Source organism: Anser cygnoides, chromosome 3 (genome assembly GCF_040182565.1).
Source record: "Anser cygnoides isolate HZ-2024a breed goose chromosome 3, Taihu_goose_T2T_genome, whole genome shotgun sequence".
Taxonomy (NCBI): Eukaryota; Metazoa; Chordata; class Aves; order Anseriformes; family Anatidae; genus Anser; species Anser cygnoides.
In genome coordinates, this window is record NC_089875.1 from 637,517 (window position 1) to 753,109 (window position 115,593).

The 115,593-nt window shown below is 48.0% G+C and overlaps 1 protein-coding gene and 1 long non-coding RNA gene across 3 annotated transcripts; one reads left to right on the plus strand and one right to left on the minus strand.

Annotated features, from left to right (window-relative positions):
- Window positions 1-13,811: 13,811 nt before the first annotated feature.
- Window positions 13,812-18,224, plus strand: LOC125182425 (uncharacterized). Its single transcript, XR_007162120.2, has 2 exons — window positions 13,812-14,436; window positions 17,815-18,224. It is a non-coding gene; the product is annotated as an uncharacterized lncRNA (long non-coding RNA).
- On the minus strand, window positions 16,203-97,340 carry SERTAD2 (SERTA domain containing 2). 2 transcript variants are annotated; one of them, XM_048060752.2, is made up of 2 exons: window positions 97,057-97,340; window positions 16,203-21,535 (listed from the first exon to the last, which is right to left on the minus strand). In XM_048060752.2, exon 2 carries the CDS (start codon window positions 21,529-21,531, stop codon window positions 20,581-20,583), a length of 951 nt encoding a protein of 316 aa, XP_047916709.2. In that variant the 5' UTR covers window positions 21,532-21,535; window positions 97,057-97,340; the 3' UTR covers window positions 16,203-20,580. The 2 variants fall into 2 exon arrangements, with proteins under 2 accessions (XP_047916709.2, XP_066849493.1); XM_066993392.1 differs by lacking the exon at window positions 97,057-97,340 and adding an exon at window positions 37,386-37,600.
- Window positions 97,341-115,593: the final 18,253 nt, after the last annotated feature.

Below are 115,593 nucleotides of genomic sequence, written 5' to 3' on the forward strand. Positions count from 1 at the left end.
GACAGACAGATGCTTCTGCCACTCTCCTGTCCTGTAAGGGCGGCTTTGTTCTTACGCAGAAAGTTTTGTCTAGCGGATCCAGCTACACAGGGGTGCCCTTCCGTGCTGTTCCCACTGACGCAGCGTGCTTTATCTGGTTGAATCTCGCTAGGCACGGCGGTAATTGGTCCTTTTTGCAGATACGTGGTGCTGTGCGTTGTCATCAGACGTGTCAGTGGGCATCTCATCCGCCTGAGAAACGGCGTCGTTTAAGAGCGAGGCGCTTCTGTGCTCGTCCAAAAGGAGCAGCAAAGGACACTTGGTTAGGATGCAACCGCCAGGGCTGGAACGTGGCCATAAAGCAAAGTCCAAAGCTCCCACTGTGAAGCGAGCCGCAGGAGCCTGAATGACTGCTAAGAAGAGCTGAGCTCCGCTTGTGTTAGCCAAAAGACTGCGCTCTGACACTCGCTGGTTCGGCGCTGACTTATTGGGAGCGCTACCACCTGCTGCAGGTGTTAGCGGTGCCGCGCTTCCCGCGGCACTTGAAATGTTAAGCCCTCCTCAGAATACCATTAGCCTGACAGACTCATTTTGAGAGCCCCAAAATAAAGCCGCCAAGTAACGCGCAGAGATGCCCTCAAATGCAATTAGTGTGCGCAGAAGTTAACCCTTCATCATGTTGGATCGTTGGGCGTAATTTTACATGGTATCCCTGTGTGACTGCTGTTTTTTCGTTGGACTGCAGGACTGCTGCACTTCAGCTGAACATCCAGTGATTTTTGCAGGATGCGAGGGAGACTTAGCTCTGTGTGCATAAAGGTTGAATCGGCCTAGGCCCGACTGCTTCCCTCCAGGTGCAACTCTTCTGCTCCAGTTCTGCCCTTCTGTATGTATTTCAGCAATCTTCAAACAGGATAGTTGCAAAATACTCTTGAGTATAATTTATGATAGTGTACGGCATCTAGTAATTGTGTAGCAGTTTCTAGGAGTGTCTGCTACAAAAGCAGAGGTGTTTTTCATAATCTGGCTTCTGTGCTGAAGAGCACAGTGTGCCTGTGTGAGCCTGGTGTGCTCCCTTAGGTGAAGCAGGAGCGTGAAAGGAAAGGGGGAGAAGCACCTCATTCAAATTCAGAGGGCTGGAGGGAGGTTAAGGATGAGCTGGAAGAAAACATAAGGCTTGAGAGAATCTCTGAGTAGGGGAAATCAGAAGGTGAAGCTCGGTGTAGGCAGCTGAGATAGCTATAGGAAGAGCAGGTGGTAGAGATAGCTGGATACAAGCATGAGGAGCAGGGGCATTTGGAGAGGAGAGAAAGCCTGGGATGGATTACAGGCACACACACTGTGCCCACTGGCTGCTTTTCTCCAAAATCTGGAATTGAGCCTCAGAGGCCCAAGTCTCTGTATTAGTGCTACACTGCAGAGCGAATGTGTCAAACCCACTGGGTGAGTGTAAGTTACATGCGTTGCAACAGCCTGCTGTTGCTATTAATTATTTTTTGTAGAGAGCTGGCCTGCAGACATGAGGGTTTAAATGCAGCTGCTTATGCGTGTTTTAACACTGATATAAGTCCAGATGTTAGAAGACCTTCTTTTAGAAATTCCTTTTAAATAAGGAAGTACGTTATAAATCTGCACTGTAGGTATAAAATCTCATCCTCCAAAAACTTGAGCTCAGCTGCTGTGATTTGGAGCTGCAGCTTCTGTCCTGTCACGTACCTGCAACGTGACCGTCGCTGCTGGCATATTGTACTGTCCTCACTGGGTTCTTGCCTCGTGCCCTGCGCAGATTTATTTTCTGAATCAGTGTAGTGAAACTCTCCTCTGCAGGGCCCCTGCTTCGTGTAGCTTAAGAGGAAGGATGGCGTTGTGTGGAAACTATGGAGCAGGCACGGTGGAGTGGCGATGCTCTCCTGCCTTGAAGAGGCTGCCCATGCCAGCTGGTTTTTGCTGGAGTTGTTTTTTGTTTTTTCTTTTTTTTCACTTAAACGTTTCTGTCATTCGGTGCCCAGCATGAGTTGCCTGATTGGGCTGTGCAGAAATGCTAATTGCTCCTGGATGTAGCTGAAGCAGTTAGCTTTGGTCGTTTTATATACATTAAGGGCTCTGCGACATCAGGAGTTAGGTGCATGTGCTAAGTACCTGAAACTGCTGGAGCTCTGATTTTAATCTTGTCATCCTGTTCCCAAACTTGTCAGATGTGTTATCCCTGCTTTACAGCAGGGCTATAGAGATCAGCTCTGTTTGATATGCCACGCTCATCTTTGTAGTTTGCCGGGGATGTCTGGGAAGCACTTGGCTGATGAAGGTGTCAGAAATATCTCAAAGGCTTGTTGTCTTGCAGCTGGATTTGCTGCATGGTCACCGATGAGAGGTTTTTTCCTAGATTAGGGGCTGTGAATCTTCTTCTGCAGATCCACTGATGTTGTGAGGACCCTGCTCACCTAATGTTAAGGCAAGTACTCCTAGAGGTTCCTAATACTGTACTTCATGTAGGAATTGGGTTGTGTGCGTTAAATAAGGCTTGGGACTACTTGTAGAATGTGAAGGGGATGAAAAAAATACTTCTCTTTCAAATGGCAGAGGCCATGGTCTTGTAGAAAACAAAATAATGAGACTGATTCAAAGTAGAGTCAAATTAAGGTACCATGGATATTTTTGAGTATTTGGTTAAACAGACTGAGTGATCCTTTTGGCATGTTTTCCCACGAGCTTAATGATCCTTTTGGCATAGTTCTGTATGTTCAGAGTACGTACACATGTGGAAAACCAAACTTGAGGCACGAAAAGGAAGCTGGCCCTTTCGGCCTGCGTGCCTTAAGGTGCTCTGCCGGGCTGCCACCTCTGTCCTTCCTATTTGTGACAAAGGGGGCAGTCTGCTGCTAACCTGCTCCACCCGTGCTGATGCTGGCAGTTCAGCTGTGGTGTCTGAGCCTTACTTACCCTCGAGGGCTGGACCAGCAGGGGTTTGTGAGTACACTTGTGCACAGTCCCATGCTGCAAGCGTTTGCTTGGTTTGCTCCAGGTCTAGCAAGCAAATCCCCTCAGAATACATGTAGGCTTCCTACTGGGATTGTTGTCGTCGCATGAGCCTTGCCTCCTGAACTGAAAGCACTGAAGTTATTAAATGGGGAAGGAGGAGCGCAGAGGGGTGGTTTCAGCCCTGCTCAGCAGCCCTGCCTTTGTCTCAGCTTTTCCAGTGAAATGTGTCTCCATTGTTTCTAAATCTTTAAGCGATAAAACACTCACTGTTTGTTTCCTTCAGAGAGTGGAGAACTGCAGCGAGCGCAGCTACTGAAGCCAGGTGTGGTTTTCAAGGCAGCCTTAATCTTATAAATGGCAGGAAGTGTTGTCTCATCTGAGCTGGTCTTCAGACCAGCCTTACACAAGGGGAGAAAAGCAAGTGCTTTGGATCAGACCTTAATCTTCTGACTGGCCTTCAGGAGGATGCCTTGTAGGAGAAGGACTTGTCCAGCATACCTCAGGTAACTGTGGCCTTGTAATGCAGAGAGCACCGCAAACCTTGCTGTGGTGCAAACCCCAAAGACCACTGTGGTGTTCAGCTCCATCCTAAAGAACCGCGCCATCAGAGCTGGCTTAGCTCCGCAGAAGGGTAAGCTTTGTGGACTCTGTCTTGGTGAGAGCAGGACCCTCCACACCTCAACCACTCTTGGTGGCATCGTTACAGTGCCTTCTTTGAGGGATTTGCCTGTAACAGAGGCCAGCTCTAGTTGTAAACAGGCAAATGGGCTTCTCCAGCACTAGTCCCAGTGATGTTTCTAATTAGTAACTGTGGTCTGTTTGTATAAATCTCCAAAAAAAAAAAAAAAAAAACATGTAAGGATCTGCCCTACTATTGCTTGGGATAGCAACATCTCTTGGCCATGGTGATCTGGGGACAGGGAAGGCAGTCCTGCTGCACCAGCCACCCAAATTCATTCTAGCTTGCCTTTCCAAAGCCAGTGGGCAGCTGTATGGCCAGAGGGGCAGGGTGATGGACAGTGGGGCCTATGGAAGACACGTGCCTGGGCACTGCAGAGTTGTTCTGTCTAGTGTCTATTCTAGTTTCTCCTCTGGCCATCGCTCAAGTCTGCAGAGCTTGGATACTGACTGAATTGTAAGTTTTGCTGTGGTTGGAGCTGGTTTTTCAGGTCCCTTTTAGCTGGAGAAAAGAAGGGTGTGAGGAGACTGCCCTGGAAAGAGCAAGTGAACGCTGACAGTGGTACGCAGACACTCCCCAGGTAGCTGGACTGACAATTTTCTTACTCCTGTATGTGCATCAGTCCAAGGAGTTCACAAAAAATGAGTCAACAAGTTTTGCTGGATCTCTTCCGAAGGCCTTTCAGCTCTTCACAGCAGTCTTGGAGACGAGTGCTGGGAGATTACACAGGAGTCGAGTGGAGTGGAAAGTATCTAACAGACTCCTTCAAAAAATGTAAAGGTTGGCTCAGAGTTCTGTAAGGCATTTTCTAATCACGTTTTGGTTCTTAAACCCAAGGAATCATACCACAAATATAAAAGCTTGTCTGTTTTGGAGGTGGGTTGAAAGACATGAAGCATCCCCAACGTGCACCTTCAAACTCTCCCTTTCGTCACCCTCCCCAGCCCCAAGTCTCATCAAACGTTTTGTCCAAATCTCAGCAACTTGGCCTTGAAACCTGTTTGCACAAGAATTCTAGCAAGAAGGGCTTTTTTTTATGGCTGTGTTGCTTTACTGAGTGCTGGGACTGCGTTTTCATTAGAAGCACTAAAGCCTTTTGTCACTTCGTTAATGCCGAAGCGAGTTAAAAATCAACATGCAGCTGGCAGCGGGTGTTTTGCAGCTGTTAGGACTATTGCAGGTTACTCCGCTTTCTCTTGGACAAAGCTGCCTTGCTCTGACAATGGCAAAGTGAGCAGTTGTATGGATGCTTTGTGCTTTTAAGGGTACAATTTTCCCTCCTTTTCTGCTGTGGGTTGTTTTGTGCGTGTGTTGTTTTTTGTTGTTTTTTTTTTTACCCTCTCTCTTGCCTTATCCACCTATATGAAGCCCGTTCTGGCAACTTTCCTCCTCTTTTGGCCAAGGAGAAGGAAGCAGGGTGGAAAGGGAGGAACAAACAGCTGTCCTTTAGGTTTCAAATCAATGCAGCTCCTTAGCAGGCTGGCAGTGTGAGCTCAGTCATTAGGAAAGCTGCTCTTTCATTCAGGAGGCAGCCTGAGCCAATTCTCCCCGGTCCAGGACCAAAGAGGTACGGAGTTCAGGCCTTTCCAGCTTGTAGGACCACTGCAGCTGGCACGGGCTCCTTCTCTTCCTAGTGTTTCATTCATGCTGCCCACGGGAGGACCCTGCTGGCTCAGGAGGTTATCCTCCCGCAGGAAACTAGCAACGTTTTGCAGTGGGTGTGCTTGAATTCCCTCCTCTTCAGGAAAGCCACCTCCACCTAAGATCGGAGTGGATGCGGGGAGGAGATCTGGATTTTCCATTTGAGCCTTTCTGGGGTTAAACCTCGGAGTTGAACAGGTTTTAAGAAGATGAGCAGGATGGGTGCTAAACATCTCCTCAGGTGCTGTTAGGACCACAGCTGCCTTGACCTGCATGGGCAGTGCTGCGTGGCTCTGGTCCTGCATGTAGGGACCAGAAGTTTTTCTGTAAACTTCGTTTGGCGGTGGCTCTGTTAAGCTACTGTGTTTACCCACAGGATAAAACAGATCAGAGCTGGGCTGAGGCATGCTTAAACTAGACTCTCCCTAGCACCAGCTACTACTGGGTGCCATTTAGCGTGGCTCACGCCAGCCTAATGGCACTTACAGCACAAGGGGAGGTGGTTTGGGAATTGCTGTCGACCTGTTTCGGAGTGGTCTGATCTCTGAAACGTGTTTTGATCTCAAAGACGTGAGTGGGGAGCATCACAGCTGAAATCTCATTAGCAAATAACAGGGCTTGTGTGCAGAAATCTGCCTCTCTGGCATCTTGATCTTATTCCGCTGCTTCTGATCAGAAGGGTTAAAAATGTATTCTTGTTTTGCAAGTGTGAACACAACGTCACTGCCCGGGTTTACAAGTGGCAGTGAAAGAGCAGTGGTATGCAGTGGCAAGGAGGATTTGAGCGTGTTTGCAGGAAGAATTTTGCACATTTCCCAATGCTGCTGCCAGAGAATATTTTTGAGGGATACAGCAAGTATTGTCTGCAGCCATGGGATGTGAAAGACAAATATGTTGCCGGTAAGGCAGCAGATCTCATTTAGCTGCAGAAAGGTTGGTTAGTAGAATGGTGCCTAATACTCATCTATAACCAGGCATACTGGTAAGTGGTCCCTAAATCAGCATCGGTGCTCAAATCTGAGAGCTTGCAGGGTGATGCCATCACCGGTGGCAATAGGTGAAGGATGAAGTAACGTCGTGCTCTCCTATGCTGCCCCAAATTAAATATTTCCATCTTCAAAAGAGTAGCCCCACTCTCTGAATTTCAAAGAAATCTCTCAAAGTGCTGCTGTGCTGCGGGCAGGGACGTATTTGCAGGGTGTTAGAACAGCATCAGGCACGTGAGGAACCCAAAACATTTCCTTAGCCCGTGTGCCCCCAGTGTAAGGCATTGGGGAAGCTGCACAGATGAGCCGTGCAGATGCTGAGATTAGCAGGGCAGTTCTGATTGCAAGGAACTCCTGTTTGCAGCTCTCCAGAAGGTTTTTTTCCTCTTTGAAATAAAAGAAAAAATAAAAAAAAAAGCCTGTTTTTCTCTGCTGATTTGGTTCTGCAATTGTCACTGCAGAACGCAGTGCAATAAGATGCACCAAGAGATTTTTCTCTCTCTGTTTCCTTACAGCAAGCCTAGCAGTGACTTTGGGAGCAGAAGCATTAGGGTAAAGCTGGAGTGTTGGGGGGCAGGGGGCGAAGAGGACTTTGATTTATGTACTAGTAGGGTCTGCTCAGTCTTTGGTCTGCCTCGTTCTCTAATTTTCTGTCTGCGTTGCTTATTTTTGTCTCCCCGGGTACTTCTCCCACCACTTCTTAGCTCGTTTGCGTTTAATCTTCCCGATTTGTCTACAGCCCCGGCTGCTCTAATCTCTGCAGGTCACCGTGCAGCTTGCATGTTTGTTACTCCTTGGCTCTTTGCTGTGATCAGCATTTTTGATCATGGTTGAATTTACATCAAAGAAGCACCTGACAAAGAAGCAGGCCTGATAATAGGCTCTGGTTTCTTCTCAGCAGCCCAAACAGGTAGAGGCGGACAAGGGAACTCTGGCAGGTTCACAAGGGAGTTCGTGCTCTACTTTCAATACAGCGTGCTGTGCTCTCCTGCCTGACAGAGCCCCGAAGACCCCGCTGCTGCTGTAGGCTCCCCAAAATACAGCTGCTGCTGGAAAAGAGGAAAACAAGGCAGAGGTAGGCCTTTTCTCCTGTGAAACAAACTCACACATGGGAAATCCTAATTAACTAGAGAGCGGGGAGGAAAAGACGCTCCTGCTGCCGCTATTGTAGCTGCAGAAGTGCAGCTCACAGACTACAGCTGCCCTTTCCCTGCGAGGAGAGGTGTCTCAAATGCCACGGTCAAGAAAGAAACACTGCAGCCACCGTGTGATTGTTTCCTGCTTCTTCAGGGCAGCGCAGAGAAGAGGCTGATAAATTCAAGACTGGCTTTTCTAGCTAAACACTTCAACTTAAGTGTCTAAATGGGGCTTTTGCATTTGCTTTTGTTTGTATAATTTATGCTTCCCAGACCATTCTCCCTGTCTAGAGTTTGCTGTGAGGAGCTGAGTGTTTTGTTTTTTTTTATAATGATCATATATAGTCATATACGATTATAGGCAGACACAAAATGATAGGCACAGAGAGCGATATCTGTGATTAGCACTGCTGGGGTTCTGCGAGGTACCAGGTGCTCTTAGGTTGGTGTTGGAGTCTAGTATGAAGGCATCTCGTATGTGCCCTGCCCAGGGTTTTGCAGCACGTGGGAGATGGGTCTCTCCTGTGCTGAGATGTGGTTTGGGGCACTCACAGATCCTTAGGCCTTTGTCCTCTACCGAGAGGAAAGCCAGTGACACCACATCACGTTTCCTGTAGGTTTCACCCCTCGGGGTTCAGCAGTTGTTACTCCCAAGGCCTGGAGTTCTCCAAGAAATAACTGAGCTTTTCTTAAAGTGCAAGCCTGTCTGGAGGGGCAGGAGCAAGCGTGCTGGGAGCCCCAGCAGCCTCTCCCTCCTCCTGGAACATGGCCCGAGGCCTGCAGGATCCTGGTGTGCAGGATCCCTCTGTGCAGAACCCAGCTTTCTTACTCTTTTGTTTAACTCGGGCTAGCAAGGCGCTGTGCAGACCCCAAATATCATGTGGGCACTGTAAACTAACAGGGGCAGGGATGAGATCCTGCCTCCTCCATCCGAGGGGCAGGCTGGTGGTAGCTGTGGTTACCCAGACCTGGAGCTTCCCCTCAGAGCTCCCTGGGTTTCCACCCTGAACGTTCAGGGTTAAAAGCGGCACCCCGCCACGGAGGGATTTCCAGCTCCTTTCATGCAGAGCAGCAGCAGCATTAGACTTAGAGGCGTGGCTGGAGACAGCTCATTTCTCCCCGTGCAAGAGAGCTGTTCTGCAGGAGGGCTGAGGGCTGACAAGCCAGGGCAGCCCCTCGAACCTCACCTGCTGGAAGCACCTCGTTTTCCCTACCAGGCCAGAGGTGCCCTGCAGCCCAGCTACCTGCCTCTAACCCTGCTGTGCCTCTGTAGGCTGGTAGCCAACTGCTTGGGGATTAAAGGTGCTATTTAAAAAATAATAATAAAAAAGAACTGCTAGCAGTGTTATTTAGGGACTCCGGTATTCAGACGAACCCATTCTCTCATGATGAATGAAGGTACTGGCTCATTAAATATTACTTCGGAGGGTATGGTTTCATAGCGTAGCTGTGATTTGAGATGTTCCAAGTTCCGCTGTGTGTTTTGTTTTTTGTTTTTTCTTCCAAGGATTTCTCTCCTTCTCTCCCATTTTATCTCCCTCAGGCTGAGGCCATGGCATCGTTTTTCCTTAGCAGTCTTCGCCGTTGTCCACCTGGGGTTTTCATCTACGGAGGTACTCAGCAAGACGCATGGGGACTGCCTGCCCCCGAGCCCCTCCGAGGGGACCCTGAGCTCTGGGGAGAGGCCACAGCCAGCAGGACAGCACCACACGTTCTCCTGTGCAGCTAAGTGCAAGGCACACCTCTGGGTTCAGAGCAGTAGCAAGCTGTTAAAACAGTTTCCAGCAAACTGCCGCTGCCCATCCTTGTGCGTTTATAAAACAGGAAAAAACACTTTTATTTTATTTTTAAACTGTTTTCAAACCTGGATTGGGTTTGACGTTTGAAATACCTGCTCTTTGCTTTCTGCCCTGTCTCCTGAGGAATTTGGTGGGATGCCTGGGAGCTGCGAATTAGGTAGGCTGTGCTAAAGCCTGGGTTCATTTAAAAATACAGCAGTTCGAAAAACGCGTGGCCTTACTCTCCCTTCTTCCCTGGCATGCAGAGCAATCATATTTTGAATGAAAACGCGGGGCGAGAACAAAGCCATGGCTAAATCCAATCTATTTCCCTGGGCCTAAACGAAGAGCACTGCTCCCAGTCCCAGCAGGCCAGCCCCTGTCCCCATTGAAGGGCTCTGAGTGAGCGTCTAGCAGCCTGTATTAAACTCCCAACAACAGCCCAGGCAAGGCTGGAGGGGGGTGAGGCTTTCTGGAAGTGCATATGGATGTCTTTTCTTTGCATCCTCAGACCCAGGGGCTTAACTCCTTGCTGCCCTGGCTCTTGCACACGCCTGCCGCAGAGGTGGATGCGACTGCAGAGCACCAAGTGACAAATGAGCAGGGGCTTAAAACGAAACAAATCGGGAAACAAAAAGAAAATCGCGCCGTGGTGTGGCATTTAACCTGTGAATTGCATTAGAAGGTCAGAAACCTACATCCAGAGATTAAAAATAACACCGCTTTTATGAGAGCAGCGAGAATGCCCGCTAATTGTTGGTTTACACGAGAAAAGCAGAAACATGCTGAAAAATTGGCTCACAATAGCAGTTGCTGTATCATAATCTCCTGGTTCCATTCTTGCCTTGCTAATAAGAAGTAAGACTAATTTAACTTTTACAACGTCCCAAATCTGTGGCTATACGATTCAGAGACTTAATAAGATTCTCCTGCCGAGCCAAGAAAAGCTTAGCGGTTTTTAGCTTACTTTCTTCTTCTGGGTTTCAGTTTCAGGACATTTGTGCAATGGCTGTGACATTTTATTTTATTTTTATTTTTTTAAGCCTGCATTTCATCAGAATTACTGATGTCTTTGTTTAAGTTATTATAGGTGTAAATTGGTTGTACTGGAGCTGGGTAAAATCTCCGGCTGGCGTTTTTCTAGTAAAAAAAAAAAAAAAAGGCAAATTTTGGCAAAACTAAAACATTTTATAAATTGTTTTGATTTGCCAAGCTTTTCTTCTGGAGAGAAAAGAAAAAAAATATTTTCTTTCAGCATTTTCAAAACGAAAGGCTTTGAGATTTTTCCCTTTGAAGCAATTCTTCATTTTGAATGATCTTCTGAGCAAACTTTGTAAAGGGCTGAAGTCAAAGCCGAACCATTTGTTTCAGTCAACCCTAAATGAATTTTTTTTTCTAACTTTTTTTCAGGATTGCCAGCGAACCGAAAAATCAGTTATTCGCCCAGCTTTATATACCATATACCAACAGCAACTTCAGAGCACCCCAGTGACTGTTTACGTAGTGCAGCTGCTGCTGAGGCCCCCATTTAGATGCTGGGAAATTATTATGCTTCTCAGGGTTGCGTGAGATAGTAAACCATCAGTAAGCGCCTGGGTTTTCTCCCGCGGGTTAACGAGGAGGCAACGCTTTACAAAATGTGTTTCTAACTTTTTCTTCTCGTTGCGTGGCAGGTATTAACTCTGCTGGCTGCCATGCAGGACCTGTGTTTGCAGAAGGCACACGCTAAGCTCTTTGGAGACAACGGTGCGCTAGGAAAAGGCGTCGTGTCAGGAGCTGCATTGAGGGAGCGGGTCACAGCTCAGCTTTATTTCGAAAGATTGGCATAGTAATCAAGAAAAGATAAAGTCCTCAATTTCAGGGTTAACCACAGTCAGAAACCACACTTGAAAATGTGCTTTTCCTATGGTTACTCCGGGTGATAAATTGTATATAACATGAAGCTATTTAAACAGATTGTTTTAACCCTTTTCAGCAGGGCATGTTTTCCTTGTATAGAAAACTGTCTGCAGGTGGCACAGGGCGTTCTGGAATGACCAGGCCATGTTGACTGCTTTTAGTGAAGCTGATAGGGTAAAAAAACACAACCTTAGATCAGTTCCTGCACAACAGAGACACCCAGTAACCAAAATTGTCAGTCTGACGTGCCTGGTACAGACTGCGAGTCCTGCCGGAGAGGAGGGAGTTGCACCATAAGGTTTGTTCCTGCTGTTCATTGACTTAAATCTTTCTGCACCTCAGGTGAAGGCCTTCAGCATTTAGAGCAGCACAGCAAGCTCCACAAAACGAGCTCAGGGTGCCAAATGCTCCTGAGGCTGCAGCTTTCCCTCCATACCGCTGTCCCACCCAGCGCGTACCGGGGTGCGTTTCCATGTCCAGCTGCCGCGACAAAGCCTTCGCTGCATGCGAGCAGCAACCAGGATGTCTCTGGGCTCACCCCGACTGCAGAGGGACATTTCTCCTTACTGTTAGTAATTTTTTATCCCTGCACTGACCCTGGCTTAGGTCGAGGTGTGCAGTGGAGTCAGTCAGAGCCATGCAGACTCGCTACCCCCATGGAGCAGCCCATGGGCTGTAGGCAGGTCAGTTTTTCCTCCCCAAGGACACATTAGTTCAGCAAGTCCTACTCCCCTTGAGCCCTTCTCCTCCCCTGCTCTCTCTCCCTTCACCCCCTGTGCCTCCACGCCCTGCAGGGACCTGTTTCTGAGGCTCCCTCAGGTCCGTGGGTGCCAGCTCCTGCCTGGAGGGAGCAGCTGCCAGGCGGCCGTGCCGGCAGGGAGGTCACAGTGGGAGCACGGGGCGTGGGAGGGGAGGCAGGAATAAGTTTCTGGCAGCGAGCTGGGACTTGCTGCCTCTCCGAGCTCATCCCAAGGGCCACGCCAGAGAGCCGTCCCTCCTGCCTGGCACGTTTCTCTCCCTTTCTCCCCCACCCCTTCGCCTGGGATTACACAGTCCTGGGGTGGCTCTGCTCTTGGGTGTGGGACTTGAAACTGGTTGAACCAACCCACAGCAGGTGATTCACTGGACGTATTCTGGCCCTGCTTTGTTCTTTGCAGTGTCTGTCAGCAGCTTGCAATTTTTTTTTTTTTTACAGATGTGCGAGTTGTCATTCTGCGTGGCCGCTGTTCCAGGAGCCCCTGCGAGGTAGCAGGCACTGCCCAGTCATGCAGCAGGGTTGGACAAGTTGTGATCATGCTCCTTTCTGCCAGTAATTCTGGGTGTCCCGGTGACCCCTGAGCCATCGAGTTGAGTCTTTTCAATAACCCAATTTGAGTGGCAGAGGTGAATTTCTTTTTTTTTTTTGGTTCTTTAGTTATTCTTAAAATTGGGCAAATGTAGCCAGCCAGAATTGGGTTTCTAGCAATAAGCAGAGGGACTGGTGAGGCCGGGCAGTGTCTGGGGAGTCACCTGCAGCGCTGGCTGAGTGGAGGTGGTGTGCTGAGCTCTGCTCACAGCCCCACAGGAGGTGGGGGCTCATCCAAACAGGGGTGGCCTCGCTGCTGGCATTGCTCCTGCCAGAGCTGTTTCTCGCATCTGAGATGTCTAAAAGAGCAGACTGCAAACTCTGCTCTTCCCCTGCCTCCCTGCCCGGGTGCTTCCCTTTTTCTCTGCAGGGTGTGGTGATGTTGTACCATGGGCTTCATCTTCGCATGGTTTGAAAGCCTCGGGGTGCAGGAGAGCAGCTCCTGGTTGTGAAGGCCACCAGGACCAACAGGTATCCCCAGAAGGGGTTTGAGGTCCTGGAGCTGTGGTGCTAACGCCCAAGTCTCCTTGGATGGAAGCTCCATGGTTGGTACCAAGTCTTGCTGCCAGAGCTGGGTTATCTCTGGGCTGCTGTGTGTTTGTTGGGAATTGCTGCTGCTTCCGTCTGCGTGCATCTTTGGGGACGTGGATCTGGGTCCAAACCCCACTCTTTTGCTTTCATCCTGTAAAAGCTGAGGCCTGGCAGCTTGGCTCACTTGACCTCCCTCAAGCCCTGGCACAGCCCAAAGCCGCGTCCTTGCAGCCTCCTTCGCATAAGTTTGTGGCCTGGTTTGCCTGGGGGAAAGGAAGATGTCCTGCTGCGCGCACACTGGGTGGCCTCCTGCTTCAGGGATGGAGCTACAGGGCACGCGTCCTGTTCCTGAGAAAAAGTGGTCCTCAGCCCTGAAATCAGAGCTTTAGCTTGTCTGTCTTTGATAGCTGGGGGCAGCCAGTGACTGAAGTGACCCGTAGTCCCATTGAGAGCAGCAGAAGCAGCTCCCTTGTGTGGGCCGATGCCACCACCCTCACCAGTGAGACCTCCTGGCAGCCTCCACTGGCCTTCTCCTGCCTCGCTCCCAGCCCCGCCGAGGGCTGTGCTTAAAAACGGCCGTCTGGAAATGGGTATTGTCCTCCAGCGAACTTCCAGGGTTTCGTGGCTTTTTTTTTTTTTCCTCCTCTAATAAATGCAGGGCTTGGCACAGGCACAAAATCCATGTCATCCCAGCTCGCGCTGGGAAGGGAGACGTGAAGGCAGCAAGTACCGGCGGCTGAAGGCCAAGCAGTGGAAGGGAGAGAAGCGAGGGGAGGAGCACAGGGAGGGGAGGAAGCCCGGTGAGTGTGGGGGGAGAGGAAACACCGGGGGGGGGGGGGGGGGGGGGGGGGGGGGGGGGGGGTGAATGGTCAGGGGAGAGCAGCGTGAGGTGGACAGAGCAGGACTGTGGTGGCAGGGAAGAATGGAAGGAAATCCTCGCAGAAATGGGCGATCTGAAAGCTGTTCTTCCTGCTGCAATTCGTGATGCGCCTTCCCCTGGCAGATGCTGCAGACTGGAGGTGTCTGGGGAGGAATCAGTGGGGTTTTGGGGATGTGTGTGTGTTGGGGTGAGCAGAAAAATTCCTCGCTGCCTGTAACCCTGAGCACCTGGCGTACCCCAGCATTAGTCCCCCAAGGACGGGGTTTGGAAGTGGGCCACTGTGCCCAGCCCGCTGAGGCCGCAGCCTGGAGGTCTCACAGCTCCTTCCCCCTCCCCGGCCACGCAGTTATTTGGAGCAGGGTGGGAGCAGGAGGGAAAACCCATGCTCCTGCTGGCCTGCTGCCAGTTGCTAAGGCAGTTTCTTCAAAAGGGAGAGGAGCTGGGAGGGAGGGGGCTGCCTGGAGAGGAGGCAGACGACGCGCACGAGGACGAGGTGGAGAGGAACCCGCAACCACCAGCGATGGAGGTAGAGGAGCTCTCCGAAGCATGCCCGTGGCTGAGGGTTTTTTTCCCCAGTGGCTTTTCCCCTCTGTGGTTTCTCTGGTGAGTACGAGCTGCGTGCGGTCCAGGCTGTGCTTCCCTCCAGGCCCGGGGTTAGAGGCAGGAGCGTTATCCCTCCTGGTGCAGGCCCCAGGATCCTGGTGGGACGTGGGGGCCTCTTGGTGCTGCGCTGCTGCAGGTGTTTCTGCCCCCTGTGGTACATACCTGGGCGAGGCTCGTGGGAGCCTGGCTACAGCTCTCCAGTCTTCCAGTTATTTGGTTCCCAGAGAGGGGCTCATCTGCTGCCGTCAGGTATCTGTGTGGGCTCGCGGTTACTGAGCACCACAGAGCGTGGGCCTGGGCAGCTGCAGCTCCTGGTCTGAGCAGCTCCAGGCCATCGCTCTTGGAGGTTCGTACACAGCACAGGCCTACGAGGAGGTGCCATTGTGGGTCCTCCGCCTGGAAACCCTGCCCCTGAGGCACAGGCACGTGGGTGAAAGGACCTGAACGCGGCCAGCAGACACCGCGTGTCGGCGTGCCAAACCCCGGTCCTGCTTTCTCCTGCCCTTGGGCTGCGGGGAGTTGTGTGGTGGCTGCACTGGGGTCCTCTCGGCCAGGGGCAGATACTAGAGGGAGGCGCAGGTCACCCGCTCCTCACCGTGTAACCCACCTGAAAAGCCCAGAGCTTCCCCTTGCTGAGCTGGAAGCTTTATGGTGTGGGGCAGGTGGGAAACCACGCGATAAGGAAGGGGCAAGGGGGGGCTGCACGCGGCCTTGGTGTTTTGTGCTGGAGGCATCTCCTCGCTCTGCTAAAGCAGCCACGCGGGAGCAAGGTAGGGCGGTAGCTCTGGGAAGGTAGGTGGCCACAAACCCGGAGCAGCTTTGGGAATGCAATGGAGGCATCCCCGCGTGTCCTGCGCCAGGCTGATAGCCGCACGTGTTGCGGTGGCAGACAGTAACCCGTCGGTGCAAGGGAAAGCACTGTGTAGCCCGGACAGGAGCGGGGATGCTGGGGAACACGTTTGCGCTCTAGCCTCGGGTGTGTTTCACCCCTTCGAGCACGGTGCTTGCTGAGCAGGCAGAAATTCAATCCCCGGGCTGGCTTTCGTTCATACACTTCTCCTTTCTGTGCGTTTCACGTGCCCCGTGTCCCCGCAGCCATTTGTCCCCGAGCAGCAGCTGGTGCGCAGCGCGGTGGCTGCGTGTGCCCTGTGCTGCCGCTGCTGGCAGCCGCCCCGGTAACGTGAGCCAGTTCGCTGCAGCTGAGCTGTTATGTGCGGCACGTCGGGCCGGGGGAAACTTGCTGCTTTTCTGTCTGGTTTTGGTTCTCTGTGCCATCCAAAATGGAGCAGTAACGTTTTCCGTGGGTGGTGGAGGCCACGCGGTGCGTGCAGCGGGGGCGGGAGGGGGTGACTCACTCGCTGCGCGCTGGGGCCAGCCCCAACCCTGCTCCTGGGCTGCGCTCGCTGCTTCGTCGCCTCAAAATGCCTGAGCCAAAGCCAGGGCCAGGCCTCCCCGCTGCTGCTGCTGCCGCCCCTGGAACCAAATACCAGCACCTGCGGGGCTCGGCAGGGGGAAGAGGGCACCACTGGCGAAGAAGCACTGGATGAAGGTATCGGACGCTTCCTGCTGGGGTTTAATGCTCTGAACGAAAGGGCATTATGTGTATTAAGTGGCCTGATCCTGCTCGCTCGCTGCACGTTGTCGCACACAGTGTCTTTTGTCCAGTCCTGGAAGGGGGCACAGGGCCGGTCCCTGCCATGTCCCCCGTCACCTCCCCTCTCCCGTACACCCTGCCCTGTTCGCGGAAGGAAAGAAAGAAGCCGGAATTTATTTTAATCGTTTATTGTATAATATAAAACTACAAAAGTAAGACTGCTCATTTCCATGTACATTTGTCCAATTGGTTTTGATTACAGCCCATACCTACATGTGAATACAGTAATCTGGTTTCAGATGTATATGTCTGTAATATTGCATAGAAAAGGCACAGCTCTAAGGTCTGTGGGAGGGGGAAGGGGAAATACAGCCTTTTTTCTTTTTTTCTTTTTTTTTTTCTTTTTTTTGACAATAACAAGCCCTGTTCAAACAACCATGCACTGAACATGTCACACTATTTACACCTTTTCCGGAATCTTGGCCTTTACAGGCGCTAGTACGGATTACGCTCAGAACTAGATCGGAGTTGAGGTTGGGATTTTTGTCTGCAATTTGTATTTTTAAAGAGGTTCCAGAACTTGCATTAGGCTTATTTTCAGGAAAAGAAAAAGTGCTTAAAAAGAACTAATTTCTTGAAAAATGTTCAGTCTCATTAATTAATAGAAGCACTGAAAGCAACTTGCACAGAAGCAGGATATTGAAACCTGAGGGGTGGGGAAAAACAAAACAACCAAATAAACCCTGTAACAACAACGCAAAGTTCACAATACGCCGGAGTTGATTAAACCGTTTGTCAGACAGGACCCATTACAATTTACTCAATTTAATTGTGATAAAAGTGTAAACTTTGGATTCATAACATTGGTTTGAAACAATCCAGGCTATTACCACACAGCAGTGAGGGGAGGGGGGGAAAAAAAAAAAAAAAACACACGTTACCTCTCGCGAAGTCCAAATTTATTCTTACAGTGATTGCTTCAGCCGGTCTTGCTTCTCTAGGTGGCTGCAGGGAAGGTGCCGGATTGATGCTTTTAGTTTAAGCGTTACGCTGCTCAACCACGTTTTCTTGCCTCTCGGGCTGACCCGTCCTACGGGGGCTGGCTGGGGACCAGTGCGCCAGGACCGGCTGGCTGGGGCGCAGCACTGTGGGCAGCTGGACTCAGCCGCGTGCCTTCGCTGTCCTTACCTTCGGGCAAGAGGCTCGGTCTGCTCGGCTGCATCTTCTGGGGCTGGAGGTAACGTCCCGCAGCCTCCATCACCCAGCTGAACGCTGCCTCTGCGGACATTTTCCGGACCAGCACGCTAGAGGTGATTGCGCTTGCTGCTGGCTCCCCTCACAGACCGAGAGGCCGACAGGGTAGGAGGCTGACTGGGACTCGTTTTGAACATAAAACTGTCCCCCACCCGTACCCCTTTTGCATATTTCAAACAACCAGACCCATATTAGAAAAAGAGTGGTGGTGGTGGGGAAAAAAATGTCATGTGAACCATGCATATCCTGACGGGAACTCAATTCATTTTCTCTGAATCTGGCTCCCATACCCTTTTTCATACAGATTTACATTCCTACAAGAGAATACATTCCTACCATACATTCTGTACATGTTACAATCCAGATGTTGTTAGCTTCACAATAAAATAAATATATTTACAGAAGGAAAAAAAAGAATAAATAATTTATGAAAAACAAAAAAAAAATCACTTCAAATCCAAAGCTCTTTTATTCTGCTCCCATCTTGTCACTTCATTGCACATTAATGTTGAAATCCATCCCTGGTGTAGGTCCCGGAGAAGCCCTGTGTGTGGCTGCGGTGAGGACCACGGGGTGAGCGGCACCGCTGAGACCTTTTTCCCTCTGTGGCCTGCCGTGGCTGCCAGCAGGACCAGAGCCTCTCCCTAGCCCCACGTGTCAGCTGTGTTGGTGTCCCACCGGATCGCCGCCAGGCCCCCGCGGCAGGGCCTGCGCTTCAGCACCAAGGATACACAGACGTTGTCTTCTGAGTGGTAAATGGACTTAGAGCTCATCTCGTCGCTCCTGCGGCTACACCAACTGCACCTAGCCACGCTTCAACAGCAGCGCGTGGCTCCAAAAATGGCATTTATGTGAACTTTTGCCTAACATGTGGTAGTTGTTTGACTGCATAAATAACCCTCCCCTCCAAAAAATACAAAAAATAAAAAGGGTAGCTCCAGCATACTGTAAATAAGTTTTTAACCATGGTAATGCGCAGTGCTTACCAAGTTACCGCGTGAAATCATCGGTGCTACTGCGTGCCTACAGGTTTGTGCAAACAGCCCCCGTGCCGCATGGCCAATGTTTTACCAGTTTCTCCAGTTATGAGCGGTGTAGAGCCCAGCGGGGCTGCTTCCCTACAGGCCCGCAGCCGAGCGAGGTCCAGCTGCTACCACGTGCGGTGCGGGGGCATCCCCACCCCTGGGCCCTGCACTGTGCTCGGTCAAGGGGTTTCTGTTGGAAGTGATAACTTATTTTTTAGCCCGTGTAAGGAAATGACTGCAGCTCCATCAGCATCACTGAGTTTGGCTTGGAAAAGAAAGAAAACCCACCCCCGCGCCCAGTTGTCCCCCAGCCCCACGCCTCACCCTGGCAGAGGAGTTGGGCTCCAGAAGCGTTTCATAATTGTACGCGACGCGTTTCGTTTCAATTAGGAGTTCCTTCATTGCAAAATGCATTTGCTTTTATACTCTGTCTGTGTGCATATCTATGTTATATCTATCTATCTATACACTAATAAATATATATGGCCTGTTTTAAAGTGCCAATTTATAAAAAGCTGCCTCCTTAAAAGGCAGACAAGACCCAATTTCATCCATGACAAGAAGGGAGCAGAATTGACTGAATATTGCCAAATGACGTAAAACATAATTTAAAATTTCTTAAATAAATATAAAAGTTATTCCTAAAGAAGCCATAGGCATGTCAACAATATAGGTTGTAACCGGCGCTCAACAGCTAAAGTACCATTGAAAAACTAAAATGCCATAGCAACTTCAGCAATAGGCATGATACATTGCAAACATTTTGTTTTTAAATTAAATGTACACCACAATGAACTTAAAAAATGCTATTGGTGCAGTAATGAGAAGACTTCTCAGGTGTTATGGGGAAACGGGACCATGCATAGAAAGCTGTGTCTGTATATTCGTTGTAAAACAGGTCTATAAAGTGTAAAGCAGGTAACACAGTTGATACAAGAAACCAACCCTATACGAGATGCCAAGTGATGTAACGCGACTGGCTCCAGTTTCAACAGCAATGGATATTAAAGCAAGTCCATCCAGTGCAGGTAAGAGATGAGCTTCACTGCAGTAATACTGAAGTTGCCTTTTTCAGCACTTAGCACAGTGAGGTGGGGCGCGGGGAGGAGAAATGCTCCAAGAAAGGGCGCGTGGACGCTTCGACGCCAGTCTTCTGCCCGCCGATCAGGACGATGGCCGCGGGAGGGATGCTCCTGGCGAGCAGCAGGCGTGGTCCCCCTCGAAATTGCTCCCGGGGCTGCAGGCGAGGAGGGGCTGCACCGCCACCGCGTTCAGCTCCTCCGGGCTGGAGTTCCACAACTGTTTCCTGCCGACTGCTTCGCGTACGTGTTGGAAAAGGACATGGCTCTGAGTTTCGGGAATCACAGTAGTGCGCAGTGGGTACAGCAGGGAGCAAACACTTGTGAAACTCCTACAGGAGCAGCTCCCAGCCCTTTCTTAAAGCACTTTTTTTTGTTTGTTTGTTTGTTTGCATTCAGGGAAACCAACTGCAGGCTTATTTGATCCAATTTTCTCTTTGCACCATACACATATAAAACATTACAACTCTGTATAAAAGTACAAGTGGTTCTTGTACATCTGAATTATGCAGGAACTATGTGAGCAAATCCTATCAAAATAGCTATTTTTTGTGTGTATAAACAGCATTTGTTTTTAGAAAAAACAATATCATAAACTGCAGAATCTGTACAAAAATATAAAATAAATTTGGGCAGCAGTTTCTAAACAGCCATGTAAATGCAACACTTAAAGAGGAGCAGGTTAATGCCTCCAAAAGGCTGAATTGCTAAGTCAACCTATACAGGGCTAAAATGGTATTGAGATTATCTAAATAATAAATTTTTTTACCTCTTGCAATAAAACTTATAGAAAAAATAGACAAATATGCACATGCAATTTACAGCTTTCCCAAACATAATCCTTGTGCTTAGCTTTTACAATTTTTTTTGTAATAACATAACATTGTCTACAATACATATTCTTTCCTATACCAGGATATTCGGTCTTCCTTGAGGAACCACTTTAAAAAAAATACATTAGAAGTGGTCATACATGGATGAAGGCACTCCAACTCTGCTTGAAGCAAAAACTAGTGTGATCCTTTTCTTTTCAAAAAAGGCAAGCAAGGACGCATGCACAGTGCTGTGAATCGGGGGCGGGAGGGACTATGGAAATACTACCAAGTGTATATACTGGTACTTAAAATTAAAATTTAAAAAAAAAAAAAAAAAAGAAGAAAAGAGAGAGAGAGAGTTGCTATATTTCTATATTTTAAGATCCAACAAGCACCTCCATGATGTGATCCAGTTCTGTGAGGTCCATTTTGAAAGGCTGATTTGGAGTTACTGGTTGACTGCTGTATGGCGCGAGCGTTTTTAGGAGCTCATCTGCTGAGACGGGAGCCATTTTGGAGGCAGCCCCCGTGGCAGACGTGCAGGGGTCAAAATCATACATGGACGTGTCAATGTCAGCGAACAGAATGTCGTCCAGGGTCAAGTCTGTGAGGAAACCTGTGGAAGTCGTGATCTCGAAGTTGCCGGGCAGCGAGTCCATGAGTTTGGATTCGGCTGTTCTGCTCTCCGCGATGCCCTCGGGCTTTTGAACGCTGGACTCGCTGGGGTGGTCTTTAGAGTCAGCGGCGGCTGTGTCGGCTGCTACTGCTACTGCCTCTGCGGAGGTAGGTGCGGGACAAAGCTCCTCGATTTCGTCCAAGGCTGAGGAGAAGCTGTCCTTGACTGGTTGGAGAGCAGGAGGTGGTAGTTTCGTCGGACCATCATGCTGGACAGTCGGGGAAGTGCAAAAAGTGTCGTCCTCGAGCAAAGAGGCCGGGGTGAGGCAAGACTCCAGGGGCGTAGTGCTTACGAAGTCAGTGGGGAGCATGGGCTGGGAGGCGAGATGGCTGAACGCCGGCTGGGCCTCGCGGAAGTTGTCGCTGAGAGGGTCGGTGGGCTGCGAAGCAGTCACAAACACAGGCCTCAAGCTGCCTTCTTGTTTGAGTTCTTCCTGGATTCGCCTCAACATGTTGTTAATTAAAACTGTCTTTTGCAAGCTCGGCTCGGTTAATGGCCTGTGGTTATAAAGTTTCATAAGGGAAATGTTGAAGATAGTCTGACGCTGTAAGGTGTAAGACACCTTAGAGGGACCATCAGTAGGAGACACCACTTTGCCTTCCAACCCATCTTCATGCTCGTCAAACTTCCGCTTTCCTCCTTTCCCCAACATATATCTGAAAGGAAGGAGAAGGCACTGATGAAGCCAGCAAAGCTCAAAGTCTGCTCTTCGCTCCCCCAGCCCCCTCCCTGGCCAGGCGCCGTGGGCAGACTGGCCATCCCATCCCCTCCTTGCTTACCCCAGCCGCCACACGCGCGCTCAACAGCACATTTCCCTCGAGCACGTGTTAAGCGTACGGTCCCACCTATCTGCACAGAGTGGACAAGCTCCAGATCCTGCATTAAATTCTTTCGAGCTTCCTGGCCGATGCAGTACCATGGCTGGGAATACAAACCTCGCACGCCGAGGTTCTTACAACGAATTTCCCTTTTTTATTTGAAAGTATGTTTGCGGGGGGAAGGGGAGCGAGGCTCAGCAATCCTATACCGAGAGAAACCTTCACGGCGAAGTCTGGAGTGTCAGCTCTTAGGCTACACACAGATCTGACCTCGTGGGTTTATTTAAATGATTGCATATGGACTAAACTACTGGAGCAGGAAATGCAGTTATTACACTCATCTCATCGCAGAATTAGATGAATTACAGACAAAGAAGACCCGCCAGGTCATTTAGCCTGATCGCCAAGATTATTCTCTGCACGACGTTCTGCTGCCGCAGCAGGGGGTGCCTCGACTCCCACTAGCGACGGGCCCTGGCTTTGGGGACGCTTTTGGGGACACGGCCACCAGAGAGCCTTAAAGGCTTCTGCGTGGCACCTCGTCACACACACCAGCCGGCCGTGGGCCCCCAGGTGGGCACCACCTGCCTGCTGCATGGGAGCTTTGTTCTTCTGGGGGCAGGAAACGCTGGCACACGGTGGGGGTGGCAGCTGAAATCCTTTCCTCAGCTTCTCCTTGGCTAAGGCAGTGCCAGCAGCCTCTGCCACCTCCGGCGAGGCTTTTGGCGCGCAAGGCAGCTCCCTAGCTGGGGACAGATGAGCTATTGCAACAGAGCAGGAATGCACTGCTCCAGACGAACCATTTGTCTCTGCTTCCCCCAAATCAGAGCGTGTTCCTCGCCCAGGACTACATCCATGTCAAGTTTCCTTTGAGGTTCACTGAGAACAAAAGAACGCCTTAGGGCTTTTTAAGAGAACAAAAATCAGCATAAGTGCATGTGCTTTTCTCCTGGTCAGATAGCAGATTTTGAAGAAGGTAACTAAGGCAATTTTACCAAATCTCCCCAGCATCGCAAATCATTGCTGAGCTAAGAGTAAGTAGGGCACTTCAGTCCTCGCTGCTGTCTCTTCCAGGATGTTTCAGAGCACCGAGAAAAGCCTGCAAACACTCCTCTACACAGCCTAGTCCCAGGCTCATTTTGTCCCCGTTATTTTTGTGACCTAAAGATCCCCCCCAGACGCAAAGGAACAAAGGCACCGCCGTGCTGAACGGGCACGACACCTTACGTTGTGCCTCCGAGCGGGGAGGGCTTGAGGGCCAGAAGACCTCTGCCACCACCTATCTTCGGGGAGCAGCCAGGGCTGGATTTGCCGAAATGTCAGTGGCTGCGGGATCAGACAGCGTGGTGCCCACGCCAGCACCTCCTTCGGGGCTCACACAACAGCAGGTTCCCTCCAGCTCTCTCCCTCACTACCTGCATGGAATGAAGTTGCAACAGATTTATGTATAAACGCATTTTTAACCCCAAACGTGACTTCTCCCATACGAGCTTCATTATGCAGCTGGCTCCTGGCTATCGTGCAGGAGACAAAACTTGCCTTCCTTATTTGAGTACAATCCCCAGCTCCCCGGATGGGATCCCCGCCTGCGAAATGACTGCGCCAGGCAGGTCCAAGACAATCTGATCGCTGTACGCCCGTTGCAGACAGACAACATAGTTAAGGGCGTGCAAACACCCCCAGGAACGTCTGCGAAACATTCAAAAGCAAAGAGCCCTTGCGACGTCGTCGGGGTTTCGATAAAAAAAAAAGGAACGAGGTTCAGAAGGCATTTGCTGGATGTTAAATCCCAAATCAGATTGGGTGAAGTGAGCCCTTTCTGGTTAAAAATAAGTCCCAAATCCAGATCATTTTCTAGCATATTATGCAATTAAAAAAAGAAAGGCGGGGGGGGAGGGAGCGAGGAACGGGCAGGCTGCGATCCAAGCTCCTTGGCCAGCTACCAGCGATCCCCGCGCCTGGAATCTCGGGTGAGCAAAACCTCTGAAATTTAGCACTGCCGCTGAAGTCTGGTTTTTCTCTGCTCCCTGGTGTCACTTCCATGGGCTACTCCAGAGCTGCGCACGTGGGCTCGGGGTGGTGGTGGGGCTTTTCTGTTTAAATATTGACGACCGACACGCTTCCTTCGACTTCAAGCACCTACAGCGAGAACGGGAGCTCGAGGCTAGCAGGAATCAAAAATCCTACCTGAGTTCAGCGCATGTTAAAGAAGCTGTGGGTTAGGAGGAGAGCGAGCAGCTTTCCGCCCCTTCTGACTCTCTCCACCCCCTGAAAAAAGACAGACTCTGTCCTAAAGACATACCAACACTCCTTCCGCAATGCTCTATTTAAAGGAGAAATTTTTAAATGGCTCGGGGACTAGGAGAGTTTTGAAGTTTGTCAGGCTCTGCGAGGAATGTATAAAAATATTCACAGCACAAAGCCAACCTTTTTCCCCGTGATAAAGAAAACACCACTGGGGTGGCTGTGCTCAGCTCCCCGCGCTTGATTATTAATTATTATTGTCAGGGGACGTCGGCACGCATTTCTAATGAACCCAATTGAGCTGGTTTCTCTCATTTACATCCGAGATCGAGGTGCTGGTGGCTGGACATTTTCTAAGCTGGCCAGTAAGAGCTATGGGATCATCATTAGTAAACACAATGATAAGCTCTCTGCGTCGTTTTCCAGGAAGCACAGAAATGATTCAAGGTTTCCTGTATGTATGACTGTCAAGCTTTCACATCTCACTCGATCTTCGTGTAGCTCGGTTCAGAGCCGGTCCTTTTAAAGGACAAAACAGATCAGGAAACTCACAATTTCTCCTCTTAGCTTTTCAGCGCAGCTTTCAGTTTTCTTTTCCCCAGAAATGCTCTCTGAAAGCATTTAACTATTAAAGCTACAAAGCAGGGCTGCAGCCTAAGCAGGGGGGTTATTCCCCCAGACAGGGAGCTGCAATGAACACCGCAAGACTCCTAGCTTTACAGAGTTTTATTTTATTCCCTTCTCCTCTGACATGCAAATGGGAATTGTAAAAACATTTTCCTCCAGTTTCTATAAATCACTTCACTCATTCTAAGCAAGGAGGCGGTATCTTTTAGGACCAGCTGATACTGTGGGTAAAAGCACACATGCCTGCAAGCCTTCCTCTGCATCTCCCTAAACTAATCGCGTAGTTTCTGACCGCCACAGCTGAAGACAACGTTGCCTGCTTATCCTTTGCCCTTCACACCTACATTAGGAGATCGGTTTTGTACATCTCAAGGTAGCGAAAAACACAAAACCAAATTGCAAGCTCAAACATCTCAAACAAAAGCCTCGCTGCTCTCCTTCGCAGCCAAAGCTCCTGCTGGGAGGACGAAGACGCCAAACTTACAGATCTGGTTGGGCAAAGATTAGCAGGGGATGAGATACACTCGCACCCTCCCGAGCGCAGGAAGTCAGAGCCGGCCTACTGAGTCATAGGGCTGCGATGGGGACGGACCGACAGCAACCCACCCAAACCAGCCGGGCAGCGACAAGGGGTCGTGCCCGCGGCGGGGTTTTCGTGCATCTGTTTTGGCTGAGCGGCGATCCCGGCCAGAAGTTGTTCTGCTGCGCTTCCAGCGGGCTGCCAGCAGCTGTCATTCTGTGTCCAAGCGCTCGAGTTGAGACGGGATGTCGCTTTGTTGTTGTTGTTTTAATAAGGGGTGTTGCAGGGTTTTGGTATGCAAGTTAGTTTTCAGCGTTACTTAGGTATGTGGAATTAGAGAGTCGAAGAAAGGCCGTGGAAAAACTGAACTTATCCGGGGCAAGGGGGGGTGGGGAATTACTCAGAGATTTTCCCCGCTATTCCCCACCAGTTGGCTCCAAAGCTGGAAGACCCAGACCCAAAAGTTGAACCATTGTTGTTGAGAAGGCTTCAGCTTGCTTTTTTTGCCCATTTAGGGTGATTGCACGCGCCTCAGAGCCAGAGAAATGCTAGCATTGTTTGGGAGTTGGCTTCTCTTAATTGAAAAACAAAAGTAATATATATTTTTTTCATTTGCATGTCATTTAGCCTCCTTTTATTGGTGCTGCATGCTCTTCAGCCGGAGCTGGAAAAAAAAAAATGCAGTTGGGGCTCAGCAGAAGAGATAATCAGCCTGGAGCGGGTGGTGCTCTGGAGTCAACCGTAATCGATTACACACAAAAAGCTTGTGCAATGCCTGGCTGTGTCTCCGAGCCTACTTAGCGACGAGTCCTTCGCTCTGCAGAGGAGAGAGAGAGGCATGTGCCCAGCGTGAGAGAAGTGCTGCACGCATCAATTGCGCGTACAGTGTTACACCTTGTCACTGCTGGGCTATTTCTGAAGTCTTTATTAATTGGGAACTTGGCATCAGGAAGCAGTGGATATGCAAAAAATGGAGGGGAAAAGTGATTTAGTTATCTCAGCAGTAATAAAAACACCCTTTAATGTTAACTCGCAAAAGCTTTTAACTGTTTAGCTTAAAATACCTCTCAAGGCTGAGGGCTTTTCTTGGAAGCCAGTTCCACAGCCCCCAAGTGCCCCCTGATCAGAGGCAGGCAGGAAGGGAGAGAAAGAAAGGGGAACTGAACGCCGAGAGGGACTGTGTAAGGGCATCTTTCACAAGTCACCTCTCCACTCTCAAATTTATGCCACCCTATCAGCCAGGCTAGAGGATGAACAGGTTAATGCAGTGAGGCTCGCTGTCACAATGTTGCTCAAAAAGATAAATGCAGAAAAAGAGAGGGAAAAAAAGAAAAAAAAAAGGCATTTCAGGGGATTTAAAGAAAAGCAACACTTCACGCCCATGGAGGAAAACACAGAAGTCCCTGAAACTGCACAGAAAGTTGAAAACATGCACACTGAACTCCCAAAACTAAGTTTCCCAAATCTCAGGTACAGATGAACCTCACCGGGGCTACTCGGAGACTCTATCCAGTAAATTACGCAAGCGCTTTCTGTGTCACTTCTGGAACATGAAACATTATTTTCCTCTCCTCCATCCCTCCTCACTCCTCATCCTTGAGGGTTGTGTTGGCTGTATCCTGGCCCAACGGTAGTCAATGAGTGTTTTGTTACTGACTTCAGCAGGATCGGGATTTGGCACTGATAGCTGCAGGACCAAAATAAAAAGGTCTTTTGTGCCAACTGGGTTCAACTGGCAAGGCGAGGGCCAGGTCCTCCGAGCTAACAGAGGCGTGCGCCGCTTAGAGGCGTCGGCGCGCTGCCGGATCCAGCCCGAGGGACCACCTGAGCTTACAACCAGAGTGGAGGCATCCTCCTCCCAGCGCCTTTTCAGAGCTGGAAAGGAAGGGAAAGAGCGGAGGGGAACGCCAGTAGAAATCTGGCACCCTCTCCCAGCCTCGCTAAAAACAACGGAGCAAGCCCAGGTGTCGAGGTTTAGCGGCAGGGCTGGAGCGAGAGAGCAGCGCGGACTCGGAGAGGTGAGGGCCACCGCGCGATGAAAATCGGCCCTCCTCGAAACTTTCATCTGTTGACACCGGGGTCTTTAAATCCTGGCACAGCAGCATCCCTGGGAGCTAGTACAGCATGTACCACGCAGTAATGCACGGCTACGTTCAATATGCTGCAGCTGGCTCGCAATTTGTACACTGACAGGGCTGGGTTTTTTCTTTTTCTTTCCTTTTTTTTTTTCGCAAGGCTGCTTCTCAGGATCTGATGCAGATTTTACTCGTTCAAGTTTAATGCGTCCATGCTGCCTGGCTAGAGGGAGGGCTCCTGACAAGCGCTGCTGGGTAAGAATTTGGTCTAATGGCAGAGGGCAGCAAAAAACAGAAAGCCCAATACCAGACGTGGAGCCGGGGAACAGAATCGTGCTGGGCTTTCTGTCCTCTCCAGAACCATGCCCTCCTATTTACAAGGTTTGTTTTCCCTGACACTCGCACTTTATCTTAATGCTGGCTGCTTTTTTGTTTTGCCTTTTTTTTTTTAAGAGGAAAAAAAAAAAAGCGAGGTTTAATAAGCACTTACAAAACTCTCCTTTAGAGCTCTATCAAAAAATTGGCCTCCTGGGTAGCTCTGTGCTTCCAGAGAGCGCAGGGAATTGTTTTTTCTGTTTGCAAGCCTTCACTGTGAGGCTGTCGTCGCCAGCAGCAACCGTAAGCGGCAGGTATTTCGCACGTACGTTTTGTAGGGGCAGACTCTTCCCATCTCCTGCGGCGGATGGGTGCACCTTGGCTCTCGTGAAAGCTGCGGAGAGGCAGGCAGAGCCGCTTGGTGCTCAGGCTGGAAGCACCCCGCAGCCAAATTCGGTGAGTGAGGCAGCTCCCCGCTGTCGGCACCCACCGCTGAAGGCTGTGGCAGGTAGCAGGGGGACTGAGAGTGGTCTTTTCCAGCTCGTGCTAGTGTCGAAATAAGAAGGGAAGCCACAGCGGGTGACTTTCAGAGGCTGATCTAAGAAGGATTTAGCTAGGGTTGGTGCGAGGAAATCTCTTGGCAAAGGGGAGACGAGAAGCTCGGCCACTCGCATTTTCGGAGCGCCCGGAGCGCCGCCGCTCCCGTGGGGTTTGATTTTGGTGCTCCCGGCTTCTGAAGCCCCCCGTCCCTGAAGGCACGTCTGTGCGAATCAGCAAGTAAGGTGAAGCCTTCCCTAGCAAATAAGCAATGCAATTATAAAGCCAGTCAATAGCGTAACGCCAGCCAACGTGTTCCAGCGATATTTTGAAACTGTAATCTGATCCTACTGTTTCCATCCTCGTGCCTTGCCTGCTCTCCCTTGTTGCATACTGTACTATTTGAGGCCCAGAGGGCAAAGCAAGCTCTTGCTGTTTGTTAATGATCAGAAACTGCGTTTCGAGCGAGAGCTCTCTGCGCGCCGCCCACACTACTTTCTTGATAGTTTCTTCAACTCGCAGCCCGCCGAAGCCCTATTAGAAGGCTCTGTGAAAAACAAAAGGCAGCAAAACAACCAGAAACACGACTTAGGAACTCCACTTCTGTCTTCAGTTTCCAGCTCCTTTCTACCAGGCTAAAAAAAGGCAAAGCCGCAGTCTAAGGCAATCTCCGACTCTGCAGTGTGTTAAGTCTTGCAGGAAACATATGCTTCTATTAAATTGGAAACAGTTTCTAATGCTGTCAGTTTGCTAAATGTAACACGTTCTCTTGGAAGAAGCGGAGCAGTTTTAATGTTTTTGACTAACTGCACACACCAAACAGAGTATGTCTGATAAAGCTGGAATGGGCTCCAATAAATATAGCTTAGGATAAATTACTGCCTCATTAAGTAATTGTTTGGGAAAAGGAGAGCAGGTTTTCTAGATTATAGCCATGTTATTAAGGGTGTTTATAATATTAGGAATTCTATCAGGGTAGCAGACCTTAATACAAGTTTAAATCAGACGAGCACTTGTTAGCTCGTTAAGCCATTAAAAACTACACTGGCGGAATGAGGAGGTGAACAAGACTACACAGGTTCGGCGCAGAGAAAGCTCGTGAGGCGCGCTGCGAAGGAAGGGGCGGCCGTCCAGGCAAACGCCCCGAGTACGAGCAACTTTTGTCAGTACAGAGGAGGAGAGGGCATAGCTGGAGAGCATGCCGAGGCCAGAAAACGTTTAGTCAAACCAGGCTTTATTCGTGTACAGGAAGGCAGTCGCGTTTACTGGAAAAAGAGCAGGTTTGGATTGCCCGGCAGAAGAAATTTCTCTCTCCAAAGGTCTCAAAATGGCAATTCTCACGTGTTCGGCCTCACACACAGCCTCCCATCAGCATCCTTACAGCGGCGCCCACCAGGTGCCACAAAGACCCGGGCCTGCCCTTCTTTGGTCTCGTCCCTAACTGGAAACTTCACGAAACACCCTTCCCACGGCTGCTAACGCCATCTCACCACGAACACCAGCTTCGACACAGACCTTGGCAGATGACTACCGCTAATAACTGCAGTACTCGGGGTGGTCACGGGGCAAAGCCGCCTCCTCCTCGTGCCGTATCTAGGCAGACCCCTCTTTATGTCCTCCCCCAGCGCGGCTGCACGCGCCACCTACTTAAAACCACATCCATGCCACCATGCCGGGGCACTGAGGAGCCTCCCCACTGGGAGCAGGCTTTGCCGAGGCTCCCCTGGTGCTTCGAAGAGCCCCCCCGATGAGCTGGGCCAAGGTTATTCTCAAATTCAGCCTCCACGTGGCAGCATTAAGGAAGCTGCCAGGCCTGCCAAGCGTGAATCAAATTATACCGCGCTGCGTGCACACGGGCTGGGACGGCTCTGCTGCCAATATCAAAAGCTCAAGGACCAGGATCTGCGTTACGCACCTGGGCATCAGCAGTAGGAAACCGGAGCTGCAGTAAATAACACCAGGCGCTGCGCTAGGCCAGCTCCTCAGACTTTACTACACGATTAGCTGATGATTCAGTAGGCTCTGCTTGTTGTCACCTGAAAAACATGCGAGGGCTTCTACGCACAAGTCTCCCCGGGACCAGCCAAGCAGCTCCGCCTGCTCCGTGCTGCCGTTTCTTTTCTGGCACCGGGGGCCTCCTCGCCCAGCAGCCGCCAGCCCTGCCAGCAGGACCGGGGCACGACGAGGGCTCCGCGCGGGGAGAAGCAGGGCCAGCATCTCTTCCAGCAGTGGAGCAGCAGCAATTAAGATGGCCGTGTACCGCTTCAGGGCCCAATTCAGCCAAGAGCCGACCGCCTTCCTTTTCTTCCCACTTCAGAGCCTGCAGGCACCGGCAGAGCGAAAGCACTGGCTGAGAGGAGGCTCCTTACTTGGAAATTATATTCGAGGCGATCTGAGAGGGCTGGTACAGCCACAAGAAAGTGACTGCTAAAATGACACGCCTGCAACACCAAGATGCTACTGGTCAGTCTCTAAGGGAGGGTGACGAAACAGCAAGGCTGGCTGTACATCCTTCCTCCCCTGCAACGCTGCTCCAAACAATAGATTACGGCAGCGTTGCGTTTCAGCGCACAAGACATCTCGACAGGCGCATGCATGTCACGATCTAGCTGATATTTTTAGTGCACGCAGGGACTGAGCGTCGTAGACCTAGCTTTACGGGATGTGCGCAATTCCTATAAAGGTTAATGAGGGTGGTGTGTGCATCCAAGAGGGACCAGACCCCTTTGTGGGTAATAAGAGAGAGTTTTTCTCACGTATTTATAATTACTTGGTTAGAGTCCTTGCTTGCAAGCGGATCGTAGTGCTTTTTCCCTAAAGATAGCTTGTTTTTCCCCCTCGTTGCGGACCCTTAATAAACACTTGGGGGAAAAAAATACCCACACTGCTGTGGAAAGAACTGAATGGTTTGCCAAAAAGTAGGTTATTGCTCTGAAAACAGTGCTGAATAAATTATCACAGTCAAACTGAAAAGCAGCAAACTGGGGGGGGGGAAGGGAGGGGAAGAGAAAAAACTCCAAAGAAACGTATACTGCAAAATGCAAAATACATCCCAGCAATGACAAGTCATTTTAGTTTCTGGCCTGCAGGTTTTATTTGTTAACCAGTTTCTTGCTATTGAAAGTTAAAAGAGGAGAAAAACAAAGATTATAACAGAAGGCATTTCCCTGGCACTTTTTAAAGGAGTTACGCTGCACACGGGTTGTTTTCAACATCTTTACTTAAATAAAATGAACACAGCCCTGCAAGCAAGAATACTCTGTGAAAAAAGCACCCACCCACCCTTGTGTTTCTTTTAAAGATGTGGAAAAGCTGTTGGGCATTTCTCCACCAGTGAGAACCCCCCAGAAAAATGGTAGTTAAAGTTTGACATGAAAGTTTGCTAAGACGGTGTTAAGTGATGTTAGACAACACGATAACTGTTGGCCTTTCAGCCCGCTGCTCTAAAGCTCTCACATTTGTAGAAATACAGCATGTGTTTCCACGTCCAGCGAAGGAGCCTTCGGAAAGCTGATAAATGGAACTTTGGCCAGCCTTGAACTACATTCAGCTATTACCAGCTACAAGTCAGAGAGGAAAGAGATTTAATTTTTCCTACCACCTGTTTGATTGCACAATAAAACTACTACACCGAAGCAGTCCCCTTTGAAATAGTCACCGTACGATCCACGTAAATTTTATGTGTAGTAGTTTAAACATTCTCAAATAAACCGCTTTGACTTATATGGGGACACCCTTTTAACAGCATATTTTAACAATCCACGTATTCAATACGTACTTGGAAGCACGCTTACTACCGGTCAATTAACATGGAACAAAAACTGGATCATAAAGTAAGTCTCTGGGAATTAGGAGTGGAAAATACAGACGGAGAAGAGACTGGGAAACTGAAACTAAACATCCTAAACCTCATTTTGTTTTCGGTCAGACACAAGCCATTCACCTCACCCAGGACGTTATTACACTAGTTTTCCCCACAATTAAACAAAAAGCAAAAACAAACAAAAAGAAAAGGAAAAAAAAAAGCTAGCAACCCTTCTGACAGCACATATGTACAATGTACGTTCCGCTGACAGCTACGAGAAGCACGGCAGCAACAGGAAGCTTTCTGCTGTATGCTACACGCATACAGAAAATATGATCTCACTTCTTCTCACTCGCAAGGCGTTTGTGTAATACTTTAGTTAGGGGAGGAAAGGGGAAGGGTTGCTTCGAAGGGCCGGTTTTGCCAAACAGATGGAGGAGGAGGGTAAGAGAGCCTAGGCCGTGTGCTCGATCACCGGAGGGTAACCTAAGCATGTTATTGCCCCCCTGGGACAGCTGGCACTGAAGTCACCCCGGTCAAAACCCCTCCAACGGCAGCAGAGCATAATAAAGTGTAAGTCATTCCTCCTGCACGAGGACGGGTGCACGAACCGGCTGGCAACAAATCATGCTCTGAGAAAAGGCACAAATGGAGAGGGCTCCCTCACAGGCACACACGTACGCTCACGCGCAGAGATAAGGAAGCAAAATGTTACCACTAGCTGTAAAAACGCCGTGGTTTGCGCACGAACACCGGTCTCCTATCTTGATGAAGTGTGTATTTTAAAAATATGCAAATCCTATGCATGCACGTGTACCTATTAACCACTTCTTCCAAGGGTGAAAGGCTGCCTGTAAAAACACATGAAAAGTGAAGGGTTTGTGGAGGCACCGGAAGATGACGATGTATTTCTGAATTAGGTTTTAAAACTTCATTTTGCAGCTACCTGAAGTTAAGACAAAGCTGCCTTTAGGCGTCTGAAACTAGTCAGACCTGCTGTAGCAGTTGCACAGTCTGCTTCAAATATGCCCTCCACGCTCCTTTCAACCTCCACCCCAACATATATCCGCATAGTTTGCCTCCAATCATGGGTGGTTCTTTCTATAGCACAGTTCGCTCAGCCTTATTGCCTGCCTGGCACGCCAGGAGCTTTTCAAAGACTGATGTTACAGGCCTCGGTACGAAAAAGCTTGGAAACTGCAAAGGGAGGAGTTGGTAATTGTCACGTTTCCACTGAAGGCGAGCGCGGCTCAAACAGCTCAGGGGGTTCTGGGGAGGTCGAAGATCTGGGATCGAGAGAAGAGTTTTTTTCATTACAGATCATCCAAGCAAGTTTTCGGGTGAGTTTAGATCTTTCCACCAACTCAGGGTTCCTTTGAAAAAGGAACTTCTTTCTTCTGTTACTTCCATGTACCGCCCAGTTTTAAAAATAACATTAAAGAAAACAACCCACTTTTGCACTTTTCTCTTTTGTGTTCATAACATAGTAGAATACAATTTTATTCAAACTTCCCTGGAAGCAGAAGCTGCCAGATGAAATCAAATATGTCTTACTGGTGTGAAAGCAATGGAAACAAGCTTTGGCTCCCAGTAATTACACGGACTGAGATTCATGTCATTCAACGCCACTTAAAACTCAATTCCAATGTGTTATTAACGAGACGTTCCTCGTTAAGCCCACTGCTCATCAAAACACCGACCAGGTCATACAGACTGGGAACTTGGGGCGTTGTAGGGCAACCCTACAGTTATGTACCATGCAGGGCAGAGGACCGAATCCGGCCCTGTGTTTGGACAAGTGATGGCTCGAACTTGCACCCAGGGGACACTGAGCACGGCTATGACACACAGCAGCAGCCTGGCCCCTCTGATGTGGCAGTGGCCGCTGTCTCACTTGCCCCAGATGAGGCCTGGTCCTCAACGGAGCGAAGGCATGAAAGGCTAAAACTTGCTCTCTGGTGGCTCCCTGGCTCCGTAAGTCTTTTCCAGCTACCTTGCTCCTCGCCACAACTTGACGCCTTTTCTGAAGCCCGTCGGCGCCATACCCTCACGCTGCTCTGTGTCCCCAGAGATGGTCCCGGCTCTCCCTCGAGAACGCCCCTCGAAGCAACTCTTCCCCAGCCAGGAATTCCCCTTCGAGCTGGAGGAATCTCCCGGCCGCTGGTCGAGCATGGGAGCCTTCACAGCTCCTCCCGGTCGCTGTGCGCTGACACAGAGCATCTGACACACTCGGCCAGGCGAACGGCGCCGCGCGGTTTCTATTCTGCACAGTGACACACCGTCTCGTCCCCGCATGGTTAGCAGGGAGGGCAGGGACCCCACTGCGCTCGGTGCGGCACCAATGCGGGACGTGCAGGCTTATTTCTTCCACAAAGCTGCTGCAATCTCCCAGCCACGTTTGCTTTGAACTTTGTTTTTGCTCGACTTCAGTGCACCCAACGGCAAAGTTAGCGCTGCATTTACAGGGCTGCCTTTCCCCGCTTGCGTTAAACAGTCAGCATTGTTATTTTATTTTTTTTGAGTGTTTGCACTGGTAATGCTGAACAAACCGAAAAACCTGAAGCCTCTGCTATAGCAAACACAAAAACTGACTTTGTTTATAAAAGAATTAAAGAACTAACACATGTTGGAGGGTCTCTCTCCACTTACAGAAAGCAGGCACTTCTTCATGACAGCACAGTGTTTCTGACTGGCAGAAGTTTGGACGTAAAACAAGCGGCAGAAAACACGCAATGCTGGGCCCCCAGAGAAAGTCGGCACTGTTCTGGGATTGGCAAATTCGACTTCCTTCAAACTATTAATTAGCAAGAGATTCATCCACACTCGAGGCCCGTGCGCACTGCCAACCTGCTTCCATTTAAACTGGACCTTGCTCCCTCCTCGGGTACACTCGTGATCTTTGGACTCGGTAGCTGAGAGCTGCTGTTTCTGGCACTGATTTGTGCGTGTGCGCCTGCTCCGGCGCTGCTGCAACTGGAGCTGCCTCCTCCTGCGCCGCTCGCACGTAGAGAGCTGGCTCGGAAGAAGGTGTATCCCTGCTATCCAGACCTTATAAAAAGTAGATTACCAGAAAACTACTTACACTTTCAGAGCGCTGCGTTCTCCCCGCTTGACAGATTACACTTTAAGATGTTACATAAAAGCAAAAATGGTCACAAGTATTTTGGATCACCTGTCTGGCGTTAGCGCTCTCGGAGATGAACTGTGCCAGGAGTGTTTTACATCAGTGTGAAAAAAGTCAGAGTTCCTGAAAGGATTTTTTTTTTCCCCTATGAATTATTTATTGGAAAAATAAAAGCAGCTTGTGTAAATGATGGCAAAATCCTCCAAACTAGATACCGCATAAGATCTGTTGTACTTCATGGAAGCTAAAAAAAAATTGGAATATGAAATTTGAGGGTTTCCTTGATAGTAGTACATTATCTCAAACTCCTTGATGCCTCTCAGGCAGCCAATTCGAATGCCTGGATTATTTATATCATTATTTCTACCAAAACACTGAGAGAAACAGTGGCATTACTTCATCTTTCCCATTAAAAAAAAATAGCAGGTGTACAAAGGAATACAATTACATTTCTTAATAAATCAGCACCTACAGACGTATTTAATGTTCTTAAAGACTGCTTCATCTACAGACAAAACCTGAAGTACCTACGGCTAGCAAGTTTCTTTTTGTTTGTTTTTAATCAGCTTCAGAGAGAAAGAAATCAGCTCGACACAAAAAATCAAAGTGCTGTTTTAATATGCACAAAGTCTAGCTTCATTCGTTAGCAGTCCAATCCAGTTCCTGCCGAAAAGGAGTGGGCGGTTTTTGCTACCAACTTAAATGGAAGTAGGATCAGTCACGAAAGGAGGAAAACCTACAGCTGTGCTGTTAGGTGCTGCGGTGTGTGCCTGGACAATGGAAGTGCCCCCTAGGACCAGCTCTCATATACCTGCCTGGCAGCACAAAGTGATAGCCTCCTGCTATCTCCACCACCACCACTGGCTTGCTATGTTAAATCACATTCAAAGGATACCACCTTAAAAAAAAAAAAAAGCGTGCGTTTTAACTTCAGGCAGGAAAGGCTACTTCAAACTTACCCTGCCTAATCAACTGCTTAATTTCTAAGGCAATATGTGTATAAGCTACAGCAACTTCACAATTCGTTTCTACAGTTTGCTTTACCATGTGACAGCTTCCCGTGCACTTCAGAAGAAACTGAGGAGCCTTCAAAAAAAAATGTAGTACCCTGTGAGAAGCCCACGAGACTTAGCACCAACACATCTGGATAGAGCATTTTACGCAGGTGAATCCCTACAAACCTGAAGAAAAAGACAGGAGCTGCCTCTTCAGCTCACACGGGCAGAAACCGTGTGCCGCGCTTGAGACACACAGGCATAAAACTGATGTTAGGGGGCAGCCAAGCCCTCTCCCACCATTGTTTGAGCAATAACACGTTCCACGGCGGCCAAATCCAGCACCCACTGACGGCAGTGAGAGCCACCCTGCTGACTTCACCGGGCACCAGCTGAAAAAGCCTGGACTTCCCTGATCCCGAGAGCTTTGGGCTTGCCTGAACGCAGGCTGCCGCACGAGACAGCTCTGACGTGCTGTGCTGCCGGCCGGCAAAGGGGTTAGCAGCCCCCCGAGACGGAGGTGAAATGGGCAGATTTGTTTAATTTTATGCACGCGGCTGACCGACAACTGTGAGTTCGCCACCGAAGGTCCCAGAGGGATGGCACACGAACCTCTCCGTAGATTTCCAACTAAAGTGTCCCAGGGTTTTCCAGCTGTGCTTGACTTAGTGCAAGACATGACAGCGGGTAACCGCACTCCAATTTTTGTGCTTAAAGAAAGCTTATCTCCCCAGATCCTGACACATCTTCCCGGCTCCTGACACACCGACACGAGCAAGGCAGCGAATGCCCTGAACGAGAGAGAGGGGCACTGCAAATGAAGATTTGCTTCCCAGGGCTGGAGTCCCACTCGAGGCGCAGCGTTTCCACCACCGTTTCGCAAAGACGAACAACCCCTGCCCGCTGAAGTCCCCCCCCCACCCCAGCCCCCAATTTCTCCTCCCTGGCTCAAGGAGAAGCCCCACTAATCCCCAGTCCTAACACCAGCCCCGGGAGGGGTCCAGCCAGCGGGCCGGCCGTGCCCAGCCATATGTCAGCCCTCGTCCTGCGCACCCAAAATACCCCCCAGGCCCTTCGGCTCGCCTTGCCACCACGCCACCAACTTCGGGGGAACCCCAAAACCCCTCTCTCTTCTCAGGAAATCGGAGGGCGGCTGGGTCGTGATGGCTCAAACGGCTCCCCCAGTGTTCACAGTGGGGTTTCCTCCACTGTGGGGACTTTTGGGGGGCCAGCCCCGACCCAAAGTAAGCCCTCCACCAGCACCTGCTTGGGCTGGGGGTGCCGCGCATCGCCCAGGGAAAAGGGGTGGGAAGCAGGTTTTAAGGACAACTCCAGCCCTTTTGGGCTCACCTGCCCCCCCCCCCCCCAGGCTGTGGGGCCCCCAGCAGGGGGAATAGGGCCATTGACCAGCCCAGCGCCCCGAGCCCCCCCCCCGGCCCCACTCACCACATGCAGCTCCCCCTGGGAACTAAAGCCTGGGGGGGTCGGCACCTCTCGCCCTCAGAGCAGCTCCATCTGTCGCTCCCGCGCCGGCTGGGAGGAGGAGGAGGAGGAGAAGAAGGAGGAGGAGGAGGAGGAGGAGGAGGAGGAGGCAGCGTGAGGATTTAAGCCTCCGCTCCGGCCCGGCGGCTGCGCTCACGCAGCATTATACAATGGAGGAGGAGGAGGAGGAGGAGGAGGAGGAGGAGGAGGAGGAGGAGGAGGAGGAGGCGGGAGCAGCCCCGGCTCCAGCACTTGCCGCCAGCACTGACGCCAGGGGCGGCTCTGGCGAGCTCCTCGCCCTCCGGCCCGCGGCAAAGCCCCGCCTCGGTCCGGCCTTCCTCCCCCTTCCTCCTCCTCCTCCTCCTCCCCCGGCCCGGCGGCCCCGGGCGGCAGCGGGCCCCGCTCCGGGACAAAGGCGGTCGCCAAGCGCCGACCGCAAGAATGCCAAATATCCCGGGTGGCCCCGGGGGGGCCGCTGCCTGGCCGCCCCCGTCCCCCCTGCCTCAGCCGGGGGCTTTACCTGAGGGGCACGGCGGTGTCCCCCCTCCCCGGGGCCGGAGTTGGGCTGTGAGGGGCTGGCGGGGCGCTCCCCTGAGGGAAAGGCGGGAGCTGGGCCCTCAGAGAGGGGTCGGTGGTTGTTTGGTTCCCTCAAAGCTGCGTTGGTTCCCTCAAATTTGGGTGTGTTCCCTCAAATTTGGGTGGGCTCCCCCAAGGGCTCGAGATCCCAGGAGCCGCAGCTCCAATGCCTCAGGGTCCCGGCGCCATCTCGGGTGGTTGCGTCCCACTGCGGCGCCTGTACCCGGGGCCAATAAAGCTTTAAGAGCAGCCATAAAGGTGATTATTAGTCATTAAGAGCACGACGTGTATAGGTATTGCGCTCCGAACGTCCTGTAATGATTTGTGATCAATCAGGCTGGCGGTCTGCTTGGAAATCAAGTTCCCTTTCCAACCTGAAAACCGAAAAGAAGAATGGTACCTGGAAATTGCACGTTGAAAACCCACAAAGGACAGGAAAAAAAAATAATGGAGTGAACCTGCCAAAAACAGAAGGGTGATTTTACGGATTCTTAAAATTAGACCTGAAAAGCCACCCATCTAATTGGGGCTTAAAACACCAAGACTGGTATTCCGCTCTGCTGAAGCCATTAGAAGGGGAGGAAAGCATCAGACTGAGAAGCACCGTCGCCAGGCCTGGTGACACCTTTCCTCCTCCGCCTGCGTTTTCAGCCCTCCGTTTGAGGAAATCCAAGCGCTGTCATCCTCTGACTGCCGTGCAGAGGTAGCCCTGAGGCAGGTTTGCGAAGCCATTCCCGAGCCGTTTACTGAATTTTGTCACTGATAAGTGACTTGTGAATGGATCACGAGGCGGCAGAAATTAAAACCTGAATCTCCCCTGGCTGGATGCTTTCTTGCAGACAGGGAAAATTTGGTGCTCGAGCTCAGGAAAACAAGGCTCTTCTTGAAATTACAGCCGTCATAATAAAAATCAGTAAATGAAAGGAAAAGCTTCATTTGCTTTAGGGCCTGACTGGTACCTGTCTGGTGAGCTTCAGTCTTTTCAAAAGCCAGCCAGAATATTTGGACATTTTCAACTTTGTTGGTTTTTTAAAAGCCAAATCCACCAAATTTCAGAGCCACATTCTTCCCTCCTTTACACTGGTGCAGAAGGGGGACAGCTCCAGTGATGTCTGAGTCTCCCCAAGCATATTCAAGAGCAGAATAAAGCCTCCTGTAGCTACAGCACTGTAAATCCCAACCCCTTTGCTTACTAATTGAAACACAGATTTTTCTTCTCCACCCTTACATTCAAGAAGGCCACGACGCGTGTCGCCAGCAGGTCACACAACAGCTGCTGTCACCCCTCCAGCACCCAGTGGGCAATTCCTTTCATGCAGGCACAGCAAGTTCTGAAACAGGCTGCATATATATAAGTATTTATATTATTTTGGAGCAGTTCTGGCAGCCCAATTTCTTAGCTCCACCAGTGGAAACCTTTGCTTCAGGGGGGTTGCTCTGGACTCATAGCATGGCAGGATCTGGCCCCGTGTAATCGCGCCGGGGATGCATCCAGCCAAGCAGTGCCTGCCTTCTGGAGCTCAAAGTCCACGGCAGGCTTACAGTCCCTGTTCCTGGGTGTGTGCACGCTATCGCTAGGAGTATAGGCATAACCACAAACATTTGCTAAATAAGAGCTGGGCTCCACTCTGATATCCATGGCCCCAGTCTTGCCTTTTTATATTCGGCAGCAAAAGGCCTGAGCCTCTGGTGTATGAGTTTTGACCACTCCTGACTTTGTTAGGTTGCTCCAATTTTACACTAGCATAAGAGAAAACTCACTGCCCCTCCTGTTTCCTACTGTAACTCCCCTGGGCCTTTCTTGGCAGGAGTTTATAGTCACGCTATAACTCAGATTGTTCCTCTGAACACAACGAGCACAGCCTGCATCCACACTCAGAAACACTCTCAGATGAGCATAGGTCATGACATGAATCGATACGAGTGGAGTTCCTGCCCACACTTTGCACTGCTCAGGCCCTGCCGTGCCAGGACGAGGTTAGGCGACACAGAGCGAATGATCCCGCTGCCGATCACGTCTCACGTTGCCTGGAGTGTGATTTAATGAGGCCTTGCTGGCCAGGAAGCTCAGCTCCGCAGCCCCGGAGCAATCTGACCAGAAGGTGTCTGCGAGGCCCCAGCGCAGTTTGCCCAAACATGTTGGTAAGTGCAGAAACAGCCCGCGACCGAGCCACGAACGCTGGGCAGGGAAGTGAGTTGGCAGAGGCTTCCAGAAACCACAGGAGCAGGGGGAAAAGTCTCTGTGCTTGTGAGGAGCAGCCCATCGAGCTGCTCGCGCAAGAGGATGACACGCTAGAAGAGAAGGAACTGTGTTTTTCGATAGAGTTACTGACCTGAAGTGGGCCACAGGCACAGTCTAAACGCAGCCGTCTTTGAGCAAGGATGGACAAAGTTTGCCTGAACGAGGCCAGGCCTCCTTTAGAACATTCAAAAACCCTCCTGTATTAAAAAGAAATCCATTAACAAACAGAAATCAAAGATTGGGAGGGGGAAACAGACACCAGGCTTCTTAGGGCAATTCATTAGAAATATTACAGACTGCCAGGTAATCTCTGGCTATCAACATCTGTGCCAATTGGGAAACAGTGGCAACCTTTGGTGTGCTGAAACATCGGCATCCCTCAAATTTTGCCAAAAAAACACACAGTGAATTGTTTCCTCTGTTTCTAAGCACATCCTTGGCCCTTTTAATTGCTATACATGTTAATGCTGAGACTTCACCAGGTAAATGTAAGAACAAAACACCTTCTTCATTCTCTCCCTGGATATCTTTGCATTAGCACACACAGGAGCTGACAGACAAACACGTAATATTGCCCTGAGAGCAGACAACTTTTTGCAGAGTCAGACCCTGCCAGCACCAATAACCTGGGAAAAGCTAACCCAAGGGCCTGCCTGTAGCCAAGGATGCTCATCCTACCAGAGCAGTGCTCCCCACCAAGCGACGCAGGTCTCACGGGTAAGAAGCAAGCATGCCACAAGCAAAGGCACGAATTAAATGTGATTAAACGCCGCCAAGCCTCAAGACACCTCCCTTCAGGCAGCTCAGGGGTCAACACTGGCCTTCTCGAAGGGGCTGTGGGCCGGCAACAGCAACAGCCCCGGAGCAGCAAGGAGCGACGCTCAGCAGCAGCCCCTCGACCGAAGCACCACCAGTTTCCTCAGGCAAGGTTCAGCTACAAATAAAAGCAAGCACCTCAAAAAAAAAACAAACCCACAAAATTTGGGGTGCTGCATTACTGCAGCCTGCATCTGTGCATTACCAGGGAGCTGCACCTGTGAAAAGCTGGGCTGCCCTGCTTTAGATTTCAATTGGCTTTTATTTTTTCCTGCTGGCGCAACTCATCCGCTGTGACGAGGCTGCCATGCACATCCCAAGGCACAGAGGAATCAGCTGAAACAGAAGGAAGGAACGCTCCCCCTTCTCACTCCCATTTTAGCTTTTCTTTTCTTTTTTTATTATTTTTCTGCTTTAGTTCATGTTTTTCATCTCTAATGTTTCTGTGGCAGTAGGAGAAACGTCGTTCCCTAGAATGCATAATATGCTTAATTATCATTCTCTGTTAGTTCTCTAGGAAAAAAAAACTACAGGGGAAATCAGTTTAATTAATGAGTATGACCAAATGCAGCCTTAGTTCTAATGCAGTATCATATATTATATGTCCAATTGGGCAGTTGGTCTTACTTAGGTAAAATGAGCAGAGATGCAAAAACCATGGAGCTCGTGAATCAATATTCTGAGTGCAACTAACCTCCTTCGTATACTTATTCTGAGCCTTTCTGCAGACTTCGATGCCAACGTCTGTTCCCAAATACGCTTTTTGGCTTCAAGTGCTGCAGGATCAGGCCCACGGAATCCAGTAACATACAGCTGTTGCTGGGCAGTGCCAAGGGTTGTGCCACATGCTAAATTCGTTAAGCAATAATTAAAAAAAAAAAAACAAACTTAACTGAGGTAGTTATACCTGGTAGAAATCCCCCGTGTGTGTCAAGGACAAGTGTGGCAAGGTTTCATCTGAAAGTGAGACTTGGTGATTTAGATGCTTTTCAGAAGGGCTACTCTTCACGTATTAAATTATTAAGGAAATATTATGGAACAGGATTATCAGGAAAGAAAAAAAACACAGCGTGCATTAGCTGGCTTAGTCAGAGGAGGTTTTGCTGCATTCCTCATGCACTGAGATGACTCCCTCCCTCTGTAATTCCCTGTGCACTCCCAGTGCTCTGGAGACTGCTGGTGTGCATCATCCTCGCTCCAGCTGAAACACGCTGTCCTCTGACGGAAGTTCGCGCTGCCTACCGTTGCTGGGTCCACGCACATCTTTCTGCTTTTCATAAACATCCTCGTTCCTTCCCAAATCCCATTCAGGCTGCATCACCTGCGAGATGTGCTTCGTTTTTGACCCAGGCCAGACTGTTCACACCAAAGCTGGCTGTGCTGCACAAAGGCTCCTAACGCAGGCTCGGCTTTTCACTCATTCTTCTCAAGACACAGTGGTCTGTGCTTCACATTGAGTTAAGTTTTAAACAATTCGCAGCTACAAAATGCTGCATTTACTTTTCTTTCCCTTTTAGTGCTCGCCCTGCAGCCTCTATCAAAAGCACAAGCCATTCTTTTCTGGAACACTTGGTTACTTTTTCTGAAGAGAGGCTACGCTGATATTCTGATGCTCCTCTAATACTGGAGCCAGTGTGTTAAGAGAAAAAAAATCTGCCGAGAGAACTGAAGGCTCTGTTTTACAACCGAGAAGGGAATACTTTAAATAAAGGAAAAAAAAATGAAGAAACAGTGGGGAAAAATACAGAGAGATGGCCAGTCCTCAGGCCTAATTAACCACTGGTGTAAACAGATGTCACTGCAATCAAGCCAGAAGTCTCAGGCCACCCACTAGTCTCCAGCACAATCCCGACCTGATCCTGAAAACCTTAACGAGATGCGGCTGTCGAAGATGAGAGCCACACGCGCGCTTCAGAACAAAGGTTGCCACCGTCTCACTTCCACCAACAGACAACCTGCTCCCCGCTCACTAAAGGAGTGCAACTCCACCGACCTGGCTCGGCGCACGTGCTGCACACCGCGGCCCTTTTCCGAAGCCGAGCTGCTCCAACAGAGCTCTGCATGGAGCTGTGCGTTTCTGGATCGCAGATGCATACCGCTCTCTTCTTAACTACATCTGAAACCTGGAAGAAGCCTGTCTGCATAGGCGCATTGGAATATGTTTAGCACTGCTCGAGCCTGCTGAAATGCCGAAGGCTTGATAGACCAAACGGGGCCGCCAGCAGGGTGATGAGCGGCTTGGAGACGTGGAGGTTCCTGCTCAGAAGTGTGGTGTTAAAGAATTGTACAGCAGTATTGGGGTGTTTGAGGCTGGGATGGCACACACAAAATGGTGTCGTGGCTACGGTGTTGATGTAGGATTGCAATGTTACATAGCACTTAAATCTATGTCACCGTAGTATGGTATGTTCATGCTCAGATGCATTACTGGGGGAAAATAAACTATTTCAGCCCTTATTTACATGAAAACATGAGTTAGTACTCTGACATCCAAATGAATGCACCCACCTCTAGCTGCTTCTGCTGGCGAGAATACAACCTGTGCAGCATATTAAACTCCTACACCATTCAGGGGGCTTGGGCGGTTCGTTTCAGACTAGTTTCTGCAGCTTCTTAGAGCCACTAGATTCAGGCAATACCTCTACCAAGTGAGACGAAGGGATTCTTGAGGTAATCCGAACTTGCAACAGTAAATCCTTCCTCCAGCCATCCCAGGTGCAAAACTCTTTACAGACGACGTTAATCTGAAGTCCTTTCAGGCAGACTGTTTGCTGGGGGTCTAATTTTAGGCAAGCAGTGAGTGACCTGCACAACTTCTTTAAGAAAAAACCCCAAGCCCCAATAAAACAGAAGTTGAATCTGCAGGGCCAAATTTAGAAGAGAAATAGAGGAGCTGACAAAAAAACCTAGCACAAGAACATCAAATGTAGCATAAACTCCCACTGCCATTCTGTTCCACTACAAATAAATGAAGATCATATAGAACTGAACTCATTGAGTCAGTGCAGTGAACGTACAAGTCTTTCAGTTTTAACCCTTCACAAAATGTGTGAATTCGTTAATTATGTGCAAAGAAAGGATTAAAAAAAAGAGTGAATGAGCATATCGGATGCTTTTACTGCTGACGACTGTGGTAATGATTCATTTTCCCTCTCTACGTTCCCTCGTGCTAGCACGGCTAAGAGTCAGCAAAAGCCCGTACTGTATGTGCAGGTAAACAGACCGTGGGTGAAGCACTCATTTCTCAGCCTTACCCTAAAACCACCCCTATAACGGTGAGAAATGTATTTTGGCTTACCGAAGAAAAAGGGAACTGTACATGTTCATTTACATTCTCCCCTAACCTTTTTTATGCTCTCACTTTGAAGGAAGCTGATCGTTTACAGCGGCCATTAGACAAAGGCTAAAAGAGGTTTACACCTAATTAGTATTCCCAAACAAAGCTACATTAAAGCCTTGCAAACCCACCCAGCATTTAGGATCTACCATCAGGACAAAGAAAGAAGCTGAGGATCCACAATTTATCACCATGGACCACCTTGCCCACCCTTTCACACCTCTCTCTCCCTCCCACAGTGACTTCGGGGAGGTAATGTCCTTAAAATCTGGCTCTGATTTTAGAGGGGTGAGGCAGCTCCCCTGTCTGGTCACCCCCATCTCTCTCCTACCGCGGTGTTTGCAGGAAAAAAATGAGATATGCTGTGGGCAGGGCGGCACAGAGCTAGAAAAGCAAGTGTTGCATGTGGCATACTGCTCCCCGAAGCCCACAGTGTCTGAGCCAGGCATAAGCAGCTCTCTCAAACAGCAATAATTCTGCCTTTTCATCGTTTAGCTCTGGGGGGGAGCAAAGCGGAGGTATAATGGGGGAAATTGCTAAGGGAAACAAGCAGGCCCAAGAAACCAGGGGAAGAGCTGCATCCCCGTCCGTGCTGATGCTGCCCAGCCCAGGCTGTTCTCTGGTCTCACTTCTGGACAGAAAATACCACGAGGAATATCAGTGAGGCTCTCCCTGCTTCTTCACCCAACCAGGGACTTTCCCAGCGCACAGGGATGGGCAGAAGGCTCCCAAATCTCTCTCCCTTACAGAACGATTCCCTGCAGGCACCCAGCTTTACACACCAGCCTCTAGCAGTTTTGTTTGCAGGAGGCAAGATGTGAACTGCTGTCAGGGCGCAGGCCAGCCATCGCTCTTGTCCCACAGCTTGCCCACAAGAGCGGGCGGCGGGCAGGCACTTCGCAGAAAGGGGCCAGCCTCGTTGCAAGAGCTGAGCAGAAATTGCCACCCTTTGTGAGAGACTTTGTGAGCAGCCAGGTCCAGGAGGGATGAATGTCCATCTGCTCTCATGCCCCAGGGCATTTGCTAATCATCCACACCCAGGGGACATTCCTAGCGTGATTCCTGCTAAGAAAAAGTCAGTAGCCTCAGTTCCTTTGCTTGCCTACCTACACCTATAATCCAATATTGGTAACCTTCAGGTTAAGTCTTTTCTTTTTTTTCAACCTCTTCTGCTAACTTTCCTCAGCTGGATGTTCAGCCCATGCCATAAGAGCAAAAGAAGTTAAGCATATGTCAAAGCGCTGATAATTTGACTCAACACATGTACACAAATACTATTCCCATGCAGGTCAGCAGCCAGAAACCTCTTTTTGCTGGCAGCACTCTTCAAAGGAAACCCTTTCTCATCTGAGCAGCTGGGAAAGTGCAAGTGCTGCACTCCTACCCTGGTTGTGGGGTCCGTCAAAAAGAGTGGCCCCCACAAAATGCCGCTGCATTACTCTTACCTGGAAGAAAGGAGACCGGGCATTTGACGGGTTTGTTTGGGTTTTAAAACCAGGACAACCTAAAACAAGCCACGTTTGTTAACAAAACATTGCCTTCCATGAGATGTTCAGGTGAAAGACCTCGGACTCCCAGCATATTTTTGCTAGCTGTCACGGCTGATGTGGGCGAAGTAATGAGGAGAAAATGCATTTGTTGTTTTGAACTTCTTATTTTATTTAGCAAAGATTCACCTTAAATTAATGGAAGTGAGGAGATCTTGAAATATGCCTTAGCAAGTTTTAATCACACTTTTTCTTTTCGCGAGCTAGCCGTCATTCAGTAGCTAGGTGGTTCTAAATAAAGAACTCTAGTCAACAACAGGAAATAACTCCCACAGAAAAAAAAAAGGGCAGAATACAAACTCTCAGCAACTCTTGTACATAGCTCACAACGGCCTTTTGTTCCTTGCACATTAAGTCTAAAATCTTTACTTTTCAGAACATGTTCTTGCTCTAAGTAATTAAAAGCTTGTTCTTGTTGCAAGTATGGATCCCTTCCTTGCCTTTCTCCCAGAAGGGTCACATCTAAGAGTCAGAAAATCACAAGCTATTCCCGTTTCATTAAAGAAGGACGTTCTAGGAAAGCCACACAATGACCAGGATTTTCAAAAGTTACTGATGGAGGTTTTTTTCTGTGTTTTTTTTTTTTCCCCCCTTTTTTTTTTTGGTGCAGGGGGGAGGTGCAGTGCTGTGTCCTCAGCTGGAGACAGTTTACATGCTTCTTAACGTTCAGAAACCACTTTGTGTTCAGAAACTACAGAGCACCTGGTCTGTGGGGAGGGGGATAAAGAAGAAGCCACACAGCTCTAGCTGCTTTTTTAAAACTCAAGCCAGTGTCTAGAATCATCAGCTTTTAAATTACACAAGATGTCACGGGCCAGTGCCTGCAGACACTACCGGCAATGACCACCTGCCTCCTCCTGCACGCAGCCTTCCCAAATTCAGCAGAAGAGCCTGGCACCAGGGTCTGAGCCTGCTGTAAAACAAGAGCCACAGGCGGCAACACGCAGGAAGCACAGGCTATGCTTTGTAGAGGAAGCATTTTCAAACACGACCCCAGGATTTCTGGAGTTTCTACACCAGATTAACCCACCTGGGCTGACGGGTTACAGCTGCCTTCACTGCACACGCTAGGACAACAGCTTTCCCACTGAAACCCTATCCAGGATGGGTTCAGGCAGAAGGGTGACTAGGATGAAAAGCTTTAAGGAGATACCGGAAAGCAGGCTGGGGACAAAAACCTGGAAGAGAATGTAAACCTCCAAGAAGCAACGAGAGACTTCGCCATACTAGCACTGGATGGATGAGAAACTAAGGGAACATACCCAGGAGAAGAGGGGAGGGGGAAAAAAAGCAACACGAGTTTGTTCTGGTTAAACTTCAGGCTATGAAGTAGTATCTCAAGCTGCTCTAAGAGGAGCCTGCCTAGCTTGCAGTGCCCACAATACCTATACAAACAGCTCTATTTCTTGTGATAGAGTACTCAGGGAAAACAGCTTTAACAATCTGTTGGTTGATGTTGTTTTTTGTTGGTTTTTTTTTTTTTAATTCCTTAAAAGTTTTCATTTGTGGTATGGTGCTGTCAACAGCCAAGCTCTTCCATTAGGTGTCATTTGGGAACACATTACACTCCTCCCATGGCTTCCAGTTTATGCTGAGCAAAGACGATCTCAGGCTTCACGAAGGGGGATAAATTCCCCTCTCCATCCTCCAAGAAATGTGAACTGCAATGCTTCTTGGAAAGGTAAGATTGTCCCCTTGGCGGAGGAGTACAGCTCCAAAACATGCATAATGCTTACTGCAGACTGGGGCCAGATTCTGCCACCTGTATGAGTGCTCAGCAGACACACTTCAAAAACAGCAGAAACGGGAGGAGACAGTCCATACAGAACTAGCAACCTCAGACCCAAGACAGAAGCACCTGGCAATCTGATCTATAGTCCACTTGCTTCCTGGAGAAGTAAGAGGGCTAGTGAAAGCAAATGCAGACTGCAGGACTAAGCACAACGTACAGAAATGCACAAACGAAACGTGGGACAGAATACACCGCGTTACTCCATCTGGCTTCAAAAAAACTGTGGTATTTGGGTGGCGGGGTGGGGGATTTTAAGATGGTTGCTGTTTGCTAGCTGGCATGGACTGGCTCCTGCAGAAGGTGGAAGAGCTTCTTGAGGAACACTGCTATCATTTGTGGGGTCTTCTGGAGTAAGAACACATACATACCAGATTCTAGAGGCCAGTTTATTCGAGCAACTCTCCATCAAATCACCTGCCATGGCTGTGTCCCATCAGAACCTAACTGCAAAACCAATTTCCAGGTTAGAGATGAGCCCTGTTCAAATTACACAGCTGCAAGCATCGAGGTTACAGCTCCAGAGTGGCTTTTTGTAACTGGAATTTAGGAAACGAGCTTGGTGTGCACATGGGTGTGCCACTGCGTTCGTGTGAGTGTGCACCATCAGAAGGCTACAGGAAGAGCAAATCAAATTTGCTTCCTAATGCAAAATGAACACGCAGGCTGAAGCGACTCCACATTCAAATCTCACCCAAAATAAGTCTTGGTGGTTGTATTATAAACTCCTCGAAAGTGGGTTCAAACCTGAACTTGCAATTACAGCCTTTTCTGGTTTAGAAAAGTCTTCAGATGTCACTGCTGAGAGGTCCAGCCTCCTCTTGAATCTTCAGAAAGGAAGATAAACCAACGTAGCAAAGTATCCTACAGAAGCTGCCCCCTTGTTTCCCCGCTCTCACCCATTAGATTAAATACTACAACTGCTTCAGTGGGACCAGCACGCTTTAAAAGATTCAGTCTCTTTCTCTCCGTCTTTTTCTCTCTCTCACTGAATGATATTTCTGCCCACATGCACTGACACATACAGTGTCTAACAAGGCTGTGATTCATTTTCAGTTCTAGTCATGCTCACAAGTGATGTAGCACACTCGCTGTGCCTTCAGGATCTGCGTAATTTAGCTTCATTTTCTCTGCCCCCACCCTGCATTAAGTGAAGTTCCAACAAAGCCAAGTCATCTCCCACCAACTCGCCCTCCCACCTGCTTGGGAGATGCATACAGCAGGAGTCTGAATAATAATAATAATAATAAAATTAAATTAAAACAAAAAGAGAGAAGAGGATGAGAGCTTGAGAGATACCATGAATTGTTAGAAAGCTTTCTAACATCAACAAGGAGTGAATAATAACCACCATGGGCTGTATACTACCTGATCGCCCAAGGAGCTGGATCAGTCCTGAATCATCTCACCTAACCTGTTAAAAGCAGCCCTGTGTCTTACATCGTGAACATCACGCACGTTCATGCTGAAGAAATGATTGACGTGTTAAATTGCAGTCGGTGATTCGTAAAGGCAAACGCCTCCTCAGCCTCTCCCACAGCAGCCTCGTGGTGACCACTCGCTTACCCCGCGTCCTGCTGCAGGGTCTCGGAGCAAGCAGAAAGGTTGGGGGAGCCTCTCATGTCCCAGCTCTGAAGCTCTCGCGTCCAGCGGCCGCCATCCATCAGAACTGCACACGGTGGTTTGGGGATACAAACGATGAGCTGCTTCTGAGCTAAACTCCATGTATGTGAGGCACGAGGCCAAACTTGAACAAAGTGAAAGACGGGCTTGTTGTTTGATAAATCTCATTATCTCACTGGCATTCAAAATTCATCTCAGACACCGCAATGCATTACAAGAGTAGTTCTCCCGTTACTTACAAGAGCCAAGATGCTTTAACATGTAAGTTAAAAGCACTCACACCCCCATCACGCTAACTTTTCTAGTTCTCCACCACCTTCAACTTGGAACTATGTTTTGATGGAACAGAAATCTTGATTTTCAAACGAAAAACAAGTCAACTGTGTTTCTTTAGCAGAAGTCCCCAGACAGAAGTGAGTCACTGCCGACTCCTTCAAGCAGATCTTGGTGATCTGCATGACTTCCTTAATCCCTCACCAATGACACCAGGGAAGAAGAATTAGCAGCAAAAGCTAGAAGGCACTTCAGCATCAGAGATACAATTACCGATGGGGTCGCTGTCACTGCGGAGGCGCAGCAAACTGAGAGGACACGTTCAGCCCTTCTCTGTTTAGGTGAAACACGTGTGCGAGGCTCCCCAGCACACGGGGACCACCCGCTAAGCAGACTCACCTTGCTGATCCCCTCTTATGACCCACAAGAGCAAGCCGGAGCAGGGATTCAATTCCCTGCCTGCTGTAGGGGCCCATCGCCCCCTCATTCACCAAATGCTCACTGGGTTGGTCCGTACGCCATACAGGATGGGAGAGGAAGGGGATTATCTGGGGGGCTGCTGCTCGGGGGGCTCTGGGAGCCCTGAGACAGGAGGAGGAGGGCAGGGCAGCCCTGGGGCTGGCCACTCGCTGCGAGTAACGGTCGGGCAAAGCGAGCGGCGGGCTGTCATTTCGGCAGACAGGCCACTGCCTCATTTGGCAAATTGAAGAAATGAAGCACGGGGAAACTACTGGACGGCTAGTAGAAGCTTATTGTGGAAATGAAAGTCAAACCCATGTGTTTTGATTTCCAGAGCGCTCAAGACAAGTCCAGCCTCCTCCATCCACGAGTCACACTAAACGTCCTCAGGGCAGGGCCTGCACCTCTCATTTGCTTTACGTCTGTGGCTTTCAATCTTTCCTGGTTTGCAGATCCCTTCACGCTCTCCAATAGGGCCGAGCATTTAAATCTGCTGACAACAGGCTTGCTTTCCCCGGCTTTCCTGCACATCTTACACGTAGCCCGTGGATCTGAGCGAGCCGAAAATCACGGCCTGCTCCCCGTGGACCTTGCTGTGGGTTCCCGTGTGTCCCCCTCTTCCCAACCGAGCGTGCACACCGCACGAGTTGGGCGCAGGCACTTGCAAAGTAGCCCCAACTCGGTCTAGTTGCCCTAATTCAAGACGAAAGCACAGAGCTTCCCTGTCATTTCAGCATTTCCCATCTCAAGGTATGGGAGCTGTTGATCTCCCACATGAAAATGCATTATGCTGTCAGCCCAGCCTAAGGGCTGTTATTTAATTTACTTGAGGAGGTAAGTGAAAGCCCCTTCATGCAAATGCTTACAATGTGATCTGGAAAACAGCAGGCGTAATTAGATAAAATGGCAGCAAAGCCCACCAGGGAAATAATGTTAATTCATGAGGATTTTCCTCTCCACCTCCCTCTCAGCAAAATTTGAAGCCAGGGTGGGTGGGGGGAATCAAATCAGGATGCACCTCAACGATGCTTCTGGTGGGAAAGCAGAAAAGCAAGCAGTGGGGTCACCTAAAAGCTGCCTCAACGTGGCACCTCTGGGGCAGGATTAGTAGTCCACACTCCTAAGCGACGAAGCACTGAAAGCAAAAATCGTTCCGTCACTGTCATAAGCTATTCCTAGTAGAGACAGAATAAGCAGCATCTCTCAACTTCGCACCGTCTCCTGACCATGGCCTAACCAGGCAATGCAGAAGACTCGTCACACGACAAAGCCATCATTGCGTGCCCCCGCCTCCAGTAATAATAAAAAAATCAGAGCTATTTCGCAATGCTCCAGAGCAGGTCTGGCATTTCCAACCCACTCAAATTCCTTCCCTCAAAAACATCCAGGAATGGGCTTTGGCCAAACTGTGTCGACGGCATCGCTGGTGAAGGAGAGCACCAGGGCGCCGCGTGGGCCAGCACTACGAGCTGCCGCCACGCTCCCGAATGGCTGCGGTGCTCTCGCGGCGGGCTCAGGAAGCTGTGGTTCTGCCTTTCAGCTTCTGACGGCCTCTCCCTCCCACCTAGGAGCCAGCCAGGAAAGTCACCTCCTGCTTGCTGACCTGCCGCTACCAAAATGGATTCCAATTAGCCAACTCACTCCCAGCTATTAGGAAAGAGAGACATTTTTTGTTGTTGAGTAATTACTCCTCATGAAATGGCTTACATCCCTAGTTGATTAGGTCACAACACACTGTGAACAAACTGATGTAACAGAGATATCTTTAACCTGCTAAATTAAGGCATACTTTCTCAATATAGAAAGCTTAATTGAAGCCATGCATGGGGTACTTACTGAAGGCATCTAGACACAGAATTGTAACGTTCACGAGCAAACAGCGGTGGAGAGTGAAAGGCAACCTGCATGCATCCAACTTGCGTATTAATTGGAAAAAAAATGTTTTGTTTGCTTGCCGTGAGGCTAGCAAATGACTCCAAGTGATTGCAGTAGTTTGATACCAGCAGTTAAATACGTAACGGCGATATTCAGGTGGCACATAAGGAAGGAAAGAAGAAATTTTTTGTTTCCTTGTTGCTTTATATGTTTTCCCTCCACTAACAGAGGGAAGACCTCCTCCTCCTCTTGTCAGGGGTACGCCTGTTGGAGCACCAGAAGCACACCAAGCTGTTTTATACCCCAGTAACCGCACTGTAAATGCCAGCCCTGACACAGCCAGGGGTCCCCAAAGGCAGCCAGTCAGCCCCCCAAGCACCTCTTACCCCAGTCACAGCTTGGATAGCACTGCAAATAAGTGTGAGCCCATTTTCTTTCCCTTCACAAAACCCCAAACTTGAGCCTGTCCCCCCCAGAACAAACCTCCAGCTGCCTGGGGAACAGCAGCTCGCCACCATTTCTGCCAAGTTGCCCATCCTAGCACACTGGTTTACTTAAAAACAAGCCAAATTCCCCAAGCCTGTAAATACCAGTGACTTCCTGATTTGGGGACGTGCCCTTCTATTAAAAAGGAAGCCATTTGCTTTACAGACCATGGCCCGAAGCTCTCAAACGGCTACGCCTGTGCGTAGCGGGAGCACGCGAGCACTTCAATCCAATGTAAGCATTCGTCGAAGCGAGGCCAATGTTTCCTGTTGCAGTTAAAAACACATTATACAGCTCCGATGGAAAAATATGACTGCAACACAAAATCTACCCTTCTCTTCCCATTTTGGGGGGCGGGGAAGCACACACAATGTAAATACACGCGACGAGGGCCTGGAGAGAGCGAGTGCCATTACCAGCTTTATACCACGGTGGCTTTTTAAGTCGGGAAGCCGTCTGGGTGTCATTTAATCTCCTAGATTAAAATCACTTAGCGAATATTGTATTGTTTCACTGTTCTCGCTGTCGTTTCAGCGTTCGGGGCCTCGCCGGTGCTCTGCTGCTGGCTAACTCGCCGCTAATGAAACCTCGCGCAGGAGCAGCTGCCGGAATCTGTGTCAAACTGCATCTGGCACCCATCTATCTTCCAGCCATCTAAATTCACCTCTGAAATCATACAAAAGCAGCCGCAGAGCTCCCTGCAGCCACTCCAACACACCAGTCTTTGTCTCATCAAGCCTGTTAAGCAATTTAAAGCAATTTATTTTTTTTAATTCGCCTTGTATTTTACAGTGGCAGCTTTTTCAAAAGAAGTGAAGAAGTTGAGAAAAAATGGGGGGCGGGGGGTGAGAAGAAAAAAAGTGTCTTTTTTTCCTTTCTTTTTTTTTTTTTTTTTTAAAGCCTGTCAAGCTCACAGTAGACTATCATTAAACCAGTTTTGGCTGAAACGGTATGTTTAGGGGTTTTCCAATGGAGACACTCTGGTGCCTGCAACATTCAGACAGGGAGGGGAGGCTGCTATACAATTGTTGAATTGTTGTCATGGCTATTAAATATGCTGTAGCACAAATACCCAACAGGGCTGAAGGTTTGCAGTGTATTGGCTCTGGAGAGGTATCAAAAATACTGGTATTAACTAGCAGATAACTGAGTTATACAAACACTGAATAAAAGATTAAGTCAAAAGTTGTAAAAGGTTTTATTAACTTCACTCCAATCCCTTCCCCCCTCGCTCCCTACTTGGGGCTTAAAGTGCCCTGTAAATTTAAAATATTTGACATTTACTGGAGTGTTAATTTGACCGAGTCTCCTCTAACGTTTGGGGTAGAGCTGCCTCTTCTCTCTTTGCGTTTTCTGCAGAGGACAGGAGTTTTGCTCCACCATCTCGTTAGGCTGACGAGTGGCTGCTGGAGCGAGTGGCACAGTAAAGCTATGACTTGCTGACTAAAACAGGTTAATGAAAAACAGGCTAGTGACTGAAATTGAAACTTCTCATTTCTCTCAAGAAAAGGGTGTATTGTCAAGGCAGAGCTTAGTGTGTCTATTTAGCAGCTTTCAGAGAAGCGCTGCTCAACACAGCAGCACTGCAAGCTTCGCCAGGCGAGAGGAAGGGACCTGGCCCCACTGCGGGCACAGCCCTGGCACGCAAGGGGCCTGGCCAGGAGAGATGAGATCCGCTCCTGGAGGATGTCTTCAAGAAGCTGGGGTGTGCAGAGCATGGGCTCAGCGCTGCCCACCCACCGCATGGAGGATGATTGGGGTGTGTGCCAGGCCTAACACAAGGGCACTGCTGGGTGCAAACAGGAGGTGGTTCCTAGACATACCTTGAGCGCTACGGAAGGAGCCGGAGAAACAGGATCTGGCACCCCGTCTCATTACAGGGCCTTTTCCCCAAGCAGGCTCATAAATGGCTCTCAAGGCTGTAGGGCCCTCGTTGCTTGCCTCAGCCCAAAACAGAGCAAATGTATTTTACATTTCCATGACAATTTGTTCTCAGCACTTCCTGGGAAGGAGAAAACACAACGTGCATGTCCTAATGTAGTTCACACACTCAGACACCTCTGTCTCAGCTTTTAAACCCGTTGTGTCCATCCCCTTTGCAGCACATCTGTTTCAGCAGCCAGCCCTGCTTTTCCATGCTCCATGCTAACCCCGTTAAAAATAATAATAATAATAATGGAAGCATGCTCCTCTCCTGCAAGCTTCCCAAAGCAACCGCGTAGATGAGGAATCCCATCCTCACGCAAAGGCTACAAGTCTGGCTGCTGGTGTTGCTGCTCTTCTACCTGCTAAGTGAAAGAGATGTATTTATGGCCTGCGTAGGGTCACGTTATGAGGATCTCTAAAATGAAATAAGCAGGGCAGAGAGGCTGAGGGAATGTCCCAGGTGGGCCTCTTCAGCCCACGGGTGAGCCCTGAAACAACACTGAGAGCAGTGAGGGCAGCGCTGGTAGCGTGGCTGCTAGGAAAAGCAACCTAGATCAACAACTCATTTTTTACAGGCCAGCAGGCCGACCTCTGGGCAGCATCGGAACGAGTCAGCATTAAGGTGACAAAGCTCCGCACACCATTATAAATCACCCAAACCAGCCAGCAGAAAAACCTGCACGCTGATGGAGATAGCTTATAACTTTATTTTTTTCCTCCCCACCCTTTTTTTTTTTTTCCCTTTATGAAGAGTTGTCCCTGTCCTCTATAAGGCAGGTATGACGAGGGGCGTACTGGCTCTACCCGAACGCTCGCACAGCACACTGCAGGTTTCACCAGAAATCACACCAACAGATGCCACAGGCAATGCCTGTAGTCCAGGGAGTGGGTGCAGGTGGTGGTGTGAGACCTATTTCTGGGCTACACGGGTTTGGTTTGTGAGGAATGTGCTATCTAGTGATAGAGGGAAGAGGAGTGAATCATTATAAGAAAGTCAGGAATTAATCCGAATTACTGGCTCCGTGTTTTCAGAGGGCAGTAAGAGGCCAAAACAACAGCACGGTGGCTCTGCTTTGGGGTCCTAGGGTGCCTTGAGCAGGTAGAAGAATGTAAATAGGGAATTTGCAAAGCTGGATGAGGAAAAAGGAGACCCAAATGCAACAGAGGGCCAAAGATCAGCTGTGTAAGTCGCAAAGAAAGGAGTACAAATTCAAGATGCATAGCCTAAGCTCGTCATGGGATTAAATATGACAAAGCCCAAATAACAGAAGAAACCTCCCCACTTAGAAATACAGGCGTGAAAATGCACCACATTGGGGTACACAGCCACCTCACTACTGCACCCTCGAATCAGTCTGAAGCCAATTTGGGATGGTGATGTCCCGCTAGCTCTTCCCCTGCCACAACGCATCACCCCTGCGCGCAGGGAGGAGGAGGCGTGAGCTCAGCCAGGCTCCTGGCACAGCCTTCGGGACCTTGCCACCGACCTGTAGTGGAAATAAAGAGAAAGCATCCCCGCAGTGGGAAATGGAAAGCTTTGCTGCTTACAGAGGGAACGCTCTCCAAATCTGGTTTCCTTAACAGCACAGGAGAAATACTTTAAAGACAAATAGGAATTTCCCCTCCTCCCCTGCCTTCCAAGAACCCATTCATTCCTCTAACAAAAAATCTGCTTCCCCACCTGGCCATTAACAGCCTGTACCTGCTAAGCACTGCTGCCAGGTGTCTCAGGTTTAGTGCACGTGTAACTGTCCTGTAACTGGGGCAAATAGACTGTCTGTTCATTTGCCAGGTGGAGTATTTCTTTAATTATTCCTCTTGCACATGATACACGCAACAAAACGAGCTCCGTAGCAACAGGGTAAATTTTCACAGCTGACTCTCCCTCTTGCAGGATTTTCTTTGGCATGGGCTGACACATCCTTGGGTTTCTTGTCATTTGATGATTTTGCCATATTTTAGAGTAACTCCTCCATCCCGAAAGGAGGCCAGCACTGTCCTAACACATACAAATGTTATTTCAAAATTTACACCATCGCCCTCAAGTCAAAATCCAGGGGGCATTCCGCAGAGGTGTAAAGGAAAGGGAAGCAGAAGTCGTTGATATGCACGAGACATAGCACTCCTTTAATTAAAGGCAACTCTCAGCTGATTTCATGTGCTTCCTTGAAATCTTTGGGGTCTTCAGTTGCTCCCAACCTACTGATCTCTCCAGCCATAGGGACATCTCTGCAGATCCCCGAGGACACGCTGTTCTGGCGCTCCAGTCTGTACACAGAAGCCCTGCAGAGCTGCAGCTCGTTTGTGCTATACGACATGTACACGCTGCCTATCCAGAAAGAAATATTTAAAAAAATAACCCTCTCCAAAATATCCCATTCCCTCTGTTAATTGTGGAAATCCCAGTCTGAATTTCCAGGAACTCCTGGAAAAGGGAGCAAGCCTCCATACCTGTGTCCATTGCAGTATGAGTTGAGGGGAATTATTGTTTAAATAAGTAAGGGAAGCTTTTCTTTCTTCCCCTTGTTGGGGAAAACTGAATGGAGCTGGTTTTGTATCAAGTGTTGTGTTTGTTTCACCAGGTTTAGCACAGCGTAATAGTTTTCAAAACAGGGCAGCCAAGAATTCCCTTCTCCAGCTATCTATAAATCAGGGCTGGAGAGAGAAGAAACAGTCCCGGAGTATGGTATGCATCAGTCCGAGCAGTTGCTCAAGCACGTCCTGCAGGTAAACAGCTACACAGCCCCGATTCACAAAGCAAAGGGCCATCTACAAACCGAGCACAGAGGAAAGGTTGCAGCTCTGCCAAGCAGCCACGCTCATTTGTTTACACGGGGAGGCGGGGGGGGAAGGCTCCCACCCCCCAGCAGACACTACCCAAGACAAACAGGCCAGAGCGGAGAGGGAAACAAGGGCTGGAGAGTGGGCAGGGGGCTGGCAGGCAAATAGGAGGTGAAATACAAATATACACGCACAATGCACACTGGTGCAGGAAGAGCTCCAAAGAAACAAGGATGTAGGGATGAAAAGGTAAAGGGAAAAAGGGGATTTAGAGCTGGCTGTGGCAGCAGGAAACTGGGTTTGGACTCCCCCCTGCCCATTCGTCTGAATAAAAATATCAAGGACTGAGGTTGGAGTCCACTAAGTCAAGGCTGGGGATGTTGGCTAAACCAGAGGCAAGAGATGATCCAGTTTGGACAAGAGGTTTCTACAGAGGGAAATCAAGGGGAGAGAAGGAAATTGGGAAGCTTGCATGGAGAAGATAACAGCAGGATTTAGCAACCATAAGGAATGGCAAGGGGGATGGGTAAGGAGAGGGGAGCTAAAAACAACAGAGTTGCAAGCTATGTTTCAGGGCACTAATTCAGCAACGAAACAGGCTGAAATGGATGTAAACAATGGGCTATTCATTAGGGGTTTCGTTCCCTGCTACCCAGCAAACTATTGTCTAGAAGTTTTAAATACTCTGCACACATGCGCGCACTGAAAGGCAGAAAAAAGTGAAGCATCAGACAACCCCAACAACTTGCTCAGATCACTGCCCTCAAGCAGTCCCCGTGTTTGGTAGGCCCTTCTGACCAGCTGTCAACATGTGCAGGAAAATAAATGATCAGGACCCCACCGCGGCAGTTCGGTCGGGGTCTGGAAGTGCAAACCACTCTGCAAACATCCCAACAATGCACATAATGTTCAGGAGGCTTAAAATGCAGTTTTGTTCTTGACTGCTCCTGCCCATCCCTCCCTTGTGTTTTAAACTACGAGGTGGCTGCTCCGTGCATGCTGCCCGATGGCCACACTGCCACCAGTGATCTTTGTGGGACCAGGGGCGTTCAGCCTGCCAGGGCTGTGCCCTACCTACCCTCACGCCATCTCCAGCACTGCTCATCGGTCTCCTCAGCGCCGTTTTTCCCTTTCCCGAGGCACTGGGGCAGAGGGAGAGCAAGAGCTGGCTGCAGAGCCTGCCCCGCTGGGGCTGCCGAGGGCCAGGAGCCAGGCTGCGGGTGAGGGAAAGACGCGGCTCTGCTTCGGCGGCTGGCGGCTGCGCACGGCGGCTGACACTCGAGAAGTTCGGATCAGGCTTTCAGCTCGTAAGCCAAGAACTGCTGGTGCAGAAATTGAGAGGTAGCACGGAGGAAATCCGATGGTGCTATTCCCTTTTGGCTGTTACGAGGCAAACCTCGTGCACATAGGGTTGGCGTGAGCGGCAGCAGCTAGACGGAAATTCACGCACAGCTTTGCTAGCCTCAATGCAGTAAAGTAGGTAGATGAGCTCTTCTCTGAGGCCTTTTCGGATGTCTCCCCCCAAGCGTCCTTTCTACCTCGCAACAGGAGCTTTCCACACTGACAGAAGACATGCTTGTGTCTCACACCGTGCATCTGGCACAGCAGCTGAACCAGCAGCTCAGAGTTTGGAGCTATGTTTTCAACTGCAGAAGGTGCAGATGCACGTTGCTTTTGACACCTCCTGGGGTAAGGGGTGACTCAGAGAGCTGGACAGCTTGTTTGACCTCTGTAGTTGCTCATCTGAACTTTGCTAGAGCTCCAGAAATACCCTTCCATAAGCACCAGGGTGCACAACAGGGTGCACTGGTGTTGTCCATATCTCCTCCTCTTGTCCTCAAAGGCAAGCTGGCTCTTTGGGCTGCCCTAGCGTGAGCACTCCCTCCTCCAATCCACAGCCCCTTGAAGTGAAGGGCCTTGTGCTTCCCAGGAAAGAGCCAACAACTGTGGGAGGCATTTGTAGGGCAAGATGGAAGAATAGGGAGGTTACTCAAGCTTCTCTCTTCTCCACCTACCTGAAGGCACCTGTATGAAGGACCTTTTGCAGCCTGTCCTTCCTGTATTCACAGGCAAAGGCTCAAAAAGGACCTATGTGGTCTGTGGTCCTGCGGAGCACAGGCTGCACAACCTCACTCGGTGCCTCGTGTCTGGCAGGATATGACCTGTCTTTCAGGAATACAGCCAGCCCGGCGGGCTGCAGGGAAAAGCTCCCGACAAGAAGCTGTCTCACAGCCTTTCTTCCTTTTGCCCAGGCCCAAAGTTACCCAAGCACGGTGCCTCTGCTCAGCGTTACATCGTGTCACTCCCACCAAGAATTGCACAGACAGAGGAAGAACCTGAACTCCCTTTGAGGTTTTCACTCGGCTTCTTCAAACTGACTCCTTGCACTGAAGGTCTGCGGAGAGGAGGGAGGGAAGAGATAACAAGGCTTTTCTTATCCCTAGTCTTGGGCATATGGGTAACAACAAAGCACCTAATTCTGTTTTGTCTGTTATCCAGAAGTGCTGCATGTTTCGTTGAGCCCTGGAAGCACGCAAGCAACACAGCCCACACAGGAAAAAAAAAAACTGGCCTAGAAAAGAGACAGGAGGAGGGGAAGATCTCAACAGTTTTAATTTGTGTCTTTAATATTGCATGGATGCTCTTTGTTCGTGTTACGTAGTGCACAACCAGCACACACAACAAATCACTGTCTGCTACACTGGGAGAAATATAAACCGATAAGCCAAAAAATATGCAGATTCGTTTATGTTTCCCCCACTCCTCCCTGTGTGCTTTTATATATTTGGTTCACATTTAGGGTTCATGCAGTTCACGGTATCTCAATATAGCAATCATGCACTGATGACTACTACTGTTTAGGGACACCCTCACGACTGCCATATGAGCTGCAGGAAGCCAAAAGCTCATGTACTACACTAAAATTCCCCTTTTCGGCTCTCTGAAAAGCCCCTGAGTTGGGTAGAAGGAGGCCTTTGGGGCTGTAGGAGATGAGCCCCAGAGCTTCTGCAGCTCTAAGTGTTTTACTTTTAACCCAAGTTTCCAGTGCGAAAGGGAATGATTTCTACCTCTTTCCGTGATGAAGATAGTGAGTGCCCAAATGTGAACTGAAGGGCAGAAAAAGTGAGGAAGCGCAGAGAGAGAGGGAGTCGTAAGTCACACGTGGTCCCCACCATCTGGGTAACAGTCACACTTAAATAAGGAAATCAAATGTCAGTCCACTACTGCCCTTTCCAAACGGATCTCCCTACTGAGTCCCAAGAACACCCAGCTCCAGAGGCAGAGCGCCTGCTTGTAGCAACAGGCGACTGGTAGGAAATGCACACAGGGAAATAACCGGAGCCTGCTCTCCTCTCTCAAAGTCCTCTCCATTGGGTATTTTGCACGGAGCTATACAAGAGGGAGCAGGAGAGGAAGGGGGCGGTGGGAGGAGAGAAGAGGGAAATACGGCATTTCCCATCAGCTCTAGGGTAGGAAAGGCATGGGGGGAAGTGGCAGAGAAGCTGGCCGCAGACCTCTTCCACCCAGGCAAGCGCAGCTCAGGAACGAGCAACGCATGGAGAGCAGGGGAAGAAACAACAGCGAGCAGGGGAAAGACAGAGAGAACGCAGAAGACAAGAGAAGAGGGGTGATCTAAGCCTACAGGATGAAGCTCCTTGGGAAGGCTCCATGTTTTGGTGGGACAGGCTATGAAGGAAACAGCCAGATGCATATTCCAGGTTAAGAACCAAAAAGACAGCAAAATGGTTGAAGAAAGAGTCTAAATACAGAAGAGAACAGGCTTTGTCTAAGGAAGAACCATGGCCTGGAAAATACCAACAAAAAATGAATAATGGGAGGGGTGGGGGAGTAATGAGAAGGGACAAAACAGACTACAGGGATAGGACACAGGGTTTTGGCCTGCTTTTACACATTAAAATCCTCACTCACGTTCACGTCTAACCTCACAAAGAGTCAAATCTCAATTTCAGCAGAAATATCCCAGTTTGAATTAGCGACCCAGCAAAGGATATTCTGCCACCACCTCCAGCCAGCCTTCTTTCAGAACCAAGGACACACCAAATATCTGAAGTTGACTCCGTCTGAAAGCTAAAACAGTACCAGTAATAGTAACAATTCCTGGCTGAGTCACATCTTCATTTTAGGCTACACACATTACCCATTCAAAGGATTTCATTTGAAAATTGTTATTGTTGAAGCTTTTTTTTTTTTTTAGGAGCTCAGATGAGTAGAAACAACATTTCCTGCTCTATGGATGAGATGCTTTTTAGAACATTACAGGGTTTTTCCTTCCTCCTCTTCCCAGCCCTCACACACCTCTATTGGTGAGAGCTTTCCTTGCAGATGCCGTGCTTCCCGAGGACGGCACTGGAGAAAAGATGAACGATTTCCTTACATCATTTTAACACTGACTTGGGGGCTGGTGAGAAGGGTTGCATGGGTGCAGTGTGCGAGCAGATGAAGCCGCAACCAAATGTCTTCACTCTTTCTCTTGTAACTTGATACCTGGCTTTAGCGATCCCTCCAGCTCTTGAATTAGGAATGGAAAATATGAGAGCTGTTTCGCAGCAAAGGTTTAGACACACACACACACAAAAAAGACAGCTCTGGGCTACTTGCAAATGGTATTTGCTTTACGCTGGACTTTAACACCTGACAGGAACAGCACATGCAGGCTCTGTGTACGCACACATTCCCACTCCTGTGCTACACAGCACTGCTCAGACTTGTCAGAGCTGGGAGTTGGAAGCCTGAACCTGAATCGGGCCCGAAGCCTGGATTTTAAAGCCATTCCCTTGATTTTGTACCTCGCAGCTCCAGCTGCTGCAGGTGCAAATAGTGACATTGAAAAGGAAACAGCTTCCACTAGCTGCAGAAGGAATGAGACATTAGAAACGCCAATAGCTGCTTTCTGCAGAACTGCAGTTCATTGCAAGAGTAAGACAGGATGCTGGACTGAAGCCTTCATAAAAACATGGTCCCTAATCATCATGCATATCTTCCAAGTCCCTTGAAAAATATTTTTCAAGCATCCCCCTTGCTATTTATCTTGTTACATGCTCTCTGCCACACAACAAGCAAACTTTGAATCCCAAACTGCATACAAGCACAACACTCGTGGCAGTCGGCAGCGTAACCAGTGGTCCCAGGCTGCCCTCGCACACCAGCGAGGGCTGCGGCATGTTCGCATGCTCGCAAGGCAGAACCTCCTCGCCCAGAGATGTCTCAGCCATTTCAGTGACACAATTACAGCATTTGCCAAGTAGCTTGCATCATATAACACGCTGCGAGGCTTTTCACGGCAGCACGACTCGCAAGCTTCCCTTCGGGGGCCCATTCCCCAAAGCCCCGCTGCAGCACGCTGTGCCTCCTGACACCCATGCATTTCCCCACCTCTGTGCGAGCAGCAGCAGGGATCCCGCACCTCCTGTGCTCCTCGGGTAAGGGGGTCTGCCCTGCCGAGCTCGGCGTAACGCCGAGAAAGGTAACTACCACCTTTCAGAGCATCACCCAACTCGTTTACCCACAAAGGTTTTGATGCAAGACAAGGAATCAGCAGAAAGACTTCTGCCCCATTCTGAGGGATACGAGTTTGTGGTGCCGCTGATTGCTTGAGAGAGGCCCATTTTTAGTTAAGGCAGGATTTAATCCTGTCCTTTGAGCCATCCAGCGATATTGACAGGTAACGTTGAAGATACAGGTGGAAACAAAGCTTAACTTTGCCTTCTTCCACTAGAGCATAAGAGCACTCATTTTATTTTATTTTACAGACCAGCTACAAGATCTCTAAACCAATGTGCTGTCGCCCTGAGGTGACATGTATCAACAAAGGCATCCCTTTTTCAGGATGTTAAGAAACAAGCAGTGTGCAGTGCAAACTAAGCAGTGTAAAAACACACTGAATTAAGCATTACTCTGTATTAGGCTGCTGGTTCCTGAGCTGAGGTTTGTTGAGATCTGGTGAGCTGCAGGATATTGGCTCTCCATCTTGCTTCCAGCTGCTTCTACAGATGTCCGGGCTCCTCATTGCCAAAAAGAGCTAGGAGGCTAGTGAAAGCAGCTGGAAGAGAAGGAGGTGGAGGAGGAGTCAGGCTCGCTGTCTCTGGGGAGGGCACGAAGAGGAGGAGAGGGAAACAGGCACTGCCCACGTGTGCTCCACAACTTTGGCTGAAGGTGCTGACCACTAAGAAAAAGCATAATGTACCAGGAGAGGGAATAAGGCACGGGATGGTTTTAGGGTTGTTGTTCCACCCATCCTCCCCCTTTTTTTTTGATTAAAGGGAGTTAGGGGAGCAAATCAGGACATTGAGCAGCATCTCTGCAAGAAGCCGGGAGTGCAGAGGGCCAAGACTCAAAGAACCAACAAGGAGGGGGAGAGAGGAAGAGGGAAAAATAAGGTGATCAAATATTAGCGGTGTATGCAAGAGAAAGAGAATCAGCGAGCAGATGGGAGGAGGGAAGAAGAAATGATTAATAGAGAGTGCAAGGCCCTTCCCCCTCCCTCAAGCAGGACTAATCACGTGGAAGACAGCTAAAATGTTACTTCCTAATATTGCTTTGCTGCAGTAGCTGCCACATGACAAGGAGAAGGAGCCTGTCCCCAAGACAAAAGTCTCCCTAGGACGTGGGGACAACCCCCTGCAGCAACGCGACCACCACCTTTTGACTGCCGGTGCTGCAGGGCCGGCTGTCAGGACACATCTGTCATATCCCGACAGCTTGTATCTGTGTGCTCTTGCCACTGAGCCTAAAGCAGCATTCCTGCTTTCAGCCCGGTCGCCTCCCGCAGAAAACCGACTGGCCTTCTTGCGCAAGCCGAGCCTGAACGCTAAACTTCCCCGAATCGGGAGCCAAAAATCTGCTCACCTGATGTCAGAGCATACCTCTGACCAAGCATTTGCGGAGCCACGCCTGGATACTAATCCCCCGCCTTCTCAGCACGGGCATGCTTTGCTACCAGACACGTTGACCAAAGGCCCGGGGCAGCTCTGCGGCCGCCTCTCCTTGGCGGGGTCCCCTTGTGCTGCACGCTTCTTGGGCGGGCTGCTGCGAAATGGGGGAGAAAGAAGGGACGTGACCACAGAAGGAAATACACCAGCTAAAAAGGTAGGGGCTCCTGGGGATTTCTGGTGGAAGTTTGCCACCGGGACTGCCCCACACTCAGCTCTCAGGGGGCAATAAATGTGGAGTCCTGTTCCTGAGGAACACGCTAAACATACTCCATCCTATCGTTTGCAGGTGTGATCATGTCCATCCATCTCCTCAGTTTTCTCTTCTTGGGACTAAACAACGCCAGTACCTTCATTTTCTCCTCACAGGTCATGTCTGCCAAATCACCGATTGCTATTTTGCCCTAGGCTTTTTTTCCTCAACTGGCTTGTGCAAGTTTTGCTGGTCTTGAAGGCTGTGAGCAGAAAACTGGTTCAGGGCTCCAGCTGAGACCTCACCACGCTGCACCCTCCTGCTCACAAACCCCTGCTTGCCTTCTTCACAACTGTACGAGCCCGGTGACTCATGTTCAGCCTTGAATCCACCACCAGCCCCGTTCCCTTTCTGCAGGGCTGCTGCTCAGCTGGCCAGCTACTGTTTTGTACCTTGGCTGCCCATTCTTCTCACTTAAGTGGATAACTTTGTTCTCATCCTTTCCTGGACCACTTATTTTTTTCCAGGTACCTCTTCCAATTTGTCAAGAGCATCTTAAACCTTAACTCCGTTCTCCAGAAAGCTCAAAACCCCTCCCACATCTGTATAATTTGCAAGTGCAATTAGCACGTGTAGCAGAAAAATCCCCAGTGTCCCTTCTGGGGAGGACACGCAGGAACTGACTGCTGTGGACAGAGCGGTGCCGGTGTACTCGTGACACTGCCCCACGGCAGCCAGTGCCTGGAATTCCCCCTGGAAGTAACCGACAGCTAAAAGGCAGCGTGGCGGGTGAGAGTGGGGAGGGTATCGTACAAACAGGCTCTGCTCACGATGGACCGGGGCGCTCCACCACGGCACATAATAAAAATAATTCAGATCAAGTGCTGTGAGGGAGATAACCACATCTGATAAAAAAAAGTGCAAAAGCCTCAGCAAGACACAAACGCAAAAGGAGCATTTGCCTGATCACAGTGGTGGAGCACCCAGAAGAACCCATGGTGGTATCTCCTGCTTCCCTTCCACAGGATCCCACATCCTCAAAGCTTTCACCTTCTTTCCAGCAAGCATCGCTCCTTCAGCAGCGAGCAGCAAAGCCAGCTAACCCCACGAGACACCTTTTCCATCAGACCCTTTCCCTCCTGAAATTTGAAGCTGCACTGTGATGGCAGGTATTCCCAGACAGGTACAAGGCGAGCAAAGTTACGCTGTGGCTGAAGGCAAGGAGGCAGAGGTAGCCAGTGTTTTGCCTACGTTTCCCTCAGACAACTGAGCTGGAAGGCCCTGAAGGCATTTCACGTACAAGTGCCCCCCCTCAGCCTCCTTTCCCCTGTGAAGGAGCAGCAAACATGCCCTGGGCTGCAACAGTGCCTGGTCACCATCCATAGCTTGTGGGCAATATGGCAGAAGGGCTCTTTGATCCCAAGCAGGGTTTCAGGGCAGCAAATTGTAGGTGTCCTACGGGGCAATGTTCATTAAACCTGTCCCACATGGTACTGGGCTATAAATTCCATCAGTTGCCCACTGTTTAAATAAATTAGTTTTCTTAAGAGGAGGAGCATGCTGGGGCTGGTTATAAACACATTTGACTAAAATTCATCCGATCCCTCCTCCAGTTACGCAGCTGGAAAGACTTTGCCTTTATGCTGGGAAAAACAGTGCTCAAAATTTGTCATTTTCCCTTATTCCCAGTGTCCGTGCTTAACAGCAAAGCAAAAACCCAAAACCCAGCTTGTGCCTACCCCTGTGACTTAAACCATTAGGCATATGGTACAAGCTCAAGTGCCAGAAAAGTAAGGAGATCCAAAGGTCACTGGCTCGTGGGGACCTCCCGCAGCAAAGTAGCTGCTCCTAACACCAGTGGGGACCCCAGCCTTTTCTTTAGGAGTAAGAAAGCTCAGCAGAGGGCACGGTATATGCCAACAAGATTGCCAAGAGATTATCGTAATCACCAGCACCACAAACCCAGTCTTGGGCAGTTTCAGCCCCACAATAACCAGCTCCTACATCTGAGGTCAGATGGCATCAAACTGAACACTGTCCGTGGCAGCTGAAGATGATGATGGTTGTCTAACAGTGAGTGGACCACCTAAAGCAACAAGAATGTTGTTTATCTACTCCTTTATACCAGATTATCCATAAAAAAAGTCACTGCAGGAGATTGTGGAAGATAAACTAAGATTTTTGTTTCTATTTAGTGAGGAGCAGCCTCACCAAATTAAGTTTGCACAGTATGGGAAGGGAAAAAAAAAGTTTGATATTCTTCATCATTGTATTAGGATTTCTCTTCTAAGTATGGCAAAGCTTTGTAGCTTTCCTAACTCCGTACACCATATAAATCCCCCAATCAGCAAGATTTACTGCGTTCGGAAGTACTGGGTGGAGTGCTCCAGGAGAACTGGACCACTGCTAGAGAAGGATTTAAAATAAAAGTGATGTCAGGAAATGGGTGGGGGCAGGGAAGGGGAGAATAGCAAATGACATAGCCCACGATCAGGAAACTCACTTGGCAAGATTTGTGGAAAACCGGAGGTATACAGGAGTGAAGCCCCATAAAGCAGTGCTCGGGCTGCTCCCAACGTTAATCTGTTCCCGTTATCGGAGCTCAAAGAAAAGGGGACAGTTGCCAGCTCTGGAGAATTGGGAGCGGTGCCAGCTGACGACAACTGTGATAGGCAGCCGCTCGGGCCTGGGTGAGGCCTGCTATCATGCGATGTGCGCTTGATAGCGAGGGAACAGGGGAGGGAAACACCAACTGCAAAAAGCACCTACTGGCTGTTTGCTTAAGAAAGGTAAGGAGGATGCAGCAGGAAGAAAGCAGCAGCATCCATCCTGCATCTGTAAGTCGGACTGTTGTTAGGGAGGCAGTTTTCCCAGAACAGGATAAAACCAGGAGGCTTCACAGCAGCAAGCAGATTAGGCAACACCACCCTTAGCCAGATGCAGCTGCAGCACTACATTGCTTTCAGGGGGAAATCTGTCAAGACAGAAGTGAAGTAGCAAAATGTTTTCACACCTGCAGACAGAGCAGCAAATTCCTACAACCTCCCCAGAAAAGGGGCAACAGCAGAGTCACCCCTGTGGGTCTGGTTAATGGAGTTTGGGGCTCCCGGGTAACTCCGATGGCCGTGTTAGGATGGCCCTGGATGTATGCGCTGCCGCAACTGGCAGGAGTGTGGTTTGCTTGTTCCTACGCTGAGGAGTTACCTAGTGACGAGCAACCTCGAGCACAGGAGCTCCCAAGATGGAAATAAGATCACAGCAGCTGCAGGATGGTTACGCCGTCACTGCTGTCCTCTCCCCGAGCTGGGAGATTTGCTGGGTCCCGCTGCGCATACATCCATGTCTGGACGCACAATTCTGTGCCGCAGACCACAGAAGCTAAAGAGTTATGTTGGAGGGATGGGAAAAGGAAATATTAGCATCAGGAACTCAACAGAGCAATGGGGATCACAAATACCCTAGAGCAAAGGGAACATTTAAGGGCTGGGCTCAGAGCTCAGCCCTCCTGAGTCCTGCCGCCCCATCCTGCACATCCCCTGCTCTCCTCCCCCTTTTTCCAGCCCAGGGATTAGGAGTTCCCCCAGGCAGACACCTGTTCTGGAGGATTTTTTGGAAAATTATTCTGCAAAGCACCTACACTCCTGGATAAGTTCGAGCATTAACCAAAAAAATCCCTCTCCAAAGAAACCATGAAACCCAAATAAAAAAAAAACACAAGCCAGCTCTGAAAGCCAAAAAATGTATTAGCATAGCATATTAATGACAAATTTGGGACGGCAGAGAAAAGCTACAAGTATGCACAACATGGAGAGAGTTAAAGTGAAGACATCTGCAAAGAGGATAATTCAAAGGGATGGAAGTCTCTGAAGTCATCGATAGCCTCACAACAGTCCGTAGCAGTAAAACATCAGGTACCAAAGCAATAAAAAATTAGGTGTTTCATTTAAGAGCGCCTCAGCCTGGAAAGATATTTCTGTTGGCACCGACTGCTTTTTGATGAGCAAGCAGGAATGCAAGACACACAAACGGCTCTGCACCACAGAAACCCAAAGCTGCAAGTTAGCAGATCTAAGAGCTCAACCAGGTTAGAAGCAAGAGAATCACAGGCAGAGGGTTTAACTAGTAGGTCTGGCTTTTCACCAGAAAAAGCATGGAGACTACACATCCCTTGGAGCACCCTGCTCCGTGTGCCAAAATGTTGCATTTCACATGCGCAGTACTCTTGAAAAACGAACATTTTTCATTCCTTCATTTTACTACTAAGTAATTGTTCACAGAGAAGGCAGGGTTGAGCCTCCGTGCTTTATTCTCCTGCACTAAATACATTTTGCTGCTTCCTTCCTCCGCTATACTCGTGCTGAGAATTGAAAGCTTTACTTTCCGTGCATGTTTTTCCTCGTAGACTCTCACACATATGCACATCTAAGCAGCAAGGGCCCAGTTAACGCTTAGCTGTGGGTACTTGTTGATAAGGCCGAGAAGTCTCCGCTTGCGAGGCGGCCGTGCTCGGCAGCTGGCCAGTGCGCTCGCAGGACAGCCCACTTGTGCACGCTTGTGGTGGATATCGCTTAGCTTTTGGCAATCTGATGTCAGGAAGGTTGATGATTTAACACCACTCCTCTGACTTTCCAAGAGAGAGAAAACACTAGGATACGCTGCGTAAGAACACAGCTACCATCGGGATCGTGTTCTTTAAGACTGTTTAATTAGGCCATGAGTCACACATGATACAACAGCGCGCAATGCAGTTTGGGGAGAAGCAGGCTTTAGCCGTGACTGTGAGATAGTGGGGTTTGGTCCCTTGGCCTAGAGGAATCTCTTTTTCCCACTGATCAAAAGGAGTCAAAATTAGAGGAGCAAAATCAATCAATTGTGGCTGTCTGAGTGGTGCTTGGAAAGCTATTGCTGGCACTGTAACATAGCACTCCCTGCGTACACCCTCTGCCATGCGAAACCAGTAGAGTCACTACCCGAAACTAGAATCACCAGTTTGTTTTAATTTTGTGTGTCTAGTTATTGGTAATTCTCTCTTTAGGTGTCTGTGCTCCTGCTTAATTACCCCAAGTCTCTGCCCCTGGGCAGTGGCAACTCGTACAGTCACACACCTGTATCTCCAGCTATGCGAAGGAAAGCACCTTCTGTCCCCTTCACACAGAGTCCAAACCCTTTAAAAAAGGGTCTGCAGGTGACACTGACCCCATTACAGCCAGCCAGAGCTGACTTTCCAGGGCCCGAGGTTCACGCCAACTGTTCGGTTCACTTCCCAAACCACCATCATCTCACTGGGGTAATAAGCATGTTTTAATGGCCAGCAGCTTCAAGAGCAGCGCTCACTTTAATAGCATTGAAAATACGACTTTTATTATTATTATTATGTTTGCTTTGCATCAATTTGATATATCTCCAGATCTGAAAACAAAGCTTCTCCAGTTTTGTTTTGTTTAGTTTTGAAACCTTGCATGGATACTGAATTTAGTGGCATTTATACCCAACTTCTATTCCAGGCTTGTCTAAATTACTGCCAGACTTTACTCAGTTTGCCCCAGGAAATGTTAAGGAAAATTTATGAAAAAGGAAACCTGAAGTCAAAAAGATCTTGTCCAGTTTCTGGAACAGACTGTGTTCTCGAGTACTTTTTTTTTTTTAATATACAATGACACAAAACCAATGCTGTAAGAAGAACATGCACTTCAAGTGGGAACAAATGTCACAAAATATTTCTGTGCTCATGTATGCCTGCACACAAAGGACCACATTATACCTTGAATTACACCCAAAAAACAGCATTGTCTGATGATAACTAAGGAAAAAAATGAGCTGTTATGCAAAGTCAAATAAACTGAAAAAAGCTGCAATGTTAACTCACTGTCAGAGTAGCAGGTCAAGGGACCAGACTGAACTTACACCAAAGCCCAAACTGAAATAACCAAAATCCAAAGAAATTCTCTACCCCTCAGAGCCAATGCACGCTCCCAGTTTCTCTTTGGTGAGTTTGTGGATAATTTTGTCCCTGCAAGCTTTTTGGTGCATCATTCACCAGGAGTTTTGCTAGCAGCATAAAAATCACCATGGCAAGAACAAATTCAGAGACTGAGCCCCTTGCATCCCGCCAGAATGAGGTCACTTCAATTTAAGGTTGAATGACACTGTCAGAAAACCATGAGGGTATTCTGCCCATGATTATGCCCATCCTGAATAAGGAGACTGCTTTGGAAACTGTTTAATTACAGGGGGGGTGGTTGGCCTTCTTTTTTTTTTTTTTCTTATCATGGTTAGTTTTCCAGACATCTGTTAAATATGCTTCACTGATAATAGATGAAAAGAGAAATGCATGAGTGTTTTGGCTTCAGCACTCATTAAGCGCACAGAGCAGTGCAAGCTTTCCTGCTCATTGATAGGATCAGTGTCAGACCTTGCCCTTTCATGCCTCTAGCCATACCACCTTTAGCTGTGATCTCGGCAGCTCCTGCGAGCCAAGCAGGGTCAGGTTGGGTCAACAGGCAAAGGAGAGGCCCCCGAGGAAAAATCCAAGTGCTGCAGATACCAGAACTGGTAGTGATGTGGCAGCGCTGCTCTTCTCTCTCAGGGCTTGCCTACCCGCAGGGACGCTGCTATATGGTCACCCAGCTGCCGATGTGCGGCCCCGTATCTCGCAGCCTAACAGCTCCCTGCGTAGATATCGAAGGAGAGATGCCCTTACGCAACACAGATAAGGCCCCTTTCAAACCAGATACCGCGCTATCCATCGAGGAGAGGTTAAGGCAGAGCACCTCAGACACGTTGCCTTGCACAGCCCACACTTCGGCTTGCTGCCCTCTAAGCAAGCCTGGAGCCAGTAAGGTTGAACCAAGGAACGAGTAGGTTTTAAGGAACGAGCAGGTTTTCGTACCCCAGGAAAGAAAGCAAGCTCTTTGCAGAGAAATAAAACGTCTCAATCAGCCACCTGTTAAAACCCTGATCAGCTTCCATTTTGGTTACCCTAAATTCTTCGGTTTGCCACTGTATCCCATAGATTCTCCCCCTTCCTGTCCCACTATCCTGCTGTCAAGCAGTTGCTGCGTTCCACCCAGTGCCGGGCTGCGTACCAAGAGAGAGGAACAGTTCCTGCATGCAAGTGCATATTGTTTGCAAAGTGCATTAGGATCTTTTGTGATTAACCCTTAGGAGTATGACCTGCTGAGTTAGTTTTTGTTAGCGTTATGAATGCAGTTCACAATGTGGTAGGACACTTCAGCATTTATTTGTGAGCAAGCTCTAAAACCCTTTTCCAAAAAGGTTTACAGGAACCTTTGGTATCAGCTAGTAACATGATTGGGTTTGCATGCCTACAGAGCGTATACGGTAAGTGTAGCTCCTGCCATCACTGTAAATTGGCCCTGACTGGAGATGGCATCAACTCCGAGGGACGTCGTCTGCAAGAACTTTGTAATCATTGCAATGGAGACCACAGAGAGAAAGCTGTAACAGTCAGATGAGGAAAATCCCCAGAACTCTCAAATATCTACTCTTCAGAGCCGAAATGATTTCATAGTCACACAGCTTTAATAATGGGACTTCCTCAGGGACGTGGTATTAAACATTCAGAAGAAGTATTTGAGGAGAAACTGTATTAGCAACTTGATTTCTGAACTTTTCACTTGCAGCTACCTAGAGGTATTCAGAGTTACTCCTAAAAATGACACAAAGCAACTGCGTTTGGCATTCTGCTGGGGGCAGGGAGGGACACACTCAGCTTCTCTTTCATTAATATTTCCTGTGGATAAAGTTCAGATTTTCATTTTATCAATTGACATTTTTAATTTCTCAGTCCACTGAGTTGTTTTTAAGAACAGTGCCTGCAATAAGAGCGCTATATGAAAACCAAAAGAATTTACAGAAGTCCCAAAACACTCTAGTTTCACTTTCCACTGATCTTGCAATGAGCAGTCCATCAGAAACTCAGCCTGCTAAAAACCTTATATGAAAAATGGAGGGGACAGGAAGAGAAAGCAAAAGCAAACCACGAAAGTCCTTTTCTGTTGTGGCTGCCTGCAGACTCCAGAACCATCCCTGCACACACTGTGTATTTAGAAGGAAGAAACAACTGGATTATTGTATAAGGCTGGTTTGAGTGAAGTACAGGGTAGTACAATTTCAGGCCATCTCTTGATGTTAATAGAAGAAAAACTCCAGATAAATTGCCACAAGAGTCTTTACATTTTCTCATGTCAGGAAATCGCACGTAAAATAACCAGGAACTCCTCCTACCCCTTCCAAAAAAAACCTGAATCTGCAGCAGAGTATTGCATTACTGCTTATTTTTCCTCAGTACATCATAGGCACTGTACAACCTGAGAGCAAGCAGCAAGATCACTCCTACAATTTTACTTAAGTGAATTTTTACTGAGGTGCACATCAGCTTTTCTGTCGAATTCACATGTGTGACATGACAAAGTCTCTGCATCTCCATTTTTTCTTTTATTTGATGAAAAAAGTAAACAGCAAACCAGCCCTAGGAGACAGCTGAGAAACCTATGCCTTACTTCAATAAAGCAAAACAAAATGCTTTTTGTCTCTTCCATCCAAAGGGAAGCCTACCAATTCTGGAGCAAACAAGTGCAAAATAAAGCAGGGTTTGCATAAGCCTGTACATACTATTTATTTATTTTTGTGTGATTTTACAGATGCCATGTCCCTATTAAAATATATACAGATATGCTTTCTCTCCCAGTTACTGCCACCGTCAAGGAAACCTGTCAGAGCAAAGGAAAAAAAAAATCTTGTGGCTCAAAGTGTTGTCGAAATGCAGAAAGGAGTTAAGAGAACGGATTGTGAAAGAGAAGTGCTCTCTGTAACATCTGTCATTTACAGTAACTTTCTAAGCTAAAGCTAATAGAAAATGTTTTCAGATCCGCATGTTGATCTGTTTATCCCCCCTGGCTGTTTTGTTTAAAATAACATTCATTATTCAAAAACAGAAAAAAAATATGAACTAACAAAAAAAAAACCTGCTGCTAGCGAGAGCTAGGGCCTAAGACAGTACTAAGAGATAAGGAGAACCCTAACAGTCGTGTCAAGCCCGTGCTGCCACTGCTATTGCAGCTACAGCTCTGCTGAGAGCTTTGGTTGGCGAAGCCGCACCGGGTGCTTGGCACGGGGCGTCAGCAGCTCCTGGCTCCTCCACGCAGCCCTGCCAGAGACCAGTGCTGCTGGAGGAAGCAAGCCTGGGCCAGCAGATGTTACTAACACTTACTCCTGTCACCAGCAGAAAGGCCGAGAAAAATCTTGAAGAGGCAGCAACTTGTTTTCTTCGTCAAGAATTGGGAGATGGGGCTGGGGGAAGGGAGCGGGATGGCACCCCTCGGAACTGCTACTCATTCAAAGCGGTCTTTGTTGTGCCACTGCTTGAGAGTTACTGCTACCAAAAAGAGAAATAAAATCAGCATAATTAAAGAAGGTTTCCAGCCATTTTAATTCAACACGCTATTGTGTTACTGAGAAAATTAAGTCAATTTTTAGTGGTAGAAACAGGCAGTTCAGTTGCAAGACGTTTTTTGTTCTCTTTTAACCGTACTGTTTTAAGCAGGGTGAAAAAAATCAACAAGGTATTTGTAAGGGTGAAACCAGGGGGCCTCGACAGGTAGCAGCTTTACCCTCAGTTGAACAGAGGGCTGAGTATTTTTTTTTTTTTACTAGATTGTCAAAATAGCTCAGAAACCCCTGTTTTGCTCTGTGTAGGACCTGTGTAGATAAGTCTGCTTCTTCCTGCTCATGAGTTTCCCCCACTCTCTGGTTTGCTTGATTTCTTCCTCCCTATTGGGCTTTCATGGCGTTGCCAACTATGGGAAATCAGTAAGTTCCCTGTACTTAATGTTATCCTTAACATGAAACGAGGAGAAACAGGGTGAAACAAAGAAACAAAGAGAGGCTTTCCAGGCTGAGAAAAAGGCCACAGGGAACTCTGGAACGAGCCCCCTGTTGGGTGAGACACGAGAAAGGGAGCAGACACACAGGTATCACGTGCTCCACAGAATGCTGAGCCCACTGGGGAAAAATAATAAGAACAAGAAAGAAGCAGGCTATGGTGGCTCTGAAACAGAGAGGAGCACTGTGGCTCCCTTCCTTTTTGATCGTGCTGGTTTCCTTCAGCTGGAATCCCACCTTCATGCCAAAAGCTGTGAGAACCTCGCCAAGTGTGAAACCAGACCTGCGAAGCGTGCTTGGGTTTTTAAGTTTAGATGGAGCTGATGCGAGTTGCAGAGTTGTTATTCTGCTCCTTCCCTTCGCAGGAGCACCTCAGCACAAACAAAAAGTCCCCAACAGCTATGGGGGACTGTCCTCCACCTCATTAAACTCGCTGATGTTCCTGCTGTAGCAGACACCGAACAGGTCAGGGAGCAGCTCCAGCCTTCTAAAGCAGCAAAGCTCCTGGGGTAACAGCGGGTAAGACATCTTCCTTCAGCTCTCAGCCTTGCCCAGAGCTGTTTGTGCAGCCTGCTCCCATCTCGCCTTGCTATCAAGTATGGGGAGAGGCCATTCTTATGATGATACTTTGCTATTCAAGAAAGTGGCAACCATTTTAGAAGCACCCAAGGGCGCAAAGGCAGGAGCACGCAGCAGTGTCGCTTACCCAGACTTCACCGGGATTCATACGGGATTTGTGGAGAGGGGAAAAAGTGGCTTTTCTGTAGGTACTCCCAGAGCCAAGTTATTAAATAAGAACTGCAGCTTCACTCTTGTTTGGTTGGTTGTTTTGTTGTTTTTTTTTCTTTTTTTTTTTAAACCCCTTTGTTACATGGAAATCTTGAAAAATACCAACCAGCGAGGATCTAAAAAGTAATTAGAGTGCAAACAGAACTATCCAGCAGCATTTCATCAGAAGTCTTGCAACACTACCTTGAAGGGACTGACCATAAGACTTTTCTGAATCTTTGAGGGAGAATAATTAAGGTGCAACACTAAATCATACCAAAACTACACCCTGATAACAGACCAGCTTATTTATGAACCTTTTTAGAACTGTCTTTATAAAACCAAAAGCAAATTCAAGATTTTTTTCTTTCCTCCGCAACTGGTTTTGTTTCCATATTATTGGACCTCCGGCCACATTAAAGCAAAACTTAAGCCGCTGCTTGACACAAAGTGAACTGTATCCTTCACAGCCATCCAGTAAGCTTTGTTACACGCAGAAAAGAGCAGAGGAGCACTCGCTATCCAAAGGGCCATTCTGCGGGTCCCCAGCAAGAGAAAACATGCTGCAATGCCTCTGACTTGTGGTTTAGGTGAAGGCTAGCACAAACCTTTCTGGCTAACTCTTAACATTTGTATTTGCTGCCAGTGATTACGCACTTGGAGGTAGAAGCAAAACACACAGGCCTTTCCCACCAGCTCATCTCCCTACTTTGAGCAGTAGCAGGCTGGTTGGATGAGAGACAGTAAAGGATGGCAAAAAAAAAAAAAAAACATAATAGAGTTTTCCTCCTGCATGTCTCCTCCCACTCATGGCATAACAGATCTCCAGCGGGGCTGCAGCTGAGAGATTAACCGTCTTCGCTAGTTGCTGGTGCAGTTTTTGGAAGGGGAAGTTCCGCCAGGGGTTGTGGCAAGCCCCATGCAACAGAGTGCTGCTGGAGTAACCCAGGAGGAGCTCCTCGCTCAGCTAAGCCTGCTCTAAGCACCGCAGTGCTACAAGTCACAATTTCACCCTCCACGGGCACAAGCCTGGCCCCAGAAAGGAAGCACACTGCAGGGAAGGTGCTAGCAGCCTGCCGCGCAGCCACAGAAGCAAGCAAAGGGCGATAAACAGACCTAGGGCAGCCTGCTCCAAGCACTGTATGCAGGTGATGCTGCCCACCCCCGGTGGGGACAATCCAAGCAGCCTTTCTCCTGCACACCGGCAAGGTCACATCCGCACGGGGCCGCAGCCGTTATGCTTGAGTTGCCTGCTGGCCCTCAAGCCTAAGAAGCATGGCTATTTAGCCTGAGATTTAGGCAAGTTTCGCTTTAACCAATTCCTCTCGATCAAATTCCTTACCTGAGCAGGCAACCCTTGTGCTACCGCAAGCTCTCAAACGCAAAGTATCTGAAGGCTTGGCTCCTGGCGTCCTCTAGAACAGCCCTCAGCTTTCCTCGTAAATCACAAACGGTCAGGCCCTGCCACACGCCAGCCCCTCTGGGGAGCAGGATGTCAAGCAGCCACACCAGCCTCCAAGGACTGTCAGGCTCACAGCAAGTCAGGACTTCCCGGGTTTTGAAAGAGCAGCAGCTATTCACCCTTTCCTTCCCCGCTGCAAGATCAGCGGTCCCAGTCGCACCGCTCTTTTCAAACACGATGCACAGATCTCTTCCACACTTGCTTTGGATCTCCTTGAATCCTCTGAGAAGTGTGGGCTCACATGGATCCTTGCTGTCCTGCCCACTTTCAAAGAAGTTGCAGTCTTCGAGACTCGTGCATTGCCATCGGATTGCTCACAAGCTACAAGCAGGACAAACCCCATACTGGAAAAGGGCCAATTTTTCTTTCTCTCTCTCATTCTCATCCCTCCCTACTTTGACAGATTTTGTTATTAACCTAGGCTGGATATACCCTAAAAGCAGATGTAAGAGTTTGTACATTAGAAAATGTTAATATTGGCAGTTATTCACATTCTCTTCCAGGATTTCACAAACTCTGTAAATCCCTCGTGACGGGACCTAGATGGAATATGAACTTTTTGCTATCTCTGCAGCAGTACAAGAAACAAAGCAGAAACTGATGCACCGTTCTTCATAGATTTGAAATATTTGCTTAGAAGCGTCCTTGATTCCAGAACAGCCCATCAAATAGTTTTTCTGGTTGGGTTATCAACTTTGTTACTTTAATATTCCGATTTTCTGTCACACAACACAACGATTTTCATGTTTGTTTTGTCCTGTTACCAGAGCAAACCATTCATTTTTAACTGTTGGTTTTGGCATAGGAGTACTGTAAGTTCATAATGGAAATGTGTTTTCAGTGGTAGTGCTGAACAATAGAAAAGTCTCTTTCAACTGTTGGGTTATGAGGAGAACCATCTATTATTAAATTTAAGTCACAGTGGCTCTGTTTCAGAAACGCAATGGAGGCTTCGCTAACTTCGCAGTCAACACATCTGTAGCGTTACAGGAAAACAGCTACTTTGCTAAAGACGTTATCTGAAACCAGCACCACAAAATGGTGTCTTCATTCCAGCCTTATTTAATAACAAAGAAGAACTAAACACTTTTAAAGTAAGCCTTTTGTGGGTGCTGTGGTCAAGATTTGGGGCCTCAATGATTTATGTGCTTATATCCTAGCAAAAGAAACCGAAAGGTACAGAACCTAGTGAAAAGCTCAGTATCACCAGGCCCGGTTCTTTGAACTATATCTACACCAAATAAAGCAAACATCAGGAATTAAAATCATAATGAAAGTGCTTTATTCAACACAATAGGAAAGTCAAATTTCATCATCTGCTTGATTGACTGTTACACGGCACTTTAATTGTTCTCCAACTTCCAATACAGCGCTAACATGAACGCTACCGAGCACTCAGGATTTCAGGAGCTGGAAATAACAATGGGGAGAAGGACTGCAGCTGCCAAGATGGGAATCAGAATACCCTTCGGTGTAAGCCTTAAAAATCACCTCTCCACCTCGGGGAAGTTATCAGGAATTGCTCTATTATTTCTGTCATTAACCAGCCATTCCTCCCCCCACCTTCGCGCCGCTTCCTCTCAAGTGCAGCCAGAGATTATCAAACCCAGCGATAGCCTTTCAACAGCTTGGCCAGTTGAAAAATCTCTCAAGTTATACTGCTATCACCACTGCGTGAGCTGACGTCAGGCTGTTGTTTGCTGGAGATGGGTCGGTGCCAATTTCCACTGAGCTGAAGACAGCAGTGTCCGGCCTCTTTTGGCTGTGCACAAGCAAGAACAAACTCCTTGTGTGTGTTTGCATGCATGTGCACATGCTGGGGGGAGAGAGTGCATGTGTGTCTATTTGCAGACACTCACAGACGCGGGGGGGAAAGCTACTTTTGTTTTCCAGTCTGATACCAGAAGTAAAACAGCAACAAAAAAAGCAATAGTCTTCTGAGAAACAGCAAAGGAGAGAAAAGAAAACGCTGCCTGTTTTGTTCTAAGAGCTATCAGTGTATGGAGAAAATCATGAAAACACAATGGAGTGAGAGGAGGCTTGGGATACCCACAAAATCCCTAAAAAAAGCCTTACAGAATTAAAAAAGATGCCTGTCAAGAAAAGGACTGAGGTGAAAACTCGAGTACTTTACAATAGATGAAATGGGTACGTTTTACTAGGACTATTTATGTTTTCAGAGTAACTGCATTGCCTTCCTCTTCTAGGACTCGGAAAGCCCCAGCTCTGGGTTCAGTAAAATTACATAATTAAAGTTTGCTAAAACAGTTTGCTAAATGTTTTGCAAAAAGACACTAAAATATATTAGAGATGTACAAAGGAAAAAAAATTCCAATGAAGTTTGACGTTTTCCATAATGCTTGTTCATGTATGTTAGTCCCTGCAAGGGACCAAACTATTTGTGAATAAGTGGTGTAGAGGGGAAGGGACAAAAGATGCAAGCCAAAATCAAGTTCTATTTTCAAGCTCAACTTTCATACATCACAATCATCTCAATAGCTGCAAGGATCTGTTTGAAGTGAAGAGTTCCACTATCAACTCTGCTGGGAAAAAGACTCCAGTGTATTTGAACACTAAATACAATTATTTGCACCTCAAGGGAGGTTCCAGTATTGACATCCAAGCCCTGACCACCACTGTACCCTGAGTGAAAGAAGTCACTGCACTGAAGACTTTTGGCCCCACTTGATGACTTCTCCCCTCAACACCAAAATACACACTCCTCTGCTTTCTTACTTCCCACAAGTGGATCACAAAAGCATCCTCAGATGCACATCAACTCATTCTCCTGACAACTTTAACCATCTTGTCCTATCTCCTCATGGAACTCCTCTTTCACATCTAGAGAGCTTCTCAGAAGTTTCTATTGAGCCATCTATCTGCAGAGGTTTCACAGACCATTAATACTGCTCTGTAGGTTAACCACAGACAACATAAATAATTGTTTTCCTTCTTGTTTAGGGAAGTACCAAGTTTAAGATCCCCCCTCCAACATCAGCAGCAGTGGACGCAGAAAACATGTAAAACTGGGGGAACTCTGTTTGAACTAGCAAAATGGTGAACTTTTCTTCTCCTCAGGTCCAACGTTCTATGTTTAAGTTTATGAAGACACCTAAAAAAGTTGGCAAGTGGTATTAAACTGATACTCTATCAGACAAAATACACGCTGCCTTCCTAATGTGTGATGAATTTGGAGGGCTGGTGATAATATTCAATGCAGGGGTTTGGGAACCTGTATTCTGAAACAATGTGTTGTCTCCTTATGGTACTGTTTCCTCCTCTCGGTCAATTTCTCCTCCATGCTAGCTCAAAGATACCAGACAGGTCACGACCACCTAAAACAAAACTGAGAACTGGCATTTTGAAGTCTAGACGTGATTTCCTCTTTTGGAAGTCTTCTCATTTCTGTACCTTCCTCATGTAACCACACTGTGGTAAATAGTTCTCAAGGTGGCCTCATTTAGACCTTCTGTATGCAGACAATAGTTCAAAATAGTATTTATATCTTTAAAGCAGGAACCATACGCTAATAACTTGGTTGATAGCTGCATTGAATCAGCAACGCTTATTTTTAACGCTTTCACCTTTTGCTTCACATCTCAGGGATAAAGGGGCACAGCACAGATCATACGCACTGTTGGTACACAAGGACCCGCATCAGCATCTCGTATGACTTCTGTAATCCCCTCTTCCTTGAAGTGCCTCCTAGTATTCTGTGAAAGCCCTGCTCTGTACACGGTATATCTGTAAAACTGCATTAATAGAGGATTTCCAGTCAGGCTCGTGAGACTTTGGTCCACTAAAGTTCGGGTGAATAGCATCAAACTTCACATTGGTGTGCCAATGGGGACTTTGCCACGTGGACAGGTGAATCTGAGGGGGAGTGTTTGCTTTTATAAGGCTGGCACCAATCCTTTCGAGCACCTATTTGGAAATTCACTTGTCTGTGTGTTGCAGAGCCTTAACGGGTGGCTTTAAACAAAGTGACCCCCCCCCCCAAGGAGCACCGTTCTGTGGTCACCTTGGTGTTACGCTCTCCAGCTGCAGCTTTTTGAACCTCTGTATGTTCTGCACTTCGCAATTTGTTCTGATGACAGGCTTTCAGAACGTATGACCACAGATTACCTACATTTTATTTATATATGTGTGCATATATACATAATGCAAATATATGTTCTATGCATGGTAATATTCCTTGGGCTGGCCGCCTTCATTTTACACTGAACTGGCCTCTGTATATATTGCAAATAAGTTTAGCCTCTGTCTGCATTCCAACTACACAGTTTGACCTTTGTTTTGCTGCGCTCTTCAGCTCTTTTACTGCTTTTTCATTAGGGAATCATTTTCACTCACCCTGCACTTACACACTGCTCTGTGGAATAAACAGCTCTATTTCTCACTCTGAATGACTTTCAGTTTTATCTGTCTGTTAGAGATGCCGGGAAGTTTTTGGTCTGGAGAATTATGTCAGTGGTGCACTCAGCACTGCTCTGAATAAGGGAGCTGAACACAGTCGTGATTACACCCCCACGAGAGAGGTGAATTTCTAGTTGCTAAAGCAGCTAGTGGGGGACTGGAGCTCCCTTCTGCTCTGCAGGTGAATCCATCCCATGTAACATTCAGAGTGTGGGTTCAAGAAGACCAGAAAAAAATTGAACTCCAACAGCCCTTTAAAATTCCAGTTTCTCTAAAACTAGAATTTGCTTTCAATCTTACTCTTTAACCTAAAGGAGTTGAAACAATCCAAAAAAACACTTTGATTTTAGGATTACCTGAAATCTTATTTTCTTCATGTTAACAAGAGATATTTTTCTTGTTTCAGTTCAAAGCCAACCCACATTTCTGGTTCAGCCACAAAATCAAAAGCAACACATAATCGCGGCTCTAATCACTTATATCATTACTGCCCAGTTTGCTAACTATTCAAAAATAAAAAACCCATGACTGAGTTTTACACAACCGTGTAATGCTGTATCAAATGGCCTCAGCTGATCTCTAGTACCTTCTAAAGGAGGAATACCCTTTTCCCTCACGTGAGCATGCACAGCATCCAAACTTTCTGGGAGTCTGCAGTCCTCTCCGTTTCTCCCACTGGAGCCCACAGTAAATCTTTGTTACCAAGTTTGCCAGATGCAGAACTGTCACGGGATTTCAGCCTCTCCAGTTCCCTGGTGCAGCATTGCTCAGACCAGGAAGATGTGCAGTGCTGCAGCCAGCATCTCCTCTGCCAGGCTCTGTTCCATGCTGAAAAACTCGAGCGGCTCCATTTGCTCAGTTTATTTTTTCCTGGTCTAAGATGTGGCTTACTCCCAACTCCAGGCACTGAACGGTCAATCACTTTGATGCACGAGCATTTCCTGCCTCGTCACCTGATGCTATTCCCTCCTCTTTGTGCAGACAAAACTAAAAAGAAAGCCAGCAGCAAACGAAAAGCCTGCCTTGTTACAGTGCGTGGATGTTACAGTAGCTCAGATCCAACTATTGCAAGAGTTTCAATCATAAGATCAAGTCAGTTCAGTTACAGGTTTTCAGCATGGTCTGTTTTCTTTTTCCAACGAAACCAACTTGCATTTTTCCCTTTTTTTTTTTGTCATCAGAGGCAGGCAACCTTTGGTGTAAGAAGAGAAATCCAGCCCCTGATCCCCAAAGTCTCAGGAGACATGGATCACTGATCTTTGTGTCAGAGGGCCTAGGGGCTGCCAGAGATACAATTTCCCTCCTTGGGCTTCTTCACAAGTTCTTGAGACTCAGAGGTTTCCTTTTATTTTGTCTGGCAGAACACACTTGACAATGGCTTCTGGCAATACCAGTGAAACAAAAACCCTTTTGGTGGGTGAGCATACCAGCTGTATCCACCGATACAGTCAGCAGACAAAAGCATGGAGCCCTTAGTGGTGGGTGAGAACATAACACAAAGGCTTTACTACTGCCCTGAGCAGAGAGAAAAAAATTGATAGCAAAGTAAACCAGAGGAAGAGGCAGGCCTCAGACCTCAGCTATGGCCCTCTGAATTCAAACAAATCTGAGGAAAGACAAGGGTCTACTCTGATGTCAAGGAAATCTCTTTTGAAAGTCCTGAGGCACGAGGGAAAGACCACTGCCCTGCTGCACTCTGCAGCCTGCACACAGCCTCAGTGTTGTTTCAGGTCAAGAAAGCTGATTTTTTTTTTTGGCACAGTTAGCAACACAAGCCAGAAAATGACTCCCACTGCCAACTTCTCTTTCCACAGGCATCAAAACACCAGTGACTCCGTGGACTTGTTGACTGTTTAGCCAGAGGCCTGTCAGGGCTTCCTGGAACAGGGAGGACACGAAGGGGCTTTGCACCTTCAGTGGTTCTTGGTTAAGTCAGAAACACGCGTCAGAAGCTCACTGTGGTGGAGTTACACAATCAAATTAAATGCTGCACTAAGTAGCCAGTCTCCTTCTCCTTTCTGTGCCCCCTTCTCAAACACACAGTAGGAAACGCCAATCCAACCTGTCCCATAGATCCCCTGGTAATCCAGGCGTTCAGTTCTCCATTAAAAAGAAAGGCTTTTATTCACGCTGCTCCCTGGTATCTTCAGGGACAAGATGCTCAAGACCTCGAGCCAGAAGAAGAGCACAGCTTGGCTTTCAGAGGGCCAGCCCACTTTGTGCACTCTGGTCACCTCAGAAGGGGACATGGAGAGCATGGCTGTCAGAAGCAGTGTGCTTGGCACCTACGTGATGCTGGCCCCATACACAGCTTCTGCTGTCTGTGCTTGTAAAGGTGCCAGGGCTGGATACAGTTAAATGCCCCATGGCGAGGGAAAAGCCCCAGTGATTTTCGAGCCACAGCTGCTACACCATTTGTATGGTGTAGAAAAGCCTTACTGGGTAGAGAAGCACAGAAAGCTGGCAAAGGATTGCAAATTTTCCTTCATTGTCCCTTTTCTAAGCAGTGGCAGATGATTTTGCTGTGGAGTCTCAGGTGTCTCAGACAATAGCAGTGGAGCCGGTCACTGTTTTGGTGGTAAAGACGACGCTGGCTTTCTGGGGAGACACAGAGACAAGTCAAGCCAGTTCCAGAACGTCATTTTCCCTGCTGGCTCATCCTGCCCAAATCACAAGCTGGAAAAACTGGAAAGGTAAGTAGTCCAAATTAATGGGAGCATCAAGTGAACTGGTTTAGGTATTGGTTTAACTGGAAAAAGAAGCAGAATTCCAGCTCTGGGCACTGGCTTTGCAGACATTCCCTCAGTTTACCTTCTACCTGAGAAAGCCATGTGCTGGCCTGGATCATTGCTAGCCTTTCCTTCAGACACATCCCAGTCCCTTACAGCCTCTTGCTTGCATGCCATCCATGACCACAACTCCTATTAACAAGATAGCAACACTCATATCCTACCAGCTCATTCTTCCAACCCCATATAATTAGGAAGAAAAAAAAGCAACAAATAAATCAGAAACACCACAGAGCAGGAAGCTGTCTTTTTCCTCACACTGCTCGTTCTGCGTTATTGCTTCTACATCTTACCCATAGCACAGCGTTTGTCCACTGAACTGGTATTTTTCTTGTGGAGGTAGAAAAAGCAGCTTTTTTTTTTTTAAAGGAGTCCTACAACTGGTAGAAAATAACCAATTTATATGTAATGACTAAAAAAATCCCATTATATATTTATAGTTCACTTCCACTATAGAACAGATTTCTCCAGATGCTCAATTGCATTTTATCCTAAAGAGCAAACAAGGGCTCCTGCAGACTAGACCTTTCCAGCAGAGCTGCTGCAGATGGGCAGATCGTGGTGTCCTGCTAACTATCCCCAAGACCACAGCAGTACGGTGATTATACTTGCTAAATGCAATAAGTTAAACACCACAAAGGAAGGGAAAGCAGTGTCAATCTTGCACATCATTCCTCTTAAAACTCTTTACATAATGCAGGATGGACCAAAATTCAGGGGACAGAGAAGCTTGAGCGTAGTGGCTTTGTTACAGAGCTCTGTGAAAGAGCGAGTGCCCGATAGCCCTGTGACCGAGGCTGGCCATCCCCACACCTAACCCACAGGATCAGCCATCTCAGCAAGCAGCTGCTTCTGCGTGCATGTTAACAACCTGAGTGAGAGTAAACGAGTCACACCCCCTCGCACAGTTTAAAAATTATGACATGACATAACTGCAAGTCATTTCCATTAAAAGCAGAAAAAAAGTTAATGCCTGCCACACGCAGCTCCCTTGTCCACTGTTGACTTAATGACAGCTGCCGTGCCTCGGAAAGCTGTTCAATAATAAGGCTTTAGTTTCCCCTCCAGGACCAGAAATCAGGTACCATCACTTATCTGCATAAAAGGCACACAGAGGAAAATATCCCACAGCTATGTGGCTCATGCAGCAATCAAAGTCTTGGACACCCTCTGCACACAGAAAATTGTTCTTATTATGATATACTCCAGTTGGCCAGGATGCTAGAAATCTCCACTCGAGATTTCTGGCTTTTCCAATTAAGCTTATAGACAAAAAGTCTTTTTTCCTTTAATGACATTGCCATTTCTTGCAATGCTATGATGAGTCCTTATCTCACTGCAGTGCCCCATGATAACTCATTATTCACTGAACTTCACTTTTTGATGTATGAGGAACAGCAACATATACTTAAATAGCTCTATTTAAACTGGCCCTATAGTTAAAACAAATCATTCCAAGAGTGGCAGTGCATTATGGTTGGCCCTCCTCAAAAGCTTAGGATATAATATTCTTCAGTATTCACACAGCTTAATATCTTCAAACAGAAATTACTCAAGCTGATGTATCTCTCATTATTATTAAGTCAAAAGTTCTTCCAAACGGGGAGAGGATGATTGATAGTCAGAGATTAGCAGGGCCAACACAGCGAGGGATCAGACTCTTCATGGCCATAAGCAAGCCCCAAAGGGCTCTGTTCCTGCACAGCTGAGCGCGCTGGGAACACTGCAAAGCACCCTCAGAGCTCAGGCACCTCCCTCATCCAACACCCGCCGCGTGTGCTGCTGACGGGTGGCGGAGCGTTGCCCAGTCCTTCCAGGCCATGGTTGCAGTGCGAGCTCTCAAACTTTAAAGGAGGATAACAAAAGAAACCACCAAAAAAAAACAAACAACAAAACTAGCTTCCAACATCAGATGTTTATGGCATGCTGGTATCAGAGGAGAGGAGGAGCCAGAGTCACACACCCTAAATTGCATCCAAGGCCCTGTATCTTTTTTTTTTTCCCCTTCCAGCTGACTCCTGGCCTTCAAGCACAGAGCCTTAGGAGGAATTTAGGCCATGAGAATCTGCTCTTCAGCCTCTCAGCAAGTGGCAATACCCACAGCTGACTCAGGCCAAAACTCTGAGCACAACCCAGAAGAAAAAAAATATATATACCTGCTCAGTGTATACAAACACACAGCAAAACCAATTCTTCTGCCTTGGAGGTCCCCAGGCTTTGGGCCTGGGCTTGTCTCAGAGTCAAATCTACATACACAAGCATGCTGCAATCATACAGTGCATGTGAAGTGTGCAGCAGGAGCAGCCTTCACCTTCTGACTCTGCTCTGAGGATCTGGAAACCAGTTCTCAAAGAGACACAGTATTATACCCCCTCCATCCCTCTTACTGAAGTACTGCTTACCAAAGCCAAGCTACTGAAATGTTTCCAAGAGCCCAGAGAGTGTTATTTCCTTTCCATAGCTGTTGTGTATGAGGAAAGATAGTAAGCAGATAGCATCTCAGACACAGGTAAGAAAGGCAGCAGAATTAATGTATTCAAATCTTTTTCACACACAAGCACACACCCTGAAATAAGCCAGAAATGCTAATTGTGTTTATTACACCATAGTATAAACAGCAATCATGAAGCTAAAGAAAGTAACAAAGCATCTCTGCCTGAAGGATCTTCTGCAGGCTATAATGTATCGGGGAAAGATAAAAGCAGAAGCTGGGGCCATGGCAAGAGAAAAGCTCTCCGCGGACACCGGGTCTAAAAGAGCACAGCATGCAGGAGTGTTCCACTCTCGAGGGCAGAGTGGATTTCCAGGGCGCTGTTTCACACCCCAGCTCCAGAGTGTTCTCCCAAAAGCACTTTGGGAGGAAGCAGACTTTATCTGAGAGCTTCAGTCCCTGCTGAGTTGTCACAACAGCTCTGATGGAAACGGACACTGCAGTCCTCAGCACAGAGCACGAACTCCACCACAGAAAGCCTGCAGGTCCCAGCCACCATCTCCCTTCTCCCCCCCCACCTAAAATATGGTGGGGAACAGGCCAGTACCCCTCTGAGCTCAGTGTGTCACTGCCCAGAGTCAGGCAAGAGACACCAGGAACACCCACCCAAAGGAAGCGCCTCCGTCCACATGCTAAGATAGGAACCCACCTCACAAGAAGACAAAGTTCCTCACTTTGTATCCAAGGCAGTCGCAGCAGCAACCACAGGTCTGCACCCACCACGCAGCAGACCAGGACTTAGCTCCCTCAGGTGAGGCAGACCAGTGACTTCCTCCCTGCCATTCCCACCCCATCCCAAGGGGGATGAAGTTTCTGCAAGAGCAATGCCCTAAACCCCCACACCATCCCGTGCAAGATGCCTATCAGCTCCTGCAGCAGAATTCTGCCTGCCTCACAGAAAAGAATCAGATTCGTTATGCAGAAAGAAGGAGCAGATACCGGTTAAAAAGCAGAGCGGGGAAGGGAAGCAGGGGCTCCCCCTGTTCACACAGCTCCTGGGGAGGAACAGGCACCGGTCTCAGCTCTGAGAACAAGTGGTCCACACACCAGCCCATTAAATGCACCAGAGGCCCCAGGGGCAGGCAGCATATCCTGGACTCTCCTCTATCTCATCTCCAACCATCCTTCAAAAGAAGGAAGCAATGAATACGCATCCATTCCCATGGGCACGCATTTTGGTGCGTTGCAGGAGTGCCTCGAGGAGCTTCAGCAAGAAAACATCCAGCTTTTACGCGACGGTTTGAACTGCATCTTGAAGCTGGTCACTGCTGTAAGCTGCGGTCATTTCCAGTCAGGCTCAGCAAAAGCGAAAGATAACGAGCTTTGTTAGAGCAAAGGGCCGAGATTAAGGGGATCTTTTTTCTCCCGCTTGTTCTGACACCACGTTATACACCTATCTACAAAAAGGTGGGCAATAAAGTTATTTCTTGACACCGCAAGAACACTGGAAACTAAGTTAACTGAGTCAGGGCCTTGGTCTTCTTGCAAATCAAGTGGAAAACAGAACACGCACGTTGTGGTCAGTTTACATGAACAAAGTCTGTAACATCTTTTTCCCCATACAAGAACACTTCTTTAATCCAGATGCACTCCATACTACTAAACTTCACCTTGCCCTGCACCAAGCATAGAGGGTAGGAAGCAAAACAAGCTCTTATGCCACATTTGATGTTACACTGACCATGTTAGACGCTTTGCTGCTCACCTTCCTCACCTGGGGATGTTCCCCAAGTACCTCACTGCTCCCATCCACTCCGTGTCACACTAAAGAAAAACAATCCATTGCTTTTACTCCCACTTCCCAGCCCTTGTGCCGCTAAGGAGGCACCACAAACAACAGCAAGAGACATGCAACTGCTCTGTTACATGTCCCAGGGACTGGCTCTGCATGGCGGCGCCTGAAGAACAAGCACATTGCAAAAGCATTATGTTTCCAGTGGCAAGATGGATGGGAAGAGTGCCAGCCACTAGCTGTAACCCTTTTGTCATGCCAATTGCTGGCTGCTATGAGGATGTATGTTAGATACCTCCTTAGAAAAGAGCTCTGCATCTCATCCTTCCAGATGGAGGAGGAATGATTCATACGCACATAAGCGATGCTAGAATGACGACTGAAGAGAAAACATTTTCTTTTTGTTTTCTGTTTTGCATTACAGACATGTTCAGGGGCCTTAATGGACAACACCTCCAGCCCCGAGGAATGCAGGCACAAAACCCCAATGCTGCTTCTCTCTGGCTTGTCAAGCCTCACGTTGCACACACCTCACGCCTCAGTCCCTTTTCTCATTTTCCCAGCATTTCTCCGTGCAGAACACGACAGGATAACTCCGCTTACACGGCTGCCACGCTGCGCATCGACAAATACAGGGGAAAGCATCCAAGAGACGGATCAGGTGTCAGGAGTTCTGAACTGACCAGGGACTGACTGGTAATGCAGAAGCAAAGCAAAGGATCTCTTTTCTTTCCAGACACGCCAGGGACCAAATGCACACATTTTAGACCCGTGTGGCTGATAAACGCAGACTAGACTGAAAGCTCAGTGGTCAGAGCACTTGTTTGCATGGTGCCCCTTTCTTTCCTGGAGCCCCCTGCACGTACTCCGCTCCTCACTTCATCTGCACAACACCTTTACCACACACTCACGCTCCTCTCAAAGGTCCTCATGTGAATCTTGTTCTGTTTCTCAGCAGCAATCTGTAAATCCCCACCTATACACCTTCCTCTGGCCTGGCTCTGCTTTGTGAAGTCCTTGGAGCAGAGATTATCCATCAGCATCTGGAAAGTACCTGGAATATCCTGAGTCCTGCTGCAAGTAAATAAACAGCAAGGCATAAGCACACACTACATTAAGCCGAGCACATAGCAGTCATCTCTGACAACATAAGTGAGGGTGGTAGTTGCTTCCAACAGACAGAGGTAGAAAATCTACGCTTCAGGGGTACATCCATAAACCAGGAAAAAAAAAATCAGATTCGGCCTCCCTGCCTCCACTTCCCTCCTTCCCCTCTCACATTATCCATTTCTGAAATCCATGCCCCCTTTTTATTATAAATTATTCTAATCAGTTTTGTGGCATGGCAGAAATCCAGCACAACCATCAAAAATACGCACGCACTCGCAGAGCGTATAGCCGCCTTCATTTCACAGGGGCCTTTGATGACAGACTGGTGCAGAGGCTGGGAGGATCTGGCAACCTTTCTGAACAGCTCTCCTGTGGCAGTGACCCTTTCCTAAAGATACACTACTTCACCTACACTACTTCTTTGTAAAAGAAGAATTGTTCCCTAATCTCTCATTAAAGCCAGGAAAAAAAAAGTGTTCAAACAGGATTTTTTTTCCTCTGCTGTTGCAGCTTGAAGAAGTTTGACTTGGGGATGACAAGGGGCTAGAGAGAACATGTGTAGTCCAGTGCAGACCTTGCCCCTTTTCCTGAATGGGGACATGCAAAATAGACTGAGCAATTGCTCCAGGACCTTTAGAAGTGGAGTACAAGTGGGGAAGAAAAGAGAAAAAGGAAATGAAACAAAATGAAGAAAACAGATAAGTGTTCTTAACTTTTTTTGTGTAATGAACACAGGCTACTTTTGTAGCCCCTGAAAGAAGCCCTACACACTTTGCTCATTCATGCTGCAACAGCTCTAGAAGGAAATGGGGACTGTGGCTTTCCCATAAAACAAACGGGGAGGTCTGAACCCTAAACTGGGGCTGGAGAAGGTAAACAAAACCAGAAAAAAAGCAGCAAGTAATTTAAACTCAGACTGCTACCATCTTGTTAAATAATATGTTAAGAGCTCATCTGCAAGTCTGTCTCAGCCAATGAGGGACATAACTCAAGAGGATACACTAATATGCACTAGCACGCAATTAGTCACTGCTCTAAGCGCTTTAGCTTTGGATTTCTTGGATTATAAGATTTCAAATGCTGTTGTTTTATAAGAGTGATATGATAGCTGTCTAAGCACCACGATCAAATTATACTAGCAGGACATTTGGGCAATGGATCGTCATAGCAAAGGAAATGAATTATCACAGCTTTTATTCTGAACAAGGGAAGACTCGTTCTGAACGTGGCAGGGGGAGAGAAGACGACTATACCCACAGAGATGTTTTCTCCTTTTTAACTTTCCAAGGTAGGAAAGCCATAAAAATCTGCAAGTCTGAAAAGACAGGGACTGCCTTTCCCTAGAATTCATACTGAAATATCTGAAAACAGGTAATGAATTCAAAATATTCAAAAATTAAAGTTTAGACAGCCTCCTAGTTTTGGCTAAAAGCTGGAAGGACGCTTTATTACTGGGTATCTTCCCATCGCACGTCTGGCTGCTACCTCTTCCATCGTGTCTCTTGATATCAGACAACAACCACTATCACCATCAGGCCTAGAGGCTTCAGCCCTGATTAGAAACTTTACTGCCAAGGATGTTCCCTCTCACAGGAAAGAGGGCCTTCCAAAACCTTCAAGTCAGCAGGTTCGGCAGAAGATTGGTGCAATCCTTTAAAAAGATTTAAGAGTTTAAAGGTTCTTTTGAAAAGGCTTCACCTTTCACCTTTACACCATCACAAAAAACCTACCCCACTTTATAACCTAGTTCTCACATTGCATCACAAACCAAATATTACCTTTAACTTCACAAGTCTTGTTTGTTTGTTTGTTCTAGGAGTACTTTGCTACCTCCAACACATACATATTTTTTGGTGCGTGATACTCAAGAGGCCATGATTCTGACCTCAATTCCTTTGGCAAGAGCCAAGTATTCCAGTGTGAGGTGAGAGAAAACCCACCGATGCTTAATAACATCCCTGACGTGCAGTCTGAGAGGTCTGTAGTATCCATAACGTATTAAAGATGAGAAGAGACTACAGCAGAGAAGACTGCCAACTAAATATAAGCAGAATGACCAAAAGATAAATAAAACTGAGCTCCACGAAGCATAGAAGCAAAAAACCTGCTTTGGTACAGCACAGGACACATGGCTGCAGTTGATGACACCTGGGTATTATTCCTGGCTCTGGTCCTGATTCCTTCTGGCCGACTGCACCAACTCGTGTCACACCTTCAGCAGGCTCTCCCTTCGCATTTTCCTCTCTGGCCACAGGTCAGCAGTGGCGAATCTTTTCCTTGCCAAGGGCAGAGGACACGAAACATTACTGGTGTCCCACACTTCAACACGCACCTTAATGCTGCATGACAGTGGTGCAACAACTCTCCACACCAAAAATCAAGAAGCGTGGGATGCAAAAAATAAGAGCCAGTCCCCCAGATTTCACATTCCCACCATAAGCTTTTTAAAGAAGGAACTGTTGCTATTTATTTGTAATCTGCACGGAGCAGTGTTATTCAGAGCTGCTAATGTTGTTCTATAAGCAAACAGCAGTACCGTGCAAAAAGAATGACAACTGGGAAAAAATGGCTAGAAAGAAGCAGAGAGAATCAAAAACAATGGAAAAGTAATTTGACAGGACACGGAAGGAAAGCACTTGAAGATATTTTAAAAAAATGAAACCAGAAGAGATAACCAAAAGTGAAAAAGCCATCAACACGAATATCTGACTTTAAATCAACAAAAAACACCGCGTGCATTTTTTATGAGAATGTTGAATTTGGATAACCAAGCAACCCATGTTTTATTTTTCCCCTCAGAGCAAATATATGAATATAGAAATTTAAATTTTAAAGAGGATGAATTGGAGTTCTCAACACACTTGTTCTCAGAACTAATGCTTTAACTGCATTAGCAACAGCTTATGAAAAGACAAAGTGACTACAATTCCTTCTCTATCTAGAAGCTACTTTTGGAGTCATTGTTACTACTGCAGTTTTGCAGTTATAAAAAAGCAGTATCCTTGGTATTTCTTGGGATCCCTATTTTGCATGGTAGGAGCTAAGAAGGTATGATTCAGGTTCTCCCAAGATCCATCCCCATTTTTTCATTTCTGTGTTCTTAAGCTGTCCTTAAGCGGGCACCCATAGCGATGTCAAGGGCAGGAAGTACTGCAGATCACAACCCAGGCAAACATTTTAGGGAAGCAGGAATTTACTTGCACACTGTGCTAGTCCAGCACCCTCAGCCCTCCTGTGACTTCACCTGCTCATAGTCATCAGGAAGCGGAGTGCCATTTCTAAACCGTACCTGAGCACCACAAGCCCCATGCTGGCCCTCACTGGCTCCATTTGGTTAGAGATTATCAGAAACAGTAAAGCACAGGGAGACTATAAACATAATTTTGCCAGTTTGTCAGTAAAAAAAAAGGTTTGGGCTGGCAAAGAGATAAGGGGGAGGCTGTCTATTTTATCTGTATGGCCGGACCCGCAAGTTTGCATTCGCTGGAACCACACCCCCATCAGAATTCCCTCTGAAATGTCAATACGGAGCATAGTATTAATTTTTCAAGTTGCTGACCTTTACTGTTGCTTGCCTCATAAATCTGGCATTTTGAACTGTTTCTGTTCATACGAGAACATGCTTTGCACGCCTCAAAATGCCTCAGCTCTGTACATATGCTACTCACATGCCACAAAACAGATTCTCACTGTTGTGTTCCCGAAGAAGCTGCTGAGTTGGACCTTCTTAGGTCCACGAAGCCCACGGTTACCATCAGTCATGCTATCCACCACTGCGGCAGCCAGCTTTCCCAGGTTCCCCCAAAGCCCACAGTGCATCTTACTACAAATAAACCATTTCAGACTATTTTAAAGGTCACAGCATACAGATATTTTTTAATAAAATAATTTGATTATGAACTTAGATTTAATTCTCATCAGGAAGGAAAAAAACAAGCCATAAAGCCCTTGGACTAGGGCTGCTCCTCCATTTACTGTTCCTCCCAATTAAAGTGTTTTATATAGATCACCAGAACTTAATGCATCATACATGTTACCCAGTGCTTGACATAAGGCTGTCGATCTGTCATTTCTCTCTCTGTAAGTGCTTAGTGTGATGAATGATCTGGTTACTTGTCTTTCTAGAATAAAAGCAGGAGAAGCTTTGAGACAAAGAAATAAAGGCCAATGCATATTACAGATCTTACAGTGATTAATATCAGCCCTCCTGACTCACATCTCTGAAAACAGTTAAGGTCACTATTTCTCTTATTTTCACCGTGGATTACAGCGTATCTCACCAGAACCCTCCCAACACCTGAGTTAACTTACAGCAGAAACAGAAACGCAAGGAACACATAGCATTTCAGCTACAACAGTGTCACACCAGCACGTCATAAGAAAAATAAGTGACCTTCACTATTGCTTCTGCCGACAGACACACTTGAAGGCACTTGCAGGCCAGGATGTTACTGTGATTTCTACAAGACAATCTAATAAATCAAGATTTAAAGAAGTTATATATATATATATATATATATATAATCTGCTACTTATTGTCTGAACTGAAAAACCTGCCTTTCCAAATCAGCTAATGGTTTGGCAAGCCTACACGAAAGGCAGGCAAACAAACAGCATCTTTTCCTTTTAGCTTGGAATCTGCAATAAGAAAAAGAAATCAGCATTTTATTGATTTCCATAATGCCATCTCTACAGCTTAACAAACTCACTCAGCTGCTAATGCTAATTCACTGATACTATGGAGCCTTCCCATATAATTATAAACCCTCCACTTTGCTGAGCCCCAGGGCACTGTTTCTAACTTTCCAGAGGACCACTGCACCAAAAGTAGAAAAAAAAACCACCCTCTTTCATTACCCAAAGCAAACTGCAAACCAAATTTTGCTTATTCAAATGGGAAATTAGAGAGACTTAATTTTTAAGACAGGGAATAATCTGCCAGTCTGCATATATTTTCAGACTTGATATCGTGACGACAAGTTCTCATTTAAACTCTTCTCCCCACCCCTCATTCTTTTTTCTTCCTGAGAGCAGACAACAATACAACATATAAATATTGGAACAATTATGATTTCTAGGGAGAGATTTTACAGTTCTTCTCAGCTCAGAAGTGTTTCAAAGGGGTGATTCAGAATCAGACAAAGACTCTTGTGAATGTCACTATAATTAACATAGAAAAAATTATTTTTAAAACATTACCATTGCTACAGGGAATATTTTATTAGTGGATATAATTCAAAGTTGTTTTTTTTTTTTAAAAAAACAGGTTTTTCTTTACAAAAAACTCAAACACTTTCTAAATTAGAAGAAACAAGGGAAGATATCTACTCCAAGCCTAAAATCCACAAGGTCCTAAATAATTAACGAAGTAAACTCTGCCATTTTTCTCCATTTCTTGTACAAATTCAGCAGCCCATAACCAAGCAGACAGCTCCAGGATACTTCAGTGAGAGTTTTGCTTAATTAGGGACTGCAGAATTTGGCCCAATTAATCCAGTACTATCTCTGTGGAAAGAATGTCGTGGGACTCTGCGGTGTAAACACCCTCCCCAAATGGCAGTACCTAGGTCCCCTTTCTTGCTCCCCCTGGTTAGCCTGCCTTGATATTTCAGACCCAACTGTAATGTATTCGCCACCTCTCTCAGGATTCAGTGTGACGTTTTAGATAAAGCAGCTTAATATTGCCATCATTTCCCATGTGCACATTAATTTGGAACCAGCTGATCAATTTCCTCCGAGAACGGTGAAATGTGTGGATTTTTGTTTAACAAACAAACAAGTTGACAGTATCAATACGGAGTTGAAGAGCCTCTAAAAACAATCTAGTTTGCATAATTAATGTTAATTACAATAACATCTCAATCAGTGACACAAAAGCTTAGCAATGAACACAGTCACACAAGGAAATGAAAACATGAAACAAACACGAAAGAATTGTGTCTTGTTCTGAAAGAGTATCAACAGATCTTTCAAGAGATATTTATAAATAAGAGCGTAAAGGCAGAAGAGAGCCCTGGCTTGTTAGAACTATTTTCTTTACAGGCGGGTTAGCACAGCACTTTCTTCTGAGATTGTAACAAGGCAGTGGATCTGAGCTGTGGACACTCCAGATAATACTATCTCCACTATCTCTCTACAACATCACATACAAGCCACCACCAACTGCTTTAAAGAAAAACAACTGAGGGCCTGATCCTGCCACCAATGATTTCAAGAGCAAACATTTAAACAACAGAACATGAATTTGGGTTGTTTTTTTTTTGGGAGACAAAAAAACACCACAGCTTGACCACTGTATGTAGGTATGGATTCCCTCAGGCACAGAGGAATTTCAGGACAAGATAACGACTTCTGCAACAATCTTTTTTCTACTTTCCATAGCAACAAGGGAAAGCTAAACACGCAGAAAACGTTAAACTTGCTTGTTTTACCAGCAGCACAGAGGTCTCCAATGGTTATTTTTGGTATGGTCACTTGAGCGAGCAGCTTTACCTAAAGTCCTCTGAAATTTTCTTCCCAACCCAAGAAAGAGTCAGCTAATGCATTCTCATTTCAGGGGGAGAAAAAAAAAAAAAGCTGTAAAGCCAGCTGCTGTTCTCATTCAGCCAGGCTGGTGCCATGGTGCACACGCAGTCACACAAGCATCATCACAGGGAGGACCCGTGCAGTAAAGTACCACTCCTGTGAGTAAGGGTGGCAGAACTGGGTCTGGTGAGAGAGGAAGTCAGAGCTCATCATGTCACCGCTCTGGAGGCTCTCTAAAAACACGCGTTTCTTCATTACTTTTCACATTCATGCAAATCCACTCCATTGAAGTTAATGGAGTCACACTGGTGTTAAACTAGTACCAGAGGAGAGGCAGGCCTGCTTCACACTGACTGAAGAGACCGCAGCTCAAGGACCCCACGGTAAAGGGGAAAGCGGCAGATATTTAGGAAGGTTTAGGATATACTGGGCAAGTTACTCCCACGGATACTGCTAAGGGCTGATTTTGTATTTGGGATTCTTACCACCTCAGGGTGGATTTTTGTTTGTTTTCTCCCCTCCCCTCTTTATAGGTACAAGCCAAGATTTGTTAAAGACTTCATTTCCTCTAGAAATTTACTGACCTGTCACTTAAGCACCTACTGACTGAAGCCATACTTTACTTCACCTTACAAGAGTGTTTGCCTTAAAAAAAACAAAACTTCACACGGAAGACCCTCAGAAAGATGCCGGCCTTTCCTTTTAACAGAAGTTCAGTACACGTCTCCTTAATTTTCATGTGCCTGAGAAAGACAATTTGGGAGCGCTGTGAGATCCGGTAAGCCTTCAAGTCAGCAATCAGTTTCCGTATGATATGAGTTACAAAATACAAGCAGCTAACATTAACAGCTAAGCCCGACAGAGTGCTAAAGCTTCGGAAGCTCTGCATGTGGAAAGAGTGCTCTATTTGCTGGGGTTTTCCATGTATCTGTTTTATTTTAGCTACCCTGACTGCACGCCACACAAGAACGTACGCCACATTCACATTTCTAAAAATACCTCAAGAAAAATCAATGGCAGTGAAATAGAGACATGACAACTCCACTCTGAGCTCCCCCAGCCTCAGCCCCAGCCGCCAGCAGGACTTTCCCCCTGCTCACGACCACGACACGAAGCTACCACACGCTTATTTCCCTACACCCAAACACCTGGGCAGAAGATTGGGGCTACCTGAGGGAAAAAAAGGAGCGTTTGGGGTCACTTCTCCCTGCCCCCAGGGAAGGGCACAGGCAGCGGGGCCGGGGCAGAGCCTCCCCCCGACCCCCAACAACTTTCAGCCGCTCCTCTCACCTCAGCGCTCCCCTCACGGAGACCAAACGCGTCGCGGGCAGCACGGCGCGATTTTCACCCTTTTATTTTCTTATTCTTTTAGTTTCGCGACCGAACCAGCCCAAAGCAGCCCCTCACACCCCCCGAAAAAAAAAAAAACACAAAACTTCCACACAGCCCTCGCTGCGCACCCCAAAACACCTCCAGGCTCCGGGGGGGAGGGCTCCCCCTGAGGCTCCCCCTGACCCCCTCGACCCCTTCCCGGCCCCGAGCCGAGCCGCCGAGCCCGGCACTCACCCGCTCCGGGGGGCTCCGCGGCGAGGACCGTTGGGGACCGTTGAGGACCGGGGTGCGCTGAGGGGAAAAGGGCGGCACAACGGGGCGGGGGGCGCCCGCACGGCACGGGGAGGGCGAGGAGGTTTAAGAGAGGTGTGCGTTTGGGGGAGAAATGAGGGGTTTTTTTTTATAAAAAAACGGGGTTAAAAGGAGCGAGGAGCTGGCAGCCGGGCGCTGAGGGAGCGCTGCTCTATCCCATGCCGCTGCGGGGGCTCGGCAGGCGGCGGGCGAGCTGCGGGGGGACTGGGGGCCGCGGGGGGGGATGTGACAGGGTGACAGGCGCGGCCCGCCGGCCGGGTACCGGAGCGGGGGGAGGAGGAGGAGGCGGCGGCAGCCCAGGCAGCGCCGCCCGCCCGCCCGCACACGGCATTTAACGGCGCTGCCGGGCCGCGCCGTGACTCACACACGGGAGTTAGTCACAGGGCGGGCCCGCCGGGCACCGCCCCGCCCCGCCCCCGCCGCCCCCGCTGCCCTATGGGAAGCGGGTGTTCGGTGGATTGACGCGGCGACCGGCCAATGGGAAGCGAGGCTCGCCCCCCTCTCCCTCCAGCGCCGCTCGGCCCAATGAGTCTTCTGAGGACACTGCGCGAAGTGCCGGGGAGGGCCGGGGGGACCCCCCGCGGGGCGGGCGCTGCGGCTTGGCCTGCCGCCTCCTCCAATCAGCATCGCGGGGCGGCTTGATGGACGGCGCGGCGCGGACCAATCGGGAGGGCTCGCCGGGAGAGCTGGTCACGCAGGGCGGGGGCGGGAGCGTGACTGGAGGCGGCGGGCGGGCGGGCTCCGGGCGGGGTCACCTCAGCCGGCGGCGTGCGGGCGGGCGCCGGGCGGGCGGGAATTACCTCAGCGAGGCGGGGCTGGGATGAGGGGGGAGCCGGGGCTTTTGGGGTCCGAAAGGTGTCTCGGATCCACGTCCCGCTGCTTATACCCCCTTTTTTATTTATATTTTTTTGTCAGGTTTTGAGAGAACAAAGCGGGTTCCGGCGTTCCGTCCAAATTTGAAGGGAAAAAAAAAATGCTAAAAGTGATCGCCTTGACAGGCTGCGCTGCGAAAGAGCAGTTCCTGCTGCGCTGCTGGGAGGAGCCGGCAGATAAGAGCGGTATCAGCCCTGTGAGAGAAAAGCGCAATGCTGCCTTCGCGAATGATTAATATTGGAGGAATTTATTTTGGGCAGAGCGAGGAAGTAGTGCCTGCTAGGAGTTCCCAACAAGCGCTGGAGCCCTACCAGGCGTTCAGTCTCGGTGAAGGAAACGAGATACTCAAATTGCCTTTCCCCCCTTCACACAAACTCTCAAACTCTTTTATTATTTTTTTTTCCAGTAAAACAGCTGATCACATCATTGCGTTACCTCACATAAGTCTATCAGAATCAGGGACTACGCCGGCGTTTTCCCTGGCTGCAAAAATACACGCTTTGTTTTCTTTGCTTTCAAAACTTACTCCCTGGACAGACTGCTATATTTACAATCTTTTTTTCTTATTTTAGCCTCCACGCTAATTGAAGAGCTGAAAAAAACTGTAACCTGCCATAATTTGTTCTTGTTTTCCACTTTAGAAATAGTAGGTTATTCCTGGTCGCTTTTATTGAGGGCTGGGAAGCCGGAGGGAAGATTTCACAGTCCCCCAGCTGAAGCAGCAATGTTGAATCCCACAAAAAGGAAAAAACACAATGCAGGGTTGTCTCAGCATCTATGGCATAATCCTGCTAGCTGTCTTCAAGAAATCTGGGATGGATGACGCTCAAGATTCTCTAGTATGAAACAGAAAGAAAACTAAGACCAGTAAGGTGGGGTCTTACACTTTCCTGAGCATTTAACGATGGCACACAGCTCAGCAAAGCTTAAGAAATTAGCTATTACTATGGGTATATTTTAATTTTACCCACAGATGCTATGAAACACGTCTGGCTTCGTGCATCTCAGTTTTCTCCCGACACCATCTTCATCATGCTGGTGGTCCAAGGATTTCTTACATGCAGAATTGCTTGGGCTGTAGCACTGCTCAGCTCATCAGCTGTATGAAGCCATAAATCTTTGAATTCTGTTTGAGATAAAATTAGGACAGGAATGTTGTTTAATAACTACCCCAACTTCTCCATTTCATCAGTCTGCTTTGAAAGCATCTGAAGGCTTCTCCAGCCCCCACCCTGGCTTGCACCTTAATAAAACTTTTTGTTGACTAATATTTCCATTCCTGGTGGAATCTGCTGAGCTGTGCTATTGTAAATGCTCTTGCTTTAATTGTGTTTGGATTAGAATAAACCAAATCCACCATACTGTTATTTTATTGTGTTTTGTTTTACACACGCTGCTTTTTGCTCTTCTCTCCATTTGCATTAAAATTTACAAATACAAACATGTATTTTGCTTCACACAGACCTGTTTACATTGAAACCCAAGGCACTTGGACTAAAGGATTCACTGCAGCTAATCGTTGGGAATAGTGAAGGATTTTCACAAGTGATCCCCATATTTGTATTGGTAGCAAAAGCAGAGAATTTAAGACCTGTCTTATAATTTTTTTCCTGCAATAATAGTAAGAGGTTAGAATATTTGCAAGGTTCTGCAGTCTTCAGCAGTGCTTACATCCTGATTCATGCTTAGTGACTTCTGAACACAGCACAAAACATGGCTTTGCATCAGATTCTGTGCAATTCAGCAAATAAAATGATGAACAGAGTATTTAGCATTCACTGGTACGCACACACACACATATATATATGCACACACGTACCCTCTTCAAAAAACTGAAAGGGGTGGGAGTTTCAGGGTGGATGGTCTTTTTGCAGCTGTGTGTTCTTGAGAGGTAATATTCTAGCAGAATTTAGACAGAAAACGGCTCGTGAATTTGGGCACGATTGCTTCTAGAGGGTGAAAGTCTATAAGCAATCATCCTGCTCTGCTGCTACAACCTACCAGGGGGGCTTTGCGAGTGTGCTTCCAGAGAAAGCAACCAAGGTAATATTTCACATCGTCGCGGTGCCGCGGCTTTCCCAGCGTAGCACAGTTTTTTCTTCAGGGACAATGTAGGCAAGGAAGCAATTATATGAAGATCTCAGCTTTTACTTTGAAAATCTCAATCTCACCGTTACAGAGAAAAGTCTGAGAACACGGCCTGCTGCCGAAGGTGGTTTCAGTTTGAGGCAGTTTAGTTTGAGTTTGTTAGTTCGGTGTGTAGGTTGAGAGCAGGCTTGTTTCAGCTGGGTCAAGCTACTCCTGAGTTGAACCAAGTTAGCTGTTAAAATTACACCATTTCCATTAAACTGCTTCAAACCCACTTGCGATTAGACTAGTGCAGTGCAGTTTAGGCGAGGATCAACTCGGCAGTGACAATTCTTGTCCCTGGCCTGGAAATTCAGTAGCTCGCCCTCCATAATTTGTACGTGGAGCAAAACTGTGGAGGAAGGTAGTGTGTCTGAGTTTTGGCTCCAGCTCCCCTTAAGGTTTCCACAGCTGCTTCTACAGAAGTCATTAAACTGAAAGAAACAAACCACAAAACCGAAAGGAGGAATGGAAATGCTGCATGGGCACAGGGACTGCGCAGGTCTGCTCAAGGTGCATGAGTAGGTCCCACACGGCTCTGCCACCCTTGCAAACCAGGAGTAATTCCCCCTGCAGCCCTTGAAGTTGAGGTTTCAAAGCCCAAACCAGGGGTGAGAGGGGCCAGATCCCTCCCCGATTGCATCCAGGCGTACCTCGAGCGTGGTGCTGTGGCTTACTCAGACTCTTGCACCCCTTTCTGGTGGCCATCATAGACTCGAGAGCATTTGGTCGATCGTTTCGCACAAAGACCTCAACCCCTGGCGCTTTTACTGCACCGCAGCTGTTTACAAAATAAGTTTGTTTACTTACTCTTGACCTCAGGGAATACCTTCAAAAACCTGCAAATATTCCCTTATAAATGAATAAAAGCAGCAAATTTCCTTCAGCTGTGTTTGCTTTTTGAAAACATTCCAGTCTATTAGATTAGCGGCTAGAAATGTTTATGGAAAGAATTTTTAAGCCCATTTTAGAGGGTATTCATGGAAGGCAAAATTTTATCTCAAAAACACAGTCATCTTACCTGGTGTTAATTTATGTTCATTGACTCAGGGAATGTAAAACAGCATTATATGACTTGATTTGTTCAGGTCATGTATCTCTCCTGTCTCTCTGGCCTCGTCTTTTTTTGCTGCCATGCTGTTTCCTATCCCTCTGCTATGCCAGAGATGGAAAATTTAACATTTTATTTGTTCACTTCACACCTTCTTCATTTCCCTCTGAACAGAGAGCTCCTTTCTTGAGCAACAGTGAAAGTAAACCGCTATCACAAAGCAAACCTGGGGCCCTGGAATATAAAACCGCTCCCTGCGATATTTAAATTCCTTTGAAAACCATCCTCTGCCATATGTCTATAAACACTGTCCAGCTGCAACAAGATTGCAGATTCTTGGCGACCATCTGAATTCAGCGAAGAAATAACAATACTGTGTACCGAGACAGTGTCAACTGCCGCTTTAAACATTTTGCTTTGCATTTCTAATACTTTTTTTTTCTTCTTCTGTTTTCTCTGATGTAGGTGTTAGGTAGAACTGGGAGCAAAGGTATAGCAGCGGAAAGTACTTGCTTTTCTTAAGAGAGGTGTCTCTTTCAAAACAGTTGGATGAAAATTAGCAGTTTTACTGCAGGACATAGAGTGTAATCGTGCATTTTGAGAGGCTGAGATTTGAGCTCAACGTCATTACCGCTGGCACATAAACAGGCTGATACACACACTCAACAGTTTAGCATCACGTTCCTGAGCTCTTCATTTAGGAAACGACCAAGAGAGGAGTGCCAGAGCTCTCTTTACAAGAAAGAAGACCCTCCTTTACCCAGAGGAAAAGAACCCTAGACCATGCCGTGTACACGTGTGTTTGGAAGCTGCACCTACGCCTGACGCCCTGCCCAGCCCTGCCAAACATCAGCGTCTCAAGTGATCTGAAAGTTCAGCTGTCTTCATAAATAAAAGTACTTCTCCTCCAACAGCGTCATTGCCTGGTTTACAAATGTTTCTGATCTAATGCTTTCAGTTGTCATCCAACTGCAGCACGTCTGGGGCAGAGGCCACATGGTGGTGGTTGTTTGTTTGTTTTTTCCCTGCTTAGGAGTGGAGCAGCAAAGCTGGGACACGGGCATAAATGCAATAAAAACCAAGGATCTCAGCACACCTCCTCCGTCGGATGCCAAACGTTAAATACTTACAGCAGAGGTGCTTTTGTGTGGTCCATGAGGACAAGCTGGAGTTTTAGGAAATACTCGGTGAGAAAATTTCGTGCACAGAAATTCAGAGAAAGTGTAAGCTGCATGTGGACAAGCACGCTAAATTCAAGAGCAAATCGTATCCTATGTGATGTTTGTTCAGCTCGAGCTGCAGGTCCCTCAAAATCAGGATTTTAATGCATGAAAACGAGCAGACATTTATTGTGAGCTGCGACCACCAATTCCTTACACGTTGGAGTTGGCAGAAAGCAGGGTAGAAATGAAAGGAACAATTTTAGACATATGGCAATCTGGAAAAGCGCTCTAAAATTTTAATTACGCTACGGAAAGGTCAAGGCTGGATCTGTGCTGGTGGAGGGATAATTTGCTTTTAGAGTTTGTGAAAGTGCCTCCAAAACTAAAGAACCGAAAACCGAAGAATAAAACTAACTTCTCCTGTGCAGGCAGTTGGTTCTGATCTGCTTTGAAAACAGCCTTCCAGAAGCATCCCGGAATTTTACCAGTTTATCCCAAATTTCAGGGGTGAACGCCCAGTTCTCGGGGCAGGGCTGGGACATCTTCAGGTCGAGAAGAACCAATTTCTTTCCCTAACCCAGTTTTCAGAAGGATGAGCTTGTAGAGGAAGTAGTATTCCCTTGTTCGGAGGCCAAAAATTAAGCAACATCCCTAAATTCAGACATAGCTCTTGAAATAGCTGTATCCTTTTTCAACATCTGCTTGTTCACCGACAGAGCTGGAAGCCCCACAGCCCACGGGGAGCGTACATACCCTGGCAGTGGGCGACAACCCCAAGGCTACAGCCTGGATCGATACGGCGGGCACAAAAACGGAGTGGTAAAATGATTTACTTAAAGATAAGGCTCATCTCTCCGCACCCCAAAAAACGCTAGCCCCTCGATTGCCTTCTTTCTGCAGCGCTGATGGAGCTGCAAGGAGCTCCAGTGAGCCTCACAGGCAGGGCAATGGTTAATTCGACACGAAAGCAGAAGAGAGCATCTCACCACGGATTTAATTCACCCGCTTGCCTTCCCTTACCTCCATTGTAAACCCGAGGGCCTGCATTCATACAGGAGTGTTTCTGCTAGAAATGACGCTGGCAATAAATATTGTGAAAATCGGCATTGTTTTGTTAAAAAAAAAAAAGAGTGGATGCGCACCTCCAGTGACCTCGATTTTTCACTTCGCTGGAGTGATTATAAATGGCTTTGCTTCTCCATCAGCTTTGTCACGGACAGGACTCCTTCTTTTTGCCTCGCTGCCCAGATACAGGTGTGCCGAATTTTTTATTCCTGCCTCTAAATGCTGCCTGTGTGCCAAGAGGGTGAGCGCTGCTGTGACAGCGATGGGAGACAAATTGTTGGGGCTATCCGTGATGAAGAGGTGTGCAGGAGGGGTGCAGGGGCAGTGCTGGACTGTTCCCATCCGCAGCTCAGCTCAGCCCTTTTGGACCTCATGGAGCCGGGGATGCGTGCGTGGAAAGGGCGACAGATCACGAGGAGCACAGCCCCTATAGGCTGCCCCTGCGGTTGTGAGGGTATCCGAAGGTGTAAAGGAGGGCTAAAATGAGGGACGTAGCTCGGGCTGGGTATTGAAGGGGATATGATGGGGAGGGCTTGGCAGGAATTAAGGAAAAATTGGCCCTGCCCGATAGCAAGGTCCCCCTCTCTGCTGCGCGGTGTTTATCCAGCCGTGCCGAGGAATAGACGAGCCCGTGCCAGGAGCTGGGAAGCAAAACTGTGCAAAGACAGGGGGAAAAAAATAAAAAGAAGCAAAAAAAAAAAAAAAAAGAGAAAGAAATCCAAGCTAAAAAAAAAAAAAGCTGGAGGAAAGAGCACCAGGCCAGAAAGCCAGTGTGCTGAAATTAATTAGTTCGGACTGGATGTGCCGGGCGCTTCCAGCAGCGGAGGGGCCGAAATCCTCGCCGTGCTCGGGAATGTCACACTCGGGCACAGCGGCTGCTTTCCAGCCTTTCCTTCGCTCCCCCCGCACGCTGAGCTGAAGCCAGAGAGGGAGAGGGAGGGAGGAAAAAGCGAGGCCGAGAGCTTTCTGCGGTCGGCGGGGGCCTATAAATAGCCGCCGAAGTCTTCTAATGCCGATGGGGTGCGTCATGCCGGCCCTCCCCGCTCTTCCTCCACTCGCCGGCCCCGAGCTTGGAGAGGGGGGGAAAAATGAACCACGAGTCCCAAGGATGCTGCTGGCCTCGTGCAGGCGTTGCAAAGGGCCTTCCAGGTCCTGTTGCCCTCGCAGAGGGCAAAAGGCAGAGGCCAGAGGGGTGCCAGAGGGGATTTTGAGTTGGTGTTTCTGTCCTTGTCGCCGCCACACGCTACCAGAGATGGCCCCCTTGTTTCTTCTGTGAGCCCCCAGCAGCAGCCCCCAGGTGCTGCAAGCTGTGCTGGGGCTCTTCTTGCAAAGAACCCATGTCTAAGGCCATATAATGCACATGGAGGCCTTTTTTATTAAACAAAATGATATTCCAGTCATTTTCCTTTTTTTTTTTTCTTTTGCAACACAGGCATTTTTGAGCATCTTGACTCTGCTTTATTTCTCTATTTTTTGATACAATCCCCTATTCTTATTAGGATTTGCTTACATCAATCCATCAGAAAGAAGCAGAGGAATGTGCTGATGAGCATCTTGTCTGCGTCAACTTGTTCGAAAGTGGACCTGCAAAAGGCAAAGCTGCCAGGCTGACACGTGGGATATGCTCCTTTTCAAGGACCACAGTAAATTCTCCCAGATTTGGGGCCCTCCTCGGAGAGCACGTAAGGAGCAGCACATGGTGGTCTCTGCCACATCAGGGCAGTCCGAAGTGTTTGAAGTAGTGAAAAATTGCCAAAAAGATGGAGCAGGATCATCTCCCCCCAGGAACAACTCCCTGCCGAGCTGAGCTTCAAAAGCACCCAAGCATCACTGACGTCCCAGTGTCCAAAGCAAAGCTTAAGCCTCAAAACTTTGGGGTTTGTTACTATTTCAAAAGGATGGGTGCAGAAAGAAACCCAGCCTAAGGTCCAGTGAATGAAATTCCTGCTGTGAAACGTCTGGCCAGGCTCTCTGTTCAGAGATGGAGAATTTGCCCTGCTCCTGAAAGGTCCTGTATCGAGGAGGAGATGCCAATGGATGTCGTCAGAGGGGCTTTTTGGTTTGGTGCCATCTCAAGCAGCACTGGATATAGGCACAGTTGTAGGGACCTTCAACTCTTCATGTTTTTAGCACCCACGTTTTTAGTACGGGTACATACAACTTTCGAAGGCACAAATAAAACACGTGACTCAAGCAAAATAGGTTCAAAATGTCTTTTTTTTTTTTTTCCCCTAACAGTGATGTCTGTCCCGGCAGAGGGCTTGATACAAACTGGAGTCTACCTTTCTGAGCTGAAACCGTGAGGATTACTCACATCTTTAAAAATAAGCCCACGTCGAAATTCCCTTGTTGGATTAAGACCTAAGCCCTGCAATTGTCACTTTTCCCGACGGAGGAAAGTACCAGTGGCTTAACTAAATATACCGTCCCCAGCGCCACGGGCAGCTTCCAGATTGTTTCTCTTTCCCCTTTTACTGGAACTCCTCCACGTTTCTGTAAGTTTATTTTACTTTTTGGTTGGTTTGCTTTTTTTTTTCACCAGTCCATCACCCCTTTTCCTGAGCGGTGTGTGATCTTTCATCCTGCCCTTGCCATTTCTTGCCCCATCCTTCTCTGCCCATTTGCCACAAGCAGATGGCCACCCGTTGCTTCAGCTTTGGGGAGAAACTACCAAACATGGCAAAACAATATGTATTTCTGTTAGCAGTGTAAAAAATAAAGCCAGGTTTAGCCTGGATTCGTGTCTCTTCTGTGCCTGATGATGTGCAAGAGCTGCTTGAAGTTTTTTTCCATCACACTTAGCAGGGATTCTCTAGCAAGAGTTGTGCTGACATGGAGCTGTGTCCAGGTGGTACTCCCAGTCTTTGGGATGAGTCTGATCTTAAAAGAGCATTCGTGGCTTTGTCACACGTGAAGAAAACTCTAAGAGACTCAGGAAAAAGCAAGAACTTCATGTGTTTACCCATACACAAGGAGGATGCTAAGTGCTCTTAGGTTGGGATTGTCTCTGTACAGACGATGCATGGGCCAGATTTAGGCAGGAAAAATGCTCTTCAACCCAGCTCTTGTCCTTGTTGGGTCTATCCTGGCTAAAACAGGAACTCCTCAGTGCTTCCAAAAAGTTAGCCAGGAACTGGATGGCTCCTTACAGTGTCCAAGAAGCCAGGCACAAACTCTTCACTTGGATCCCTCACAAGAAAGCAGGCATTGGAGCTCGGACCCCAGCCCACAGAAGTGCATACAGCCTCCTCTTCCCTCTGACCCAGCAGTGCTTCGACAGCCTCGAGGGGTGGCAAATTAACCAGCTCTGTGCTCAGACTCTACAAATCAAGACACGAGCACCGTTGCTCATAACGCAGTGTAAGACACCACCGTCCGTGTTTACAATAAATACTCCTCTCTCACCGGGAGAAAATCATTTTCCTTTTCAGAGCTGCTTTTTTCTTCCGGCCTTCCCAGCCGCTGCAGTGATCAGCTCCTCAAAGAGGTCTTAATTTGAGGAGTTTCCTAACGCATACCTTAGCACAATGCGTGCAAGATTAAGCTTTTCAAGAGTCTTCGGGTACAAAAGAACTGTATTTCACAATGAGGAGGAGAAGTGCCATTAAAAATATCAAAGCCGTATGATACCCACTTTGTAGTTACGTTCCAAAGGACACTTTTATTCAAATTCCCTCTTTTCAGGAGCTTCCGTTTCTGAAATTTCTCGCTGTTGTTAAGTAGCCCAAAGGGAAATTTTTGTGTGTGTATGTGCATGGCAAGTTTGGCATAATTCATTCAGGATATTGCAGTAATGGGGTTATTCTAAGCATGAAACAAGATAATTTTCACGCCTTGCGGAAGCCGTGTTCAAGTTTGCCTTATTTCAGATTGTTTCCCTCTTGATGGGCTCCTCCTGACCGGTGTGGTGGGAACTTTGGTTTTTCCACGCTGGCAGGGGCTGGTTTGGGGAATGATGGGGTTGTGGAGTGGCCCAGGCACCAGGGCAGCACATCCCAGCTGCTGGCTCCTCATCTTCTCCCCAAAAAGAGGAGGCAAGCAGACGGTGCCTGCTCCCACAGGGGACATGTGAGCACTGCATCCCGTACTGCTTGCATTAGCCCCTGTTAACCACAAGTTAGATACTTCAGCTATATTTAGGGGCTGGGAAGTGCAAATAGACACGTAAAATCCCACTGACAGCATGGGGAGTTAGATGCTGACCTGGCTTAGGTGCTTGTGGATCTTACCATCCCACCACAACCTTCCTCCAGGCGCATTGCTGTGTCTTCGGGGATGAGACAGCTTTTGGGAACGCGACCCATGAGCACACGAAGGTGTAAGAGTAGTATGCACGATTCGGATGAATTTTAACGCATATAAATGCTGCCACTATTGCATCTAAGCTCTGCATTCCCCCACCTCACCAACACACATGATTTTGTTATCAGAGGCACACAAAACGCACGTGGCGAGTAAGACTTGGTGATTTCCAGAGCCTGCATGGGGAAGGTGGAGGTGAGCCCTTGACGGGCTGTTTTAATCAGGATCACGGGTTGAACAGCGTGTGGCTGCAAAGAAAAAGCCCAGAGGAGAAGGGAGGAATTGGTTTCCATTGTGCCACCACAAATCCAGGTGCAGTCCCTGTTCATGCTGCCGGTTAGTAGGATCTTGTTAGCCCCGCTTCTGGGGAGGAAAGCAAGGATTTATGCCTGACATATCTTGAAGATAAGCTAAGAAGGCGGCTGTAATCTTTATGACAGCCAAAAGATTTGTGTGAAACGTGAATTAATCAATAAAACCACTTTTGGTGGTAGAACAGAGGACGCATTTCCCCGCCACACGAATGCCCACACATTAGAAAGAAGCATGCCCTGCCACTGGAGCGTGCAAAATAAAATACCAGCAACATCCACCTAAATTTTAACGCTGAACTGTGAAACAACAACGACCAGAAGAAAGGCTTTTGTTTCCCTGTCCTTTTTCTTGAACCGAACAGTGCCTAACTGTTTAACTTGTGGTTAAGGATTATTTATGTAGGGCTCTTGTGTAGGTAAAGCGCCATGTCCTTGGCCCTCTGCCCACGTAGCGCAGTGCAGGATCTCTAGTTACAAATTGCAGCTGTATAACATAACAGGAAACGTGGGGCTTTAAGTTATTCCACTGGAAAGATTAATTATTTGGAAAATAGTTATGCAGCAGCTTTGTGTATTTTTGGAGCAAAGGTGACCAGCACCATCTTAAATTTAAAGAAGTAAAAACCACTTGCAGGGAATAAAAAGGGACGCTTTAGAAACTGGAAATGTCATGGGACAATTTGTTAATTTTATTTTAATAACGTTTGAATTGTCTGCTCTCACCGAAGGAGCCAGGGAAGAGTGGTGGTCAGTCCCAGAAGGGAGATGGTGGGAGAGGAGTGGGAGCATTTGGGAGCTGCTGGATTCAACTGGACCTTGACCTTCCAGGTCAGAATCCCATCCACCTGCTTGAGAGGAAGGTGCAGGGAGTCCTACCAAGGGGTGAGGCAGATCCCAGGAGAATGAAGCTTGTTCGCATGCTCAGCAATGTGTCCAGTGTGATATTTATTTGTGTTTCTGAGTTGCTGGCAGAGGTAGGAGCAGATTTGGGTTTGTCAGCCTGGTGCAATGGGGCATCCCCCGGGCACTGGCGCAAGGTGAGGAGCAAGCTTGGAGGCATCAGCTCAGTGGCACGGTCTCCTTCCAAAGCATGCTGCAGACAGCCCATGGGAAGACACTGGAGCCCAGGGAACCTGTTTCCTCCAGGCAAACACTCCTGAAAAAAAAGCAAATGCAGTGTCTGGAGGGGATGTTTTCCACCTCAGGTTGGAAGATGGGTGACAAAGGGCGCCTCCTGCTACATGTCAATGAGTCCTGCCCTGCCCACCTTGCCATGGGCTTCTTTTTACAGCTTGGTTCAGGGGATTTTAATTTGCCCCTCTGCATGGAAGTGATCACTCCGATTAAAGGAAACCGCTAAAACAGCAAACTCGCTGCTGCAGCGCGTGGGCATGGGCGAAGGCCAAATTCTCTGATCAGCTCTGCATATGCTTCTGAGTGACTTCAGAGAGGTCCGCGGCCAAAGCGAAATGTCTCACTGATTAGGATTCCTCTAAGCATCCAAATGTGCTTAAATACTGGAGTCCTCCAGAGGGATGTGGTTTGGATAAAGAAGATGTAGTTATTTTTAGGCAGCACAATGCACCTCTTAGTAAAGTTTTTCCACTCTGACACGTAACCCGCGGCCATTTCGTGAGAGCAGCTATTCCACACCTAGCTCTGCACTAACCTAGCCTCCTGGGGCTTTTGCCTATGGCTGTGACAGGGATGTGGTGGTCACTCTCTTTGCTGAGCTAGAGATGCCAAAAAGAAAGCCCCAAACGAGAAACACCCATGCATGAACATATCAGAGGGTTTTGGGAGACCCCTGAAGGGTTTTGTACCCCTAAATCCACCTAAGCTTTCTTGTACTCCTACCAATGTCTTTTGTGCAGTTGAAGCCTGCCCTAAAGAGATAATTCAGGTCACAAAGTTCCCTCAGAGAGTGCATATTTAATCAGGTAGAAAATCCTGCCTGGACACAGCTGCAGGGCGTTTTGGAAAACAGCCAGGGAAGCCCCTCTAGCATCAGACCTTGGCCTAGATAAGATGTGCAGTAAGACCCCCAAAGTGTTATTAGAGCAGGTTTGGGAGAAACAAGTGAAGACCATGAGTTCTGTGTTCTTCTTTCCCTCTGCAGGCGAGAGGAGTGGGCAGGACGTGCCCCATGGGAAAGACGAAGTGGGTCCCAGTAAACCAAGTCCAGCATCCTTTCCATCAACGCTCAGGGAAAGCCTGGTTTCAAAGCAGTCTCATTTTCCTGATCCATACTGGGGAAACACCAGTGCCAAAAAATGCCTGCAGGGTGGTTTGTTAATCCCAGAGGGATTCACAGAAGAAATCTGGGGTCCAAGTGGTGGTGATGGCTGGAGAATCTCTTCCTTCTTCCCTTTAGGGCTTGAGTTTGCCATGGGTTCATGGGTGGGTTGTTAAGGACTAGGTCTTTACTCTGTCTCTGTGTCATTTTTTGATGTTGTGAGAGTGATCAACTGTATTAATAGCAATGGGGAAACTACAAGAATGCTTCATTTCACCCCAGGTGGACCCTGTTTCAGCAGGCTGTGAACAAATAATTGGGGAGGCCAGCAGTTGGCTGCCAGACAGGGAATTTGAACAGAGAGCATTGCTATTCAAGCAGACTTGTAGACATTCGAGGTGTAAATTTCTCATAATTGATGGAGTTAAATGAAGGATAGTCCAGGTCCTGGCAAAGAACAACATCAGATTCAGGGGGGGCCTAAAGAAAGTTTCTTATAAAATCAAGAATGCCTCTGACGTAGGTAACAAACCAAACAGAGAGAGCAGTCTCTTAACTTTCCAAGTTTTTTATTTCTGCCTCATTTGCTGCTACCTCAGACTAACCAAAACTCCATGTTTGTCTAATATAAAACAACTATTTTCGCAAAATTCTTCAAGCCACAGCAGTTTAGTCCTACCACAATAATTCACCACTCTACTACAGCAAATGTTTATATATGAAAAAACCTACTAGGTATTAAAAAAATGGAGGAAATTATTTAATTTAAAGCCCCTATATTTTAGTGCATTTGATAGAGTACAGAAGGCATGTTTTTCATCAGCCAAAAAATATTGTTAGTGGAGGCTGACTTTCTTCCCTGCATTGCACTTGGTGTGGCCATTGGCATTCAAACAGATCCCCACGCATCTCACTGAGCTGGGTTGAATTTTACACCCATGATACTTCCCCAAAGCAGATCTCCATAAAGTCTGGGTGAAGCATCCCCAGTGTCATTACAGAAGGAGTGAATTATGAGTTAGCGAATGGCATGTCACTAAGCTGTCCAAGATAAGGCCGTGGTCATTCAGGGCTTCATCTAGACTCATCAGAAAGAGACACCCTGCAGTGGATGATCCTGCCTAGCTATAACCCCTGTTGGGATGAGTTTTTCTTCCTTTTTCCGCACCATTGACTGCAGGGAGAACCCAGGATGACAAAGTTCCTAATTTATGTTCAAGTAACTGCTTAAGTCTGGGTGGGAAAAATACAAGGCAGAGGTGAAGCGTGGAGAAAAAGTCTGCAAATCTTGTTGCAGCAGAGAACACAAACCATTTGTAAGGGAGGAGGCTGCAGAAGGCTGGTTAGGTCTGGGGCCAGCAAAAAAGTTCATCTGAAAAAACAAGGACAGAATAGATAAGGTGAGAAGCTTTGAAGGAACCAGGTGTTTTGGGCAAAGCAACAAATCCTCTACATTTAAAAGTCACCTGAAGACAGAAGGTGCCCGGAGGGGCAAGGTCTTGGTGCCAGCTCACATGCAACCTCATTGTAGAGCCAAAAGCGACTCTGGAGTGGTTGTTCAGCACAGTGGTCTTTGGAGTTTGCCAGAGAGCCAGATGTGCCCTGCCACGGGGAAATTATCTTCTGCACCTTAGCATCTGGTTTCTGTAGCTGCCAGTGAAAGAATGGCACGGGCATATTGCACGGAGGGGCAGGTGGCACGTTGCAACGGCTTTTTCAAGTGATTACTAAGAAAAAAAGTATTGCGACAATTTTTGGCTGAAGCATTACAGATAAATGCTGTGAACAAGCTCTGTGAACGTGGCTCTGGGAATCGCTGAAATTAGCATTTATCGCTTGGTATTTCGGAGTGCTGGGGCAGAGGATTTCAGGAATGAAGGATTATTTGGCAATAAAACCCTTTTCCTGGTGCTATGTGCCTCAACAGGCAGCTCCCAAAATGAGCAGCCAGGCAGGCAGGCTATGAGTTATCGCATGCCCACTCACACCTACTTGTACTCAGAGGGGAGGACACCAGGATCCTGCTGACCCTCCTGCGAGGCTGGATATTTTGGAAATGAACGTAAGCACAAGCAAAGGGCTAGAAATATAAGACAAAATCCCAGCAATTCCTTATGCTTCATTCCAGGAATGAAAAGAAAATACTTTGGAGGCTTTTGCAAATCCAGCCTCTCCATTATCTGCCGAGACCAGATTATGACCTTCGTGATGTCCTCCCCTCGAGCAGGGCATTTTCCTGGTGAGAAAAGCAGTTTGTTGAGTGACCACAGGAGCAATGGCTCCGGAAGCAAATCCTCTGCTCGTGGGAGAGGGTTATCCATTGCGGATCCTTGTGGGGCAGAGGGTAGAGCCTCCTGGAGGCTCCCAGCCTGGGCCAGTGGGCCTCCAGCCTTTCCCCGGTGGCTGCTGCACCAGCATCTCACACAGCATCTCACACTATTGATCCCTCGTTGGTCTCTATGGCACTAAATAAAAGTAATGGGAAGATCTTAAGAAGAGAAGTCTGGAAAATTCGGGAACGCTTCATAAAACCCTGGCTTCTGTGACACCCATCTGCTCAGAGCACACATTAGCGGGTTGTTTCTTCTAAATTAAAAGCTGTGATAAACTCAGCTGCTCTCGGATCTGTCACCATCTTTCTCCTGCAGAATTAATTTGCTGAGATGAAAGGGGCTATTCCCAACTCTCAGATAACCGCTGCCCCAAGGCAGGGAGCTGCAGCCCACCCTGGTCTTTTTACAGAAAACCCATTTGGGCAAATGAAGGACAATGCTGAAAGCGGGCGGCAAGGAGGTGGCTACACAAAGGATCAGTAAAGGTTCATCCTGCAAACTGGGAGCTACTGGTATTAGGGCATAGAACTAGGGGACACTTTTCAGCTCGTTGGCGTTACCTGCTGCAGAGACAGCCCCAAAAGGGGCTGCAAGCTAGGCTGGGCAGGAAAGGTAAAACAATGCCCTAGATAACAGTCCTGGGGAAAACAAAGGACCAGATGTTTATTGGGGAGTAGCTTCTGGCCGGCTCCAGCCAGGCGGAGAACAGTTTACTCTTCTCAAGGCTAAATCTGAGATCAAAAGGAAGATCTCAAACATTAGAGGACCCCAGGGCCAAGCAAAGGCTTGGGGAGGAGGTGGCTGAGTGGCTACGGACACTTTTCTCTGGAAAAAAAAAAATCTCAGGAGGAGCTGCTTGCCTCGTTGGTGTGAGAGCCTGGCAAGCCTTTTTGTTGCAGAAGGTAAATACGTGCAGGAGACAGCAGCTCAGAGATGTGACCCCATGGACAAACCCTGCGTCTGCATCTTTATGATGAGCAAATGTCTTGGGAAAGAGTGGAGATGTATGTATTTGGTGAATTCGCCCACAAAAAGAATGGATTATTGGGTGGGATAAGCTAGCAGGTAAGATGGAAGCAACCTGGGTGCACTGAGGCCACATTTAATTGTCCAGCAAATTGATTTTCCTCCAAAAAATAAACGCTAATGCTCATCTGTATGCAACACCGTATTCTCTGCCTTTGGAGAAGGAAAGATGTCCTCACCTCTGCTGCCTCTGCTGGACCTCCCTCACCTTTTATTTTGCCCTGATGAGCTCTGTTGGGCCACACTTCGCCCTAGAAGAGAATCTGCTCAGAGAAGCCTGGACTTTCCCCATCTGAGCACAAATGGAGACCAGCAATAAGCTGACTTTCACGATCTTGGAGGTCTTTTCCAACCTTAATTATACTATGGTTCTGTGATTTAGCAGCAGACAACACTTCAAAGAGATGCTCACACCTCCCCTCCCTAAATAGGAAGCTCCTGAAAAAAAAACAATGAATTGCCAGGGAAAAAAAAAATAATAAAACATTTCAGAAAGTCTTTTTTAGGCTAAGGAGCTTTGAGTGGTGTCAGGCAAGATTTACAAAATTGACTTATAACTTGGGGTGTGCTGCCATGTAGTGCCATAATCAAGACTCCTTGAAGTGGCTTGGCTTCTGGACAAGATGGGGTGTTTCCCCTCTCTGAATTTGTTCCCCTTTATGGTGCCTTAGGCACGGTGAAAGAAGATGGCTTTTTGGACAACTGATGTGCTTGCTCAGTCAAAATCAGATGATGAAGTATGCAGAAAAGGACAAAATGACAGAAAACAAGGAGCCCTGGTTTTGTGCCAAAGCCTCCTGAAGCTACCAGGGGATGGCTTTGAATTTTGGTGCCATGGGAACTGAAGTGGTTAGTACATCATATCCCCTCCACTTTAAACCACAGGTGCCTCAGGACAGCAGGGTTTTTACATACCAAGCAAACTGCTTGGTGAGAGGCTTTGAGGTGGGAATGGCAGCCCTTCACTTTTCTGAGCATCCCAGAAATGGATCAAGGCTGTAAGGAATGTTAATGTATTTTATTGGACAAGACGCTAGAGCTGGAAACAGCTTGTCAGCTGTTGGGCACACGAACACTTCCAGGATAAAAGCAAAGACCTTAAAAGCTTTAAAAAAGTGCTCAGAAATAGTTCATTCATGCCAACACCACCTTAAATAAACCATCAAATGTAGCCAGACAAAAACTAGAAATATCCCTATAAAGCAATGAAGTTCAGTAAGTGTGGATCAGCTTTGGGCGAAGTATAGCTGGTTTGCTTGAAAGGCAAAAATTTTCCCTACAAAAACTTCCTAGACAGTGTACTAAATCCTTTTCTGTCTTTTTCTATCAAAACTTGAACATTTAATGAAAAGTTTGACTGATAATTAGCCAGGCTTGACCCGGGTGAACTGCTGGCCTAGGCAGCTTTTCTTTGATTCAGATTTCTAAAATTTTCTTAAAATATCACTATAGGAAATCCCTGTGGATGGCAGTGTCTTCTGGTTACTGGGAGAACCTGAGCAAATCAGGATGAACGAAGAAGACCTCATGGCAGGAGAAATATGAATATCACGGATTATGAATGAACCCAAACTGGGGAATTCTAGCTCTGGAGCCTCATCCTGTTTTGTGTTTGATCCCATTCAGTGTCCAGGATCAGGCAGTTCCAAATCCAGATTTCTGAGAGTTTTGGTTAAAAATACAAGACAAAAGCCATGACAAAATAGGGTATTTCTCATTTTCTGTATTTTTTTCCTTCTTCTTGCTTTCCTACCTCCCTTCTTTAATGATATGAGCCATAAGGAAGATGAGAAGGTTTGGGGTGAACCTGCACAGCTGAAGTTCTTTAATCACTTATTACCCAGGGATTCCCTGCATGCTTTGTCTACCTGGAAGGCATTTAAAAAAATATTTTAGATGTTTCTGCTCAAGTGAGAGGCTGGATATTGCTTTGACATCCCTTATTCATATTTCAAATTTGCCTAACATC

Bases quoted from the DNA above. Each gene is read 5' to 3' on its own strand.
- SERTAD2 (XM_048060752.2), bottom strand. From the start codon at position 21,531: ATGTTGGGGAAAGGAGGAAAGCGGAAGTTTGACGAGCATGAAGATGGG.